Below are 104,004 nucleotides of genomic sequence, written 5' to 3' on the forward strand. Positions count from 1 at the left end.
AACTACTTGAAGGCAGTTCAAATTTCACATTAAATTACATTTTTCGGAGCAACAAAAACAGAATGAAAATTTGAATTTAAATTTAAGCCAAATGTATAAGCATCATTTTTTACATACAAATTAAGTAAAATACTACAACTAAATACTTTAGGTTATAAATGTAAGAGAAAGCAAATTGGGAAACCAAACACCAAAAAATAAATAACAACAATTCGAACAATTTTGAAGTGGAGCGAAACTAAAGAATAAAATACACACACAACAAAATTGATATATCAAGAGCATACAAATTACTAAACAAAAATTCAAAATTTTAATTGTTGTAAGCAAACTAAAGAAAACTATATATACGAAGCATATAACCAGAACCTTTCTTATACTACCCCCAACCCCACACACAAGCCACCCAGCACCCAGCACCCACCACCACCCACACGATCCCTGGTAAGTCTCGGACCCACCCCACGAAAAAAGTACACACCCACCCACCCCACGCACACAAACACACCAAAAACACTCCTCCGACCCACACGCCAACACCTTCCATTGGTTTAGATTTTAAGCATAATTTTTAACGTAATCGTCAGCCAAAAATAACAAAAATTTAAAGATAAAACCTATCGAGGCAGTCCAAAATTAATCGAAAACGAAAATACGATTTTAAGGCAAAGCAAATCTTAATGCAACAACAAATATTTAAGCGAAAATCGTCGTCTAGTTTAATGTCGTCAAATTTTACTTTTTGTAATAATTAACATTAAATTAAAAAATATATATTCCATAACACAAGGAAACAAAAAACGCAAAAAGTACGAGTATTGTAAACGTCTATCGACCTACTAATTTCAAAAGAAAAACCAAAACAAAACAAAACAAAAACACAAGAATCCAAGCAAAATAACTCTGCAAAGAAAAAGCAAACGCAAACCAAAAACAAACAAAAAACGAAAGCAAAAAGCATCCAAAGTGCCACGGCATGTGCAACCAAAAAAAGTAAAACCACAATGAATTTCCGGCATCAAAAATATAGAAACTACTTAAAATACGAACCTATATTATTATACAAGAAAATGATTTGAAATAAATTGAATCTTGTAATATAGACAGCCCAGAGTTTTAATCTAATTGAAGTACATTTGTAATTTTACTTCCTCTGCTATCAGCACGTCAAGTCGAACTGGACAACGCCATCGTAGTCCGGGCCAAACTCCATGATGGCCTTGTTCTTTCGCGATTGGTTGTAGGAGGCGCCATATGTGGTCTGTGCCCCGCTGCTCAGATGTGCCAGCAGCTTCTCGCACCTGAAGCGCTTGGGATAGTTGTGGGTCTGCGTGAGATTGCCAAAGGATTGCAGCATATCGATCTCGGGCTGGCGCTGCGGCGGCCCACAGTAGCCGCTCTCCGACTGCTTTTGCTTGAGGAAGCGCTGCGGCAACACCTCAAAGGCCAGAGTCGAGGTGGTGGTGAAGTTGCGATTCATGGAGATGTGATCCAGCAAACTCATGTTGGACGTTTCATTCTTCTTAAAGTTCGCAAAGGCCTTGCCACGCTGATCCGCGAAATTCTTCACTGTGCCCATGGCCGTGAAGGGTGCCTTCGTGTAGGTGGCTTGGGTGACGGACTGATGCTGCTCGCAGCCCTCCAGTGCTCGCACCGCAGGCACAACCGCGTTGCTCTTCTCCTCGATCTCATAGCGGCGCTCGGACCAGTTTCCTATGAGCACCTCCTTGCCATAAGACTTTTGGCCGGTGCTTTGCATTGTACAAATACGAAAAACTAAGGAACTAAACTAACACAAAAACACACGATTAATGAGTAAAAAACGATGAACGACTAACAAGTGAGCCCCGACCTACTCTGCACCCAAAAAAAAGAGAGGCAGAAATTCTGTTGGCCAGGGATTTGGATTTATGAGTAGTTGGAAACTTTGGTCTCAATCTTGAGGTTCTTCAGGTCGTCGTGCATGTTGCAATTCATAAAGATAAACTTGCCGCGTTGCCGTTTCCGCGTGGCCTCATCAGCGGTCGTCCACTCGCCCATGGCCTGCTCCTCGGGCTTTATTTTGATTTTAAAGTCCGTCAGATAGCTGGTGGTTTCCCGATGTGGCCGCTCGCTGAGCAGCTTGCAACGCATTCGGTTGTTGAATCCAGTCCGATTGCCGTAGCTTTCGGTGCCATCGAGCTCGCTGGGCCTGTACCTCTGACCTGCCTGCTCCTGCTGTTGGCACTCCTCCTGCCGCATCTGGGGCAGCATGTCGAACATCAGGGTGTTCATGGAGGTGTAGTTATTCAGGTACCGATCGGCGTGGTGCAGCTTCAGCCCCGAGATGTGCGCTTCTCTGATACCCTCCATGAGGTGCCTGTTCTCAATGTGCTCGTGTATGGTTTGATCCCGAGTGAAGCGCGTGTACGTGTCCTGGCTGCATGTTGTGTGCCGCTCGCACGCTTCCTGCGCTGACAGACCGGGCAGTATGGTGTTCCCATATTCTATGTCCTTCAGGTAGCGCTGATTGAACCAATTGCCCACCAGCACATTGCTATTGTAGGTCAGTGGCTTCTCCTTGGTGTACGAGTGCCGTTCGTCCTTCTCCTGCTCCTGCGGCGAATAGACCTCAAGATCCGGCAACATATTTAACGTTTTTAGTGTGACGTGTAAACTGAACTAGCAAAGGGGCTTAAATGAGGGAAAATGCTGTGACACGTCCTAATATCAGAGAAACGGAAAACTTAACGAAAGTGAAAGATACGCAAAGTGGCGGGTGTAACATTCAACAAAAAGCTGCCCCCAATGGCTGGAAAGTCTTTTAAATCAAGAATCAGACAAAAATCGAAATAGGTGAAAATATTGAAAATATAAATATAGGGGAACAAAAACACTAGCAAAAATGTGATAAGAAATAAAACAATATAAATAGCAAAGTAAAACATGGAAAGCGACTCACCGGTGTTCCATTTTGCATTAGAGTTGAATATTAGTTGCGGGTTTGGCTTTGTGTTTTGGTTTTTAGCAATCGTAGAGTTGAGCTTAGTATTTTGTCACATGAAAAAAAAAACACTCAAATTTACTGATGCTTCATTATTTATCTTTATTCATTTATTACGGGACATTTTCCTTTTTTCCACTCGCATTTGATCGCGCGTTAAAACTTTCACTCACTTTTTGGCCATCTACAACTTCGCTCTCTTACTTTGGCCTTGCCAAAGACTATTACACTCTCTTTTACACCTCACTCACTTTATTCACTCACTTTGGCCACACCCGCCTGGCGCTTCTTGCCATCATGCACCAACACTTCAACTCACTCTCGCTGAAAAAAAATGTTAGCTCAGTGGCACACCATGCCCTGGGGCCGTTTCCGCTATTCTTTTACACTTCACTCACTTAGGCCGCAACCGCCTGGCTCTCCTTGCCGTCATAATGACCATCGACACTGACACTTCCACTTAGCACTGAGTGAGAGGAACTTTTCCGCTCTTTCCTTAGTCTTCAACTGTTCATACTTCAACTCACTCTAACACTTCACTCACTTCACTTTTCACGCACATTTGCCGCAAAACAGCACCTGCACCCACACACACAGAAAAAAAAACTCAGCGGCAGGCCATGCCATGATGCCGTTATTTTTTCCTTTTCTTTTCTTGCACTCATATTACATTTTTTACCACTTTGCCGCCTTTTTCCGGCAGTCTTAAATAACATTTACTACAAATTGGTAACACCTTTTACGCCCACGACACGAAAACACATGCGCCGGCGCTTGGTAATTTGTTTTAATGAATGAACGTAATTAACTGCGCATACAGCCGCGCGCGCAGCACGCTACGTGCGATTTAATTGACTGTTTTAAATGGAATGCGGGGTGTGGGCGGAATAGAGAGCTCTGCAACATGCGTATGCAGCTCAAATCTCTTCGTTGACATCGTATCGAACTTCGTTTCTGCTCGTCTCTTCTCTCCACATCTTGCAAGCTTAGAACGCAGCAGCGCTGCCGGCTCGGAACGCTTTCGTTTACCTGCAAAGAATGAGAGCGAAAGTTGGGCGCCGAAAAAGAGCGCATATGTGTGTATGCTCGAAGCTCTTCTTTGATTTCGGCACACACCTCTTCTCACAGCGAAGAACGAAAGCGAAAGTTCTGCCGAGCAAGAACTGCATGTTTGTATGTACATATGTACATATGTGAAAGTGTGTGTGAGAGCTTGGGCTTAGAAATCAGCAGTTTCTCCCCGTCTTCCTCTACCAGACTAACAGCAAAGAACGAACAAGAACAATGGACAAGAGCATGCACATGGATGTACATTCATACATATGTACATATATATAACGCTGTGCAGACGCAAAAAAATTTAGGTCAGGGAAAATCTCACTCAGCTTAACAAAATATATTAAAATTCATTTTAAATATCCCGCCAAGCCTTTTCTATTTCAGCATTTGTAAGCTGCCAGACTACTAGAAAAAGATTACTCACTTAAATTCAGCCCTGTTATCGCACACAAGTATCACCTAATAATATATATCGATATGTTGCTGCATTAATTTTATCATCCTTATAGGCACCAGGGTCATCATTTAAGGTATATTATATAGGATATTTCAGAAATTGAGTTCATTGTATATTTATGGTAGGTCTAGTTTTCGCGCGGAGCTATCCAGCTAAAATCGATGAAACTTATTTAAGATGCACGGTATATTTACAGTATATTTCGAAAATGCAAGGGTATATTTCGGTATATTTCCGAGAGTCTGTCGGTATATTTTATCGATAGCTCCGCGGTCACACTGATGGGCACCGCGGTTATAAGATTAATTTAAATTATAGGAACATTTTTAATGCAGCACCTTGCATGCCCTCAACAACAACCATCGATAGCAACACTCATCAACAAAAATCGACAGAAACACCGAACATACCTTTGCAAGAAAATATCGACATGCGGACTTTTCGTCGTGCGACCATCCCTAATTCGCTGTAGCGATAAATACAAAAAAAAACAAACAATAACAATGGTGAGAATTCTGAATAAAAACATGATAAAAGCCTAGAGAACTCAAACTTTTTGCCCCCCCTGCAGCTCTTCTACTCGTTCTTCAAATCCCTGGTGGGCAAGGAAGTCGTCGTCGAGCTGAAAAATGATCTTAGGTGAGTCCGTGGCGGGGCGTCTGTGCATTGGGCGCGTGCAGCCGGCAAAACTCATGCGAAATTTTTGTCTCTCCACAGCATATGCGGCACACTGCACTCTGTGGACCAATATCTGAACATTAAGCTGACGGACATCAGTGTGACGGATCCGGACAAATATCCGCACATGCTCAGCGTGAAGAATTGCTTCATACGCGGCTCCGTCGTGCGCTACGTTCAGCTGCCCGGCGAGGAGGTGGACACGCAGCTGCTGCAAGACGCCGCACGGAAGGAGGCCGTGGTGAGCACGCGGTAGGAACAGGCATTACCACCCCACTGCCCCCCCATTTATTGTGTTTATTGTGCCCTAAATCTAAGTGAAAGAAAAAACATTTGTTATAGCAGCAAAAAACGCAGAGAAAATTGCAACCGAAATTATAGAAAAACTCAACGAAAAGGGCTACTGATATAATTTATAGCAAAAATTATGGATAAATTCAACGAAAAGAGGCGCTGATGTTCGAATGAAAGTAATTCCGAGGTATTTTTGTGGAGAAATTGTTGCCAAAACAATGGACAAAACTCAACCAATCGATTTAGCTATTTTGGCTGCTTCAAGTGCCACTAAATGTATGTATTTATGTATGTAAACGTTTATGCTGTGCGCCCACCCACCCACCATTTATGTGAGTTATTTACGGCTCATCAATTTCTGATGAGTCAAGCTTGAGGTTTTGCGGAGTCTTTCGATTTTGATGTTGAGATGCCAACACGAAGCCTGCTTGCTGCTCGTTCCAGCCTCGCTCCTTGCGTCATGTTGATAATGGCCCCACGGAATGGTCTCCATAAAATTGTATAATTGTTGTGACGATGTGCGGCCCGGCCCCCCACGTGGCAGCTCGATTAATGTATGTCTCGCTGTCCCACATATTATTAGCATTTTACGATTGTTCTGCCTTTTGTGTGGCCTCTGAATGGCGGCTGTCACTGCCCAGGGCTTGGCCTATCGCAGTTTGAGGTCCTTCAGCATGGGCATTGTGTTGCTCGGTGCCCAGCAGCCGCTTTTTTGGCTCTGCCAATAAAACGAAGAAATGTTTTGAATTCCTGAACGGAGCGAACTCCATCCCCAACCGATGCCAATATGCGTGGCCGTTAAGTGCGGTGCCCCCGTGTACCCCCCAAAATTGCTTTGTTTTGAAAGAATGCGCACTAAAAATGAAATGCTCGTTCGTTAAATATTTCTGTGCAGTCGATGCGTACGGCATTTACATTTAAGACTGCTCCCTGGATTCGCTCTCCCCTCCATGGACTGGCAGCTGAAAAATTGTGCCATCAAAAGTTGTACGTGGCAGCGCAGTCGCCGTCTGACTGCGCATAATTGACTTGGGAATGGGAAATCGGCTAGCAGCAGCAGCAGCAGCAGCAGAACATTTTCGGACTGGCTGGACTTTCATTATTTGTGGTAATTCGCTTCCGGTTGCCGCAGAGCCCCCAAAACTTTGTGCAGACTGACTGCCTGCTGCCAGATACAGCAGTACATCGCTGGAGCAGTGGATTCCATTTCGTTTTTTAAAGTGTCCTCGTCTAGGCCGCCTCCTCCTGTTGCCCATCATGATGAGCGGGCCTGTGTCGCACATAAAATGTTGTAATATACTAGACCCAGGCAGGAGGGCTGGAGAAGCTACGTGAGCCTGTTGGATTTATGTGCACCCCCGCCAGCCACCGCGCCGCTCCAGTTCATCAACGTGTTGAGCCTCTCTGCCTGGCCTCTGCCTCTGCGTGGGGGGTGTGCGTAAAAAAGTTGCCTCGTAAAATGTCTCGGAAGGATCATTCGGTTTTTATTAAAAATAAACTATACAAATTTGACACAGATTATTTATACATAAGTACAGTACACACACACACGCACACACACACGGGGTACAGGCTGCTGGAGTAGCTGGGGAAGTTATGGTACATCACGTAATCACCCATTGAGTTGTGGGCAAACAGTTTCCAAAAAGGGTAAACATTTGGTACACTTATTTCCGCAAAAGTTCTCTCACTTCAGGGAACTCGTTGAGGACTTTTGCGAGCCAGTTGAATATGGATTTTATTGTCTTCAAATAAATACACAAAAAAGGCGCTGCCTAAAGTATCCAGAAACACTCCTCTGTAAGTGTCTGCTATTTTTTTGTAGTTTGGTTTTTGTTTTCCTTTTTCTATTGCTATTTAGGGGGGCCACTAGTTGGGAGCTCAAAACGTGTCTCCCAAGAAAATGCACATTCATATTCATATTGTACATTCATAGTTAAAATTTGTATTAAGTAGATAGTTATTACCCTGTTTGTGGCTTCGAACTAACGAGAACTAGCAACTGAGGGAAGGGACTTGAATCCGTTTAACAAACTTTTGCCCTGTCGCTGCAGGGAGGAAACTGAAGCAAGCAAAGTGATTGACTGCAAAGAGCAGCATCAGCGTTTGATTGCCTGCCAACGTTGGCTGCATGGCAAAAGGATTAATTGCTAATTAAAATACTTGTCGCTGCAGGAGCTGCACGTGCCACACGCCCCACAGAGGGACTGGCTCTGATACGAACTAGGAATAAACAAACAACGAAACAAACGAAACACACGCTACGCTAAGCACACCCTTTGTGTGTTTTAAAGACTTAACTCTCAGTTTGTATTAACTAACCAGCACGATGATCTGATCATCGATGCGCACAGCTGACAAACACACAAACAGACACACACACGGCTCATCCTGTTCCAGGTGTGCACCCTCACTCACTCTCGCACGCTCACTCACTCTTACTCTTACGTTAAGCTTTTACTCTCACTCTCTCACTCTTGCTCTCACTCTCGTACTCTATGCTCTTACCTACTGCTCTTACCAGTGTGAATTTACCTACAAGGTGACTGTCTTCACTGGTCTTCACCACAGCTGTGATCCCTATCTCTATCCCCTTCCAGCGCCTAGAGAGCGTGGTGAATAAGTTAGCGGATAACGCCACCTTCTAAGTAAATTCACCTTTGCTCTAACTCTCACTCTCACTCTCTTATTCTAAGCTCCTTTGACATCTCTCACTGCACTGGTATCTCTGGCAGTTCTTGCTGCCGCCGCACCAGCTCCCTGCTCAGGCAATGGCAGCAGGTGCACGCATCCTCTGGCCCATCTGTTGCTGTCGCATTCTCCACCGCCATCGCCAGCTGCTCTCACACGCTCGACACCCGCTCATTATTGTCCAGCAGCGCACTGGCCATGCCCAGTCCCACGCCCACACCGCCACGCTGCCCGTCATAGTTGAGCACCACGCTGGAGGGGATTGTGGTTGTCGTCGCTGTCTGCAGCAGCAGTCGCTGCTGTTCCTGTTCCCGCAGGCAGCTGGGATGCCGCACGAGAATGGCCAAATGTGGATGGGGACTGCGCACGGAGGAGCCCTTCCGCATCAGTTGCGGCGTGGCGCTGTTGCTGCCACACACAGAGCCAGAGCCAGCGGCAGCGCCGTTCGAGCCGGGACCCACATGCAGCAGACCCACTTGCTCCTTGAAGGGTGGTGCTGCTGCCCCACTGTTGCTCGTGCTGCGGTAGTAGCTCTGCTGCCGAAAGGCCCGCATCTGCCGTGAGCTGCCACCGGTGCCATCCACTTGCGTCACGGCTGTCAGCATCGAGGGCGTGCGCTGCGAGTCGCCTCTGTAAAGGAGAGAGAGACAATGCGGAGAGTAACGGAGTTAATGCCGTGTCAAAGGTGGATTCGTGTCTCCAGGCTGTCCCCCGCCTCACCTGTTCAAGCTGTAGGCATTATTGTTGCCACCCACACTGGACTTGCTGCCTTTGCCGGGACACAGATGGAAGGCGCCATAGATGAGCGGGTTGACAAGGCTGTTGGACATGCCAAAGAAGAAAATGGCATCCTGCAGATCATCGCCCAGCTGCAAAAAGGGAAACACACACAAATGTTGGGGGTTGAAATTTCAATTAATTTGCTGTCCCTTTGGGGGGGGATTTTGTGCCCCTCCTGTACATTGAAGCTGCTCCTCTTAGTCACAGTCGAGTGCATGCAAAATGCACACTAAAAAGGATTAGTCAGTCGCTTTGTTATTAAATGGTTTCCGCCATTTACGGTAACTTTTATGGCGCACACAGGCGGTGGCCATAAGCCTCCACTGCCGGGACACTCATCAAACTCGGCCTTGTCCCTGGCAGCCATTAAATGTTAGGCCCCAGCACGGGGCCAGCGCACGATTAATTAAAAAATTGGAAGCATTAGAAATGATTTTTATGTGCGCGGGGCCAAAGATGCCCCGAAATGGATTGAACATCTGCGACTGGGATACGCGCCCACACGGGCTGGAATCTTAGACAAGAGTTTGCCTGAAACACAAACTGACAAATCGACTTTTGATTGATGTGTGCCAGCGAGAACACACAGCCGCTACTGGGAATCCTTTTTCCTCTTTTCCTCCAGGAGTATCCTTTTTGGCACTGCCTGTCGAAGCCTGTCAATCAGCTTGGCAGCTCCACCCCTTAAAAGGGTTTCGCTTTACTCACCCTCTTGTCGGGATTCAGAAACATGAACATAATCATCATCACATAGTAGGGGGTCCAGCAGATGAGGAACGCTATGATGATCACCACGGATATCCGCAGTGACTTCATCTTGGCCTTGTGTATGAGTCGCTGTCGATTTGTCTGAGTGGGCAGCTTATTCGTGGAATAGTTGGCCAACTTGGAGCCCTGAAACATCTTTTCGCTGCCTGAGAGAGTGAGGAGAAAAATCTGTAATAAGTTAAGCAAAATCAGCGTCCCGAAACTTACTTGAAATGGTGCGAAAAGTGGACATGTATGTGCCGAACAGTATGCAAAGTGGCAGCAGGAATGTGAAGACCAGCGTGAAGGTGGCATACATTTGCTCCTGCCAGTCCGCCGTGTAGAAGCCGTGGGTCACACACTGATAGAACTCCTCCACAAAAGGGCCACGCGCCACATGGAATATGAAGAACTGGAGTTGGGGGGGTAAACATGAGAGACATTTGGGTTATTGGTTAGCTGGAAACAGGTTGAACTTTGGCGCAAAGTTTGCATGGCCAGAGCAGGACACACACACAGAAAGCAGAGGCCTGGATCTGCTCTGCTTTGGTTTGTGTTTTTGGCAGTCACTTTGTGCTGCTGTTTTTGCTAGAATTCCCTGGGGTTTTTCCCAATAATTGAATCATTGAAGCTCAACTTCCTTGCTGCTGCAATTCTATTGGAAGTGCACGCCGCACACACCGCGTTCATTCCACTTTTGTGCCCAGCTGTTGTGAGCGAAACATAAACTCTGCAAATGCCTGTGCCTCTGGCTTTATCTCTGACTTCACACAGGAAGAACCAATGGCTCTGGCTCTATCTCTGGCTTCACACAGGAGGTCTGCCACAATGCTGATATATCGCACTGTGCGCAGCTGCTTCAGGGGGTCACTGGGTCTTGGCCAATACGCTAAGACGCCATTTTATTTCATCAGTTTATGGGTTTCTGTTTCCTGACGCCGCTCAAGCGATGCTGGACCTGCCACTGCTTGGTTTTGCTCTGTCACCGGCTGTTGCCTGCTGTGTGCAAAATGCTGAAACTTGTTCCACGCACCACTAAGCGTTGCAGTAAAACTACACAAGACCAGGGGACACTCGGAGCATGCCGGATAAACCTACGTCCAGTGTTTGATTTTTATTAATTTCGCACATTTATAACTTCCGAGCCATTGACGCAGGACAGCAGCGTGAGGGCTGCGTGCAAAGGGATACAAAAGACAAGGATCGATAGAGGAAAAATGGGATTAAATCTGGCACAGCAAAAGGGAACCTCCAGCCATGAGATAACAAGCTTTAAACACATTTTCCAGCTGTTTTTCCGTGCCTCGTTTGGTTTTCATTTACTGCCAAAATATTTCCATGTACCTTTCGCTGGAATTTATTTATAATTTATTGCAGTTACCATAACAAAACGTGTGCAGCACCAAATGCGCATAAGTATGCCACAAAATGCTGCAGGATGCTTTTCCGCCAAAAACCGATTTCAGGGCGAACATTCATTATGCAGTTTCTAGTTGCTGGAATTGAGGCTGCCAACAAGCGGATGAACACAACCCATTTATGGGTAGAATATCAAAGGCAACAGGCTGCACTTTGACCCCACAAAATGCACAATGATCCCACAACAAAGCCGCATAAATAACTGTGTGAGAAATTTTGTGGAAAATCCTGCGCTGAAATAACGAAAATTTGTGGAAAAATTGAAAGTGAAACCGCAACAGCAAGGAGTAGGCAATACTCTCCCATGGATGTACCCGAAACCAAACCGAAACCCCAGTCCCTAGTGTCAGCATTCGTTGTCCTGTTTCAACATTATTTTAGGAGTGTAGTTTCAGGGGTGGAGAGGTGAAAGGAGCGACACTGCTCCTTGCAGCAATTGTTGTTTATTGACGCTCGCGGAAGAAGTTTTCATTTCGCGCCAAACCAAGTTCAGTGGCGCGTCTCATATTGAATTCTGTTGTGATTGTTCCTCAACCCCCGCCAGAGATGGAGAGTGGCAGAGCGTGTGTGTCGTGTCTGTGGTGGAATTATTTAAAACGATGCCTGCCGCAGTTAGGGGCGACCGTCACGTCTCTGTGTCGCATAAATTTGATTGTCGCCTGTTCAATAAAACCAAAATGAAAAAAGTTTGTTCCGCCTTCGCATCCATAAATCTGAAGACATAATGATGGCAAAAATGCTCCTTTAATTGGGTGACAGTGCGACGTTTAATTGTGTCACTAAGGGGACATGTGTGGGCAGGCGGCAGAGGCACTCCCGGCAACTCCCTGGAACATCCCAATGAATATCTGAGATTAACTTGTTCGGAGTCAGAGGCCTAAGGTTGCGACTCGAAAACAATGACCTGGAATGCCGCTGCCTCCAACTCCCAAAGAGCTGCCTCCAAAAAACCTCCCGAAAAAGCGGCTTAATGACGCGGCCGAGGGTGGATCCCTGAGGGGTGGCGGGTGTGCGGGCGTATAACATAAAAATGTAATTAGACTTAACATTTTGTTGTGCGGCATTTAAACAAGTCAGACACTTTGACAAGCTGGCACGCACGAAGGCAGAGCCCAGAGCCAGGCACACGCCCACGCGCACACAAATCACACATACGACGGGGTGTACACGGATAGACACACACGCAGCGCGGCATAATCTCTGGCAACTCCCGAAATTACCATTCTTGGCCATATTTCACTCTGATAAAAGATAGCAGTCGCACCGCAGGCAGCGAGAGAGATAGAGAGAGAGAGAAAAAGTCTCATTGGTCCAGTCAAAGGACTCGCTACGGATTGCTCCTAATTAAATGCGGCAACCGCTTAAGCCCCGGCATAGATTACAGCTAGGTGCCGCATCTGCATAAAAAGAATGAGCCAAAAGCAGTGATTGACATTCAAAAGGGAAGGCAGGATAGGCAGGCAGGCAGGCAGCAGAAACTATTCGCCAGCGCAACAGCCGCAGCTCATTTCAAATTCCAACTCCCAGTGGTCTGTCCGAGACAAGCACTCCCGCCTTTCCTTGCCCTTTTTCAGTGCTTCCTTCCGCATTGACCTGCCTAAGTTGTCGGCAAGTTTTAAGCCTGGTTCTCGCTGCCAAAAGGTATCTTTCCGCACACATCCTTTGTGTCCCACATGTCCGAGACTTTGGTTGAAGTTTGCCAATGCACCGCAGCAGCGTCCAAACACATTGTGCTGTGGCGATGCTTGCTCCTGTGTCTCTTGTTCCAGTGAAGAGATTTTCAAACTTAATTACTTTGGCGGATGGCATGGCAACTTTGAGTTTTTTTCCGAGTCCACTTATCAATTAACTGCTTATCTAACGGAGCAATCCACACGCTGAACTCGAGTCACTGCTCTGACAGATGGACTCTGGCTGTTACTCGTGTCTTGTGGCTCATAAATCAGCAGCAGGCAAGCGAGTCGGGGATATCGTATGTAATCGAGCGACACAATACAAAAGGCCCGCGGTGGCAGACATTATGCAATCAATGGAGGAGGAGCGGCAGCACAGCCAGAAGCTGGAGTCCGAGTCCAAGTGGAACCCATTAATGCAGCGCCTGACGGGCTTATCGTCCAGCTGCCACAGAATATCTCCAGGCAGCTTCGTGGGGGAAAAAAGGAAGAGTCCTTCCTCCACAAAGAAAGCGACAAAGAAGAATATGAATAATGCCAGTCGTCAGTCGGCTGCGTTTTTTGTGCCTTTTTTCTGCCTTTTTTTTGGGGCGAAAACCCTTTGCGCTACCCGCACTTCGATTGCCAGTGGCTGTGGCGGGGACACTGTCTCGTTCCCAAGACTCGCACGTGTGTGGGCGTGTCAGCGCCTTAGAGCCACATTTAGTGCACACTTAAGACGCGGGGGGACAGCGGCAGGGCAATCATGTTTAATGTCTGCACACATTCTGGCGCCTACTCAAGACTATTTGAGCGTTGCCACGGGGCGTATGCGTGTTATAAAGTAAACAAATTATAACTTCAATTTGGGTAGAATGAAAAGGGGAGAAAAGTAGCGGGGGAGGAGCGGGGAACTGTAGCGGAGGTGTACATCAAATTCGCAACTTAACTTAATGGAACTTTCGCATCTTTCTGGCACTTTTTTCTCTCACAGATAATCGCCGACAGAACTCAGAAACAATTCTTGAGCCATCACTTACCTGTGGCAGGCTGAGCACCAGCGAGAGTATATAAGTGCCACCGAGCAGGCGATGGCAGCGTTTGGCCATGTTCAGCGACTTCATTGGATACTTCACAGCAATCCAGCGATCCACGCCAATCAGCACCAGGACATAGGTCGAGAGGTAGAGGCTAAACATTTGGAAGAGCTTCACCAGCTTGCAGGTGAGCTCGTTGGCCAGCCACTGCACCGTGTAGCACCAGGCAGCCTCTCCGATAATGCAGAACCACGTGACGAGCACATCGGCTATCGAGAGGTGAAACATCAGCGAGTAGATGGCGCTCCACGTGTGCCGCGAGTTGCGACGCGAGATGCGCGTCTTGTAGATATTCCAAATGGTCAGCAGATTGCCCAGCAGCGAGAAGAGCGCCATCACGGCCAGCACATAGACCTTGAGCAGCCCGGAGCGTGACAGCTGTGGCGCATGGTCCATCATGTGCTCCGGCAACTGCTCGGCCATGGGTGCGCCTCCACCTGCATCGTGCAGGCTGTCGGTGTGCGCCAGCGAGGAGCTGTTCGTCATGGCGGCAAAGGCGGGCACGGGCGTGGGCTCCAGCAGCGTGTTGAGCGTGTAGTTGACCAGCTCCGGGGCGGCATTGAAGAGGCGCGTGAAGTTCGCCAGCGTGGACCAATTGCTGGCCGGATCGTTGTCCACGAGGCTGGGCAGACGTGCTGCCGATTCCGTACCCCAATCCAGCTCCATGATGGGACAAGCTGCCGCTTTATTTGTTGCACGGTGGGTGGGTGGCTTGTTGGGTGGCTGGGTGGTTCAGGGCACACACATCTTTGACTCGTTATGAGCACAGCCTTTGCCCACTCGCATTGTGCCAGTCGCACATTTTCTGTGGAATTAATAATTGAATCTGCAAAATAAAGCAGAAAAACAATTACAAGAAGTTCCGTGAAAAAAGAATTAATTATCCGCATGCCAACAGCGGTCTGTAAGCTGATTTTTACTTTAAGGTTTTATGGTTTACCCACAGAGGGCGAGAGTGGGAGACCGTCTGCTGGCAGTCTATTTGTTTGGGCTCAAAGGTGGCTCTTCCGGGAATAGCTAGCTACCTGCCTGCCTCTGACCCCGCCCTTGATCTGAGCACTCCAATCACACATAGTGCCATAGTTGACCCCAGCAACAATTATCCGCTGCAATTATTGCAATGCGATTAGAGAGAGAGAGAGAGAGAGAGACTGAGACTGAGCTATGGGTCTAGACTGTGGCCAGGGGCTGGCTGTGGGGTGCTGAGCCTTGGGCTATTAAGTTCTCTGTTGCATTTGCTGCAAATTAACTTTAATAGATTCCCGCCGTTGACTGGCGGGTTCAAAGTGAAATTCCATAAAATTTCATTTTCCAAATTAATTTATGAACATAAATTAAATTGGACGCCTCGGACGGAGCTCTTTGTTATTGCGTTTGTTGTTCGCTTCTTGGGTTCTGCGCAAATGGGAAAACAATAAACCCAATTCAAGACGCACTCAAGAGAGAGTGAGAGAGGTGGAGAGGGGGAGACTGTGTGTGTTGAGGCAAACCACACTCGAGAGGGCAAGCAAACAAAAGTATTTCTCCTAAATTGATACACATCAATTGAAGGCAATCGTCTTGGAGCACAACAAAACACGAGACTGTCTCTCTGTGTGTGTTTTTGTGCTGTTCAAAACTGGAACTGAAACCTGCCCAGACTAACTGCATGATAATTGCACTTCAATTTGCAAATTACAAGCAGAAAGTCAGCCAAAGTCAGTCCACTGGCAGTGCACTCGTGGCGAAGTGGCACTAATGGTCTCTCCACTCTGGTTCGGCGAGAGTATGCACACTGCTCTCGCCACTCGTCACTCGTCACCTCTGCGAGAGTGCGTTTTAATCAGCGCGATTAATGTATGCACAAAAGGCGCACACTTGATGGATCGGCACATCTGTTTCACGTACAATAATCCGCGTGTGTGTGCCTAAACTTTGCCCTAAACTTTTTAGCCAATTGAGGCAACGATTTTTGATTGATTTGCATACCCGAATAAGCCCCAACCCAAGCTGTCTAGACGGGCTTGTTTCTTGCGGCAGTTGGTACACATTTTAGACCTCTAATTAGACCGAAACTTGAAGCTGTTCCGAGAAACGTATTCCATCCTCTAACTATCCTGCTGTCACTCTCGCTGTAGAGCCTCGAATCATTTCGAATCAACAATTGAATTGACTTCCAGTTGAATGAACTCTCAGGCTATTAAATTTATTTGCTTCAACATCAACTGACAGGCTGCACACAATTTCAATTGCCAGTGTCCCGAGCGTTGTTGATTTGTTTTGGCAAAACTCATTGAAAAGCCAGAGTCTAATATCAGTTTGAATCATTTTGAATGGTTATGCAGTGAAAGGCCATCAGCTGCATCGATGCACGGCGTTATAATTGGTCATAATTGGCAAACAAATAAACATTGCAAAATCTACACATTCAGCCACGGACATTTTCGGCAATTGGCAGATTTCTCTCTCCCTAAATTGCATTGGAATTTTCATTGGAAAGTTCTGCTCTGCTGTCAATGGATGTTCACTCGGTTTGCACAGGAACACTTCCATTATTTTGTTTATGGTTTTAAACAAAAGTTAATGCGGAAGGAGAGTAGATCCATTTGTCCACTGTACATTTTTTATGAGGCACTCTTGATAATGATTTTCGCGTTTATCGCTTGGAACTATGCTTGTTACGACCAAAGTTTTTGTTTGCCAATGTCAAAAGTGTCAAAGACAATTTGTTTTTGTACTTTTTTTTGGGAAAACTTTTGGCCATTCAATTCCGCAGAATGAATTAATTTCTATAGCTGTTTGTTATTATAAGTATGGCCGCTGCGTTACTTAGTAATTATTTTGGGTGAGTTCATAAAGAGGTGAAAGAGCAGCACAAGGACGAAAGCAAGTTTCACGGAACTCACTGTCCAGTGGGACGGACGCCTGCGGGTTGAAGTGGAGCTGTAGTTGGTGGTGGTGCTGTGGGCAGACACTTTTGACACAACACTTTCAGTTTTTAGCTCAGTATTTGGCTTCTTTTGGTAGCTCTGTATTTGCTGTTTTCACAGTCACATTCGCATTTTTGTAGTATTTTTGGTTGAACCTTTTGGGTTTTTGTCTAAGCCGCACACTGGCGGCTGGCTATTTGCACAGTTGGAAACGCTTCTCTAAACACCATCGAAGCAGCCGAAAAACAGCTTGTATTTTCAGCTTAAATATTATCATGTCATTAAATTTTTGTCGGGGCAGATCTCTGTGTGTCTATCGAAGTACAAATTCACTGCCACATAGCTGCCAATTTGATTGATACTCGGTAGCCGAGAGATATTCCCGCTTGTCGATCATATTTGAACACGCGGCTTTGGCAGAGTTCTTCGAAGATTATTTTATGACATTTTAAGATCGCATTTAAACACAAAAACTTGCCTTCTATTTTCTATATTAATTTCGTTGCTTGTTTCGGAATATTCCGCAGTTAGCTTTATTATTTCTACCACAACATAAAATTAAATTAAAAACGAAAAAATTAAAACTTTCACTTCCACTTGAGGGTTTTTTTGGCTTTGCTTTTCACTCTCCGTTTCACGCGTTTTCCACTTTCACTTGTTGGGAAGTGTGCCAGCCAGCTAGAATCCTGTGACAAGACTGTCCTCCGAGCACTCGTTTTCCTCCGTGTTGTTCAACCGTTGCCGCGCGTCGAGTTCTGACAAATGATTTCTGGCGAGCGCCAAAGAATGCCTCAAGTTTTTCTGCCCTCACAGTTCGTTGTCAGCACTCGAACGTGTTCGAAGCTGACGGCGAACATGTTGCGTGCATTTTCATTCATAAAACCTTTGGGCGCAGACATTACGCATACGCAACAATTTGCTGACTATTTGAGCTCGCATAAAAAGTGAACTATTTGTGGTAGGGTTTTGATTTTGGTGTGCTTTGTTAGGTACAGAGATTGTTAGTAAAATGCAATTAAAAAAAGTTGCAAAAGTTTTCTGCATAGATTCTTTATAGAAAAATGGATTTTTCGTGCCAACTATTTATAACACATTTTTTTAATACTTTTTTTAAATTGAAATAAATTTGATAAAAATCAATGTGCATATTAGACTATAACTTTGAGTTTTTAACTTTTAGCTGCAGTTTATTTCATGCAATTATCTTCTAACGTTTGCCCACTGTGCCGTTTGGTTATCCTTTGCCAATGTCAGCGCCGTGCAGCAGGCCGTCCATTGCCACCAGCAACATTATCATCATCATCCTCTTACCATCATAGCGCTACTCGACATACCTTGCCCTGTGTTGTGCCAGCATGTGTCTGTTGTTGCGGCGCAATCCGCTCTTCGCGGCTGGCTCCTGCGAGCTCCTCGAAGTGGCGTTCATTCAATTTTCTGTTGGAGCATTTAAATTTCGTGATAATTGCTGCTAATTAGATAATTTTTCCACACAGACCACTCTTATGTGCAGCGTTTGAAGTGCATAATAATGCAACAGTTTTTGGGGGGAGGCAACAATGAAGTGCGTGGCAGCGTAGCTGCCATAACCAGAACCAAACTGTGCGCCATTAATGAGCGAAAATTACATCAGCAAATGGTTGTTTTTGTGTGGGAGCAATGCCGCTGTGAGCTCTCATTATCGATTCGGAGCATGGCATACGGTTGGGGGCTACGCTAAATAGGAAAAAGAATTCATTTTCAGGACGTTGGGAACCACCGCAAGATGTGCCCGTAGATACAGCAGACAGGAAGAGCAAAAACCACGAGCCAGCAAATGACAAATGACGCTGTCGAAGACTGGCAGCTCAGTCACGTGTGATGAAGCAGCAACAATGTGAGGCAGGCTAATGTGACGCACCAGAGGCACCCATGTGCGCTTATTTTTGGGTAGACTTTGGGCCATTGTTTTGCCGTAGAGCTGTCAATATGGGTAGAGAGTAGATTTCACGATCTCAGGCAGCACGGCAGCAATCTTTGACAACTTTGACGACTAAATAATTTTACATTTTGTGGCAGGCGCAAAGTGATTTATGCCACCAATGAGACCAAGCACCGCTGAAGCGTGTTATCGTGAGGAATATGTTGATCAGAGATCTTTTTGCAAATTACACATGGCAAAAGCTGCATAATTTCAAGCAAAAAACTGGCAGCTTAAACACCGCACTAACACGGCAACTGGGAACAACAATTGCCACGCATTGCCATGCCAACACACACATCCATCCACGGGGCTGGCATTGAGTCTAAGAAAAGGCCAACTTATAATTGAATTATTTAGCGAATTCGCATTAACTATCATGCACGTGTGCCTCTTCCTCCGTCTTAACTTCCACTTCGGCGTAATCCCCGCCAAAATGCATAATTTTGGTACATAAAATTAAGGGCATTGAGGCTTAGGGGTGACTAGGAGCGGCTTCCTGCTCTTTCCCGCTGATTTATCTACGTTCGACGCACTGTTGTCACAGCACTTGCCGGAAGGGGGATGGCTCGACATGTGTGTGCCAGGAAACCGCTTCGTGGGAAGTGCTGGCAAAAGTTTTAGCCACATTCTCGAGCTGTATGTAAAACATCTTTTGTGGCCCCCCAAAAAACTCGACACAACAAAAGGTCGAATGCGTAGAAGTGTCTGTGCGGAGGAGTCGCCTGGAAACCGTGCGGTTACTTTAAACTTAAAAGTGGTTCCTGCCAGAGGGTAGCAGGTGACAGCAGCAGCAGCAGCAGCACCCCCCAACCATCATTAGCTCTTGGCTGCGCCGCTGATTACGCAGCCAGCAGCAGCCGACGCCCAGTAAAAACAAGTAAACAAGCGCCTGCCCGCCCGAATATTGGCACTCCACGTTCATGTCCTATCGTATCCTCTGCTACACGTGCCAGCGACTAATGTGCCGCTAGAGTGTGCCGCATAAATAATGGAGTTTATGGGCCAGGACCCAAATCCCAAGCCCAAATTGGCACAGGCACTCATCGTGCATGGGCATCCCCGTTAGCTGACAGTAAAGTCAAATCCATTGACCCAAATCACACATTTTTGCATTGCTAAAATTAAGTTTTCCAATACGAAATTCCGCACGATACAAATCTTAATATACAAGTTGCCAGTTGGCAGTTCAAAAACCTTTTCTTTATTTTCCTTTCCTCCAACTATTTCCTACACTTCATTGCCTTCGCTGTCCACTGTGCAAAGGCGAACAAAAATGTCCAACAAATTGATTTTGCAGCCAGCTTTTGGGGCTCCTGCTTCTGGCTACTGCGGCTTTGGCGGTGCCTGAATCCAATTGAAACTGTCGCCTCAAGGAGCGGCTACGGCTGGCTACCAGCGGCTATGATTTTCGTTTACTTTTGATACTTTTTTTCCTGTATTTATGTTAGCTGGCAGGGGCCTAAAGCCCACTCATTGGCATTGGCATGCTGGCGTACGCTGGCGCTGTTCATTTTCTAAAGTATTTGAACACATTTCTTATGTTGCTCAGACGTGGGCTTATGCCGGGGTTGGATCGACTTGGCTCGGCTCGGCTCCTGTTGCCGGCAACCTCGAGTGCTGTGCTGTCCTCTTTGGCAACTTTTTGCGCCCTTTGCAGCGCTTCAAACTACATACTTTATTTGGACATCTGTTTGTTTGAAGTGCCTCAGACTCAGCATTAGACTCAGACTCAGACTCTGTCTCAGCCTCCGCTTTCGCCCCTCCCTTTGGTGTCTGTTGTGCGCGTGTTTCCCTTTCGAGTGGCTTTAAACCAAAAACGATTGAAGCGTTTCCGGTGGGAGCGTGGCCCTAAATGGAATCATAAATTCCCTTTTCTCGCACATTCCCCACACACAAAATGCAAATACATTCAACGTAATCAGAACACTTTTGAGAGCAGTTTTCCATTAAATGGAATTAAAGAACTTTTATCCCTGTAAATGTGAATGGGAAATGCATTATTAAGCAACTGCAATAATCTGCTATTAAGCCCTCAGCTGGCATTGCATTCATCAAAGCCCAGATGACGTTAATAATTCAATGGCTGGACAACAATTACTCGTTCCAGCAGACATGCAACGCCTGCCTCAAAGCGGTTTATTCTTGCCTCAAAGCGGTTTAAGCTCCCGAGCCATTAGGGATAAATTGTGATGATTTAGAGGTCCCCATATTTGTGAGTGGATTAAGCACCGATGTGTATCATTTATCTTATCGATCGAGCTTGCAGCTGGAGCCCAGACATTGAACCTGGGGAATGCACAGAAAAGTGTCCAATTCCACAGCTAAAAGTAGCACCTCCCCTGGGAACTTACATCCTTATCATTTTTCTTTCTTGTGCCAATCCCATGTCATTGTTCGTAGCAGCAATTACAGGCAAATCATTCTATTGTCAATCAAATACGGCAGCACGGACTCGGTCTCGGTCTCGGTCTTGGTCGTTTCCTGTCTCTAAGTCCCAAGGGTACTGCCCGGTTCCCCTTTCAATACAATCAGAAGGGACACGACACGGCACGGCACTACAGGTACGAGTTTAGTAATAATAGTAAATGATTTTGCTTCTCGTTCTATTGTTAGTGTCTAATGCTGCCGATGGCCAATCTGTGTGTTGGAGCCACTCAGCAATATGAGAATTTTATTTAGATTTCTTTAAAGTAGAAAACAAATTGGGAGGCTGCCTGAATATCGAGCGTTTCTATGCACAGAAAATAGCACAAAAATCTAGCTCTGAATTCCCTTTACAATTTGTATTAAGGTTATCATAAACATGCCTTCCAAAGGGCTGCAAATATTCCAATTTAAATTTACAACTCTCTGCGCTGCTCTGCTCGTATTTCTGCAATTAGAAATTGGATGCCAAACGATGTGTGGAGCACATGGAACATGGAAAACATTTGCCAGAATTATCTGCGAAGCGCTAATTAAACATTTTAATGCCCGTCGAAATAAAAAGAGCCGTAAACGCATGCAAATGTATCCAAGTACGGGTAGGATTCGTGCCCCGGGGGATACAGAGTCAGAGTCGTGCCCAGAATCCAAGTGTTTAATTGTGGCCCGATACGGATTTACGTACATGCTGCCCCCCGCATGTTATGGCCCATCTGTGGCTGCGGATTTGGATGCACTGGCGGGCATTCAACTCTCGGCCGCCGGTCCACGTCTCGGCCATTGACAAGGCCTGGTGTCCATAATTTGTGTCTGGTCTGGGCCTGTCCATGTACTGCTGACTGGCTGACCTTTTTGCACTTGCCTAAAACAAAGCCAAAGGGTTGAGTACAGTAAGATGTACTTGCAAGGGATTTGATGTCACAATAAATTTGACAGCAAGACGTATAAATGGGAGGGCGTGTCTTGTAGGGTGCTTCATGACCTTCAGTTCCAGCTTCTTTTTTGCAATTTGTGTAGAGTGATTCCTTCGAATTCCTTCGATATGCTGAGACTGCAAAGCTTTGATGCCTCTCCAGCCGCTAGATAAGTAATAGAAAAAATCGTTAGTTATGTGCCATTATGCCAGCTGTTTTTCGTTATTGCAGTTGCCTAAAAGCCAGATGGTGTCCTCTTTCTCCCAACGAAAAGAGTGGCCTCCCTCGCACTGCTGCCTTGATATTCATTTAATCAAATGAACAGGTGCCACCCCCCGCAGTGTGCCAAGGGGAAAGCACAAGAGCAGCAATTGAATTGATCTGCGATGCCTATCGGGGCAGCGTGTTTACCTGCCAACCAGCAGGAGCTCAGTGTTGGCGAGCCGCGTAACCTGCCAACCTGCAAATGAACAGCCCCCAAACTGCCATTCATGGGGACTTTTGTTTTGTGCTCGCTGATTTGTTCAGCACTCTAGGCATTGCGCTGTGTGTGCCGCAGGTACGCGTTGAAGAGGGACTGGCAATGGCTTCCTCACTCCGGGCGGCGGTGTGTCAAAAGTCATGCAAACAAGGAGCGCGACAAGTGCCTGTTTGTTTGTTTCTCTGTTTGCTTTTCTTCTGCGACTTTTATGGAGGAGAAGAGAAGAGAGCAATTGATTTAAAATGTGCACAACGGCTGCGATTTTTCTATTGTCTGGTATTGAAAACGATGAAACACGGGAACTAATAACTTTATCATTGCTCAAATAAATGAGAAGACAATTAAGCCATGATGCGTGGACATACATATGTACATATGTTGGTACATATATATGAACATACTACATATATAGTGTTTATTGTTTATCTCTCCTTAAATGAGATTCGAAACGGCTGATGCAAACTACGATAAAGCAAACTAACGGAGAAGACAACGGAGAGCGAAAGCTCTCTGACCGGCGTCTGCTGTCGCTGCTTGACTTTCCCTCTCACTCTCGCTCTCGCTCTCGCGAGATGCGCTTTGTTTTGTACCTGGCATGGGTTCCGCTACCTGCTCTCGAGGGTGGGTGCGCGCTTGGCTACTCGAACCAGCCTTTTGGCGACCGGCGCCTGCTGAAGCTTCCTTACTCCCGCTCTCGCGATCTGCGCTTTGTTCTGCTACCTGCGCTCTCGGGTACGCGACCCAGACTTCTTGTCTACCTGCTCCCCCGCTTGCGACAATGTAGCTCAATGAAGAAGCTTTCGGCTACATATTTACACGCCTTTGCCGAATATTCCAAAGCTCTGACGCTGTGCCAGAATTACCCCCGCAAATTGCGCACTGGGTGTAAATATTCCCGTGAAGCAAATAAAATATTCGCATTGCCATCATCGAGACGTTAATGGATCGTTTACTGTGAGTTCATTCGCATAACAATTCACTGAGCTGTCAGATATTCAATTCGATTCAACAATTGATAGAGCAATGACAGCGACGCCTGCAGCAAAGGGACACCTGCAGCAGACTGCAGCAGCGGCAGCAGCAGCAGAACTTTCAACAGAAATCCAATCAATCAACTTGTCATAGAGACTTACCCAAGTGCCACGCGTGCACTCTTCAATTTAGGGCCGATTGCTGCCCACAAGTGGGAAGTGAGAAACGGAAAAATCGTTCCCCAAATGGATCTACTCGCATAGCAACTATTAAATTCTATCCGTTGCAGGGCTGTCCACCAATTAGGCAAAATTAATGAGCCCAGCCCCGGTCATGTGTTTTAATTAACTCTAAACGGAGTCCGTCTCCTGTTGCCCGTGCCTGTGGCTGCTCGTGCATAATTGTATGCGTGCCACAGCCATACGAATCTGTCAGTGGCACACACACACACGAATGCCACTCGTGGGCTTTGCTGTTGTTGTGGCCAAGCCACGCTGGGAGCATAAATGAAGCGGCTAATAGCCCACCAGCCCCACGCGCTCGATTGTATGGAAGAGCGGACTGAATACACAATTATTCCTGCCGCTCGCAGGACACACAGGACACACAGGACACTTGAGACGGCAACGGAATCTGGGAATCTCTTTGGCTGCGGCCTAAGATGACAGCACGATTATGCATCAGAGGCTGCCTGCCCAATGTGCCGTGAATCGTTCGCCCAACTTGGACTTATCGATACTGTCAAAGGGAATTGGGCGCAAAATGGGCCGCAACGGGCAGCACGGAAGCCTCACAGCTGGCAGAAACTAGAAACTGTCCCACAATTGCATATAAAATTGTATCAGCCTCGAAACAATAACAAAAGACAAAAAGAACAAGAACAATCGGAGTCAAGAGGCATATTGACTGTGCAGCTGCTGACTTTCACAGTGGCCAAAGGATGGTCGCAAAAGGTTAACAAAAGGATGTGGATCTGCTCTAGGAGGAGCTGCTAATGCGCTTAAAAATAATAATGCGAGCAGCGGTCCAGCATTACAAGAAATCATCAACAGCATCCCACCTTTTGTCTGGGCCTCTAAGCTCCCCGGCTAAGCCTGTCATCGGCTCGATATCGCAACCGGCTGCCTGGGGGTGTCCTTTGGGTCAGCGCATTGATACACAAATATTTGTGAATTCAGTGCTAAGCGGATTACCCTTTAAACAAATCAAGATGCTCAAGGACTTGACGCGTAGCCTGGTACAAGTCTGACAGGTAATCCCTCAATGTGCCACATTTGTGACGCTGCTTTAAAGGCAACTCCGACAGGGACAGGCAGTCGTGGGCGTTACCGTGTGCCATCATGGATCAGCAAATAACTCAATTTTCGGGGGCACACTTCACTTTTAGCAGCGTGAACAAACTCAAACAAATGTCAGAAATCAAAATCAAAATCAAAGCGAGAGTGGATTGCGTACAAAATTAATGGCAAATGGAGCGGGCAGCTCGCTCCCCCCCAAAGGCCAATCAAAATCAATACGCAACGGCAGCAGGTAGAGCAAATTGCTAATACATTAAGGCCGACCGACCACTGCCATTACACACAGTCAATTGGCCCCACGCCCACGCATTTCTTTTGGGGCTGACACAAAATTATATTTCTCTCTCTCTCTCTCTGGCTCTCTGGCTCTATATTTAACCGCTTAATCAACAGGCATAGTCAGACCCAAAACAGACAGGCGCAGCAGATATTTATAACTACAGCGCCAAACTGTAGGAACATCACGCGCTGTCGAATCTGTTTTTATGTGCAGGTATGGACAACATCATTAAAATTATAAATCACCAAAAGCAGAGCCAAAATTCCCGGATTAAATGAGTGACCAGCAGCCGGGAGCGCGGCGGTGCGCCATCGATATCCTGGCAATGTGCGGGGCTCAATCAAAGCCACTGGCCGGCCTCTGGCAAAGGTGTTAAATCAAAACACAGCAAATATATAGACGCCATAATAAAGCGCTTTTCGAGCTGGCCCGAACCTGCTGAATGGATGGAACGCGGCGTGGCGTGGCGTGGAGTGGAAAGGAGCTTCCATTTAGGACAACAACTGAAGCCCCACGCGCTGCTTAATGGCATTTGGGTGCTGCTGTGTATAGCGAGGGGATAGGATATTTATTTAGTTTGCCACCCACACACACAGCCACACCCGCTCCTGTTTCTGGGGGGAACTAGTTCTCGGAACAGTCCGGCAAGTCCCTCCCACAAGCGTTTGGCTGTCCATTGATGTTGCTTGCTGGCTCTGTGCTGTTCTAAATGCAAAGCAAATAGTCTGACAACAGGTCCCGGACGACGTGTTTCCAGAGCAAACACAGACAGTGGGCGACGGACAAGGCCTGGGCAGTGCCAATACACTCAAACACAATGAAATACTGCAATATAAACGTACGTGAAAATCAAACAAATGTTCGCTCAGGCATCCACCCAGTGAATGCTCCCACACATTCGCCTCCTCTTGCCGCATGAATATGCCAAATGTCAGACGGGCAGACGGGCAGACGGGCGCAAAAAGGTGTGGCAGGGATTTATTTTCAAGTCGACTTTTTGCACCCACTTTGCAGTGCAAGGAACTCGAGTTCAAGCTTGAACCTGCTCGGGCAGGATGTGGATGGGAGTGTGACTAAACCTTTTTCTCTTTCCTCTACTAAACAACTAATCAGGGGGCTGGCGTTACGGTGAGTGGATATGTCTTATCCTGTCTGCAGTAATCATTTACAGAGATCCGATACAAAGGCAGTTCTTGCTGAGACAATTGAGACACAAACAAACACTTGAGGAATTCAATCACAAAACGGGCCAGTGGACCACACAACACATTCTCTTCATTAATTAGCTGCGAGTCTGTGCGGCAGCCAGGACCAAGTTCGCAGCGATTCGTGCATGCCACAATAAATAACAACAGCCAGGCTTTATCCCACAGCCCAAAGGGTTAAGCAACTCATTCGTTAAGCAAAACAACAAGCCACAAGGCAGAGTGATTCCCCTCCCACCAGCCTGGGAGCAGTTGGAGCACTTTGCAGGTGCCAAAACATGACAGAAGTCAAATGTGGAAGGAGTCGGCCAGGCAAGAGTTTTCTGCTGCTATTTTTAATGCACACTCCACGATTTGTTGTTCTTTTTTGCGTGATTTTTCAAGCGTATAATTTGGCATTTGCGGAGTCAGAACCGCAGGATTGTACTTGAGTTTCGTGTGCAATTCGCATATTTTATTTGAAAATGTTTAGGCTCCTTTTTAAGGCAGAGAACTTGATACGTTTTGTGGCTAAAATTCATTTAAATTGATTTATTTTCATGCGCGGTAAACAGAGGGTCATAATTTATTATTAACAAACGATAATCCCTCGGAAGGTTTAACAATATTTTACCCGAAAGAACTCTACATAAATTAGAGCATGGCCACATTCCTTGGTCACACATGTTGCGGTCTTCCGCTCGTTTCGTGCCACTCGGCGCAGTCACCGCAAAGTGTGATTAGCAGCGCCAATTAGACAGGGGAATAAATAAACCAACAATCGCAGCACAGCAATGGCCGCTGGAGTGGCGATAACAATAAGAGCAGCAGCAGCAGCAGCAGCAGCAGCAACATTTAATGCAGCGATTTAATTAATGGAAGACCCAGAGCCAGACTCGGACTCGCACCCAGAAGCCCTGCTCGTGATTTATGGCCAGCGCTTAATTATTAAGAAGTTATGCAGAGTTTAAACATTTATTGCAAACAAAGCGGCGACGATGCTGCGCATATCAAGCAGTCGCCAGGGATCCACGGCATCCACGTGGATTTGCTCGGGTCTTCCACCCACTTTTGGGGCTACATTTTTCCTATTCGAACTTTATGGGCGAGTTTTCTGGTTGAGTGTTTCGGTTATTTGGACAGAGGTCCTGGTCCTGGCGTCGTACCCCTCATAAATATTTTATGTGTGCTGTAAAAATCGTCGACTAAGTCAAACCTTTTTGAAGCCACTTGCGGCAATTAGTGGCAATTTGGTTTAAAAAAAAAGGCAATAAATATGGCGCTGGCTGGCTGTGATTTGTGTGACAGTGCGAGCCAGTCGTCTGCCATGAATAGTTGGAGCCAACAGATGGACTTCAATGCACAATAAATCCAAAATGTGTCCTGGCTACCAGCAGAAAGCTCGCTGTCTGTGCGTCCTGATCGCAATTACGCGGATCTGACAAGGCCAAGTGGCTGCCAGATTGCAGCAGCCAGAACGATTATGTAAAAAACATTTACAGCTCTCACGAAAATGCAAAGTTAGGGGCTTTGCCCCATCAAGTGGCATGGCGCAACAACGGCAGCAGCGGAAATTATTATTACAGCTAAAAGCACAAGCAGAAGCTGAGGCTGAAGCAGCAGCAGCAGCAGAGGCACTTTCCCGCACAGCCTAATCCATGCCTGGTAATGGTAATTAATTTACATTATTATCATAACAAACTGCTCGAGGAGCGTCGTGCTGGCCGTCCCACATGCAACATGAGGCAGGGACAGGCCAGGCCAGGCCTGGTCATTGCTTGTGTCTGTGCCCTCCCCGCGTCGGGGACTGGGACGCGTCTTCATTAACGGCGTGGCGATTCAATTAAAGTGAATGAATGGACACACAAAAAGTTTTCCATTGTTTGGCAGCGCCACTCGCCCAAGGTCACTCAGCGCGTCTTTGCCACGCTCTCTCTTTCGCTCTGCCCCACTTTGGGGCATTAATGTTGAGCGTAATTAGTTCGGGCACAAATTTAACTTAAAATCTAATCCACAAGCAAATATATTTCGAGCCGCAGGCCCCTAAATCTGTGCGGTGCCACGATTTATGCATAACGACTTTAATATGAGACCCAAACTATGGGAAAGGAAAGCCTTTTTGGCATAGTTTCGGTTCTGTTTTGGCTCCTTAATGTGTGTAAAAGTTTTGCCACACAACAGCGCCGGCTCAATGGCTGCCCCGAGCTACCCCTTTGGGCTAATTAACACATCATCAGCATGGCACAATGGGCCAATGAGCCGTGTTTTTGGGCTCTGGATTGCTCTTTGGGTTGGGCTTTAATCGCTGAGTTCGCTCTTAAAGCTAGTTGGCCAGTTTTCGGGCTGAATTTCAATGGTAAACCAACAAGAAATGAAAGAAGTTCACTCCCAAAGCCAGTTGGGCAATGTTCGGGCTTAATTTCTAATCGAAAAATATGCCAAAATCTGAACTAATTGCTTTGTGGCTCTGGCACACAGCACCAAAAAAATGAGTTTAGATGAGATTTTCTGTGACTGTAGCTAGGAATAAAGGATATAATCGAAACGAGCAGAAATATGCTTCGATTTCGCATAGATAAATCATATATGCAATAATTTTTCCATGGCATATACCACATCTAATATTTGCATGCAGCTTTTGCCTTTAAATTCCACAAATATGTTTCATTTTTCCAACGAAAAAGTTTCCTTCTGCGAGCGAGCGGCTTATGTGGCCAAAACACAGTCACCCCACCCCTGCCACACACACACACACACACACATGTGCTGACCATGAAAGCACTGGGAAAATAAATGTATCATCAAAATTTTTCAAATCATGTCAGAGTCTTGTTGGAGCCTCTTGCCAGCTGCGACTGGGGCAAATAAATGGCACTAACTGTGCAGGAATGTGGCAGCAAGAGGGGGAAAAGGGGAAGGTACGCACATACCATAAAATGCTAATGCCTCGTGTGAGCTACGCCTGTACATCCCGTCCAAATCTCTAGTGAATTGAGTCTCAGCCGGGTAGCCGGCTAGGCCGGAGTGTCGGAATGCCAGCGCCTCGCTAATTCGTTGTTGTCCTTGCCTGGCGTACTTTTTTTCCATTTTCTTTCGAGTTTGCAGCAAAATGCCAGTCGTTATAAATAAGCTCGACAATTTTTCGTCGCTTCCTGCCTGTCTGTTGGTATTTATTTTTGCCAGTTTTCTCTTTGTCTTTTGGGCACTTTAAGGCACACACGTGACACACCAGCAAGGAATTGTACTCTGGGGAGAAGGATGGCCAGGCCAAACCATACCATGCCATATATCCTCTGTCCAACCCGGCTGTAGCATTCGATTTCAAGGTTCATTAAAGTTGTCTTGTGCTTTAGTTGGCCCTCTCTCGATGGCCTCTCCAAGGGCTGCTCCATGTGCAAGGGAAAAGTAGAAAAGGAAATGCACTTTGACCGCTTTAAAGCAAAGAATGGCTATAATGGCACTCACTCCACGTGGCAGCAGGAGCACACAAAAAAGAGGAGCTCTCCGTTTCGGCTTTCCAGCAACTGGAGTGGCCAAAGGGCAAAGGACAAAAGATTGCGGGAGTAACTTTAGGGCATCTTTGGGAGCAGCAGCAGCACCCGAGGTGCTCCACTTCGATTGCCCATTCCTTTTGTGCATTTTGATCGAATTTTCATGCTTATTGTTGCTGGGCCTTGTATTTAAAACTGGCTTAGTGGCAGCCATAAAATCTTTATTGCACACTTAGTCAAATTGTTGCCTGGAACGGTGGGTTGGGGTCGGGGGCTCAGTTCAAGAGCGCCGAGTCAGCGCGGTTCAATTAATTGCAGCTCAAAGTATTGAAAAGTTTTCCGCGAACGCTTGAAAAGTTTTGCGCAGCTTTTTCCGAGAGTCATTGGCAATATTCGCGTTGAACTTTGTAGACTGGCGCCAGAGGCAGACACGGCCACAGTCACTGACATTGCCACACGGATAATTTAATTAAAAAGTGAAAGCGTTGCACACCCAACGATGCTCCGAGCTCCGCCTACACATGAACCTAGCATTTACCGGGCGGAAGGAGAGGCCATTGACACGTCTGCTGTGGCAGGCATCGCGGAACTCATTCGGCAGATCTTCGACTTCGACTTCGACTTCCTTCTGGCTTGTGGGCTGTGGGCTGTGCGTGATAATTTTATGCAATTGCGGTCACATTAATGGCTTGAATTCGGTTTGATTTAGGACTGAAGTGCGTGGCGTGGAATTTGCAATTACACTGCTGCCTTCGCCTTCTGCCAGTAATCCCTCCCCTCCCCCCTTGCAGGACTTCTTGCCTGAGCGGCGCTGACAGCTCAACTTTGAGGGAGTTGCCTTTACGGCGGCAGTGGCAGCGGTGGGGCACGTGTCGTGTTGTTGGCTTCATGTGATTTATGCCTTATGGGTCCCGGCCCCGAAAGGCAACACTCGGCCGAGTTGGCAGGATGTGCGTGCCTACAGTTTTTAATTGCTTTCCCGCTGTGGGGCCCATTACTGAATTATTGATATAGGTCAGGGTGCACCCTCGCACACCCTTTGCAGCCATGCAGAACGTACAGAACCCTAAGTGAGTTCTTCATAATGGATTTATTGTACTAGGAAATGTATTTATTAATAGAACAACTGCAAATACGCAATAATTATGGCATTCATTCCTCAATTGCTCTCCAATGGCTAATTGGATTCAAGAACAATCTACTAGACCTCCCCTTCCCAGTTGGAGCGAAGAAAATCCACTTTCAATTGCCAGCAACAGTGAGAAAATGAAGTGTGAGTTGGCAAATTCCGAGGAAAAGGCTTGGCAACACACACACTCTGGGGGAATTGTGATGAATCGAATCGATAAATTGAAAATATAATCATAATGCCAACAATTTGAAGCGGAATCTTTCATTTGGGCATTAGTAACTTTTCGAAAAGCGGCTTATCCGTAGCAAACTTGACAACAATGGAAGAACGTTGAACGGAGAGACTTAGGAAGAGCTTACAAGGGAATCCTAGCAGCAGCAGCAGCAGCAGCAACCCCCACCACCACTGCTCAATGCTAGGCACACACACCAGTAACGGTGAACGGTGAGAAGTTATGGGGCCAAGGCCAGTCCCTGTCTCTCTCTCTCTCCCTCTCTCTGACGCTCTCCTCTCGATAACCAATGAATCAACTGCTTCTGACGAGCACCAAGTTTTTCATTTAAATGTAATGAAAGACATTTTTGGCGTGAAATTGTACAAAGAAGTGGCAGGGGGGGAGGGGTTGAGGGAGTGCGTGTAAGCAAATAACAGCAGACAGGCAGGGCACACTTCAAAATGTTCATCTGCACCACACATTCAATTTGAGGAACGGCACAAAAATGTGATAAGATTTATGGGGATTCTTCAAAGCGCGAGGACAGACACAGAGACAGACAGAGGCGGCAAGCAGCCGTTGCCAGAGCGTGAATCTCATAAAACTGGCAGTGAGTGCCACAGCAAGAGCAGTATAAGGAGGAGCAGCAACAACAGCAACAGCAACAACAACAGCGACAACAGCAACAACAACAGCAACCACGTCAGCACAAAGAGGAACAGCAACACAACACAAGGAACAACAGCAATACAACGACTTGTCCGCATACCCATTTAACGGTGTCTGCCACGGGATATAGTACATTCGAGTACAAGTATGTTACAAGCAGAAGCGAGTATTTCTTCTTCTCTCTCAACACAAGCAATTGCGCCAGCGCGCTAGCTTGAAAAGCTCTAGGCGTGTCTCGCGCCGATCTTTCGCTCTCGCTTTAATTCGCTCTCGGTCGTTCTTGCTTTGGCTGCTGCCGCCTGGATTGTAGCGAATTCGCTTTGCAGTGAATTCGCCCTTGCCCGTTTTTGCTTTGTCTAGGGATCGCAACCTATTTGCATTTTGTTATATGCAAGAGGAAGACAAATCGTAGGTTGCGAACCAGAAACCAAACTCCCTGCCGTGTCTTATACTTTCTTTACATAAAAACGAGGAAGCACAACAGGCCACAAACAACAACAACACACACCCTCGCATGTTTCAGGGCTAGCACCGCTACAAGTGTGTCGTGTGCCACAATCAGCGACGCTCACACACAATGAAACTTTTTGCACACACGAGTATTTGTTGGGATTGAGTTTAGAAAAGTTCTGGCAGGGCTCGGCCCGGCCTGGCATGCGTGCCTTACTTTTAGTTCGCGTGAGTTTCCCCTCTTCCACACACATCTACTGCCCAGCGCCCCCTTCGCCAAGGACTTATTAAGGGGCCCACAGTGTGTTGACAGGCTTGGGCAATCAAATAATAAAGTTTTGCTCTCCTGACGTTTGTCTGGCTAAAGTTTCAGTTTGATGTACGAGCCGTGGAGCCGCAGCAGCAGCAGCAGCAGCATCAAAACACACAACAGTCGACAGTCGTCAGTCGAGAGTCGGGGAGTGGAGAGAAAGCGCTAACTGCAGCACGTAAAGTGCTTAATCGGCTGGCAAGCATTAGGGTCGGGTTTTCCATTCCCCATTATCCCTTTGCCTTGCTCTTGCTTCCGGCAACGCACATCACACATCCCACATCCATTTTGTCGACGCACACGAGTTCATTTGTTGTTGCTGTCGAAAAACTTAATTGATTTAAGCGACGCCAAAGAGTCTGTGGCTGTCGCAAGATAAAGGCACACACCACTTGGCTAAATGTAGCTCCACTTTAACCGGAAGTGTGTTCTGTTTGTGTGTATCTATGTATCTATGTATCTATGTATCTATGTATCTATCTATCTGGTGTACAAATACCACTTTGAGGTGCTCAGCATACTTTCAGGGGCACGCACGAAGAATGGTTTTCGGCTCTGCCTGGCATGGATAATTTGGGAATCAAGTTTATGGCAACTTAAGGCAGGCAACTGGAAAATCATATCTGCTTCGAAACTTGATGTAAGCCCCCACCCACCCACCACTTGTCTGCGCTTCACTGGAAATCCTTGACTTAGGCTCAAGACACAAAGTGTAATTTGCACTTCACAGTTTGCTGCCAAAGCGAGAGAGAGAGAGAGATGCAGAGAGAGATGCAGAGTGAGAGCGAGAGCTTTCACTGAAAAGTAAGCAGAGTAATTGGCCCCACAAACATTCATTGTCCTCCTGTTTGACTGCTCGCTCTCTTTCTTGTTTTGTTGTTGCCTAATTGTAGTAATTTGTTTGCCCCAGGGGACACGCGGCAGGACCACAAAGAGCAGCGCTGTGAAGTGTCCACATGCTGTGTGCAAAGTGCAAAGTTCTGCAAAATGGCCACGTGTCCAGCCTGAGAGTTTGTTGGCCGCCTGAGACTCTGCCTGCTGCTGGTAAAGGATTCCTCGATGCTTCGATTCCTCGATGTGTGTTGGCTCCTTTGTGGCTGCCGTGCGGCTGACAATGCCTGACTCGTTAAATATTTATTTATGTTTTTACGCTAAAGCACAAGCAAAAACACAGGCACAAATCAACAAGTCCATTGCCTTCGGGACACTGAACCAGAGATAGCAGCAGGGGGGAGGGCTCAAGTCCAAGTCCAAGCCGAAACGATAAAAATTGTTGACTCAAATATATTCTGCGGGCATATTGAATTTGCTGTTTGACTGCCGCAAAGTGTACTTAAAGTTGGCTCCTTTAAAACCACCAGAAGATAAAAGACAATCGAGGGATAACAGAGGCCCAAAGCCTACAGCCTACAGCCTACAGCCTATCGGCTTTTAGCCTGATATTTTGCTTTCACTGCCTGACAAGCGTATTAATATTAATGGCCATTCAAATTAAGTGCTCAACTCGATTTAAATGCAAATCATCAGCCACACGGTGCACCCTTTGTGCCGAGTTGAACAAATTACAGCCAAATAAAGTGCACGCATTAAGCATCAATTCAAACATCGAAAAAGCAAGCAACAAAACACATTTGATGATTGCATTCTACATTCATTTTTTGCATACAAATTGTATGGCTCTTTTTTTATGCACTGACTTTAATTTATTGCTGGGTGCTGGCTAAATATTTATGTATGGCAAAAGTTGATTATGTCGACTGCCAGTGCCAGGGCTAAGGGCAGCAGAGTCTCACCTCTGACCCATTGCAAAGGGCCTTCTGATGCTCGATTTGGAAAAGATTTTCAATGATTTTCTTTTGGTCAATACTTAGAAGAAAATATTGCATTCAAATTCGATTCCCTTGTTGCTGTTCAGATGGCCTTAAATTATGCATTCATTTTGCTTTTATTACAGTCTGTCAGAGAGCGGTCTTTGGTCAAGAAAATATCTTCAAATGAGCGAAAATTGCTGCGACTCCAAACAGTTCCGCTCACCGAGCTGCAGATTAGGATGAAGCCTTGTCCAACAATGAAAAATATATTACATTTCCATTAATAGCCGCTTTTGATGGCAGTTAAGTGCAAGTCCAAATAGCTTTAGGGTTTCTGGTTGCTGTTTGTCCTTCCTTGCTTATTTGCTTAAGAAAATTCAAATTGAATTGAAACTATTGTTGACACGAAGTTAATGCAGCGAAAAAGCAGCATTTAAGTTAAAGTTTATGTTGAGTAAGGAAAATAAATCGCTTTAAAAATTACTTGCACTGTATTTAAAACAAAATTTAAACTCGCAAGCGACTTGCAGGGAAAATATTTTTCGTGTGGAAATGGAAAGGCAGAGGAGAGGAGCATCAGGGGGCGTCCATGTCGGGGTCTCCGTTCCATGGCTCTCCGCTTCGCTCCTCTCCCTAAAAATGTATGTACAGTTGTGTTCAATGAAATAGTAGTGCCGTGCCACACAATTTTCTCAACTATTTTTGAGACCCTTCCAGTCTTTCGAATTGAACAAGTGATACCTTTTTGGAAAGCCTGAAAAGTACACATTAGAACCCAGAAAGAATCCTGGAACATTTGCATTCCATCTTCTTGTTTTACATGACTTAAGAAAAATACCTATAAAAAATGCTGTTCAATAAAATAGTAGTGTTTATTTTAGAAAATTGAAAAAAACAACGAAACTGGAATTAGTGCATATGTTTCATGTTCTATATGTTTCTTGAGGTTTAATATGTAGTTTTTAATCAAATTTGTTTTCACTATGGGCTTACGCCCACCTGTCATGTGTAAATAAGGTACTGCCCAAGCTTAAATAAGATCTGAGACTATAATTCTTAAACACCTTGGCAAAACTGTGCTCTGGTTGACGGATTTGTAATAGTAATAACACATTTCACATCTTACAATAAGATTTCGTTGGGATTTTGGTCTAGAGACTGAGCAAGACATGGAAAAGTGTCGACCTCTTCGGATAAAATTCCATTCCTAGCGAGCTTTCTTGAGTGTTTCAGATCAATATCTTGATGACAGATTCTTTTGATAGGCATTTTTCAATAGTAATATTACTATATTGTATTATAAAGTATGTTGGCACACACCACTTTATGAAATACGTCAGTATAAGGCTAGGAAGTAAGAGTTTATATGGGCTGTAGCCCATAAGGGTCAACCCAACATGCCCAATGTTGTTTTTTTCAAGAATTTGGGCAGTTATCAGATATCTGTGAACACCAAACATATTCTTTTGAGTCTTTCTTACCATATAAAACAACTTTACACTCATCTGTCAAAAGTATTTTTTTCGGACTGTGACACGGCCCAGTCCACATGCCTCATGTCCTCATTTTTCAAAACATGAGTCGTGTACCCATGTGCTTTTATTCTCAAACGCGTAGCTTCCGGGGACCTCTTGCAACTAAATAATGTGTAATCAGTCGTGTATTAGCTATCAAAACACTTTCAGAGCGATATAAAATTGTTTTCATAACTTTTGAGGATATTGAAGACCTTGGTCTTGCCTTCAACCATCTTCGACCATCTACTAAAAGACAATTTTTTCGCATAAAAAATCATTTTTCAGGGTGCTTCTTTTAGTTTAAACTATTTAATATAACAGTAAAAGCACATTCAAATTAGTTTTGAATTTCATTATACCTCCCGATTTTAGTTTTTAGTCGAATTCTAAAGTCTCCCATATTGAACCGTTCATTGATTACTTCTACGCTCCAAAAAACAAAATTACCGCTATATTCAAACATTTCTTTCCTCAAAATATTAATTATATAAAGTAAGCTTACTGATGGTAACTTTTTTGAATTGATTTAATTTGTTTTTTTATTTTTTTTTAATACTTGCACCCAGCACTACTATTTTATTGAACAGCAGTTTTCATGGGTATTTTTCTAAAGTCATGTAAAACAAGAAGATGGAATGCAAATGTTCCAGGATTCTTTCTGGGTTCTAATGTGAACATTTCAGGCTTTCCAAAAAGGTATCACTTGTTCAATTCGAAAGACTGGAAGGGTCTCAAAAATAGTTGTGAAAATTGTGTGGCGCGGCACTACTATTTCATTGAACACAACTGTACATAGGTGGTACAGCTAAGAATAAAATACTCGTACAGCTAACAATAAAAGTGAGTGTGAGTGTAAGTAGAATACAATAGAATGCCTCCCCGGGTGCTGCCTCTACGAGTAGAATGTCAGCACGCTCGTCTGGTTGCCGCGCACAAACAGGAACGGTGGCATGTCCCGACTGAGACTCTCCAGCCAGGCCATGTAGAGCGGTGCGGAGACAATGTTCTTGCGTGGCATGGGCAATGTCATGACCACCAGATCCGACTTGGTGGACTGCTCCCGCAGATACTCTCGCAGGCGCAGATAACGATTGGTTTTGTCCTGCACGGCCAGCAGATCATCGTCCGTTATGAGTGCTAAAAGGGGGAAGGAGCAGAATTGATAAGAACTAAAGGCAGAGACTTACTCTCAAACTTACTCTCATCCTCATTGAGTGTTGCTCTGCTGCTGTTGCCGTTCTCTGTGTCCTTTTCACTCACCACGAAGTCCTTAATGAGCTCATTAAAGAATTGCGTGGATGATTCCAGCGGCTTCTTGGTTATGTCCGGTATCAGCGTCAGGTCAGAGTAGTCAATGCGAAACTTGGACAACAAACTGGCCATGGAACGCTGCTCAAACTCCAGCTCCGAGTTTTTATTCGCCAGTGCGTAAACCCTAAAGAGAAGTTGATAAACATTTATAAATGAAAATGCAGTGCAGCAGTCAGAGAGCCACAGAGTCCCATATAAACCGCAGACTCGAAACACATTTTGATGCATGCAACCGAAATGAGTTTTACTTGGAAACGAGAGTCCAACACGAATGTGAGTTTGCTGCACATTAATTAATTCGAAGGAACACATTTGGGTGGGTATTTCCCCGAAATTATCATTGGGGTACAGCTCTGACGAATGCTATTTCCGTTTTGGCATTGAATATTAAAGGACTCCGCTGCTGCTGTTAGTTCTGTAATTTTGGCACGTCTTTAACTAGCGCTAATTCCACTTTGAATCAACAAAAAACAAGTGAAAAATCCCTTGCTTCCCTTTGGATTTAAATGCCTAAATTCACCATCAAACTAGCTCCCACTTCCACGCGTTCCATTACTCACCTCAGCTTGCATGACTGCCAGGTGCGCCGCGTGCTGATGATGTACGGCAGCAGCAGCGTGAGTCCTCCGTCGTCGTACAGCCACCAGACATCGATGACGGCATGGCTACGCTTACGCGTAAACTGTGTGAGGTCGCTGAGTATCTCCTTGGGCAGCTCCAAGCCGCCAGGACCCTTGTACAGCGAAGCAGGATCATCGTGTTTCAGCTTGGACTTGCGCAGCGTGTTGGGCTGTGGCAGGTGACAGGAGGGACACCATTAATAATTATCATAATGCATTTGCCGCTTACACTTACCACCACATTGGCCGTCTTGGCCTCGAGTGGATCTGGTGAACCGGAAACATCTTTAGCCTGATTGCTCGCTATAAACGAGAGGTCGCTGGTGCTGGAGGCTGCAGGCAAAAAGGATTGCAGTCAGTAAGCGGGCAGCATGAAGCAAGCTTAGAGTCTAGGCAACAGCGGCAAGACAAAGGATACAAGATACAAAATTTCAATTCATTCCGGACATGCACAGAGGCAAGAGGCAAGTGGAAGCCTTTCAATATTCAATTTTGCTGCTTTATCAGGCAGAGCAGAACGGAGTGGAGCCGGAGTCCACTTTATTTGTTTTCCTTTGTGGCACGTGCCATGTGCCATGCAGGGGATCCTAGCAGGGATTTGCAGCGGGACATTTGGCAAAATTTAAATTTCAAATTTACGAGCCTTGCATTAATTTTGTGCTCCGGGGCGAGCCTTCTCCATTAGCACCTCGTGCGTGTGTGTGGCAGCAGCAGCTTGGGTTTAGTTTCGTTAATTTGTTGGCAAGTTTATGGGCTTAATTGGAACAACCAACAAGGCAACAGGCAGGGCATTCAAAAGGGTTAAGAAAGGACAGGGCAAGGCAAGGCACATGCAGGGCAGCGTGGGGTGTGTCTTGGTGCGGCATTCATAGTCGTATACATATATTTACCTAATCAGCCTACAACAGCCTAACAACATTCCCATTTGCAAGCACTTCAAGGACACGTAAATCATTAGCCTAAAAACACAACAACTTCACCTTCACCTGCACCGGGCCAGGAGCGCATACGACGCAGACTCTGCTTAAAGCGCACTGCATAAAGGTTCCCCAATCAAACAGGAAACGGGGAAATGGGCATACGTTACGTATACGCAATCACAGATTTGGGGGAGTAGAGTTTAGACCTTTGATTGGCGGCGTGTTTCATGCTACTTACATTTGACCATCTTCAGGCTGTTCTCCGCGTGGAGCAGGGCATGGCCAGCGATCCCGCCGCCTTCCTCTGTTTTGGTTTACATATTTTGTGGTGCAAAAAGTGGTCGTTGCAGAGTGTTGGGTTAGGTGCGGAATTATTGTGTGTGGGTTGTCATGCAAAATATAATCAAAGACGAAGAAGAGAATTATTCCTGCTGCTACAACGAGCTGGCTGCTGGCTGCTGCCATCTCTCACCTTGTGACACGGACACATTGCGGCTGAGCGAGTCAATGCTGCCACCGAGGCCATTCCTGGCGCTGCTGTCCGCCGCCTGCAAATCCCCAGAGCTCTCGTTGGGCTGCAATGTGCGCGGCACTTCCGACACGGTCTTCCAGCCATCCTGCGAGCCCAGCAGCTGCGAGCAGTCCAGTCCCTGGGGCACGCGTAGAATGGCCACCGAGAGATACATGTCCAGGGCCTACAGGGGGAACAGGAAACAGCTGCAGACAATGGCAAATGCAAGTGCTTGGACCCTACCTTGTGCATCACATTAAAGTATTGATCCAGCTCCTTGTGCTCGCACGTCTGCCAGTCAGTCTTGTAGCCCAGCAGCAGAATGTTGGGCTTCAGCTTGCCAATGCCTGTGGCCTGCATGAGGGCGCGTGTGCCCGACTCAAAGTCCTCCCCGTCCACCAGCGCATAGAAGCCCTTGACGCGATGCTTGCGGAACCAATTGGCGGCACGTTCCTGCAGATATGTGCGATACTTCTGGGAGCTGGAGCCGCGCAGCACATGCCCGCAGACGAGCAGCGAAAGGTTCTTGGTCAGCATGTAGGCCAGATCGACCAGCACGGGGCGTGTGTTGGGCAGTCCCGAGAGCACGAGGATCTGCGGTCGATAGTTCTTCACGTGCTCCTCGACATTGTTCAGCTGCTGCACGGACATCAGGGCATTCTTGTACGTCTGCGCCTGCGTGGTGGAGCCCCAGTTGACATCCGGCTTGCGGTAGGCCACAATTAAGTACAAAGCCAGCACCACGGAGAATGTGATAAGTGCGGTGGCCCACGAGATGAGAAACATGACGGCCACACAGAGTATGGCGCCCAGCAGACTCAGCCACATGTTGTAATACTGCCACAAAATAGAAGAAATTTCATTATAGGGAAGCTGTTTTAATGGAGTGTTTGAGGGCGTACCTTGAAGGTTGGTCGCCAGCCCACGGGCTTAGCCAGACTGGCGTGAAAGGTGCTGAAATTGATCAGCATGTAGGCGGCCAAAAAGAAGTTCGAAATGAGCGGCGCAATCAGATTGAGTTCTCCAATCAAAATGAAGCTATAAAGCAGAGACAAAAGACAGTTGAAAGAGGGTCTAAAAACCATTTAAATCCCATCCAGACTTACGCAGAGGCAATGATAAAAGTCAACACATAACCACGCACGGGCTCATTGTTCTTGCCAAAACCCTTGGCGAACCAGACGATCTTTGGGTAGAGTTCATCCTTGCAGAGTGCCTGGGAAAGTAGAGCAAAAAGCAGTCAGGAATAGCTCGAAGATTGTTGGCTCTGTCCTCACCTGAAACACTTTGGGTGCCGAGACCAAACTGGCCAACGCCGAGGACAATGTGGCAGCAAAGCAACCCGCGTAGATGAGCGGCCCAAAGCCCGAGACCAGCTCAATCACCTGGAAAGAGTTTTGCAGCCCAAATTTGCAGTCACCTGTGGGGGAAAAGGATGCAATAAATTCAGGCCAAGTAGCAGGAGGATCTACCCACCATTCGCACAATCGAGAAACGCAAAGGAGCCATTGATCGCATCCGAAATGTTGCCAGTGGCATCGCGCACCACTGCACCACCGCACTGCAGCACCATAATCAAATATGTGGCAGTGGTAATGACAATGGCCAAGATGGTGCCCTTGGGAATGGATTTTTGAGGATCCTAAAAGCAGAGAAAAAACATAAAACAAGATGCAGAGAGAAGTGCTCAGCGACATACCTTCAGATCACCAGAGATATTGGCACCCGCCAGAATGCCTGTGGCAGCTGGAAAGAAGATGGCAAAGACCGAGAAAAAGTCATGCTGCACGCCCTTCTCCTCGCGATAATCAGCAAACAGATTGGTGCTGAAAGTGGTGCCTGTGGGGGGGAGAAACATTAGTAAATCCTGAACCAAAAGTGCAGCAAGGGACTCACCATTGTAGCCCAGAAAACCCTTGGCGCGATCCTCATCGTTCTTGGGTCCAATGAAGGTGCCAATAACAAAGTCCGCAATGGCCACCAGCAGAATGATCAAGAGACCAATTTGTGCCTGGAAAACAGAAGAAAGAAAGTTAACAAAAGATCTTTAGAGGCTACAAATAAATCCTACAGACCTTCGCCTCCCACTCCATGCCAACGACAACGATGATCAGCAGCAGCAATATGGTGACGCAGCCAATGATGCGCACATCCTGCACACCTCCATCGACAATTTGCCACTCAAAGTCCGTCATCATGGCCAACATGGACTCGCAGAAGCCGACGACATACATGGCACAGGCGACGGCATTTGCCAGCGAGAAAATGAGGCCAATGGAGCCGCCAAATTCGGGGCCCAGCGAGCGGGATATCATGTAATAGGTGCCACCTAGATGAGGCATTAAAACCATTTATAAATGTCTCTAGCAAAAAGGTAAGGCTGTGGGGACTTACCTCCTTTGATGACACCATTAGTGCTTATCGCTGACATCGACAATGCCGTGATGGTCGTGACAGCGGTCGTTGTCAGTATTAAGACGAAGCCCTCGATGATGCCCGCCTGTCCCACCACCCAGCTGAGGCGCAGGAAGAGCATCACGCCCCAAATGTTGAGCAGGCAGCGTATGAGCACGCCTTTGATCCAGCCAAATTTCAACATGCCATTCATGACGCCCGATTCGGGATCCTGATTCCGCGTCAAGCTGTGCGTGTTCTGTGGACGGAGATGGGAGGATGTGGCATGAGGCAGGTGCACAGCAAATGGTTGGGCCTGCGATTTCGGTTTCGGTTTTTGGGCTCTGGCTTTGGCCGCTTTGCAAAATTTTCAATAAAGCTGTCTGGAGTTGATAAATGATGCCGGGAAACACTTGCTCCCCCCGAGGGTGCCGCCTGGCAGTGGGTTTTGGGTAAATGTTTGCCAGGGCGAGCCATGAAAGGACTTCGCTTCGCTCTGAGCAAACTCTGGCAGAGATAACCGCAAACCCTGTAGCAGCCCCGCAGCTTTGCTCTCTTCTTGGCTGCACTTCGTTTCAATAATTTCAAGAATCTGACCTCCACTCACCCCATGAATGCTTCTTAATATTCTTAATAATTGCTAATAAATTAATCATGCGCCAGCCTCAGCAGTTAAACCAATTGAACCTTTTGAACTCGACAACCCCGCAGACTCAATTGGCAGCAGAATCAGCTTCAACAATTTTAAGTTTAATTAGTTTTAAGTCAGCTCAAAAGGGTGTTGTATCAATGCCGCAGGGCGATGTTTTCATTGCTGTTTGTGTTGCTGTTGTGCAACGCATTAATTGCCCCAAAAAAAAAAACAATTTAATTTAGATGCGAGTCATGGCCAGGCCTCACGTTACGCCTTCAATTGTCAGCAATCATTGGGGCAAAAGTGTGGAAATCAATTAGTGCCAATTGGTGTCATTGCATTTAGGTCTTTGCAAACCCTCCATGTCCCCCCTGTGCAGCTCAAAGTGCGCTCAAAGTGAGTCAGAAAAGTCAGCGGCCTTTGCCTGTCGTCTGAGGTTCGGGAGCATCGCCTTTAGCTGTCGTAGGACAATTCAGTTACTGCAATTTTTGGGCCTCCCCCCTGACGCTGCAATGACTGCAACTGACAAGCAAAATCCTCGAGGATTTCTTGGGACTTCTTCAAGGGCATGCTAACGATAACGACCGCCGTGTGCTGCGACTTTTGCGGCAGTCACGCGCCCAGCGTGGAGGCGCCACCGCACAGAATCGATTGCCGGATGCGGGGTCCGGTATTGAATTTGCGCAGAATTGAAGGGGGGTGTACGGGGCGTTGTGCGTATAAATATAAATTTAAATTTGCGAATCGTAAAGCATGCGTATTGTTATTTTATGGCGCCTGCAAAATTGTTATTTGTGACCCTTGGCTGTGGAGGGGTTTATGGCTGCGGCGTTAATATACATTTGAACCCAAAAGGATAGAGAGAGGGCAAAAGAGTGGGCAAAAGAGAGGGCAGAGGGAACTCTCACCTTGCCCGTCAGCGTGGCGTTGTGCAGCTCATCGAGTGTGGGACGGTAGGCCGCCTGAATGGACATCATGTTCCGGTAGTTGTCCAAACGCGGCAGCGCCTCGCGCGTAAAGTGCCTGTGGTTGTGGGGGGGGGCATTGTAAAGGTCAGTTGAAGTGGAGACAAAGTGGCGGCAAAAAGGAGAACTGACCGAAAACTTTTACCATATTTCGTATCGTAGATTTCGCTGTCGAGCAGCTCGCGCTCCTCCTGCGAATCGTTGGACTCGTCCGAGTCGCCGCTCCTGGGGTCCACTTGAAAGCGTGTCGTCGTCTGCTTCAGATCCCTGAAGCGCGACGGCTTATCCTTGTCGCGAAAGCTGCTCTTGATGGACTGCCTGCCAATTAGAACAAAGAAGAAAAGGTTTTACTTTGAGGTACGTTAAGGAACAAGCTTTAATTGTGAGTTCCCCAGCAATCGATTGGCCTGCGAAAAAGTAATTTAAAATCAATTGAAATCCAATTCGATTGTGTTGGAAACTTGCAGTTTTTGATTGCTGTTCATTGTGCTAGGATCCTGCAGATTGCCTCGGGCACACCCACGCACACAGTCGGGCAGATTGGCAGTTCAACTGCCCCTGCACTTGGCTCTTTTTTTGGTGCTATTCTCTGGCCGAGTGTCAGTGTCTGGCACCCTGCTGATTACACGCGTCAATGCCAGTCCGCACACATTTTTCATGGAGCTCTTTAAAAATTCTGGCCATGTTCCTCAAGCAAAAGCAGACAAGTGGCAAGTGGCAGAAGTGTAACTTGTAGTCGAGTGTTGGCCCCATCAAGGGCCCCCAGGATATTTGTGTGATATGATATATGGGGCGTGTGTGCCTGTCTGTCTGTCTGTCTGTCTGACTCTTTGGCTTCTATCTGGCTGGGCCGCAGGCTTCAACAGTCAATGGAATTGCTAGTCAAAGTCGGAGGCTGGGCATGCCTGGTATCAGAAATTAATTATCAATCTGCGAGCGAGCACAAATCACTTGTTTTAAGCGTCAAGAGCTGCGAGCGTCTCCTTCAGTGAGTTTAGCATTAAATTATTCAGCGAAACCAGCCGCCATGATGGCTGCCAATTTGAGCCGATTAAAAGGCATAAGGGAAACCTTGAAGGCAGCAGGGCGGAGGGCGGAGGGCAGTGGGCGTGGTTGCCCCATGCGACCAGGAAGAAGGAGAGCCTCACGTTCAGCTCCGCGTAACGCATTTCGTGACGAGTGCCTGCCAAGTAGGCAATAAACGGGCTATAATAAGTATTATCATAAGCCTCATTAACATAGACTTCGACTTGAGAGAGAATTTTGGGACTCTAATGCCTTGCCACCAGGTGACGTCACATTGAAATTAACATTTTGTATACAATATACAGAGGAGAACGTCCTGCTCCTGCTCCTGCTCCTGCTTTGGTCACCTACAATATTCCAACACGAGTCCATGATGTTTATGCAAATTGCCTGATGGGAACACAGGCGTAAATGATTGTTATTAGAAAAGTCTGTGATTCGTCGTGTGCCATTGTCTGTATCGGCGTCAAGCTGCAACGAGCTGACTCCTTGGCTCTTTGCTGCTTTGTCGAGTGTTGAACCTGGGGGCGCCAAAGGTCGTCCAACTTTTGGGTAACTTGATAGATGCGCGCTGGCAAAAGGAATGGCTGCTGCTGCTGGCCACTCCCAGGGCATTAAGTTCGACAAAATTCCACAAAATTTAATCAATTTTGAATGATGGCCCGGGCCCTGGCTCTGTCCTGTCCTGCTACAAATTACTGTTGCAGCAAATGTGGCGTGAATGATTAAAAGGCAAGCAGCCAGCACATTCCACAGACACAGGGAGCTGGCTGGTCTGAGCAATTGCCAGTTATGAGGCCAGCAATCTGAATACCCGGAAAATATACTCACTCATCTGCATATGGGTGAGCGGAAAGGGGGATGGGAATACTGAACCCCGAAGGTAGGCTATTTCTGTGCGCTCATAACTTCTGAGGCATTCCGGAGGCAGCCCCGGACATCTTCCTCTTCCGGAGCGGAGCTTGAGCCCCGCCTTGAACGAGTGCGGAATGTTAACGCCATAATTAAGCGCGCAGACAAAATACAAGAGGAGGCGACAAAAGCAACAACCTCGTTTGATGAAACACTAAACAATTACCAGAAAATTCAAATGAAAAATGAAGAATGAAAAACTCTCTCTCGGGAGAGAAAATTTCCATTCTTTTGCACAATGGACGGCACACTGGGCAAAAGGTCGCGGTACCCAAAAGACCGCACCCGAGATGGCTACAACCCTATAGACCCGCATCCCGCACTCACCTCTGTTGCCTAGGCTGGTGTTTGTTCAGCATTTGGGTAGCATCGAAGGCGTCGTCCTCGAGTAGGTCTCCCTCGATGTTTGTCAGCCGGCGGTAGACTTCGTGTTGTCCCTGGCTGTCGCCGGTTCCGTCGGCTAGCCCCGTTGGGGGTGCGGGCGCCTGTGTCTTGCGACTATTGCCGTTGACCGGATTCACTTGAAACCTATTCGGGGGTCGGTCGGAGGCCGATCCCAGCTCAAAAGAGGTTGTGTCCGACATTGCGTGTGTGTGTTGGGTTGTGTTTGTGTTTGCTTGTTGGGAAGTGGATTGGTGTTCGGATTGTGGGTCTAGGTCTGGCTGTATCCTCGCCTAGGGGAGTGTTGTTCCTGCTTTGCGGTTTCCGTGTGCGGCTCCGATAGAGCTCCTGCTCTTCGTATTCAATCGTTGTATCCGGCTCTGGACCCATTCACTGTGGCTAATTGTGTATATAAGCCTCCGTTCTGTGTGTCCTTTTCGTCGGTCTGTGGGGCAAAAGCAAAATCAGAACATCCGTTACTTGCGATTAAAGTCGCTCTCGCTCGCTCGCTCTCTGTCTCTCCCCACGCGGCGCCTTAAGCTTAAAGCTACTCAAAATCTGCAAAGAGAAAGAGGAAAAGAGAAAAAAAGATGCACATAAATCAAACTGAAATAAAAATCTCATCAAAAATTCCTATTTCTATTCCTATTCCCGTTACCCAGGCTCAACAGAATTTGCTGAATCAGTAAGTGGGCGAAACCACAAAACGAAGAGGACCAGGCTCAGTCCTGCTCCATGTGTGGCCACAAGCGCTCATTCATAACAAATTCACATTCGCATTCATATCATAGTTTTATAATACCTCTCGGGCCACCTCCCTACTTGACGAGAGAAAAGTTCTTCCTGCTTTTCGAAACAAAAGGAGATGCAAAAATATACATACGCGTACACTTTTTTCTATCCTTTTCTTTTGTCTTCTTTGCTGTTTTGTCTTGTTTCTGTTTGGATTACTTTCTGAGCCTCTTATTTGTAGCTCTTATTCTATTTTTATAAATTCTTCTATTTAAGGAACAACAAAAAATGGGAATGTTTCCTGAAGCTGCATTGGGTTTGGCTTTAAAGTTGTTTTGAAAGATGCAATTATTTTTCATGCAAGAACTGCGGCACTTGGCTTGTGCATGAAATTTGTTTTCTGCGTTTATTCTTCCAGACGTTCACGCACACACTAGCTGCAAGCGAAGCTTTTTGAGCAAGTTCAATCATGTTGCTGCTGGATCAATGCGCGAGCTTTTAGCTCAGGTAGGCAGCAATGTGCTTGCACTTGCACTGATCCAGTGTGTTGTTGTTTTCTTTTCGGCTCCGCTTTCGTCTCCGCTCTCAGCTAGCTGTCACACTCTCCCCGCTCTGAGCTTTCACTTTGCATGCACACAAGAAATCAGCCTGCCTTAATTGTTCTTTTTGCGGAAGAGCGTAAAAGCTCTCCGTGCAACGATTAAAGCAAACGAAACGGAGTGCAGCCGCGGGGCTTGAGCCTGTGGCTGTCTCTGTCTCTGTCGCTCGACTAAAAATAGCTGCTGGGGGCAATTGATGCAAATTAATCATGATTAGTTCCCCGTTGCGGTTGCCAGGTGCGATGCCTGACAAATGTGTGTGTGACGGCTTTGTTCTTCTTTTTGGAGAAATTCAAAACCATAAGCCAATGCCACGGCCCAAAAGGAGTCGTTGCGCCGCCAGCTGATGACAGTTGTCGGAGGCCATTTGTCACGGGAAACGGCGGCAGCGTGGCAGCGGAACGGACTACATGTGCGATTTATGGGTCAAGTTGGAGGCGACAAGTGCGAAAGGCAACAAAAGCCCAACAATTAGCATAACAAAAACGCCCAGCAGCGGCAGCGGCAGAGCCAGCGGCAGCAGAAGGGGCGGCAGCAGCAGCATAATGGAAGAGTCAAACAATGGCAAGCGAAACGTAGGCGGGGGCAAGGCAATTACGCCAATTACGACATTTTTACAGAATTTGTGGGAACTTTGTTCAGCTGGGGATCAGAATTTGCACGAATTTATTGTGGCAATTAAGAACTTAATTCGAGAGTCCGATGGGAGCCAGCCCCCACACCACCCGCCTGGGACAGTTGCAGCAAACTTCGAGATTCGAGATTATCAGCGAGTGTCACCTGTTGACCCCAGCACAGAGACTACTGCAGGCCATGACCTGATAAGGCGAGCAGCCAAAGAGCAAAGTTTTGGCCCCAGGCGCCCCCAGATAGCGCCCAGCTCCACCCACTCCCGACTGAAGTCTGCGCCAAAGTTTTGCTGATTTATGAACGCTGCTGTGTTCTGATTAATTGGGCCATGAAACTCATTCTCTAAACATCAAAGGGAGCGGAGGCTCCGTTTAACAACCCATTCCCGAGTCTCGTAACGAATTTGCTGCGGGGGCAACAATTGTAAAAAAAAGAAAAGCGTATCTGAATAATTGTTGACACTGCCACATCCGCTTAACGGGCTACGGGCTCCGATGGGGCAATTTCTTCACCGATTGCGATTGCGGCAGGACTGTGATTCCGGCATCTTGCCCTGCCCCTGCCCCAGCCCCAATCTGCTTTTCCATTGCCTATTTACTGTCGAATGGGTCTTCGGCGGGTTTTTCTTTTCATTGCTCAATTCAACGCCCATTCGCGTTTCAATTGCTTCAATAAAATACGTTTTCGCTTTTCTCTTTCTTTTTTTTACAACTTGTTCTACGGCCCCGAATTAAATGCCGGCTTTAATGGCACTGGCGCCAATTCCCCCTGCCCACCAGCTGAGCTTTCGAACGAAGTCCTTGAAGACATATTAAAAAGGATTCGTGCAGGCAGGCGGCCCAAGGTGCAGTCGTCACGGCAGAAATGGCAATTAGAGCGCATCGGAGTTTTCTTCAGAAATCTTTAAGCCTTTTTTTGGCTTTCTTTTATGTGCGGATTACAGCAATGCTTAAGGACATGGCATAACTTGTTGTAAAAGGCAGCCATAGCCGTGGGCAAGGGCACTAAATTCCATTCACACCAGTCGCAAAGTCAAGTCAGAGGTCATCAAAACGAAAGTGCCTACAAATTTTATTGCACGACCTCAATTACAAGATGCTCAGCAGAAAAAATAAACACAGAGCGCCGCAGCCATAAAACATATCGAAAAGTATATCGTCAGGCGAGGGACTAGCAAACGGGCGTGGCCAAGGACCTAAACCTAATGACCAGACATCAAGCACATCAGCATGTCACGCAATGTATGTACGTGTCATTGGCTGATGTCCTGCGCCATTGCAGGACATATTGCCCGATATTGATATCAATCGTTTTTATCCACAAACTTTTTCTGACTGATGCCGGGCATCAGCAGATGACAGGAAGGTCAGCTGGGTTGGCCGACCTGCCAGCGGTTCGAAAGAAGCTTTGGCTGTGTTTTTGTATCTATACAGCCAGGATACGCATCAAAGAGGATTAACAAGGCAAAGACCCAGGATGGTAGGCGGCAGATAAAGAGGAGCAGCGACAAACAGGCAGCTGCGAAGAAGAAAAGAACACGGGGGCGTGGAGTGGATAGCAAAGTGTCAGAAACACACACAGCAAAGGCAAAAGCAAAAGCAAAAGTTGAGCAAGTCAAGCGTGGCTGATCCGCATTGTATTACATTACTCTGCGTCCAAAATGGGCCAAAAAAACCAACAAAAACTAACAACAACCACTAGCCGGTCGGCCAAGGGAAGCTCGTGGAATGTCGGAAAAATGCAAAGTGGTTTTTGGGGGGCTGTGCCGAATAATGCAAACGGTTTAGTAATAAACCAGAATGGCTGTCCATTTTGGCTGGCAGGCTAATTCTTTTAGCCCACATTTCCGCGTCAGGCTCAAAGGGTTGTTTGTTTGTTTGTTGCCCGAGGATTTGGCTATACTTAAGCGATTAAAGTAGCTGCAAACAGACAGCCATTTAGACGCTTGTCAGAGCAGAGAGAAATGACGCAACTTTGTCATTTCCCAAGGAGAGACATTAACACTTTAATGGGCTCGAGAGTGTTGGAGTTAGCTAACACAAATCTCAGCTTCACACTCGTCAGAGTCCCCATTCAGTGCTGCACTCCTGTTTAAGGCATTTGGCGCTAGTTTACGCCACTTCATTGCCACTTTAAAATGATCGATTTTAATTTAGATTTTTCTCTGACCAGAGGATACCCTAGTTTAATGTGAAATTCAGCCACAAACCTGCTGCAAATTATTCATTATGCACTCCCACATTTTGCTATTTATACCCAAAACTAATTTCATTTGAAACTGCTTCTATTTCTTGGTACGCTTCCCCAACTTATCTACAAATATCAGTGCCTGGAAATGCAGCGGGGCATAGGTGTAATGTGTAACTAGTTTGCTTTTCTTTTGTGCTCGTTGGCTGGCATTTATGGCCAACGATTACATTTTACATTTAGTGCGTTTTCAATTAAAATTTTCAGTCGAAAAGCGGATGGTAAATGGAAACTCCAGCTACTACTTAAGTCGCACCAACGCACCACAATACAAGGGAGTAAATGTCACTGCCAGGAAATGCGATGTGTTGCAGCCTCTTCCACGTATTCAGGCTGCTTTTTCTATGCAAAAAAAAAGATAATGCGTTGAACAAAGGCTAAACTAAGCTACTTTTATGTACTCGTAATGTTCTCGCATTCAAACTTGACCCAATTCCAGGCGAGAGTCGCCATAAACAGGCAGCGGCAACAGTTTTGGTGATGTCTCAATTAAGATTGCATCGAAATGAGGCAATGCTGTGATGCAAGCACAAGTCCGTTTCAGTACTATTAAATCCAAATTATCAATCATTTAAGTGCACCAGCAATAAGCTAGCACAAAGTGCTGCATTTTGCACGTTTTATTGCATATTTAAAAGCAATTTTTAGCAGAAGAAATACGTCCAAGTACAGCTCAGAGTGCACGTACAGTTTTGGCATAATATTTCCCAACTCAAGTAGACAGTCTGAAATGCAATTCTGTCTGCCAAAGTGGATTTCCTTGACGCCCATGCTGTGGAGGTTGTTGTCAATGTCTGAATCACTCTCGCTCGTGTCTGGTGTTTGGTGTCTGATTGAATCTGGGTGAGTCTGCTGCCAAAGAGAGTTGTGGGTTTCGTGATCAAACGAATTTAAGTAGCTCCCACACGACACTCAGCCACACACCAGTTAAGGCAAGGAAAGACAGAGTTTTTGCTGTTCCACTCACCGATTTCTAGACACAATTTTGCACTACTTTACGTTAGGTGAATAATAACTTTTAAGCTAAAGCCAGCAGTCCTTTTGCTAGTACGTGGAAGGATCAACAGTGGCCCCGCCCCCAGCAGCAGTTGCCGCACATTTTTGGTTATTTATTTCATATGGTTTTTCGGTTATAAATTTCAAATGAAAAGCGCCATAAATAATATTTCGTGGGCTTTTTTATGCCGCAAACAGAAGAAGTCCACAGGGCACGGGCAATGGTTGGCTTATTTTTTTTTTATGATTTAAAGTCGTAAAGTGCGAGGACGCCGGCAAGTATTTACGACTCGGAAATGGAAATATTATGCCTTTGGGGTAAGTAACCCAGCTGACTGCAGGCACTCCAAGGAGTTCCCGAAAGTGGAACACTTGCTCTTATTTTTGGCTCATTTGTGGCCACATAAATTAAGTGCAAAGGCAAAGAAAAATCACACACACACAACAAACACAAGCAGCGAAATCAAAAAGGTTCATAAAAATGTATTGCTGGCAGGGCATGTGTACATTTATGTATGTAAAATAACTTGGAAGTCATCGATTCGCATCGAAAACGAAGCCGAACGCATGTCCTTTATGAGATTATGACATTCGCGGGAAAAAACGAAACTTCGGCCAAACGAAAATATTTGTTAACACGAGCCGCAGCCCCGCTCGGATTTCCAACAAACGAACAGCCCGAAAAAAAACAAAAACAAATAAAAAATCGGAATGACTGTTTTAATAACCAAAGAAACTAAAAGCCAAAATTCGTGGAACTTTTGATGGCAATCGATGAATATTCGTCACTCGATTCGCAACGCTCTCTCGCTCCCTCTCTCTCTCTCTCTCTTTCACTCTGACTATTTGCTGAGGCAGCAGCAAAATTCATTTGAGTCGTGCTGATTGTTCAAGTCTTTACTCAACTGGCAGGGGGTTTACTTATTATTAAAGCTAGGCACCTGCCCGGAGACAGCGATAGAGTCGTAAACTTGAGCGGCGTCTCACATGGAATATTGTCGCCTTAGCCGCCAGCTTAATGACCGCCTAAATGTGCCATGAAAATGGATATCGGTCATGTGCGACTTCTAGCGGGTGTGGGGTGCCCCATCGTGTCCCCAGTTGTCAGCTAATGCCACTCACATGACTAGAATGCAGAGGTTTAGCATTGCAACTGTGCGAGCGACAGCTGCAGGTTGCAGTTTGTGACACATAAACACGTACATACAGGTTTACATATTTACATACATATTTACATAAGGCCTGACTTTTTGGGCAATCCTAAAAGACCAGCTTATGCCGCACCACTCGCTGGATGCTGCTTTTAGGGCGCACCGGAACCAATCAATTTCTAAGCTGCGCTCAAAGGGGATTCTTTTTCGAACCCTTTTCCCATAGGTGTAATTTCCTTCCAGCTGAATGCTTACATCGCTTTTAATCACAAATAAATTAATATTTATGCAACCGTTGGAGGCCAGGCTACAAATATTTTATGTAATTTTTATTCGCTCCGCTTTCTGCAGCACCATGGAGTGGCTTCAAAGTAGCTTATGATGAAACAGCAACAAACACAAATAAATATAAAATGAAAACGAGAAATCCTTTCCCATTAAAAATTACACCTGAAGAGTCTCAACTGAATGGAACGCATGCAAGTGCCCCTCTGTGCTGTGTGGGCTTCAATGAGCATTGCAGTGCTCAGGTATCAGAGGCCAATGGCAATGTCAGTGCCGTAAATTATGTAGAACTTTGCTGGCAAATAAGCCACGTTAATACCCTCTCCGCACAAAAACTGTTGCCAACTGTTGCGTGAGCCCAGCACGGACCACACATTGGCACGTTCTCTCAATTAATTTGTGTGGCTCTGTGGATGGGAACCAAATTTATATAACTTTTGTTCGGCCAATTAAGAAACGCTAAGCCGGCTCTAATCAGCAACTGATGCTCTGGCCCTAGCTCTGCCACTCAGTACGGGGTGGCGGGGTGCCGAAAAACCCGTCTCCATTTCAGGTTTACTATGCAAATTTAAAGGTCTACTATGTACCAGCGCAGCTACAGCCACTTGGCATAAACAAACATTAAAATAATGTAGAAATAAATGCAAAAGCGAGTGCTGGAACGAAACAAAATATTGATGAACAAATTCCACAACTTTCCATAACATAACCTTTGAAAATGTATAAAACGTTAACACATGAACAATTCGGTCGAAAATGTAATTCCAAGAAAAATAAATCTGCGGTCTAACATTTGCAGCGCTCTCCCCCGCCAGTGGAGAGCTCGACTTTTGGGGGATAGAAAGAGAGACAGAGAGAGAATCCCTACTATAATCCACATCATTTCACAGGTCATTGCACGGATTGTGCGGATGATTCACGAACTTTGCTTTTAGATAGACTTCTGCCGCTTCGTACTTTAGATGGTTCTAAGCTGCGCTGAGAACAAAGCGAATGATATGATAAATACAAAGCAAACCTAAGCAAAGTATATACTCTACGTAGGCACTGTGAAAATTCAAGTTTCTGGCCGCCACAAAGCAAGAAAAGAAAAGAAAAGAGAGACAGAGAACAGTTTACCTGGCCAATTGGCCTGCCGCTGCTGGCTCATTAGTTGCGATTCAACGCAAAATGCTTGTACATAAAAACAGATACATATGTACATATATACATATGTATGTATGTACATCTCTCGGTTGAAAAACGTGTAACCCATTAACCAACCATCCATCCAACCAGCCAGCAAACATCAAAGCAAACGTCTGGGGCTCTTGGTTTTTCGGGTTTTCGGCTCCTCTCTTATCTGAAATTCTTAGCGCTAATGCACAGTGGGGTCACATTTCTGGACAGCATAAAAGTGGAGCATAAAGCTTTGGCTGGACTGCCGCTGATTTGGGGATTGCTGATTAAACGCGTATTCCGCTTTATGAATTATTTTTGGCGGCACACGCTTCACATTCACTTTGATTAGCGCATTTCTTACGCAAAAAGATGTCTTTACTTTTGCTCGTAGCCGAGATTGTCGACCGACAGACGACACACGGCAGACACACGCCCACGCCCACGCCCACGGCGAAACCGAAACCGCACCGCCCTACGGTTGCGGGCGGCGTTGCCACGTCTTTGCATCGTTGCTGCCTTTCCGTCAATTGTCATAAATCTTGATTAAACGTGCAAAAGACAAAAGGCGAAAAAAAGGTGAAAATTGTCAACGCTGCAATGCAGTGGCTCTCTTGATTCCGTGACTTGGGGCTGACCGCTTTGCATAATTTTCAGGCATTCATAGAGACCCATTTCCGCCGTGGTCCACCTTCGCTATGAGCATTGTGCCTCTCGACTACCTCGTCCAGACTGTCGCTAGTCGCCAAGTGAGTGCCATTCCCATTCCCATTCCCATCCATCTATGCACATTTTGCTTGACTAACTATAGTTTACGGGAGGCACTCAGTCGCTTTTGTCAAGGTTCGCAAGGTCAATGATTTACGAGTATTAGTTGAGGTTTCTTTTTTCTTTCGCCATTTCTGTTTGGTTCGCCTCTGTTGTGATCCGTCCAACTGCGTCTGTCATTATTGTCTGTGGCTGACGAGAAAAGCCCCTTGGATCAGCTAGCGCCAGCGCCAGTTGAGTTGCAAATCCTCCTACCTCCTGGTCCACCCAGAACCAGACGCCGCACAGACACAGTCGGGCAGTCAGTCAGTCAGTCAGTCTGGCAGTCTGGCAGTCGAGCGCTGCACTTCCATTAGTTATATTGTGTCAATGGCTCGGCAAATGGACAAGTTAATCGAGGCATGTGTTCGTTTTGCCTTTATCCGCTCTGACAGTCGCTGTGCTCCGATCCGAACTGGAATTTGTCAGTCCAGCCCATTCCACTCATCGGTGTCTGTGTATATAGGACACGACCTTCAAATGCAACCCCCCTGAATGTGGATCGCTGGGTCTAGGTTAGGGGTTGGATGGCAGCAACCCTGCAGCAGGCATTGCTGACTGCTTCCGGGCAGCTGCTTATAATTTTACTGAAGTTTTGTGCAGGTGAAAGGATTACAGCCACAGCATAATTAAACAATTGTTGACAAGCCACAAGTAAATCCCTTTTATTCAATTAAAATGACAATTGAAGCGAAAATTATTGCCATGAAATTCCTAAAAATCCTTGGCACTTAATTCGATTTGAAGTGCACATTTCCATGTAATTTAATTAATTCACTACACAAAATGCTACTAAGAAGACGTCTGCTTGCATTTGTGACACGTGCCAAAGTGACCGCAAAGTACATGGAGACATTTATAGTATGTAAGCCGCTGGGGGAATGTCATAACAGCGTCTGTAAAACAATGATCTATGCCCACACATACCCTTACGCTGTCTCTGGGCCCTAAACACAAATTGCCCGTTCCATTGCATCGTGCAGCAGCAGCAGCACTTGTTGTATTTCCTCATATTTTACAAGTTTGATGAGACAGAGTGACTGGCCACCCGGAAAAGCCGCTAATAGCTTTCAAGTTCAAGTGCACTCGAGGCACTTGTTGGTGCAGTGGCCAGTGGCACAAACATTAAACATGAATTGGGATTTACAACCCAAAAAGAAATCTCAACGAAAGTAAACACTTGTTCGGCTTAACTTTCATAATTTGCTGTCACAGTGGAAGGTTTATTAAATTACAGCAAAACAGAGTGGAGACAAAGGCAGAGCCACATTATTCTCGGAGCGTAACGAGGCAGATAGAAACATAGAAAAATAGTTAGACAAAGGCCAGTGGAAAGCGCAGCTGGCTGGCATAATATTTGGCTTTTAGGTAAATAAATATTCGGTATACGTAGACAGACAGAGAAACAGACACTCTCGTATGAACTCACCTAAAATCGCTTTTGGAAAGTGGAATCCAGCTGCTTGCCTGGCAATTAATTAATATCTGCGATCTACGTTAGCAAGAGTCGTGTATTTTTTTATGAATTTATAGAAATTTTTGGTTGATTTTCGATTTTGTATTTCACTTATTCACTTGGCACACACACAACACACTCTCCCCGCGCCACTCATCGGCAAACATTTGCTCTCGGCCAGCGGGTGGAGTGGCAGCTCCCAGGCGGTCTGCTTACAAATAATTATTATCAGCTCGGCAGCGAAACACAAGAAAGAGCTCACTCCTCGACCCACTTGAAATTCCCCAAATGTACTTTCCACAAATTCAATGTTTTTTCGATTTTTTTTTTGGATGTACCAAAGGGCAGAGGCGGCACTTTTTTGTCGTTTTACATTCGCAACAGCTTTCTGGTCGCTTTCACGCAGCTTTACGTACAAATGTAGTTATGTATGTAACTGTATTGTGGCACTGCACCCATTTCTAAACGTAATTAAATGTGTTACGAAGCGTCTAACGGTACTCCGCGATCGATCGGCTTGACTGATCAACGACAACGAAAGGTGGGGCCTGGAACACGCGACCTTTTCTGTTTTCTTTTTTTGGCACACAACAAATCTTACTGTAAAATGCAACTCACACTTGCCGTTTGGCTGACTTATTTCAAAAATAAATATCTATTTTTTATGCAGACACCCAAAATAAACGTATCGGAATGGCAGTCCAATGTTTACTTCTGCACGAGACACGGGGGCCAACCATCAAGAAATCAACAAACAAACTAAAAACGTGGCGACTGCGCGGCGTTGCTCCGATCGGAGGAACATTCAGATTTTAGAGTCGGCGAAAGACTGAAACGAGCTAACGGTGGGTAGATCGAAATATCAAGCCAATTCGCCTCAGTTGTGCGCCCGCGGCGAACAAACACAAAACGAAACCGAACGATGAGTCTTCGGCAAAGCCAAAGCATAGCAAACACACACACGAACGTACGACCCGCTGGTCTTATGTGTGTTTGTATGTACATATGTATGCGCGTATGACGTGATCGATTCCCGAAGTTGCCGAAACGTGCTCTAAAAAAATTCCACTTCATGCACATGGCATGGGATGACATGGCTGGTCATGGGAGAGTTTGAGTTGGAAGTTGATGTTGATGTTGAATGTGGCATGGGCAACCAAGGGCCACTATGTACTACATATTTATGTACATATGTACATATGTATCTCCTATCAGTTGTTACATAGTGTACACATTGTGTTGCCTCTTTATGGCTTGGCCACCCTTTGTGATGTGCCCATTCAGCGCGTTTGCCGCGGGGGTTACTTTTGAACAAGCCTAGCGAGGGCTGCCTAGAGAGCGGCATTGAAAAAAATAACATAAAAAATGTACTGGGGGTGAAGTTTAAAAGATTCCTACAAGAACAACTTCAACTTTTGGCAATTAAAAAAGAATCATTCAAGAATTGGCAGAAAAAGTAGCCAATAAGTAAAATCGCTAATCGATATTTAGCAAAAGAAATTTCAAACTTTAAAAAGTAATTTTTCAAACATGACAAATGGGCGGTTTCTTAACACAAACAAATGCAAATAATAGCCGGCTGTGTGCTGCCTTCGAATCGTGTGTAAATATGTCGCCCCTGCTGTTGCCGGGTGCTCGTTCAAGGAGCTGGAAGCGCACCCCAACCAAAAGCCAAACCGGTTGACCGTTCCTGCTGCACATTTGTATACTCTGCCGCCGTCAGGTGCAGGCCATGCAAATATTTGATCGCCAATAGAACAGAATAATAATTCATATTGGGCAGGGGGGGGAGAGAGCGAACCTTCGTTAAATTGGAACTTGCTGTCTGGCATTTTCGAATGTTATTTTATCGCCGATAAGAGCTGACTCCGGATATACAGACTGCGGAGTGGCCTACAACTAGCGGAGCTAGACCTCGATTCCTTATCAAACAATAATGTGGAGCACACTCCACCACCGCCCAATATTGATTTTCTGGTATGTAAAAGTTCGATAAATATTTAATATTGACACAACAAATAATAGACAATAAAAATGTGCCCTCTTGGGGAATTTCTTTCTTTTACTTTTAAAGCTGTCCATAAAGCATTCCCACGAAAACAATTTCCAGCGAACGCTGCACAAAAAAATGTCTAGCGACATGACTCGAAAATCGAAATTAAACAAAAGTAGAGGCAGAAGAATTTGTAGCAACGAATGCTGTGTGCCCTTGCCCCTGGCTAATGTTTAACTTGCATAAAATTTGAATAAATGTTGGACCAAGTGCAGGATTACTTTAAGTGTCTAAACTGCTTTCAACTATCTAATTTTAGAGTGAATTTATGCTCATAGTATGCCGAAACATACAACTCCATCTTCCCAGTGTATTCCGACCGAAAACCCAAAGATAACAAACAGTAATTTCACTCTCAAGTTGAAATTGTATGCACCCCAGACCAGCTTCAATTTCAAGTTTAATTTTCAATGGGGCAATCAAGCCTCAGGTAAATAGATTGTGCACACACGGCACAGTGCCTAATAATAGTTTGGGTTGCCGATCGATATTTAATTTTATTGTCGTTACTTCAAGCGCTTAGCATTGGTTAATTTATGGTTGGCCCTCTGCAAATATTTACCATCACGGCGGGCACAGCGTTAGGACTTATCAAATGATTAACGTTCATTTAAAAGCAATTAACATCTAAACATGAGTCTGCTGACACCTCGCACATTGTGTGGCTTCTGACTGGCCCCAACCAGTCAGGCAGTAGGTCCAATGTCTGCGTGGACACGAGAAAAAGAAGTGAAGGAGAGGTCTTCGTGTTGCGCATACGCCATGTGTCAAAGCCTTTGCAGTGGCCGGAGTGTGGGTGGCTCTGGTACACTTCTAAGAGGAAACATAAAGGAAACACACACACGCATGCACACACAGATCAAATAATTTAATTAGCAGCGGCCACTCAATTGTGCTCGTTTTAATTACATATATTTTATCAGCAGTCGGGGCAGAGTCGGGGCAGTGTCAGGGCAGAGGCAACGGCAAACTCTTGGCCCCATGTGTCAATAAGTCAAGTGATGTTAATTAATTGAGGCCGATAGCAAAATGCTCTGCACCAGTGAGGCCTGCCTGCCACAAGCAGATTACGGACATGCAATTAAACTAGAAATTCGGTTACACAACGAACTACTACTGATTCCTGTAGCACCTCGAAACTATGACTATTGTGGCTTACGCATACATTTATTTCCATGCCTTTCGATTGCTGCCAATCACGTGCATATCGGACTCAAGAGTTTCACCCTGAGGTAGGTTCTATTTCGGTCAGATAATTCACAGATAATTCCCCCGAAATCAGATGGCTTTTAAATAGAATATTGTCACATTTTGGAGCTGCCGCATGACACGACTTTATCGGCGCAGAGTCCACTCGGGAGGGTGGCCCAGTACATGCCTAATTAATTTCGAGATAATCAAAACAATTTCTTCTTCCGCAACACCTTCGAGTGGTTGAAGTGGTGCTGGGCTATGCGATAAGCAATGCTGCCCGGCCGCACCAGATTACGCTCCAGTGCATCGCCATACAGCTGCACCAGCGAGGGCTCCTCTTCCACGGGCTCCAAATACGCAGACAGGCCACCAATTAGCTGCAAAGGAAAGAGTTTTAAACGCTGAAACTGGGTTCTGGCAATCACCCACCATATCCTCAGAACAGTTGAGAAATCGCATAACCTGCACATGCTCGGACCACAGACGCCGCCGCCACTTGTTGTCGTACTTCTGGGCCAGAGGCAGCAGCACCAACGAACTGAACAGCTCATCGCCATAGCTGGCCGCCGCAAAGTGCTCCACAAAAAGATAGTAGAGTGGCTCAAATCTGGCCTTATCCACCAGCTCCGCATCAAAGTCAAACTGAGTCGCCGCATGCTGCGTGTAGAAGTCCCCGAGGTAGTCGTGCAGCAGCTGATGCAGGTCCGGGTCCAGGAACTGCGAGTCGGGACCCATAAAGGCAATCATCAGATACATAAGCTTCTCCAGCGGCGCAACAATCTGCAAGCCTTCCTGCTCCAATTGACGCACAAACATCAGAGTCATGCGCACCACCTGATGTTCTGTAAGAGCCAAAAGGATTTATTCGGGCTCAAACGGGAGAAGGATTAACTTTGCACCTGAGTAGCCTGCCGCTGGCTGCTGCTGCTGCTGTTGCACATTCTGCAAGTAGTTGCTGAGGATAAGACGCAGCTGAAAGAAGGGCCAGTCAGCGGGCAGGATGGGTGCTTGCGTGTAGCACAGCGACAGCGAGGGCTCACAGTTGTCCTACAAAAAAAGGGTTTGTGAGTGTGCGAGAAGAAATGCTTCAGCGTTGAGCTTACAGCTATCACGTGCGGGTAAATCATTTCCATGCATGTCTGCTGCAGCAGCTTGAGGCTTGCGGCATCCAATTTCACGTACTGCCCATTGAAGATAAAGCGCTCGAATGTGCTCTTGATCTGTGTGGCATGCGCTGTGGATAGGCAGCAGAGATAGTTGTGGACCAGCTGCAGCAGCTGCGTGCGCTCGAGGTACGTCTCCAGTCCGTCCGTGGCCAGCAGCTGATGGACAAACCTCAGCTCGCTGCGTGCAAAGAAATTGGTGGCCAGAATGCGATTCAGCCCGGAGCTTAGCTGCAGCAAATACTCGGCCACTGGCTCCAGCACTGAGGGTTGCGTAAGCGCCTCAAACAATGGCCGCTGCCCGTTGGCCTCCAGCGACAGATCGCGCAGCGCCCAGATGCTGCTCAGCAGATGCACCGGATACGTGTCGCTCACAATCAGCTGCGGCCCATAGTTATGCATCAATACGGCGCCCACATTGGGCAGCGCGGGATGAACATTGCGCCGATCGATGGGGCGTCGCAGCAGAACAGAGCCCTTGCTGCAAAGGCAGTAATTAAAAGCGATGAAATGTGCCTGTAATCAACTCACCTTAGATCCCGCACACATGCCACGAAGCACGGGGAGCGCACAAACTGCGGCAGAATGCTGCGCAGAAAGGGCTGAAAGGCTGCCGTGCCCATGTAACCATTACGGGAGAACCAAGAGACGGCATACAAAGCGGCACTCAGTAGAGTTAGTTGGCTAAACTAAAGATAAAACAAGCTTAAGGAAAGTAATGCTTCGATTTGGTGCCCACACTCACATCCTTAATGGCCTCAAGGCGCGTGGCAGCGTGCAGCCAGCTGCAGCAGCAATTGTGCAGTGGCTCTGCCAGCAGCTTCTGCCCATCCACGTCACACACTCCACTCTCGCCGGCGGCCACAATGGCAACGAGCAGCGCGGCTGCGTGCTGTCGGATCAGCACTGTGCCGCCCACTGCATCGAAAACACTGTGATTGCAGTGCCAGTCCAGCATTTGGCGCAGGGCGGGCAGAAATTGTCTGTAACGAAAGTTAAACATAGATGAAGTGCCACTCAATAATGGCAGCTATTACGCCCCACACATTCCAGCAGCAGCCACAGGTGGGGGGGCTATAAAAGTGAGCGTTGTACGAGGAGCAACCTCAGTCAAGTGGCGCAAATTTATCGACACAATGGCAGCCTCCTGGAACGTTTGTCTTCTCCTGGCCATGCTCATTGGCTACGAAGCGCTGGCACCCAGCCAAGCGGTGAGTTTTTGAGTCCTATCTGTGGGTTTCCATGTCCTCAAGTCCTTGCCCACACAGTTCGAGCTGTCGCCGGTGATGAAGAAGCAAATAGCAAAGCTAAAGACACGCTGCATCAACCAGACAGGCGCATCCGAAGGTGAGGCATCCGTTTGTATGTTAAATTTGTTAATAATCAACGCCACTTGCAGAGCGCATGTTGCAGGCAAAGCAGGATCAGGTGCTGCCCGATGATGCCGCCTTTAAGTGCTTTCTCCACTGCATGTTTGACATGTTCGGATTGGTGCGTGTGCGATGTGTTTTGGGAGACTTTTAGTTAACAGAATTCCTTCCCACAGATCGACAGCAAAAATGTCATGCAATTGGAGGCCCTAATCGAAGTGCTGCCTGAAGAGGTGCACCCGAAGATCAACGAATTAGTTGGCGCCTGCGGCACACAGAGTATGTATTGGGATCTCCTTTCTGTGGCGCACTCTGTACATTCCTTTCGCTTTGCAGAGGGCACTGATGGCTGCGACACTGCTTATCAAACCGTCAAATGCTACCTCAATGTGAACAAGGAGTTCATCACGCAGCAAATAATTAACTCCATGCAATAGTTGGTGTCGCTCAGACACACACGCACCTGTACAGATCACGATCCACAATGCCCAGCAGCAGCAGACAGCGCAGGATGCGCAGTGACTCCACCTGAACGCGTACCATTTTGCCCTGCAAGACATTATTTAGATCCAATCAATCAATAAAAATGTTTGGCACAAACCCCAACACTGTCGCGCTGAAACAGAAACTGCTTCAGTCTCTGCAACAGCGCGCCCTCGGCCAGGCTCTTGGCTATGTCCAGATGCTGGCAGATCAGCACGCGAATGAGCTTCAGGCAGAGCGGCTGCGGCTGGCCGTAGAAAGCGCCGCTCGACGACGACCCAGCGGGCAGAAAGTTGCTGAATAAAACCTTCAAGAGATGGCTTTCGTTTGCCAGCTGCCGCGCCACCTTGATGCTGGTGCGAGCGATGCGTATGAGCAGCTTCAAACAGGAGTCCACGCTGCTGTTGTCCGGCCGCACTGAGTTGAGGATAAACCTGCCACAAAGTTGCTCAATAATTGTGTAAATTAAATCAGAACTAATATTCTTTCTCACGTGATGCGCTGCAGTATGTTCGTGCGCAGCAAGCAATCCATTAGATCTGTCTCCGCCAGCTGAAAGTCATCCATGGACATGCGGCTCTCCGTCTCATCCTCGGCGACATCGGCACGCACGGCGGGACTGCTCGAGAGCAGCTTCATGTAGCGCTGCAGAAAGGCAATGGATGTGGGATCGGAGTCGGATTCCGAGTCGCTGTAGCTGCTCACGACCTGCAGCGTTGGCTGCCAGTGGCAGTAGGCATTGTCGTGGATGTGGTCGAGCAGCACTTCGTCCGTTTCGTTGTAGAACAGGCAGGCCAGAGCGCGGCCAACCACCTCGAGCTGCGCGGGCACATTCTCATCCAGGCCAAAGCGCAGCAGGAAGAATATTTTGGAGATCGGCAGGCTGAGCACCTGGTCATAGAAGCCCTGATTGTAGATGCTAAAGATACCCGCAATGGCACCAAATGCCGAGATTCTCTGCTGCAGCACAGTGGAGCTGCGGAAACAGAGGGACAATTATTAAAGTTCTAGGGAAAAGGCTCGCTGCACCCACCGCGCCAATCGAAACAACTCCTGCAGCGTGTAGCCCGGCCGTTCAGCTTCCTCTCCATGCAAATACAACTCTCGCTCGTCCACGGGAGTGGCCTGCTCTTGCTCTGGCTGCTTGAGCGAGTGCGGCAGCAGCACACCCTTCCAGTCAAAGCGCGCATCGAACTGTTGGCCCGGCTTGAGCTCGCTCATCTTGGCTGGTATGTCGCGCATCCACGCGAGCTTGTGCTCCTCCACAAGATTGAAATTTAGCCACTTGTTCTCGCCACTTTGTTGCAGCAGCGCGTGGGCTGGATTGGAGTCAACCAAAGAGGAGATGGACTCCTGAGGCTGTGGTGTGGGTTCGATGGGTTCCATGGGCTCTGCCGTTGGCTCACTCTTAGCTACAGGTCCTCTGCCTGCACGATTTTTGGACAGCAATGCCAGCAGTGCAGGATCTGTAATTATATATAAATTGATAACCAAATCAAAACCAATGGCCATTTATCGACTCACTCAGCGTAGCCTGCAATCTTTGGCGCTCTGCCAATATATCCTCTTGACTCATTTGATTGAGCAGCGCCAAGTTTTCCTCATGCAACTCCTTGGCCAGCTTCGCATCTCGCACAATGGCACTGCGCCCGGTTGGCTCCTTGGAAGGTAGTTTCTGCTGCGAGTTCTGCGGCTCCTGCACTGTTTTTGCACCTGCTGCCAACAGTTGTTTGGCGAAAATGCTGCGCGGCCTATTGGTGGCTGGTTGTGAGGCATGTGAATGTTGGATTGGGGCACGCTGCACACCTTCGGCGCGCTCCACAATATCGCCGAGCACGGCGTTCATTAGACTGGGATTCACTTTGCTGCCACGCACATCTCCCAGCATATTCTCGTGGATTTCATCCAGCAGAACCTTGTTCGTTGACGCTTGCCCGCTGCAAGTTGCATTTTCGATAACCTTTTTGACGCTTAATACGGGCTGCAGGGGTACTGGCTCGCTGGCGGAGGATACGCGACCCAGCTTGGCCTGCTCCCGCTTCTGTGCAAACACGGACTTCTTCGGAGCTGCAGGAAATATTGCGAAAATTCACATGGCAGCCGGCACAAACAATGACAGAGGCATATTCACTTACTCTTTTCCATGCGCACAAACGCCGCTGCTGGCTGAAAGTTTGGATTCTTCTGTCGCTCCGCATTGAAGTCGGCGGCCATGCGGAGCACATCCTCTTCGCTCTCGCCTGGTTTAAGTTTTTTAAACATTTTTAGTTGCACACAAAATTCAAAACAAACCCAGCACGAGGGCTACACAATTAATGTGACCAATACAGCAGCAACAGCTGGCGCAAGGTTGCATTGAAGCAGCGAAAATACCAACACAGCTGCAGAGTTGCAGTGATATAGCGGTAAAAATACTACAATTCAAACAATTTATCGAACACAATTTGCATTAAATTTACCAAAATTCTTCTTCAATCAGCAGCGTATTAAGTAGAAAAACGTTTTAATAATTAATAAACATAAATACATATGCAAGTCAATGATTATTTGCCACCCAAATGCTACTTCTTAAAGGTGGTGCCCGTATTCGCGACGCACTTGGTCAGCGAGTGCTGCGCCAGCAGCGTGTCCTTGTGGGGCAGTGCCGCTACTTGGAAGAACAGATCGATGCCCTCCTTGAAGAGCTCAATGGCTTCGTTGGTTTTTTGCGCCTGCATCGCCTGTGCCGCCTCCCGGTAGAGTTCCTCGATTTTGATGAGCCTGGCGACGCTCTCCTTGAGGGAAATATTCTTGCGGCAGCGCGGACAGCGCACATCCTTGGCCAAGTCCTTTGGGAACTTGAGCAGATTCACACAGTTGGCCGAAGTGCACCTGGGAGGCATGTATAATGTAGTATTGCGTTGGATTACACAAATATTTGTACCTACCAGAAGCGCACTTGTTTGTCCAGTTTCTGGAGCAGCGGCCAATTCTCCTGGCAGGCCATGCAGCTGCAGCTGAAGGAGTATCTGCCACGCAGCGATCTCTGGCGCTCCTTGAGATTGGTGTTCGTGAAGATGGGGCCATAGTTGACGGCGACCACTTCGTGCGGACGATGCGGCTTGGTGGCTGCCAGCACAAGTTTCTTGCCCACAAAATAGCTGGCAACGCTGCAGGGAAAATGGATGGAAAAGGCAGAGGTTAAGTCACTGCATTCCGGAAAGAAACCTTCACCCACCTTGGCCAGCATTCGTGATTGAAGTACGAGCCCGTGCCGTAGAGCCCTGCGCCCACGTGCACCGTCTTGCTGCCCTCGAAGGGATGCTCGTCCGTCACCTGCGTCTGGTAGATCTCGTGCGCGTTGTACTGCAGCACCTGGAGCAGCCCGAGCAGCGCGGTGGCCACCTGCAACTCCACGGCTGTGGGATTGACGCCCTCGGTTTTGCGCTGGCCAAAGTACTGCGCCTTCTGCAGTATGCGCATGATGAAGCCGGCCATCAGTGAACGCTGCAGGTAGTCCTCCGCCTGGCGCACATCCTCGTGCGAGCAGAGGTTCTCGAATAGGAGATTCGCCGTGGCCAGGCCTTCATCTACGCTGGCCGCTTGTGTGAAGATGCGCAGCGCAATGAAGCAGAGAATGGACATGCCGGAGCCAATCAGCAGGTCCATGAACTCGCACTCGAAGCGATGGTAGCTCGAGCAGGCCTCACCCATGCACTGAGCCGAGCAGAAGGCAATGCCCGAGCAATGCAGACACGCCACAGGAGTGTGCAACCTGCGGGGCAAAGGGAGAGCATAAACAGCAGCACCAACGATCAGAACGAGTCACTTACCGCTTGAAGCAGTGATGGCAGTGGGTGCCAAAGAAGGCGGGAATCAGACAGGCTGCCACGGGATTCTCGCACAACACCACATCGCCCGTCTTCAGGCCCTCGCTGGCCACAACGAAGCGGCCCTTCTCCTTGGTCTCCACCAGCTTCACGACATTGGCGGCGCCACTCAGTTCGGGGTTCTCCCCGTGCGCCAGCTGCGGCACCTGCTCCGTGGATGGCTCCTTCGGGACAGGCTTAGTCCCGGCGATTTCTGTGCGCATTTTTGCTATATGCGAGGTATCCGCTCCGGCCAGCTTTTCGGCAATCTTCAATGAGATTTCAGCTCGTGCGCCCTCTCCCATTGCTGCCAGAGAAGGAAGTTTATAATTTACCCAAAAGGAATTGCCGCTTGCTGTTCCACTCACCCGCATAGGCCTTGGCCATCTTGCAGTAGTAGTCCACGTTGGACTTCAGCTCCAGTCCGAAATTGCTGGCCAACTTGAGATCACTGAGTGCTGGCTCGCCCTCGCCCAGGCCAATCAGTATGGAGGCACGCGAACGGTAGGCCAGCGCGAGGGTTAGACCATCGTCAATGGTGGGATTCACATTGCGTTCGGGTGCACGCATCACGGCCAGATTGGAGGCGAGCAGCGCCTGCTGTAGCAGCTCCCTGCGCTCACCAGCCTCACTCGTGCTGCAGCTCAACAGATAAAACTTGTCCGCTTGGGCACGCCGCTGGAAGGAGAAGACGGCATCCTTCTGCTTGTAGACCGGCTGGACATGCTCGAGTACGCCGAGCACTGGATCGCACACCTCGCGATCACTGAATATGGAGAGCACACGCGCTGCGTTCGACTTGAGTTTGCCAAAGTAGTTTTTCAGCCACTTGTCGCCACATGTCTCCCGCACATCGCCACAGAAATCATTGAAGAAACCCTTCTTCTCCGACTGGACAGTGCGCGTGGAGCATATCTTCTCGTATGTCGGATCGTACTCCATATTTATACGTAAATTATGTAAAATGGAAATGCAAGTTTAATGTTCCGCGTTTCCTGCTCGATTTTGCTGCAGCCTGAGTGTTGGAAACAGCTGGCGAACGGTTGGTTTCGGCGCTCCAAAAATAGCACCCCAAACCGATCGTTCAGTTCGCCGCGTTATAAATACTCGCAAGGGATTCAATGGTGAACCAGTGTAGATACTAGTTGCAGCCGTTTAAATGCTCGAACTTGTTCCAGTTCGTAGATACAAACACAGGCAGCATATAATTGTAATTTCGTTTTTATTTTTGTAACTTGAAATTGGGCTTATAAATCACATTAAATAATTTATTTAAAAATTAGCTAAACGTACAAAAATATAACAATATATATGTATGTATATCAGAGTAGTTATAGTTATATATATATATTTTATATTTATTAATTAATTAATTCAATGAAATATTGAAATTCTTTGCTGGACTAGCATAGACCCCTCCTACACATACCTAATTGGAAAGACCTTTTTCATATAGAGTAGAGTAGAGTACAGATTTAGTAGTAATTTTGGACATTATAGTTGTTGTGTTTGTGTCAAAGGAAGATATCAAATATCGGCTACGCGTCTGACTAGAACAATCCGTAAAGTAAAACCTGTAGAACCGAAACTTGTGTTAAATTATAAAGAAAATCACGTGTGGTGTGTACCATTTTCAGTTTAATTATTTGTATTTATTTGGATTGATAAATGTTTGTGTGTGTGTTTGTTTGTTTGCGTGATATTTCATGATAAATTTCCATAATAAAATGTTTGAGAAATGAACTTTGAACAGACTTTCTTGCTTATAAAATGCGTTGGTTTTGGGAAATAAAAAATATTTTTTTCACTAACAGTTGATACAAAAATTCAATTGGCTAATTAGGCGTAAGGTACAAATCATACATATCTAAAGATACTTTTTAAATTCAGAATCATTATGAATGACTTTATTCCCTAAAATTAATCCAAAACTTAAGATTGTGGTCGGGGTTTGGGGTTGGGTGTTCACATGATGTTTAAATAAATTAAATTGTTGTTTGTTTTCACTATTATTTGTTAGCTTTTAGTCATATTTAATCTCGTTGGCTTTCATTTGTTTCGATCTAAGTGAAAAGTGTTTGGCTAAACTTAACAAATAAAATGCTACAAAAAAATGTCAGCCGCGACAGCTCCCCGAAGCGCATATAGTCGGTAATCGTAGGTAGTAGGTATATGTATGTTTGTATGTATTGTATATATAATGTATATTAACAACTATTATCATCACATTGTAAACGTTAAGTGTTTTTCCTTATTATTTTGTGTAAGCCAAAAAACCGAGTACATCGTATAGTTTTTAATGTCTTTTTGTTGTACAAGCCTTAAACGCTGCCAAAAAATATCCATTTTCCATTTGATTTTCACATTTCAGCCAAACGAACTCATGCCTCACGCCTCACATATTATTCAGAGCCTAGTTTTAGTCCGTTTTCTGCTTTCGTTTTTGGTATGGGTTTTTTTTCTCTTTACTCTTTCTGCGCGCAGTTTAACTGAGGGATTGTTCCGACATAGCCTATACCGTACATAGAATTTAAATAAATTAGAGCTTAATAGTTACAACGGCATAGCCTTCGAAATTGGGGGATGCAACTGCCTGGGATCTGGGGGCTCACGTCTGTCACGCGGCATCTCTTCCTCATATACATTATCAACTTTACATATTTATAAATAAATTAGCCATAGTATCACTTATTTTGTAATATTTTAAGAAGAAAATAACCAAAAACTAATTCAACTATAAATGTAAAGGATTACACCATGGAAGCGGCCGGTTTACACTTAAGGAAAAGCAGCAGTTAGTCCATCCTGAGGCAGATGGAGCAGAGAGCGAGTGGCGGCCGCCTTTGCCTTGCACTTAAACCCTACCACAACTACTATACAAAAGTGGAGCACAATTTCCGTGGCAGCAGCTCTATCCGCACCGCAGACAACGCACAACCACAGCCAGCAAGCGCCGAGAGTTAACCTCATCGAAAGTGGGAAAACACCTCACGACATCTTGATGCCCAGCGCCCGACTCGAGTATTCGTAGACGACATAACTGATGGAGACGGCTGGCAGCACTTTGAGGAAGTTTGGCGTTATGCCGCGGTACAGTCCCGTCAGACCCTCCTGCTTCACAATCTTGCGGAACAGGCCGGTCATTGTCTCCTGTCCACTGTGCGCATCGCTGCTCTTCAGGGGAATCAGCGTCTTGCGCTTCTGGTTGGTAATTGTTTCGGCGGCTGCAAAGACAAACAGAATTATAACCATTGTGAGATAGCAAAAAGCGGTCAATGCTTACCTTGTGCCTGTAGCCGTGTCCGCACGAGTGCCAACGGGTACGAGCAGAGCTGTCCCAGCGCGCTCGATGTGCTGCCACAGGCCAGGAGTACCAGGAAGCTGGGCTGCTCGTTGTTATCGTGGCTGGCAATGTATCTCCGCTTCAGTGTCTCGTACACGGCCAGATCTATGCCCGCATAGGGCAGAATACCGAGAATATTGGGCACATAGCCGCGATAGAAGCTGCGCGCACCCTCGTGCTTGTAGATTTTGGTCGCAGCATCGGCAATGCCCGCGTACTGTCCGGTCTTGCGTAGCGCCAGCCGCGTCTTTAATACTTCCATGGGATAGATGATGGTCTGAGAAATGCCGCCCGCTGCAGCCCCCGCATAGAAGCGCTCCACAATGCTCATCTGTCTGCTGGCATCCTCGCCACGAATCAGTCGCTTCATTTGCTCGTAGGCAGCAAATTTGAGCGCCGTTTCGGGTGCAATCTTGAGGACGTTGATGCCATTGCCGCGCCACATGCTACGCGATCCGCCCTCATTCAACATGATTTGTGCACACTCTGAGATTCCCATTCTTGTCGTTTGGACCTGTTAAGGAAAAAGCATTTAGTTAGCTTGTTAGGAAGGGAAATCTGTGTGGGGGAGACTCACCTGAAGGTAGACCTTGATTCTGTCCAATGGTGCTGTGCACGTTCGCGACACTCCACCGGCAATGCCACCGGCCACAAGGTGTCGCCACCAGAGGCCCGTTTGCATTTCCTTTTGTGTGAAGTCATCAGGTACATTCATATCCTCGCCAATGTCGAGGTACTGCAATTATCAAAAATCCAAATCTTAGGTCACTTGCAAGTCGTAAAGCGGGAGAGATTACATTTAACAAATAGCTACAAATGAATGGAATGAGAGTCTACTTTAAGAGTGGTTGTGCTGGGACTCTAACCCCGTACCCGTACCCGTACAGCTTCGTCTTCTTGATACATGGCCGCTAGCGAACGCAGCCATTCCTGCCCACTCCAGTCTGCCTGAAAGTTAGCTCCAGTTTAAATTGGATCAATCGCTTCTCAATCAGTACTAGCAAGACTAGGGCAAGCCACCCAGCAGTAGCAGCAAGGCGCGGGACGCCGAGCATTACGGAAGCGAGAAGCAAAATGCAATACTAGCGCCAAACAAAGGTTATATCATTCGCATTGGTTTGTGCATCGGTGGTGCATACATCTTTACATAGTGTGTATGTAGTGTATATTTTTGTGTATTCCCAACCCGGTCGGTCGTGCCGCCACTTTATATTTAATTTTCGCGAATTTCTGTGCTGCCGCCCTGCCAATTTGTTGTGTAATTTGTGTAAAAGTTGAAGAGAATAGGGAATGAAAGATGGAACAGTCGCTAGCTTTTGGCTTTCTCTGGCGATTAAAAACGAATTATTATTAGTTGATAAGCTGCTCCAAGAAAATAACAAAATAAAAGCTGTCTGAGCATGATAACTGCGAAACCGCGAAACCGAAACCCCAATTATCAGGTCTTGTGATTCCGAAAGCTCTCGGGCGGGCAGCGGACAAACAACAAACGGAAACCAATGGAAAAAATCCGATTGATGATTGCTGGGGCTAGAATATGGGTTTTTGGGAAGACGATTCCCCAGGGGGTGAGGCACTTTCAAGGTGAAAATTAACAACAAAAAAAGTCATTTCCCTTTAACCGTGATCGATGGCATTGAAGTCAATTATGATGTTTAACTAAGCGAACGACTACAGGGTACAAAAGTCAAACACCCATCATCATGCTTGCATAAAAAAGAGACAAAAAACATGCAAATTCCAACGGCATATTTCAGGGCTACAATTTATATCTGAACTTTGCTCTCATGTTTTATTTTGGGGATAAAGGTGTGGGGTTCTCGGGTAGATTTAAAATGTGAGCTAATGATTGAAATGGCTGAAAATTGTTGTGCATTGTCATTCCTGTTGGAATTAATTATTTCCGAATTTTTATAGATAATTATTTTATATATAGAGCGAGGCACATGACTGCAGAAAAAAAGCTTCTTTTCTTTATACGAAATGTTCTATTTTTAAAATATCTGCCACGATTTTGGCTCACAGACGTGGAAGTAGAAGTCGAATTGGCTGTGGAAGGACTGTCAGCTAAGGCAGCCAAATCGGGTTATTAAACGAGTCAATGGATCGCATTGGATCAAACAATGGGCTCTCTTGACCAACTCCCAACAGCAAGGCCAGTCTGAAGCGATCGATTTCATGGCCAATGCAAGACCTGAAGGCAAATGGTGCCAAGGGAGCAGCCCACCTTGGACTTGGAATGCCAACCCCATTGGAATGGAATGGCGTTGACCGAGCGTCAGACTCTGTTCCGTTTATGGAATTTGCCCGACGTTATTTCCATCTCCGAAGTGTTTTTCCCCCTCCACCAAAGGCAGTCACGACAGACGGAGATGCAAACGTCAGCAGTGCGAGGGTAAACAATAATGTAAGAGCACGTTCAGTTCAATCAACAAGTTTATAAAAGACAGAGAGAGAGGGCAAACTGTTGACGCATTTGACGTCACAATTTGACGCGGGGGCCGGGCCTGACCACAAACACAGCAGGGCAGGGCAGCGGGTTAAGGAGGGGCGCTGAGTCAGCGCCTCCACATAAACTCATTACACACACAGAAATATACAGAAATACGTTCACAAATTTATGAGGGAGAGCAAAAGCCATGACGTTTTTAAGCGCTTGGCAACAAGCAGGCAGACGCGCAACAAGCACACACACACACTCGCGCTCACTGAAACAAAAGAGAGCGGGAGAGCCACGCGCAGCGCAAAGCTTAGGCAAATGCGTGCGTGTGTGTGTGTATGCGTGAGTAAAGTATGTCGGCGATCGAAGCGATCAAGACACGGGGAGCGACACAAACTGGTTTCATATCAAAACCGCCGTGGTATTTTGGCGGTCTGTTGCCATGTGCCCCTCATGGCTCATGGTGCAATGTAACTGAAAAACCTAAAACCGCGACGCACAACGAATTGTGTAAGGTGCACAGCACAGGGTGCTGCATAGCACCGTTACGAATGAGCTTTAATGGAATGCAAAGCCAAGTGTTGCCACTTCCAGGAAAGTGGGACTTATGGCTCATTTGAACTTGGCGGGGAAAAACCAAAAACGATAAGATAAACGCGCAATGAGTCAGCTTCCGTTGCACAATGCGGCCAGCCACACAGCGATTGAGATGGCGGTGGATGAAGTGGAGTGGATCACTAAAGAGTGTTCTAACTGGAACGGAACACCTACCCGTCCCATCATGTCACGGAATATGACAACGAAATCCTCCATCATGTCCCCAGCGACTGCCATCTGCTGAATGTTGTGATAATCGACTGGCAAATTGTAGTGATATGTGCTATTCCGCAGCATTTTGTTGTGTGATTTTGTGTTATGAATTTTTTTTGTCACTACACTACACTGTTTTCGGGGGTTCCTTGAAGCCCAGTATTGAACAGATAACAGTTCCGCTTTACTTCCGCTTTAATGCGTGTGCCCGGAATGTGGGCTTTCACTGTGGCAAGTGCAAACGCAAACTTTCACTCGAAGCTGTTACAAAATACATGCAGCACAGCTCTCTTATAATTTTCCTCGCCACTGTAGCCGCACAGCTGTGTAGGCTAGACTTTGCTCGATTCTTTATATTCGCGAATTAAGATTGTCGCGAAAGAGAACAAAGCAGTCGTTCGTTTCAGGCTCAATTATATAACTGCTGCACTCCAGCGCGGTGGCGTTTCAAAGTGTGGGGCCTGAGAGTGTTATAATGCGCGAACACAACCTTCACGCGAGCCAAACGAAATACAACTGAGAGCATGGGGCGACGATCGACGACGAAGCTTCGCGATTTTGTCGTGCGCTCTGGGGGCTCTGTGCTTTTTGCCCTCTCTCGCTATCTCTCTGCCCCACTGTGCTGCTGGCCGCCCCAGCTCTTTATTAGTGGGTTGCGCGTGTCGCGCTGTGAGCCACCCAACCACCCCTCTTTGAGCCTGCCCTCCAGCAGCATTGCGGAGGCTTCTCGACAATTAGAAATGTTATTGGAAAACAATGATTGGGGAAAACATTTGATTAGAGGATGGTGACAGCCACCAGAACAACACCCAAACAAAAACTGGGTGTTTTTCCAGCAAACTAATTAGAGTTTCCTTTTGAAAATTTCATTAACATCTTCGGGAACATTCGAATCTAATTTCCAGACTAAGGAAAATCAGCAGAGGAAGTCCTGTTGGTTCCATCCACATCTCTACTCAACATACCCCCGGTTTCTACTATTAACAGGTATTGAAAGAGAGAGCGACGTCTAGCCGTAATAAACTTTAACTCCCAGTCAATGGGCAAGACGATATTGACAGTTATTTGGCAGCTTTTGATTACAGGTTTCATGACTTTTCGCGTGTGGAACCGGTTTGGGCCGATTTCGGTGAATACCAAGGGTCTGATAGCAGCCCACATGACAGGCGTGTGACTGACTGGCTGCTGGCTGGCTGGGGATAACGCTCCAGCGGCTGCTGCGCCATAGGTGGGTGATCTTGGGACTTCAACGTGGAAACTTTACAGCTGCTATTTCAGGCACAAACGTCACCAAGAACTTGGGTTTGATAAGGACAAATTCAATGACCAGTAGAAGGAATATTTTGGATCGTCGTCAACTGAAAACAAATAAAAAATGCGACGACAAATCCGCAAAACAACAGCGGTTTAGCCTTATCAAACCAACACACGATTCTATTATGGGAGATAAGCCACAACGAGGGTTCGAGGAAACCGCTAGACACACCCATTTTTCAAGTGCCCAGCGCCTGTGCCTAGTACCTTCCTTAACAAGCTTCAATGAATTTATGATACCCCAGCGAAGGCCACCCAGTGTCGTGCTGTGTGCCCCTCAATTGAATATTTAACGGCACCAATTTGTGTGCCAAATTGATGTTGTCTCAAAGGAAACGATGAACCACAATTTAGACACGACATTCGACAGCTCATTGCAGGGGTTCTGGGCGTCTGTCATGCCTCGTACAATGAGTTGACGAATGCACTGGCCAAGTCATAGTTGCCGTAATCATTATTAACTTTACCATAGAAATATCATATAACAATGAGTCAAGTGAAGGCTTCAACCGGTACTTGTACTTTACATTGTTTGTAGAAACTCTCAGCCACGTTACGGAGAAAACCTTATTCTAAGAATGTAAAACAATTCACCAACGTATCGTTTCCAGTTCTGTTTGGTGACTCCCGGAACGTGCGGACAGGTTATCACTAGTTCTGGGACCTTTTCTTTGTAGTGTCCAAGCCGGTCAACAATTTCCAGACTGGACTGGACTACAGCGTTTGCGGACTTTGATTAAAGCAAACAGCAACAAAAATTCCAGAATTCGCGTAAATATTTGTGCAACTGACGACAGAGCGAACAAGTAAAATGGTCTTATCAGCGCGGGAATGCGTTCAATCTTGATGCGAATCAGCCATTTGGCCGGACAATCAATCATCGCATGGAAAGGCAACTTAATGACAAGTCTAGCCTCATTAGAGTCCCAGGCTCTGTGGCAGGCTACGTTTAACTCTTACTTTTGGGCCTGGCTAAAAATAGGCAGCCAGCAATCTGCACTCAGCAGTCGTCAGGGGCCAAGAACCGGCTGCTCACTTGGCAACAAAAACTGCCCCTGGAGTGGACGTGAAGCTGGTTGACCTTAAGATTCAGGTCTGGTCTGCCAATCGCGAAAAAAAAGCGTCGAAGAGCGATAAGCTGAGATTTGAAAGCTGTTTCGAGGGGGATTGACAAGCTGTTCCGCTGCTACTTTCTGGGAAGACTGAAAAAGAGCAGCAGCGAGCGGAGGGGACTGTCAAATTTGTGTGGAATTGATATCAATTGTTGGGCGCTGACGCCGCATGTAAACAGAATGATTATGCAGACAACAAAAGCGGGCGTTAGCTTCGTCACCTTGCCACACACAGCCGACAGTAATCATCCCGATAAGCGGCAGGCACTACCCCTGACAGGCCTCCACTAAAACACAAAATAAAAACATTAAAATTATGTGCTTGATTAGGTAGTTTGTGTACCGCTTAAATCAGATGATGAAATATATACAAAACTCTTGCGTCAGGGCACAGAGCGTGCGCTTATGTCATGCGGGAGGATTACAAACTCTCGATCTCGATCTCGATCTCTCTGGATGTGGAATGCATACAACAGTCAGTCAGTACTTGGACATGCAGATGAACGATCTATGGGCTATGATGAGCGAATGGGTAAGCCTACTTCTGGGTGGAGCTGACTGATGGGAGTGTGTCGGTGGGTTGTGTGACTGTGACCCCAAAACTACGTGAGGACTACAACAAAAGTAATGGTAATCTTAGAATCATAGTTTTTGTTGACGATATGTACCTTCAGATCTTCCTCAGTTAGTCAGGAGTTGTGTGTGTGTAGGTACTACAGAGGCAGTTTTATGTCGTTTATGTAACGAGCGTTAATGGTGGAGTGTTTTTTTGGTTTGTTTTTGGATATGGTAACGGACGCATGGTAACGAAACGTGGGTATAAGAGTATAAAATTGGACAATTAGTTTACAAAATACGAAAACGTTAAACAACTACAAAATGTCTGTGGGGAAAGAACGAACGCGACAGAACACAAGCGCCGAGATATGATAGTGAGAGTTTTTTCCCAGAGGCAGAGACGATCCGACCTCTGGGGCAAAAACCACCCACTGGACGGTACAGGAAGGAAGACTAAAGTTAAGCGCTACACGTTAAGGCTTGCACTATTTTTGCTACATAACTAGAGAGCGCGCTGCTGTTCGCCACACTTACAGTAGAGTGCCGCCAAAATTTGATCAGATCGTGTATGTCCGTGGAGGGTGCCAATAGCATAAAGTCGCGCCACTCATTAAAGCTTATGTTCAAGCTGCCATCCTTGTCCATTCTGCAACAGAGAAGAAACCCATCAATAAAGAGAGCCATTAAACATGTTGAACTTCGCACCTGGTTAGCAGTTTTCTAGCCTCGTCCACATCAACTTCCAGGCCCAGGTCCTTGAAAGCGGATATTAGCTCCTCCAAATCCACTTTGCCTGCAAGCAAATGTCATGATTTATGTTTAAAGTAAAGGAATGAGCGCTCACCATCACGGTTTTTGTCTAGGTGTGAGAACTGCAGGCACAAGTTCTTCTCGTGCTCCCGCACATAGTGCAGAAACTCAGCGAAGCCCACGTTGCCACTTTGGTTCTTGTCCGACTGCTGCATGAATTTCTGCAGGAGTATGGAGAACGAAATGCATTAATTACACCCCCAGTTTAGTTAGAAACCAATAAAACAAAATGTTTCCCATCATAAAGGCTTCGGCTGGGTCGAAACCATACAAATCTCAGCTGTCTCAGCCACAATCTTCTTGTTTTATTGGGGACTATTAGCATACAGACGAGTACATTCCCTCAATAACAGTTTTGTATAAATTAGATTCGCATCAGCTTTTGTCACCGCAGCTCTGTCAAGGACACATATTATTGATCTTTCACTGTTTTGCCATAGAAAAGCGCAACAAAAGCATTACAATTCGAAAGATTTGCGAGGCACCCCGGCCGGGGCCGAACACTGGCCCATGTGGCCAATTTATGTTAATCCCAACGACACTTGGCAAAGACTGCCGCATGCCACCCCTGTCCCCACCCCTACCTGTCCCCACTCACCTCCGCATAGACGCTCGACAGGCCAAACTCGTGCAGCGCCGCCGACAAATCGTGTATGTCGACCTTGCCGTCACCATCCCGGTCCAACTGGTTGAAGATGCGCTCGAGTCGCTCCTCGTCCTCCGCTGGTATTTCAGTGGGCATAATGGATATGGGTATGCCATTGCCCGTGCTGGAGACAGTGTCCGGCGGCGGCAGTGCCGACTGAGGGTTGTAGGGCATATTGGCAAGCTGCGCATGTTGCAGGCTATTGAAGTTGTGGCTCGCACTGTGCTCATAGCTGGTGGCAAGTGTCGATGGCTTCAGTGGTGCGTAGATGGCATGGGCCTGTTGTGCAAAATTGGTAGGCGGATCCGGCGTCAAGTCAATATCGATGCGCTGGCCTGGCTCCGGCTGTTCCTGCTTCTGCTGCTGCTGCTGCTGATGCTCCAACTGCTGCTTACTTACTTCTAGGGATGCGTTGTTTTCAATTCCAACTTGCTTTCTGACCATTCTCCAGACTCGTGTGTACTTGTTTAGAGTTTTACTTGCTGCGTGTGGAGTCTCGACAGTGACTAGGGCCTGGGGCTACACTTGGTGTTGGAAATGCGTTTGGCAAAACGGTTAGCGGGCTCCTCCTACTCCTATGGCTGTTGCATTTTGGCATATACAATGTCAAGCTGTTGGTCTGTTCTGCAAATAAACGTAGATACATATATAATCAGCAATTAGGCTAATACCAGTGTGCACATGTGCGAAAAGCCCACAATTCAGTTTCGCTTGTGTGAAAAATCGTTTCCCCGCAGATGAAGTCATCCAATTGGCAGGCAGGCAGCAGATGGCAGTGTGTGTGTGTGTCTGTGCTCTTTTTATGTTATAATTAAAGCATGGGACTGGTCAGCATTGAGAGCCATTGCAATCAGTGCATTGATTTTCTTGGAGTCGATATATTGGTTTGAAGGCCAAACCAACGCGTTTCCCGTAAACCTTGAAAAATTGGCACCAGCCTCACGCACACACACGCACATGTCTGTCCCATAAGTGAGCGAAGAGAAAGCGGGGGTAATGGAGAGGGAGAAAGAGCCCACGCAATACTGGAACTTTCTACTACTCCATTTCCCATGGGAGTAGCGCACTCCCAAGGCTGTTCTGGCCTTACTGCATTTTCTCGCACCTTATGCACACCTTTTGGTCAGTTTCTCCGGCTGGGTAATGACTCAAGTTTCACCGAATTGCTCGCAAATTGTTGCCAAATTGGCAAAATTTTATTCTGCAGTCGTCGCACACGCACACACACTCAACTGGATATGGATATGCAGAAGAAAGCGGACCGCAATGCGAATTCCACGACGACAGGCTGTCTACGTACCGAGTTGGTTCACTGCTCTTGTGCCCGGGGATATAGGATATATATAGGATGTGTGTGTGGCGATCGTTGCCTTTTAAATTTGAATAAAACGAAAAGTAAGCGAGTGCTTGGTCAAGAAATTTTAATTTTAATTTTTGTTTGGTATTTAATCGCTACAGTGAATGGCTCATTCCAAGTGACTGTTCAAACTTAACACACTGAACGCCCGCCTTTTAAATAGGTAAGCACTTTGTCCAAATTGGCGAGATAAAACTGCTTGTAAACGTTTTTTGTAGCCACCCATCCCTCCTGTTTACGAATAAATTCGAATGGGCACCGTTTCATTCAGCTAAACTGCGTTTAAAATCTTTAAGTTTCATTAATTTCTTAGTTTTCACTTTAACACCCATTGGTCAACAGAAGGTTAATCGGTCTCGGTCAATGACATATTTACTCGATTTTAATATTCTGTTTAATATTGCCATCCAACTTAGACTCTCAGGTGTGGAACTACAATTTTCTACGATTGTACAATACATTCGCCACAAGATTGGCCTACTCCTCATGACTTATTTTATTGGATTGATTACAAAAATAACCATTTAGCTGAAAGGGTTAGAAAAAAAACGAAATAAATAAATTTGTTGCTGGCCACCCAGTAGTATGAACCCTTGTGCACCCTGTTTCCATTATTTAATATAAACATTTCGATTTCAAAGATGCTCTTTAACATAATAATTCCCTAATGTTTTGATATTATGCAAAATTTTTTAAAGCAGATTTACATTAGAACCAAATATTTCCACCATTTTTTCAAATCGAGGACATCCTTTCCTCCAAGGGTACTAAATGTTGCTTATTCCTTGAAAAATGTTGGAGAAGTTGGAGAATAATGCTGCTTAGTATTCGCAGCACACTTTTCGCAGCATGTTGCTGGTCCATCCAAATTATGTTGACAACGTGAGTGGGGATGGAATAATGAGTCATTGTTGCGGGCGAAAATTCCCATGTTGCGAGAAACATACGTATGGGTGTTTGGATACCCTATATTATTGATATGGACTGCGGATGCGATTGTCTATAAAATAGGGTTGAAACAATAGCATCACCATAACAGTTTGTCAAAAGTCCGAGTGCTGTTAAGCGCATAGTGGAACTATCGATGTAGCAACATATCAGCTATCGATGGCATTCGCTGTTAGGTTAACAGCGCGCTCAGGTTACAGTCACATTGAACAAAAACATACTTTTTGAATGGAGGCCAGGGTCATGTTTCATCTGTGGCCTTAATAAATCCCAACAAAAGTCTGAATTACAGTTGATAACATAATATGTATTTCTCTGCACTTCAGAATGTTGTTTGTTTCACGATACACTTATATTTCAGCTAAATAATTCGTTATGTTGTAGGTCTATATAAAATTGGTCTAAACTGTGGAAATGAACGAGAATAGTTGCACTTTCTGTTTCTGTTTTTCAAAATTGGAGCATGCAAGTGTTTTTCTGAAGGGGAATTTCTGTTAATTACATTAAATGCGCGCACAACAGCTTCTTTCTCACATCGGGATAACAAAACAAACAAAAATGGAAACTCAACGAACGGAAAAATACACTGCGGTTCGGGTAAATGGATCGGTTTTGGGGGGGAAGGGACATCTCTTCTAGTTCATTAGCAAGTTCCAGGCATCATCTTCGGCGTTCACCTTTTCGCCCGCTGGAGCGGCCGGTTTCGATTTCACATTTTTCACATCCAAATTGTCGAAGCCTTCGCTCAGCTTCTGCGAGGTGTCCTGCAGCTTCATGTTGCGGCGTGCCGTCTGCCCGCCCGATGGGGCATTCTGGTAGGAGGTCTCCGCGCTCTGGTAGTTGGACGACGAAGCCTCAAAGCCAGACCAGTCGTCGTCGTGCGTGAGGCCAGCCGTGGCGTTGCCGCTGTTGCTGCTTAGCTGCGTGTGATACGAACTGGAGCTGGTCAGATGCGTCTTGTTGTTGGCATTCTCCTGCCAGCCACCCCAGTCGCTGTCGCTGACGCCGCTCTGCTGGCCCAGTCCCCCGGCCAGGTTGCCACCCACCGAATTGGAACGCTGCTGATAGGGATTGTCCTCGAAGTTGGGATCGTTGTAGCCGCTCTGCGGGGACGAAACGTTGCTGCCCGACAAGTTATTCCAGCCGCGCTTGCCGATGTCTGTGACCTGTGGGGGCAAAATAAAAGGGCGAAACTTTTAGCACTTGTGGGGAAGTAAATCTGACAGTAGGGGACTAAACTAACTACCGACCTTGAAGGCCACGTCTGTAACACCGCTCTGAACGGTTTCTAGCAAAGTGCCTTCTTTCATCTACAACCAAAAAAGGGAAGAAAACAAATCAAACAAACAATAAGGAATACAAATAAGAAAGGAAAAACGATGTGGCTGTGGTTATCCTGTGACGCACCTTCGTTGATGCCAAATTGACAGTGGTAACGGCCTTCTCCTTGGCGGTGCTGGCCAACTTTGAGGCATTCGTGGAGAACAAACTCCAGCCCGAGGCCAGCGTGGACAGTGTCGAGTCGATGAGCTCCTGAGATTGCGTTTTTGGCGGTGGCTCACGTGTGAAACCAAATCCGGCATACTTTCCGCCCTGACTCGGTGGCAAGTTCCTGCAAAAAGCAACACAATAAAATATCAGCGGGTTTGGTTAAGGCTGTGCCACATACGCTGGTCGCGAAGCGTTCTCCACTTGACGTTTGCTGAAAAACTCCTCCTTCTGATCCCGAAATTCCTGTGTCTGGTACTGCTGATAGCCTGGGGCATCACTGTAGCTGCCGCCGCCGTTCTGATAGCCTTCGGAGGAGCCGCCGTAACCTGTTGCACTGGCATGCGATTGAGAGCTTCTGCTGCCACTATTGCCACTCTGGCTGTTGCTGCTGCCCAGCCGCGTTTCCGCTTCGCTTTGGTTCCAGCTCTTGCCCTGGGCCAGTGTCGCAATCTTGTCGCGGTACAGAGCGGCAGCCTTGGAGTTGTATCGCTGCGTTATGGGCGCCCGTTCGCTCCAGTCGGCCTGATCCTCCAGGAATTCGCGTGCATTGCGGTTGCCGCCCGCCTTCATCTTCTCCAGCTCAATGTCCTTCCACTTGTCCATCGTCACGGAGCGCACGAACGACAGATGAACGCCCAGGCTGCGATGCTTGCCGGAGCACTCCAGACATATCCAAATGCCGTAGGTAACCGAAACCCACTGGGGATTGTGTGTTCCGCACTCGAAGCATTTCTGTGTGTTTAATGGGCAAATATGACTTATTAAAATTAATACATATACTTGCGAGTGTGTGGGTGCGTGTATGTATGTGTATGTGTAGATTGTGTGTGAGGCGGAAGTGAATTTCAGACTTACCGAATTATCATCTTGTGGCTTCAGCTCTTGGAGCACTCGTCGCGTCCTGGGACTGGCCATGGCAGCAAAACAGCCAGCTAGCTACTAACTACTCTTTGTGGCACTCAATGCTTTTGGCTTTTGTCTTCTCTTCTTCGCAGCTGATAACTTTTTTGCTGACGCTGGCGGTGTGTACTGCCAATATTGGAAACCAAACACACGCTTACGACTTCGCAGCCACTGTGGACGCTTCAATGCCAACAAGTCTGCGCTGCCACTTAGTTAAACACATTTAGTAAGCCAGCGAATTTGTTTCTCTAAAATTATTTATTGATATATTAGCAAACAAAAATTATTATTTTTTTTTGGTATTTAAACGCTACAGCGAAATTGGATGGTCGCACGACGATGAGCAGTGCGGAGTTATCGATAAGATATACCGTCAGGGCTTCGTAAATATATCAAAATATACCATTGCATCTTCAAAATATACCGTAAATATACCGTAGTCTAAAATGAGATTCCTCGATTTTGATGTTCTTTTTGATATTACCAGCTTGCAAAGACTTTTAACACTGAAACAATAGTTTAACCCGTTTGAAGAATCAATTTGACGTATTTTAAATACTAATTGTTATTGGTTTGTATACCTTATGACCTTATAATTAACAAATTCAAATATTCAAATCAATCCTTCTGGAAGCAAGGAAGCTTTGTATACAGTATGTAAGTGTATGTAACATGTAGAGACACGTGTATGTTAACTGATATCATAAAAATGTTTGAAAAATAGCGCGCGCAACCAAAGAAATAAGAAATGATATTAATTTTCTTAAGGGAAGAGGGAACGGAAACGGTGCAGTTCTTCTATCTATCTTTACAACATAATTGGGGTTAAAATCAGATTTATCCGACCGATATTGGAGTATTGTTCTTGTGTATGGAGTCCTAGAAATCTGAACTGGGACTCTGACAGACTCTTACCACCATACCGATCTAGGCTACATATTGTCTATAGTCATAACTAATATATTTTATTTTATATTTGGTTGTTCTCATTAGTTGTTCAAACTCCCTTCGCAGAGGAAAAGAGCTTTCAAACTCCCTTAACAAAGAGCAAAAAGAGCAAAAGAGCGTTCATGGTGCGAAATTTGTACCAAAAACTAAGGTGTCGACAACAGGTAAATACGTCACAAAAAATGCCAGTGGCGCCAGGTAAATTGCACGGCGATTTTCATCCTACGTGATGGAAGATTTCTTCTTCGTGCGTGTATTTGGGGGGAATTGGTCGACAATGGGCTAACTGTTGATCGGAAATCCTATTCCTCGATTTTGATATTCTGCTTAATCTTACTAGCAAGATCCGACCTTAAGCCCTGATATTATAATTTTGTTCTTTTGATGAACTAATTATCCACAATATTGATAAGATTTGAGGGCTTCTTTTTATTGGATTGTTTGCAAAATAAGGTTCTAACTAAAAAGGTCCAATCATAAAATCGGAAGCATTCGATATCAGCAATATTAAGTATCGATTTTTCATTTGGCTGTCGATAGTTGCGAAAATGTGCCGCAGAATTTGAATTGGCCGGCTGCCTGTGTACAAAAACAAACTACAACATTTTAATTCATATTATCAAGTAACAGGCAACTTCCTACCTCAGTTCCTACGCTTCGTTAAACTCCTTCTACTTTAGAAATATATTTAGGACGCTTAGTGGCTGCCGCAGAAGCAGAATTACATGCTCTCTCCTTTTGATCTTCCTACCCGATGACGAATTCGAACAAATTTAACGAAATATCACGCTGATCTGATTCCCATATTGAAGGGCTATTCATGTGCCGACCAAGGCGATCGATTGCATTGCCATTTCTGCCGCGTCATGCCGAAAAAGTTAATAAAAACAGCGATTTATCACACTCGTAACAGTAATCAATCTCCTGCCTTCCGTCTGTCTGTCGGGACAGGGAAATTACTTACATGAGCGACTTCAATCCAAACAGACCGCGGGTGGGCTCTACCTACCGCCGATCCACCAATTACAAGACGAGGCCAAGGCGCCGCCAGAAAGATTTCCCCACTGTGGCGGGTCCAAACATAATTCAAATTCTGGGCATTAGCATATAATTATGCACAATATTTTTGCAACTGGCAGTTGAACGATCGTTCATTTCTTTTTCAATTTCCAAAAATCGCGCATTTATTCAAGTCAGTCGCTCGCTTTGCTATAATTTGCGTCGCACGCCCCATGCCCAGCGCTGACTTTGGGGGCGGCACCACAGACACACGCAGACAGAGAGATGCGTGTGTGTGTGGTTTATAATTGGAGGATGTGTTGAATTGAAAAGCCTGCCGGGTAATCCGATCAATGCAGCAGAGCCACACACCCCGAAATGTTGCTCCTTCTGAGTTATGCTGCGGACCGCGCTAAGTGAGCCCGGGCGGGCACCACTGCGCACTCGCTCAACGCTTTCAACAACTACCGAGAGAGGAGAACAGAGACTGGCCTGCTGGTGGTCTTATCAGGAGCTGAAGTGCACTCCCAACTGCCAGAAATGGCATTGCTGCGCATCCATTATCGGCTCTGTCATTGCCAGGCAACGCCCCAGACAGGCCCAAGCAGCGCCACTGGGCATTTTGCCACAGAAAGAGAGAGCAAAAGAGAGAGAGAGAGAGAGAGAGAGAGAGCGGGTTAGCCGCTGAGTTATTGTGTGGATACGATCAAATTATAGGCCTTTGCTTGCATTAAACTCGCATAGAAGTCGATGGGTTGCTGCCTGCCCCTGGAGGATGCACACTGCATCATCATCGGTTTTTGGGGCAGTGCATCCGGTCGATGGAGTTCCCCGTTCCACTGCTGTTCCTAAACATGTCAACACGTGCAAAAACAATGCTCGCCGCAACATATTTCGTGCAAATGAATATCGAATTTATGCAAATGAGCGGCTGCCATGGCCAGGGACTGCCTGTTCGACTGTTCGCACGCCGCAGCCACAAAGTCTGCGCAGACTCGCAGAATGAGAAACGCATGCGAATAAAATAAAAATCGCTGGAAATTGCACCAATTAAGTGGAAATGTATTCAAGAGGGGCGACTGTGGCCGGGAGACTGCAGGGGCGCAGCAGATTGTCCTGCATTTATCAGCGATATTAAAGCGTTAAGTGAATTACTTATTCCCGATCGTCGCAGCAATGCGTTTACCTTTCATGTCCCACTGCTGCTGCTGCTGCTGCTGCTCCTTCGGGTGTCGTTGTCACCGCTGCCAATGTCGTTGGCCGCGATCTCTGCATGCGACAATTATATGCGCGATCCGACGCCAGCCTGGCTCCCGCTCTTCCAGCCGGCAGCAGCAGTCCAAGGCGGCATCTATCACATGGCAGAGAGAGCAAGGGGAGCTGTAGCTCGACTTGGTCCTATGCCATGTAGTGATCGCTACTGAAGACGCTTTTTGCCAGTGCCATTTGCCGCTGCTGATCGATTCAAGCCCAATCGATCCGCAGCATCATGCAACCGCGCACAGTCCGAGGCAAGAGGTTGAGACTCTTCTCTTCTCTTGGCTTAACAAATCGTGCCAAATAACACAACATAATGACAACAAAGCAGACGACAGGGCTGGCAAGCGTGGACTCTGCTCTGTTCTCTTGGTTTGCCTTTTTGGCCCTGTCTTTGGGACTCTGCGACTGCGACTTGCTTCTGTCGGTGATTGCCATTTCAAGATTTTACACACACACACAGCCACACTCCGTGGGGATGGCGAAAATTAAGAGATATTTATAATAAGCACGAAAACCACTTAATACTAACGCCTTTGGCAATTAACAGGTACAGCCACAGGCACAGCCACAGCCACAGCAAGGATGCCGATTGTCGCTCTCTCGCTCTCTCGCTCTCTCGCGCTTCGCTCTCTTTTTCCCATTGGACGCCTTTCGTTTTGCTGTCTTACTAATTATTTACACTCAAAAATTAAACATATTTCACTTAATATGTGGCAATAAACACATAAACAAATGCAATTGGAGTGGCAGGAAGAAGGAAGCTCAGATTTTATTGCTTGCATTTTGAGGCATTTTCTGGAGTTTTTTCTGGCGGAAGTTTTACACTTTTGCGCACGAAATTTGAGGCCCAACTTGAGCTTTTATTTGTGTATTTGAAACTATAATTTGTTGCTGTTTTTAAAGTATTTTTAAGCCAGCAAAAACCCAAACTTTTTGTGTCCCATCTGCCATTTGTCATATTCTGAACTACGGCGCAGGCTCTGGCTCTCTCTCTTTTGGCAACTAAAAATCAGACTGAATGCACACACAAAATACATCACAAATAAATCTTTCATTTAGCTATAGTACAAAATCAACAAAACGTTTAACCCAATTGTTAATTTTCAAAGTTCTAATAGCAAACGCCGACTCGTCTCTTTTCCATTCAAAAGTCGAAGATCAGAAGCTGCCACAAAGCGCCAGCGCTGCCACAAAAGCAATCCAAGTGAAAGCCACTCCATGTGGATGCTGGCTCCTCTCCGCTGTCTCTGTGGACGCCTTTTTCGACGACTCATCAAAAGCCCCAGGTACGGGATTTTAATTGTTTTTTGCATTCTCTTGGCAGGCAGGCTGGGGCTGAGGCTGAGGCTGTCGATTTTCTTTCATCATCACGCAGCGAAATGGACGCTGAAGTTGACGCCTTCGGTGGCTCATTACAATCAATAATGCGGAGTAGGAGTAGGAGTAGGAGTGTGGAGTAGGAGTTGGAGTTGGAGCTGGAGTAGGAGTTCGATTGATTCTTTCCCTTCGAACGTACAGTGAGTGTTGGCTGCTGTCTGCCTGCTGTAAGCGAACGATTATCGTAGTGATTTTCTGATTTGACAGGCGTTAAATTAAAATTTAATTCGGGCCATCTATATAATTATAGTGATCCATTCGAGCATACACATTGACGACAAAAAAAAGAAACGAAGCGAAGACAGCGACAGCGAAGACAACTTCTCAGCGCATGTAATTAAAGCCACATTAATCAAGTCCCCAGTGCCCAGTGCCCAGTTCCCAGTTGCCAGCTTCCAGCCTCAGCTTCGATTCGAAGATGTTTGCCAGGTACTCGAGAGCCTGTCCCCCGTACCGTGCCCCTGTCTGTTTTCGTTGCCTTTGCTGCTGCTTTTTGGTAGCCACAAAATTGTCAGATTTGTCCACTTGAGTTATTTTTCGAAATGTGCGCGGACTCCCCCCTTTTCGAAGGGTGTCATCATCATCATCATCATCCTCCTTCTGAATTCCCAACCAATTATACTCGAAACTCGTGAGAATTTATTGCACGTTTTGGTTAGATTTTAAGTCGATTCTTTTCGTTTTTATTTGTACTCAGCACGCGGTTGGAGCTACGCCTAGAAAACTGAATAAATTATGTAAAAAATTGCACTAAATATTTGACCATTTGGAAGCGATAGAAGGAGCGAGCTCCCCCATGGCCTTCAATGGCTCATCACTCTGTAGGATAACTCTGCTCTAGGCCGCCTGCTCTGCATCATGCTGCTCCACATTGATCTCCTCATCCTCGTCCGCCAGCTCCTGTTGCTCCTGCCGCTGCTGCTGCCGCTGCTGCTGCTCTGTTTGCAAATGCATCTGCGGCGCGGCCATGTACTTGGCTATGTACTGACGCGCAAAGTTCAAGGCAAAAGCTGCCGCTGAGGCTTGGGGCAGGGGCATGGTCATGGACATGGGCATAGGCATAGTCATGGGCAGCGTGCGGAAAGCGCTGTTCTCACCGCCCATTGATAATGGAGCTGATGCTGTGGGTGAGGCAGGAGGTGGCGCTGCCGCTTGCCGTGCTGCTGCCAGCTCTTGGGGGTTGTGGCAAGTGCTGGGACTGCTGTTGCTGCTGCTCAGCTGCCGCTGCTCCTCTGGCTTCTGTGGTCCAAGCTCGGACGTTGCTCCTCCAGCTGGCATGGGCGTTGTCTCGTCGCGTTGCTTCATCAAGTTGACACGCTGATGGCGGCGCCATTTCGCTCGTCTGTTGGAAAACCAAACCTAATTGATCAATCGATGGAGAGACAATTTGTTAGTCGATAAAGAAAGAGTGGGACGGGCTTCGGGGCGATGTGGTTAGTACAGTGGAAGTGCAAGTGACTGGAACTCACCTGCACCCGCGCCTCGCTCAGCGCCGTTCTGCCCGCCAGCCGCTCGCGGGTGCTGACACACGGGTAGTGGGACTTCTCGAACTCCCGCTCCAGTTCGTCCAGCTGCTCGGGGCTGAAGGTTGTGCGATTGCGCCGGAACTTGGGCTGATCGCTGTCCTGCGACTCGCCGCTGTCCTCGCCCTCGATGTCTGCGGGAATGGGAGAGTAAATCTTTGGGGTTTAGCTTCCCTTTCTGGCACTCACCAATCACACGGTTGGCCTCCACATCCAGCTCCGGGCTGCGGCTGCTTCTGCGACTCTCCCTGCTGCCCGAATCCGGGGACATGGCCGGCAGGGACAGCCGTCCGCTGCCCGCGCTGCTCTCCCCGCAGGCGCTGCCGCTGTTCGTGTTGTTGCTGTGGGAGTTGGCGGCCTCGCTGCCGTAGCTGTTGCTGCTCCCTGGCAGCGGCACCGCACCCCACAGCGGATGATGCCCGGCCCAAGTGGGAAAACTCGTGTACGGATGTGGATGTGTGGGGTGCAGGGCATAGCCGTAGCTGGCAGCGCGGGCAAACTCCGCAGCGGCACGCTCAGCGGCGCGATTGCGCAGAATGCGATTGATGCTGCTCACCGAGGGGGCGGTGGCATTCGTGCAGACACCTGTGGGGGAAGTGGAGGAGGAGGAATGAGTGCACCGGATGCTGTACATCATGACCCCCGAACCGAACCGAACCGAGCCGAACCAAAACGAAGCGAACAAATGAGCTCAAAGATTGACTGTAATGAGCGTGGCCGGCGTTCGCGATTTGAATCTGCCTCGAGGCTGGAGTTCCGCCTGTGTGTGTGTGTTCCTGTGCGTCTCATGTGTAGCGATGACAATCTTTGGCCACGGATTCATTGCCCCGAGCGATTTGAACTGACTGCCTATGTCCACTGCCCACAGGCGACTGTCAAGCGGTCGTCAAGCTGGGGTCCCCACTGCTGGCTGCTTGCTGGACTCTCTGATTATCGTTGCCTGGAGTCCACAACCCAAAATGAGTGACACAAATGTGAGCACATTTACATATCAATCGACATCAATGGAGGGAAGGCCACGGCACTCCACTCGAAGTTCGTTGGGGAACGGATGTTCATAAATTAGTTAATCGATAAAACTAAATCTACGCCACTGGAACAATATATTCTTACAACATTAAATGAGGAGACTCGGGGACTGATCGCAAAAGCATTCGCATTACGAGCACCATAAACACATCAATCCAGATCGAAGCCTGATGGTTGGATGCTTGATCTGCGGATCTGCTGCCTGTTGCTGCTGCTGCTGACTGTTCCTGCGCGTAAACCAAAGATCGAACTAAAGCCTGAACCACAGATCGAACCAACGACAGTTGGAACCCCAACCCCACAGAACGCACTGCGCAAAGAGGGACAACTCCAACTCGAACCTCTGTCATTTGTTGTGCAATTTCGCTTTCGGGTGTTCCCTGTCAGTTAATTAGCCTCGGATCAGCCGCTGCGCTCATTGTGCCTGCCGCTCATTGTTTTCCCCACATCCTCAAGCCCCAATCCCTTACTTACCTTCGCTGATCAATCGCTCGCGTATTTCCCACGCAAATATCGTTGGATTCTCGCGCTTGTATTGCTCGATCTTGGAGACAACTGTTGGCGTGGCCACCTTGGGCTTGGAGCCGCCTATGAGGCCCGGCGGACGCAAAGTGCCTGCAAAAAAAGGGAGGGAGAGTGGAGAGTTTATTAATGGAACTCCACGTGTGACTGGGGTTTGGGATTGTATAAGCCCTCTAATCACTTTTCACTTGCCCAAAAAAACGCTGCTGGGCATTCGCATAATTTTTACATTGTGTCTGCCACTGTCTCTGCCGTGTGGGCGGGTCAAAAGCCCTGCGGTCACAGCATTGCATTGTGTAAAGCTCGAACTGCTACCTGTCTGCCCTGCCCAGTCCCAGCCCAGCCCCTACAGCCACTAACTAACTAGACAATTAAGTCGGGAAGCTGGCAATCCATTCAACAGCGCGCTAATTTGAATATTTGACAAACAGCCGCAGCTCGAACTCGAACTCGAACTCGGGCTCCAAGTTACAGTCACAGCCTCGGGACTTGCAGCCTCAAATGATAATTCGTCGGAAGCGGTTGACAGGCGCGCGCGTTTATCTTGTAAATTGAGCAGCGAAGCTACACGCGGAGAAAAACAATCTAGACTCCAGACATAGATCAGTGGAGTGAGGAGGGTTTGGACGTAAACCTGTTTTTAGAGAAACATTTTCAACTGCCGCTTTGTGCTGCTTTCTTGCAGTGTATTGTACTTGGCTTATTGCACACAAAAACGGAAATTATTTTGCACAATTTGAATTGGCTCAAATGGAAGTGAAATACAAACATAGATTTGTGCATTTGAATGGCTGTGATTTAAGGCCACGCTAATGAATATTTGTGAATGGGCAGCCGCGTGGCACTTCATTCATTCATTCATCACACAGCACATTCAGTCGGGGCAACACTCCATGATAATGTGGCGCATGTTAATGCTGCGAACTGTCAGTGGTGGAAGCTTGGCAGCTTTAAATCATCGTTTTATGGGAGCTTTCAGAGCAGTCAAGGGCGGCATCGATCGAAGTGGCTGTTAATTCTAGAGCTTTGAGTTGCATGAAGGGATGAGCTCTTGCTTGATGAAATATTAATGATAATCATTACCCATACATCGAATTCTTCTGTCTTATGTTAGTCTTAGAATACCCTCAAGATTATATTATCAGAAATTCCTGTGTTAAAGCGGCAACCCACCAAAAATCAAATCGACCGTTCGCAGAAATTCTACAGAAAGCAAAGTCAGTTGCCTTCTATAACTTATGCTAAGCTTCTGTGATCTTATACTCCAATTATCCAATTTATAGTCATTAGAAAAGCACACAAAAATCTATAGGGCAAACAGCTTCCTAATTGTTCTACAAATCTGTTTGTTTGGCTTCAAATTTAAAGAAAAAGAGCTTCAAAAATGGAGATAAGAATTGCCCGAAACTGTAGAGTTCTTTTACATATATTGTATAAGGAAAATTAGCCACTTGAAGTGCACCCCAACTCGTTGGCAAATTGGAAATGACATGGTCAAGTGTCGCACTTGCAGCTGGTGGCAACAGGTGTGCGGGCAGCCTGCTGCGATAGTGCATATCGGTGGGCAGGGTCGGGAGTGGAGTGGAGTGTGCCAGGCGGCGATGGCCAATCGATTTGTCGTGTTTACGTGACCCTCCAGCAGCAGGGGAGCCAAATCGATTGGGACGCTTCTGGCTTGGGGTTTCGGTTTGGGTTTTGGGGGGTGGGGGGTGGGCTAATGCGGCGCGACACCTGGCAATTGCGATTTGGGGCGCGTGTTTTGTGGTTCCGCCAAATCGGTTATGCCAAATTGGACAGGGCTAAGGCAGCTGATTGCATTAGCTAGACCTCTGTCAGCCCTCCCTGCCCCCCTGCTTACCTAACAGCTTGGAGACGGCTCCTTGCTGGGAGAGCATGTGCTGCGCCAGATCGTATCCTCGCAGGCCAAAGCGGGAGAGTTCCAGCAAGCGATGCTGCGAGGCCAAGGCATTGAGATTGCTGGCATTGGCATTGGCGTTGGCTGTGGCTGTGGCTGTGGCAGGTGCATTGCCATAGATGCCACCCACCAAAGTCGGTGTGCCTGTGGGTGGTGTTCCTTGGGCCATCATTGGTGCGGCTGGACTGAGGCTGTGCGGCTGTGTGAGGACTGCAATTGGAGAGAGGAAATAAAAGGGAATGAGCTGAAAATCATTAAATGTCAATTGGAATTTAAACGAAGCTGTTGCCGGCATTCCGCGCGTGACACAGCAACACCAAGAAATTTGTTGCAGCCTCAAGCGAGGAGCTCTCGAGGAGACAATGAAATGGTTGGACAAATTTCGGCGCGCTGCGCTGATCGACGATGTCAAAGCTGAGGTTCAAAGTCACAGGCAGAGGCAGGGACAGAGGCAGAGGCCGAGTCGGAGAGTAGTCAGAGTCAGTGGCGGAAGTGTCAGCGTTTATGGGCATAATGGACGCGGTGTGGTCCATTAGCGGAGCGGACTGCTGGCTGGAATCACTCCCAAGCAGCGACAACAGCGACTGCCAGCTACTGTTTGGAATTTATGGAATTCCTTGACGCTCTGCAGACTGCTGGCAATTTGTTGCCGTTCAGACTGCAACCCGGATCGTTGATCGTTGATCGTTGATCGTGGACAGCGGATCGTGGATCGTGGAGCCCGCCTGTCACTGTGCTGCCAGCAATTGGCCATTCCTCAGATGTAGAAGCTTTTATGTTCGTTTTGACATTTTATCTGATCGCGAGAACTGCACACATTTTAACACCTCTTTTTTGGTGCGATCGATGGATCGAATGGAGCCTCTTGCTGTGTGTGTGTGTGGCCGCAGAGGGTAGATGGCCGCCTGGTATGCCGCCTTCTTGGGCTCTGGCCGATTGGTGGGCAACTAATTAAGCTCCATGCAGATGCTCCTTCCAGTCTATGCGGCGTGGACAATTTGTTGCACCAATTGTTGTGGCCGCTATGCTTGATTTATGCCGCAAAGAGCTGCAGCTCCAGGCAGCAGCTGGTAGCAGGATCCACCGATGATTTACTACACTTGTGGCAATGCGACAGCTCCGACTGCCCCGACGCGCCTCAGTCAATTGCAAAAGCGGCTTAAAATCGCGGGAACTGCACTCCAGAACCTGCCCCACCCCGCCAGACTCTCGCTCCAGATGTTGCCTGCCACAAGTAGCTCCAAACCGATGATGGTTCGGGCTCGGGCTCGAACGAATTGCGCTCCCCACCAAGTGATGATCGCCTCGGAATTCAATTGATAGTTTGATTTATTGCTACCGGTACCTCTGCACCCCTTCCCCTTCCCTCCCTCCCAGCACTGCATATAAATTAAAGTGGAGTTGGCTCGCTCTTTTTTTTTTTTTATATGTCCATGCCACAGAGACTCATCCTCCGCGTCTCGCTTGCTGCCTGCTGCCTGCTCGCTGCTCGCTGATCTTGTTTGTCGCGCGCAACGCATTACTCGTCGTCTAAGGCTTCTGGTTTTTTATTGCCGGATCTATGGAGAGCTTGGCAGAGCTTGGTTCTTGCTGCATTTCCTTATGCCGTGTGGCAAATGTCAACTCTGAGTTGCTGGAGAATATATTCTGGAGAGAGTTTGATGCTAAAACTTAGGGTTTATTGTGTGACCTTTGGTTTCATTATTGATGTGTAGATGGGGAAATTGTTATCAGAAAAGGATTGGAAGATGTGGAAATGCAAGTATTTGTAGCTCCAACTCAGTTGAAACCTTTTCTATTTACGTGTTGTGTCCCAATTAGAGGAGAAGAATGCCTAAACATCGTTTTAGCGAGGAAATATATGGAATTTACTGTAGATAAAGACTGACTGTAGCAATGCTGACTCTCGTTAAGGCAAATCCACATAAAATCTCTTAATAAATGGATAAAAAAAAGTTGATCTAAGGGTTAACTCAACATAAAACTCATAATTTTCGACTCTTCTCATACTGATGAGACATAAGGGGGACACACATGAGTCTCTCCACTGACTCTCTCTCCACTGAGCTTTCGCTTAGTCGCTGAGCTGTTGCCTCCTCCATGTCACTCTCCACTCTCCACTCTCTCCCTCTCTCTCTCTCTCTCTTCTCTCTGTTTGTAAAAATCATCGTGCACACCTTTTATGCGCTTGGCTTTCTAAGAATAATGCGAATACACGCACCACGTAACCTGAGAGCCCTAAGTATGGTTTCTGGCCCTATGCTTAAACTTCAATGTACGAGTATGCCATCCATGTACCCTCTACCCCCCCTCTCACTCTCACTCCCTCTCTCTTTCCCACTCTCTGTGTCTTTGTCTGTGTCTCGTTCGTCGCTGCACCCGCTGCTGAGCTCTTTTATAATTATTTATTTATTGTGCAACTTCCAACACCTTCTAGAGACAAGTCAAAGCTTTAGACCGCTGCTCGCACCAATGCCCATGGCCCCCCCTGCCTGCCCGCCCCATCCCGTACTGCTGACTGCTGAGACTCTGAGCTGCCCCTCGATGGCCGCCACGACATGAACTAATTTTATTTGACAACCCATACTTGTGCAAAGCAAATTGCCACTGATGTGCGAAAGACCAAAACAGTTGCCAGTTGTCTCTCCTGTCCGTTGATGTATGTATAAATATACATATGTATGTATACATATGTGTATATGTATAAGAGTGAGGCTGCCGCTGCGTTGCTGTTGTGAAATTTCCAAATCATTGCACTTGCCAGTGGCTCTGGCCTTTGTCTTTTGTCTTAAATTGTTTCTGTTCCTATCGAGGTCCCTTCCCGTATCCCTGTCACTTCACGGAATTTCACCCAAATTCGCAGTGCCCTGGAGCGTGCAACGAGGATTAGCTGCACATTCCCAATCCCAATCATTTTATCACCTCAGCACTCACCTGTGGGTGCTGCGGCTGTGGGCGAAATGGGCGTCATTGCCGTCGGTTGGCAACCGCTTCCGGGCAGCAGATGGACATGCGACGGCATTGGCACCGCTGTCATGGCAAGGGACACGCCGGCTGCCGCACTCACACCCGTCGGCATAATGGCTACCGGAGATGCAGTGCCTCGGGGCGGTAGAGCTGTGGCGTTTGTGGGTGTCCTCGTTGAGGCTGCTGAAGTTGTGCTCGTCGCTGTTGTAGCCATGCCCAGCGGAGGAGAGGGGAGGAAGATCTAACGGTAAGTCTGGAAGCGTTCGGTACACGTTAGGCGGTAGCAGCAGCAGCAGGTGGCATATCTTCAGGCTGGGAAGCCAATGGGAAATTAGAGAAAAACTGTTTTTCCGACGGCCGCGTGCAGGCAACTCGTCGGCGGTGGCTCTCTCTGCGAAAACGAAACAACAGAAACGAACGAAACGCGAACCGGACCTACCTTCGCCGACGCGCGCTCACTCACGCCGACTGCGATTGTGAGCAAGCTGTGGCCTGGCCCCAGCCAGCCGAGACTTACTTTGCTCGCCCCTGCCTGTGGACGGTGGACGGGAGCTACCTGCAGCTGGTCGGGTGCGGGCGGGGAGGGGTGCTGTTGTGGAGCTGTATTCTGGTTTGCTTGTGGTTGAGCACTGAGCTGCTGAGCAAGCGAGCTTCGGAAAGGGGTGTGGGGGCCAGTGGTGGTGTGTGAGTGTGATGCCGAGAGAGAGAGTGCGCGTTTGAGCGTGGTGAGTGCTCTCTTTGAGCGTAAGCAGTGCGGGCAGGCAGGCAGGCAGGTAGAAAGACAGAGAGACAGACAGCGATGCAGTTGTAAAAGTTCAATAATTAATTAGCCCGACAATCGGGTTCATTCTGTTTGTCAAACTTTCCGCCCGTTGCGTTGAGAATTAAACGTTTTTTGCAGTGCCATCGTGGAAGCAACGTAACGGTATTTGCGCATGCAAAAAGCGCATTAGGGTGGACATTTTGATGGCAAGGCCGGAGGAAAGCCAATGAATCCGCGCACTCAATACTCCTTGGCAGAAAGAGACAGAAAGATAGGGAGAGAGCGAGCAGTAAAAGCCTGCGCACAACTCTGCAAAAGAAGCGAGCAAAAGAGAGAGCGAGAGAGTTGCAGTTGCAGTCAGTGCGGAGTGGAGTGTGGGGCACCAACTAATTGATTTACTTGTCCGCAGTCACCCCACTCCCCACCACTCCCAGAGGATGCAAAATGGTCGACCGTCGCTGGTTGGCTGTGGATGCGGCGCTGATGTGAATGGATGGACACTGCAGATGGAGAGGAGCACGGGGTACGATGTAATGGCTGCCAAGCGGTTCATTCGTTTGTTCCCTCGGTGTCGATGTCGGAAGCTCGCTCAGCTCTGGTTTGTTTTGGCAGAGCAAAGCAGAGCATCGGTTTGGTTACAATGCTCTGACCGCAGGCGCCGTCGCCAAGTGCCGCACCACCACATGGAGGCGTCATCGGAGTCAGTCAGGGAGAAGGCAGGTGTAATTGGCAGGGACACTCAAGCGTGTCCACCTGTCTATTGGTGGGGTGTGGGGCGTGCCACCCAGCGCTGATAATGGGGCATAATCAATTTTAATGGGCTATAATCCGCCACCGCAGAATAACAATGATCAGGCAAGCCACCCAACCACCCATTCGATACCCAGCCGATTGAGAGGTGAAGCTTTTTTGCTCCAACGCACGCCACACGACAGACGAGACACGAGTCTGTCCTCCCGAACACTCTTCCGCACACATTTGTTGACGCAGTCCCCAATAATTTATTTATTTATTGGATAAAAGACTAAGCAAAAGTTGCTTGCCACTAAAAATATTTAGTTGTCGCTCTGCAGAGAGCGGGAGCGGGGGCATCTTCCACTCAAGTGATATAATCCCGATTGAGTTTCACTCGAAACTTCGGAGTGAAAGACTCACTGAGAGGCGGGACCTAGAGTGCTGCGTGCTCCCCCGCTGTCTTGCGCAGCAGCCACACTAGTCGTCTCGCTCGCACGCACTGGAATTACGCTTTAATGCTGCGCCCAATGAGCAGCTGCAGCCACTGCTCAACGACTCAATGTCTGTCAACGACCCAAGAGGGCAGCGGCGCAAGGCAGTGGGAAGGGAAGTCTCTGTTCGAGCCGATAGCCAATCTTTGGCATATCATACCCGCTGTTCCCCCACCTGATGATTGATTTCGGCCTCCATGATTGATTAGATTAATAACTCGGCTAATTAAACACTTATCGCTAACACACACACACACACAAAACACACACACAGGCAGCCGGAGGTAGAAGCCAAAGCCGTGGGCGAAGCGAACCCCCTGTGCAGGCCGCCGGCAGCCAATTACGCCCGCTTCTAATTGCGTTTCGTGCAACATTTTTCGGGCCCGGGTCTGGGCTACATTAGGGACAGGGACAGGGACAGGGTTGGGGTTTGCTGCAGGGATGGGCGCATTAATTATGGCCGCCCCTGGGCCAACGCCTGTCGGCCGCCATTATTCCTGTGGCAAAGTTCGTAGCCAGATAGCGATCTAGTATCTACATGCATTCCCAACTTCCAAGTTCCAGTCCCAATCCCAGTCCCAATCCCAGACCAAGCCCTGTGCCTGTGCCGTGCATATTTGTGGTAGCCACGCTTCCTGTTTTTGTTTGTTTGCCCCTCTGCTGTCTGCCGTCTGCTGTCTGCCGTCTGCTCTGTCCGGCTGAAAATATTCCAAACAATGTAGACAAGAAGTGCCCCAGGGCGGAGTGGTTTTTTGTGCCTACAGTTAGCGACGCGGTGGTGTTTACCCACATGTAGGCATATGCATATGCTGATTTCCACCATCCAGTGTGGGTGTGCGGGGGGTTGGGCGGAACGACCTACCACCACTTGGTGAACCGTAAAAAATAAACGTCGGAGCAGTAATAACCCCCCAAAGCAGAGAGCAGAGCGGCCATCGGCATTCGTGAATGCCAGTAAACAAATAGAAAATAGCTTTCTGGCACGGCTTTCACCACACAAGGGCTCTTCCTCCAGGGACTCCCTTTGGCTCCCTCTGGGGGCTCTTGGCTTTGGGCAGGAAATACGCTCTAGTTTCTGTTTTTGTAGATCGGAAATGTTTAGCGCTTGCTCAGAATGATTAAGGTGTCGCTTTTTGTCTGGCCAAACATGTTCCATTTGCATACAAATGGATATTCCACAGATTTTGCTAAGTAATGCCGGAAGCCTCCTCTGAGTCGAGCGTCGCAGATCGATTACTCCACGCCCATTGTAGTCGCAGTTGAAGTTGGTTTGTTGCTGTACTTTGTGGGTACTTTCCGCAGACTTTAAACAGCTTCACAGCTAACATATTTCGTAATATAATTTGACCTCTGAATATATAAAAACATAGAGGAGTTCTCATGGGCAACTTGTGGGTAGAGATTCATTTTTTTTACCAACTACAAAGTTAGTGTTTATTTTACCCTTTTGGTCTGTAACTGTAGAGAGAAAGAGAGTTAACATAGGATAAATAGGAGCTTCTGTGGAGGAACAGAAACATCATCAAAATATTTTAAATATTTTTGAAACTTAAGTCAAAAATAAATTAATGTTCCTAGAACCCACGAAACAGCAAAAGTTTTTATTTTTTTTACGCTTAAGACCTGCAGTATTGTTGCCAAAAAATTATAATAAATACATATATCTAATATTTATTTGTCTTATTTATATCTTATATTCGACTTTAAACATTTATTTGCCACTTCGAAATGCACCCAAACCAACTCCAAGTCAGCGACTGCCTTACCCACAATCTGTGACAAATTCTATCAAGCAAACAGCAAATACTCAGCTAAGCTCAATCTATGCACGCTGCTGCACGACAACTTTGAGTCACTTTCTAATCGATCAGATCGGAGTTCATCTGTCAGTCCAATGAAGCTACCGAAAGTGGGGTTATGTTTGCGCATGCCTGCAGCAGCGTCAAGAAGATCAGAGAGAGACGAAGAGAGAGAGAAGCGCAGAAAAAGAGAGAGGATGAGCGGGAGAGGTTGAGCTCATGTCCATCATATCGCAGCGAGCACGCACTCATCAGAGGAGTCCCCTTCCCCCACCCATGGGCGAAATGCAATGATTAACTTCTCGCCGCAGCTAAATTAAGTAAGTTTTTAGCTGTGGCTGCCTGCCTGCCTGCCTGCACTGAGGAGTGTCAACCGTCGCTGCTGCATGCTGCTGCCTGCTGCTGCATGCTGCAAATGCCGACAAGAGCAAATTTGCAGCTGAACAGGAGTCGAGGGGGAGGGGACGGGGACGGAGACGGGGGCCGCATTGCGTGTCTGTGGGACTGGGGGCCACAGAAATGATTTCCACATACCAAAGCAGTTAAAGCCCTTAAGTCAGGGAGAAAATCCAATTAAATTCGGTAGCGAAAGAAATAAGTCCGAACTGTCGGCAAAATGATTCTACATACACGTATTTGCGTCAACATTGATTTTGCAGTAGCAAACAGCAGCAGCAACAACAACAACAACAACAACAACAAAAGCAACATCCAAGACGAGGCCACGACGAGGCCAGATCTTGCTTGCAGACGGACAACAGCAATGTAGTCCATGTGCATGGCCGATGGCGTGATTGAGGACGAACTTGAGGACAGCATAGCACTGGCAGAGGCAGCGGCAGAGGCAGCGGCAGCAGCAGCAGAAGTTGCAGTCGCAGTCTGCTGAGGCGTGATGCGAGCTTAAGCTGCTGCTTGGATTTGGTTTTTTGAGCAGAAGACAGTGCAAGGCAAAGCAGTGCAAAGCAAAGCAGTGCAGTGCAGGGAGAGGGCAACGCAGTGCGGCGCAGCGCAGTCTTGGGCCATTCTTCAGCCGCAGAACCGTCCAAAAGTTGCGTGCCCATGGGTCTTCTGTGTAATTGCGCAACAATTGTCAGGAGCAGCGGTGCCCGGTATCCCTCTTTAAGTAGCAGTTGGCGCTGACTGCGCAGTTGCTGCCATTGCCACTGTTCCTGCCTGCCTGCCTGCCTGCCGCTCTCTAAGGGCGCACTGCAGTGGCAGCCAACAAAAACCGCAATCAAGACACGGACACGTCATGAGGGAAACACACACAAAAAACGGACTGGCAATCGACTGACTACCTTCGTGTCTGCGTCAAACTTGCGGAAATCTGATTTTAAAATTATTAACAACATGCAACGACTAAATAGTTTTGCATTCGATAACAAAGCCCGTTCCTGCCACTCTGCCACTCTGCACACTCCATCGATTGGCTGCCGTCTCCCTCCACTCCATCGATTGACTGCCAGATTCAGAAAACTCCGAAACGTGTCCCGGCAACGGGAACCTTCATTTGGATGTTCAACTGCCATTCCCATTCCCCCCTGTGTGTCCAGTGACCGCAACGTATAATTCACAAATTCAAATTCAAAATTTCAAACGATCGAATGGCACTTTTGGCTAGCGAACCGTTATAGGGTTAATTAAATGCAGTTCCAGTGGCTCTGCCTCTCTGCCTCGCTCTCTCCACGCTGCATGGCAGCTACGCTTTCATTTCCATGGCAGTTTCTCCAGCCAGCAACTCCATCTGCAGCTCCCGCGCTCGTTCCACTGCAACGGCAATTAGAAGTTGCACAAAAAGCGCAGCACGAAGAAACGAGCTCCGAGCTCCGAGCGCCAAGCTCCAAGCGAAAAACATGCAAAAAAAAAATGGCGATAACTACCGCAATTTGCATATAAATGGACGTAGAAACGTCTTTAGTCACCCGAATCTTGAGCAAACCATAGAAGCGATTAACATTGTTGTCGACTGCCTGACGAGCCGCAGCGCGGCACAGCACTCAGTGCAACGTGCAACGCGGCGGGGGCGAGTGCAAAGTTGCCACCGCTGCAACAAAATGGCGGCACAGCCGTCAGAGCGTGGCACCAACCTCAACACCAGCCCAGAGCCAAACCCAACCCAACACCCCACGTCGCGTCTGCAGGGCAATGGAGAGGGAGTGGGAGTCGGCGATGCCATCAAGCGTGTTGGGTCGATGGGCAAAGGTAGCGGCAACAGCAGAGCAGGGACAGGGACAGGGACAACGAAGCGGTTGGGCTGCTAGTACACTGAGCAAAATATTCTACTATAGATTTCACTTGGACAAAGGTTTGCAGAACAAAATCTAGGCTTTATATTATCTAATTTTTAAACTATTTATTTTCTTCATATTTCTCGCATTTCTCAGTGTACTCCTCGACCGATCCCCTCTGCGGCGTGTACCCTTGTAATTGCGATTGTTTTTGCTCGAGTGGCGGGGCATTTGCCTGCAGAAACGCGACCGTTGCACAGCCACCCGCGTCCACCCACTAACAGCCCCACACCCCACTTCCACTCACATCGCATGGTGCGCCCACATTGATATCGCCCATTGTGCTGGCGGTACGGCTGTTATTATGCAAATGCCATTCACAGGTAATTACCACGCTGCACCGTTATAATTGCACTCGAAGCCCAGCTAGAAGTCGCGGCCGCCAGTTCGCAGTTCGCGGCGGCTGGCTCCCATCTTGGCCCTTTTTTTGCGCCACCAAAAAAACGGAGCAACGGTGCTGCCAAATCGAAACTGGCAACAAGATGTGGCTGCCATTAATTACCGCAACAGCAACACTAAGTTGAGCTTCTTCTGCCAGCCCATAAGTGGCGGGATTCCCACTCGAGTGCATTGTGTAAGTTGCTTGGAGAAAAAAAACCAAACATAGTTTCGATATGCAAAAAAGAAAATGTAGAAATAAGCAATGCAATAATTGTGGCTGTACTTAGTTCCACTTTTGGAGGAACATTTTGTCTTGTTTTGGATAATGGTTTGGCCAAATAATTATATTCAATTAAAGAATGACACGGTGAAGAGGGGAAACTCAAATGTGTTTCCAAAGTGTGAGAGGGAGAGTGCATTTCTTGCCCTTTGCATAACTGTATATTCGATTCCATCTACCTGCGCGCAGCTTCGCTCGGCAGCATAGAGACAGACGTAGACAACGCAGAGCGAGCTTCGAGAGAGCTCTTAAAAGTGCAAGCAAGCAGAAAGCTTAAGCACTCATAAGCATAACCGAAAAGTTTGCAGCAACAAAAATTAGAAGCTGAAGGCGAATAATGATATTTGTAGAGTAGCATTTGTCCCGTAAATACTCTCTCTCTCTCACGACTAATATACCAATATAGGGAGGGAGAAGCGCCCGTCACACTGTAGCGCCGATGCAGAGATCTTTATCTGGACCGGACCCTGACCTGTGGCTGGTGCTGGAGAGAACCCTTATCCGACATTGGCGGCGACAATGCGACATTTGTGAGCAGCAGAAGCGGCAATGCTGACACCTCGGCTGCGCGCTCAGAGAAGAAGTCACAAGGAGTCATGAGAATGCAGACTCGGATTCGGACTTGGGCAAATTAGAATAACTTAAATACACGACGGCACGCATTAAGCGGGCCACGGGGTTCGGTTGCTGTGATATTATCATCTGAATCGGCATCGCCAGCGCATCCTTTTTTTGCACTCTTCTCGCGCCCGCTATCAAAAAGTAATAAATCTGCCGCTGATCCATCGTAAATCTTTGCGTTCCCTTCATGATTTACCCACATAAATCAAAATTATCGACCCGTTCTGTCGTTCTCAGAGTGTGACTCGGAGTGGGGACTGGAGCCGGCAACTGGGACCTGCAGCTAAAGCTGAAGCTGAAGCTGGACTTGCAAACAGGTAAGGGTAAGGGACAGAGGACAGAGGACAGGCGTCAGAACTGGCCCTGTTAACTGCTCGAAAGTGTTAAATGCATTCAATCTGCAGACTTGTCCCCACCGATTGGGCAGACAGAATTAAGTTTTCGACTTCGCCGCTCATCTCTCCATTAAGCGCTATCACCGCTGCAAAAGTTCTCGCTCGTAACTGTCGCAAATGGTTTGTTTTGGGTTCGTTTTGGTTAGTTCATTTAGCGCTCCAATTATCGCCTGCTGGGAAGGAAGTGAGTGGCAGTTCCAGCTGTCGGTTCAATCAAACGGATCACCCACCAGCAAACCCAGCAATCTACAGCCTATGAACTACAATACCGCAAGACAGTCAGCCAGTGGCTTGGGATCTGCTGCTCACGCACGTTTTCTTCTCTTGGGAGATTCGGGAAATATTCGTCACATGCAAAGTGAAATTACCTGGGCTCGGTCGGCTGGCTAATTTCATTTAATTTTCGGGCCACCGTCTCTCAGCCACTCAGGCAAGAAGAAGCGACCGCTACAATTACGAAATATTTTCCCCAATTAATAATTAATAATTTGTTTGGGTCACGGAATGCTCTATGCCAGGCTGTGTGTCTGTTTGTGTGTGTGAATTGGAGGGCAACAATTTTGTAGCTACAGCGACAGTTTTTTGGGGGATAAATGTGGATGGCTAGAGAGAGAGAAAGGCGTTGTGTGACCCTTAGCTGCTGCTCTGCCGGCTGACTGAGACGGTTAATTGCTGTCACAAAGTCGACTTCAAGATGGAAACGCTGGAAATGGAGGAGCAGGAGGAGGAGACGTGGCTGGAGTTACCTTCGCAAGTGAAAATCTTTTGTGCGCCACCACAAAGACACGCAAAGGCAGTCAGAGGTGCAGAACACATTTTCTGTGTGTGTTTTGTGTGTGTTCGTTCCTTCCTGCCCTGCCCTCTTCCTTTTTTGTCCCACCAACCAACAGTTGGCTGATGCCCAACGAAGCCAACAACCTGATGGACTTCAGAGTACACTTACTCGTAATACTATGCCCAGATTTCCTGCTGCTGTCATGGAGGGGCCCTCAGCCTGCCTTCCAACCAGCTGGAGTTTGCTCTAATTCAGCCTCAATTTGTGCGCGAAATGGGACGATAAATTAATTGAGAGCCGCGGACAGAATCACACTTGATACCCTGGCCAGCAAGCTAGCTGAGGCTGAGGCTGAGGCTGTGGCTGTGGCTGAGTGATAACCATCGCTCCTCACTCTGCCGCAGTCCCTGCCGCTGCCACAGTACCATTTCCATGCGCGATCCTGTTCCCCATTCTCTGTGCTCTCTGATATTTGTTGCAGCCAATAGAGACATCAAGATCGTCCAAAGCCAAGCCCTGCCCGTGCCCGTGCCCCACTCACTGCCCCCGAAGAGTCGTTGCAACAACTTGAATTATGTGTGTCTGGGGCTGTGAATGAAGCGATGTGCGACCAGGATTGGCTAATGTACGGGCTATGTCCGCTCCGTGGCTGCCACTGCCCACTCAGTTCCCCACACCCCACACCCCACACCGCACACCCCACCGCAACGCAGTGCAGTGCAGCTCCGTGGCTGTGGTATCATCAAAATTGTCGTTGGCTCGCAGTTAAATTAAGTCATAAATTCAGTATTTATCTGCTGAATGTAGTTTGTTGTCCGGTCATCACTTCAGCGTCAGCCTTTGTCGCTGCAGAGCCGGTCGCTCGTTCGCCCCACCAAACAGTGGGCAAAAAGTGGCAAAAGAGTGAGGAAAAATTTGGGAAGTAATAATTTATTTTGTGGAATTGCTTTGAACAGTAAAAAAACAGAAGGGAGAAGAAGAGAACATTTCTGAGCCACTTTTTACTACCAGAAATTGCTGTGCCATGTAAATATTTCCATCCTTCTTTTGTATCCACAATTTTTCCCACTTGCATGCCATTTCCTGCCATGGTTGCTGCTCCGTGAAAGCTGCTTTTATCCGCGTTGCTGTGGCTGCTTTTATGGCAACAGATAGCCTGCATGTGTCACCCGGCACGGCGCCTCCCCTTTGGCCACATCTTCAAGCTCATTCTCGGACGGCACGGAGACGGGCAACATCCTCGCAACGTGTTGGCGTTGGTTCCGCGGCTGCTGCTGCGGATTAGCCCCACTTAACCAGACTGGGCGCTCTCTTGGAGTAATTGGAGTGTGTGCGTGTGAGTGTGAGTTTGCACTGCCAAAATAAAGTTCTGCTGCTCCAAGGCACACAGTCCCTGCGCGACTCTCACTTGCCAACTTTCAGATTTATTGCTGCACATCAATTAGCTGCCATTGAGGTGGGTACCTCAGCTGCCATGGTCGGCCA

At 47.2% G+C, this 104,004-nt stretch overlaps 10 protein-coding genes and 1 long non-coding RNA gene across 25 annotated transcripts; 3 read left to right on the forward strand and 8 right to left on the reverse strand.

Moving 5' to 3' along the window:
* Positions 1-1,085: 1,085 nt before the first annotated feature.
* On the reverse strand, positions 1,086-1,792 carry LOC117895544. The gene has a single exon (XM_034803247.1). The coding sequence runs from the start codon at positions 1,757-1,759 to the stop codon at positions 1,160-1,162; it is 600 nt and encodes a 199-aa protein (XP_034659138.1). The 5' UTR covers positions 1,760-1,792; the 3' UTR covers positions 1,086-1,159.
* Positions 1,793-4,902: 3,110 nt separating this feature from the next.
* On the forward strand, positions 4,903-5,563 carry LOC117895545 (U6 snRNA-associated Sm-like protein LSm2). Its single transcript, XM_034803248.1, has 3 exons — positions 4,903-5,005; positions 5,071-5,138; positions 5,217-5,563. Exons 1-3 carry the CDS (start codon positions 5,003-5,005, stop codon positions 5,431-5,433), a joined length of 288 nt encoding a protein of 95 aa, XP_034659139.1. The 5' UTR covers positions 4,903-5,002; the 3' UTR covers positions 5,434-5,563.
* A 1,370-nt stretch (positions 5,564-6,933) lies between these two features.
* On the reverse strand, positions 6,934-14,679 carry LOC117895543 (gonadotropin-releasing hormone receptor). Its single transcript, XM_034803246.1, has 5 exons — positions 13,801-14,679; positions 9,918-10,101; positions 9,651-9,856; positions 8,883-9,031; positions 6,934-8,792 (listed from the first exon to the last, which is right to left on the reverse strand). Exons 1-5 carry the CDS (start codon positions 14,521-14,523, stop codon positions 8,315-8,317), a joined length of 1,740 nt encoding a protein of 579 aa, XP_034659137.1. The 5' UTR covers positions 14,524-14,679; the 3' UTR covers positions 6,934-8,314.
* A 21,909-nt stretch (positions 14,680-36,588) lies between these two features.
* Positions 36,589-56,421, reverse strand: LOC117893822 (solute carrier family 12 member 1). 5 transcript variants are annotated; one of them, XM_034800574.1, is made up of 20 exons: positions 56,227-56,421; positions 45,494-45,992; positions 43,361-43,546; positions 43,172-43,286; positions 41,630-41,888; positions 41,311-41,564; positions 41,132-41,246; positions 40,935-41,074; positions 40,712-40,877; positions 40,513-40,655; positions 40,342-40,451; positions 40,138-40,273; positions 39,479-40,072; positions 39,197-39,419; positions 38,963-39,028; positions 38,785-38,838; positions 38,040-38,137; positions 37,745-37,974; positions 37,073-37,308; positions 36,589-37,010 (listed from the first exon to the last, which is right to left on the reverse strand). In XM_034800574.1, the coding sequence occupies exons 2-20, from the start codon at positions 45,748-45,750 to the stop codon at positions 36,766-36,768; spliced, it is 3,627 nt and encodes a 1,208-aa protein (XP_034656465.1). In that variant the 5' UTR covers positions 45,751-45,992; positions 56,227-56,421; the 3' UTR covers positions 36,589-36,765. The 5 variants fall into 5 exon arrangements, with proteins under 5 accessions (XP_034656465.1, XP_034656466.1, XP_034656464.1 ...); XM_034800575.1 differs by lacking the exon at positions 56,227-56,421 and having other exon boundaries at positions 38,791-38,838; positions 45,494-46,105; XM_034800573.1 differs by lacking the exon at positions 56,227-56,421 and having other exon boundaries at positions 45,494-46,105.
* Positions 56,422-58,557: 2,136 nt separating this feature from the next.
* On the reverse strand, positions 58,558-64,174 carry LOC117894100 (RNA polymerase II-associated protein 1). The gene is made up of 12 exons (XM_034800975.1): positions 64,007-64,174; positions 63,396-63,938; positions 62,905-63,337; positions 62,365-62,847; positions 61,990-62,305; positions 61,852-61,937; positions 60,764-61,001; positions 60,550-60,707; positions 59,959-60,499; positions 59,755-59,902; positions 59,285-59,697; positions 58,558-59,232 (listed from the first exon to the last, which is right to left on the reverse strand). Exons 1-12 carry the CDS (start codon positions 64,131-64,133, stop codon positions 59,059-59,061), a joined length of 3,660 nt encoding a protein of 1,219 aa, XP_034656866.1. The 5' UTR covers positions 64,134-64,174; the 3' UTR covers positions 58,558-59,058.
* On the forward strand, positions 61,115-61,966 carry LOC117894101 (general odorant-binding protein 69a). Its single transcript, XM_034800976.1, has 5 exons — positions 61,115-61,229; positions 61,287-61,365; positions 61,418-61,509; positions 61,565-61,667; positions 61,725-61,966. Exons 1-5 carry the CDS (start codon positions 61,155-61,157, stop codon positions 61,823-61,825), a joined length of 450 nt encoding a protein of 149 aa, XP_034656867.1. The 5' UTR covers positions 61,115-61,154; the 3' UTR covers positions 61,826-61,966.
* A 204-nt stretch (positions 64,175-64,378) lies between the features above and the next one.
* On the reverse strand, positions 64,379-66,836 carry LOC117895816 (SET and MYND domain-containing protein 4). Its single transcript, XM_034803742.1, has 5 exons — positions 66,088-66,836; positions 65,684-66,026; positions 65,089-65,625; positions 64,799-65,020; positions 64,379-64,742 (listed from the first exon to the last, which is right to left on the reverse strand). The coding sequence occupies exons 1-5, from the start codon at positions 66,659-66,661 to the stop codon at positions 64,433-64,435; spliced, it is 1,986 nt and encodes a 661-aa protein (XP_034659633.1). The 5' UTR covers positions 66,662-66,836; the 3' UTR covers positions 64,379-64,432.
* LOC117895819 lies at positions 66,791-84,839 on the forward strand. Its single transcript, XR_004648960.1, has 3 exons — positions 66,791-66,801; positions 74,699-75,135; positions 84,825-84,839. It is a non-coding gene; the product is annotated as an uncharacterized LOC117895819 (long non-coding RNA).
* On the reverse strand, positions 67,350-78,199 carry LOC117895817 (calcium-binding mitochondrial carrier protein SCaMC-1-B). 6 transcript variants are annotated; one of them, XM_034803743.1, is made up of 9 exons: positions 78,053-78,199; positions 76,705-77,376; positions 76,141-76,267; positions 76,002-76,089; positions 75,831-75,942; positions 69,942-70,010; positions 69,640-69,798; positions 69,003-69,576; positions 67,350-68,943 (listed from the first exon to the last, which is right to left on the reverse strand). In XM_034803743.1, the coding sequence occupies exons 2-9, from the start codon at positions 77,194-77,196 to the stop codon at positions 68,708-68,710; spliced, it is 1,857 nt and encodes a 618-aa protein (XP_034659634.1). In that variant the 5' UTR covers positions 77,197-77,376; positions 78,053-78,199; the 3' UTR covers positions 67,350-68,707. The 6 variants fall into 6 exon arrangements, with proteins under 6 accessions (XP_034659634.1, XP_034659637.1, XP_034659635.1 ...); XM_034803746.1 differs by having other exon boundaries at positions 76,705-77,371; positions 78,053-78,179; XM_034803744.1 differs by lacking the exon at positions 78,053-78,199 and adding an exon at positions 77,869-77,999.
* Positions 79,347-81,764, reverse strand: LOC117895818 (ADP-ribosylation factor GTPase-activating protein 1). Of its 3 annotated transcripts, XM_034803751.1 has the most exons (6): positions 81,521-81,760; positions 81,404-81,489; positions 80,727-81,280; positions 80,465-80,669; positions 80,308-80,367; positions 79,347-80,223 (listed from the first exon to the last, which is right to left on the reverse strand). In XM_034803751.1, the coding sequence occupies exons 2-6, from the start codon at positions 81,461-81,463 to the stop codon at positions 79,693-79,695; spliced, it is 1,410 nt and encodes a 469-aa protein (XP_034659642.1). In that variant the 5' UTR covers positions 81,464-81,489; positions 81,521-81,760; the 3' UTR covers positions 79,347-79,692. The 3 variants fall into 3 exon arrangements, with proteins under 3 accessions (XP_034659642.1, XP_034659641.1, XP_034659643.1); XM_034803750.1 differs by having other exon boundaries at positions 81,404-81,760; XM_034803752.1 differs by lacking the exon at positions 80,308-80,367 and having other exon boundaries at positions 81,404-81,764.
* A 1,980-nt stretch (positions 84,840-86,819) lies between the features above and the next one.
* Positions 86,820-94,442, reverse strand: LOC117894731 (paired box protein Pax-3-B). 4 transcript variants are annotated; one of them, XM_034801925.1, is made up of 6 exons: positions 93,959-94,442; positions 90,968-91,234; positions 89,062-89,202; positions 87,748-88,143; positions 87,505-87,692; positions 86,820-87,394 (listed from the first exon to the last, which is right to left on the reverse strand). In XM_034801925.1, the coding sequence occupies exons 1-6, from the start codon at positions 94,203-94,205 to the stop codon at positions 86,873-86,875; spliced, it is 1,761 nt and encodes a 586-aa protein (XP_034657816.1). In that variant the 5' UTR covers positions 94,206-94,442; the 3' UTR covers positions 86,820-86,872. The 4 variants fall into 4 exon arrangements, with proteins under 4 accessions (XP_034657816.1, XP_034657819.1, XP_034657818.1 ...); XM_034801928.1 differs by having other exon boundaries at positions 86,837-87,394; positions 90,968-91,103; positions 94,045-94,415; XM_034801927.1 differs by having other exon boundaries at positions 86,837-87,394; positions 90,968-91,109; positions 94,045-94,415.
* Between the last annotated feature and the right edge of the window lie 9,562 nt (positions 94,443-104,004).

Source organism: Drosophila subobscura, chromosome J (genome assembly GCF_008121235.1).
Source record: "Drosophila subobscura isolate 14011-0131.10 chromosome J, UCBerk_Dsub_1.0, whole genome shotgun sequence".
Classification (NCBI taxonomy): Eukaryota; Metazoa; Arthropoda; class Insecta; order Diptera; family Drosophilidae; genus Drosophila; species Drosophila subobscura.

Coding starts and splice junctions, on each gene's coding strand:
- LOC117895544 (XM_034803247.1), bottom strand. CDS start 1,759: ATGCAAAGCACCGGCCAAAAGTCTTATGGCAAGGAGGTGCTCATAGGA.
- LOC117895545 (XM_034803248.1), top strand. Junction 5,139..5,216: donor GAGCTGAAAAATGATCTTAG/GTGAGTCCGTGG, acceptor GTCTCTCCACAG/CATATGCGGCACACTGCACT.
- LOC117895543 (XM_034803246.1), bottom strand. CDS start 14,523: ATGGAGCTGGATTGGGGTACGGAATCGGCAGCACGTCTGCCCAGCCTC. Junction 9,857..9,917: donor CACTTTTCGCACCATTTCAA/GTAAGTTTCGGG, acceptor TCACTCTCTCAG/GCAGCGAAAAGATGTTTCAG. Junction 9,032..9,650: donor TTCTGAATCCCGACAAGAGG/GTGAGTAAAGCG, acceptor CCCTTTTTGCAG/CTGGGCGATGATCTGCAGGA.
- LOC117893822 (XM_034800574.1), bottom strand. CDS start 45,750: ATGTCGGACACAACCTCTTTTGAGCTGGGATCGGCCTCCGACCGACCC. Junction 41,889..43,171: donor ACGCCACGCTGACGGGCAAG/GTGAGAGTTCCC, acceptor CTCCGTCCACAG/AACACGCACAGCTTGACGCG. Junction 40,073..40,137: donor GCTGGCGACCAACCTTCAAG/GTACGCCCTCAA, acceptor ATTTTGTGGCAG/TATTACAACATGTGGCTGAG.
- LOC117894101 (XM_034800976.1), top strand. CDS start 61,155: ATGGCAGCCTCCTGGAACGTTTGTCTTCTCCTGGCCATGCTCATTGGC. Junction 61,230..61,286: donor CGCTGGCACCCAGCCAAGCG/GTGAGTTTTTGA, acceptor TTGCCCACACAG/TTCGAGCTGTCGCCGGTGAT. Junction 61,510..61,564: donor TGTTTGACATGTTCGGATTG/GTGCGTGTGCGA, acceptor TCCTTCCCACAG/ATCGACAGCAAAAATGTCAT.
- LOC117894100 (XM_034800975.1), bottom strand. CDS start 64,133: ATGTTTAAAAAACTTAAACCAGGCGAGAGCGAAGAGGATGTGCTCCGC. Junction 63,338..63,395: donor AAGATTGCAGGCTACGCTGA/GTGAGTCGATAA, acceptor ATATAATTACAG/ATCCTGCACTGCTGGCATTG. Junction 59,698..59,754: donor GCCAGCGGCAGGCTACTCAG/GTGCAAAGTTAA, acceptor TGGCTCTTACAG/AACATCAGGTGGTGCGCATG.
- LOC117895816 (XM_034803742.1), bottom strand. CDS start 66,661: ATGGAGTACGATCCGACATACGAGAAGATATGCTCCACGCGCACTGTC. Junction 66,027..66,087: donor GATGGCCAAGGCCTATGCGG/GTGAGTGGAACA, acceptor CTTCTCTGGCAG/CAATGGGAGAGGGCGCACGA. Junction 65,021..65,088: donor AATCACGAATGCTGGCCAAG/GTGGGTGAAGGT, acceptor TTTTCCCTGCAG/CGTTGCCAGCTATTTTGTGG.
- LOC117895817 (XM_034803743.1), bottom strand. CDS start 77,196: ATGGTCAGAAAGCAAGTTGGAATTGAAAACAACGCATCCCTAGAAGTA. Junction 70,011..75,830: donor AATTTTGGCGGCACTCTACT/GTAAGTGTGGCG, acceptor GCTAACTTTCAG/GCAGACTGGAGTGGGCAGGA. Junction 69,577..69,639: donor GAATCAAGGTCTACCTTCAG/GTGAGTCTCCCC, acceptor TTTCCTTAACAG/GTCCAAACGACAAGAATGGG.
- LOC117895818 (XM_034803751.1), bottom strand. CDS start 81,463: ATGGCCAGTCCCAGGACGCGACGAGTGCTCCAAGAGCTGAAGCCACAA. Junction 80,670..80,726: donor GAGAACGCTTCGCGACCAGC/GTATGTGGCACA, acceptor TGCTTTTTGCAG/GAACTTGCCACCGAGTCAGG. Junction 80,224..80,307: donor TTACAGACGTGGCCTTCAAG/GTCGGTAGTTAG, acceptor TTGCCCCCACAG/GTCACAGACATCGGCAAGCG.
- LOC117894731 (XM_034801925.1), bottom strand. CDS start 94,205: ATGGCTACAACAGCGACGAGCACAACTTCAGCAGCCTCAACGAGGACA. Junction 91,235..93,958: donor CACAGCCGCAGCACCCACAG/GTGAGTGCTGAG, acceptor CTCCAATTGCAG/TCCTCACACAGCCGCACAGC. Junction 88,144..89,061: donor CGAGCGATTGATCAGCGAAG/GTAAGTAAGGGA, acceptor CTTCCCCCACAG/GTGTCTGCACGAATGCCACC.